Source organism: Chlamydotis macqueenii, chromosome 6, assembly GCF_036417535.1.
Source record: "Chlamydotis macqueenii isolate bChlMac1 chromosome 6, bChlMac1.mat, whole genome shotgun sequence".
NCBI classification, from domain to species: Eukaryota; Metazoa; Chordata; class Aves; order Otidiformes; family Otididae; genus Chlamydotis; species Chlamydotis macqueenii.
Genome location: NC_141561.1, coordinates 34739143 through 34883321, shown reverse-complemented (window position 1 = coordinate 34883321; position 144179 = coordinate 34739143). Strand labels below are relative to the sequence as shown.

At 38.2% G+C, this 144179-nt stretch overlaps 1 protein-coding gene across 1 annotated transcript; it reads left to right on the top strand.

Annotated features, from left to right (window-relative positions):
- The first annotated feature begins 80407 nt into the window (after positions 1-80407).
- On the top strand, positions 80408-132950 carry COL3A1 (collagen type III alpha 1 chain). Its single transcript, XM_086751177.1, has 51 exons — positions 80408-80568; positions 98888-99093; positions 100870-100908; positions 101499-101615; positions 103696-103767; positions 107265-107330; positions 107939-107992; positions 108218-108271; positions 109026-109079; positions 109237-109290; positions 109737-109790; positions 110208-110252; positions 110457-110510; positions 111461-111505; positions 111917-111970; positions 112453-112551; positions 112674-112718; positions 112841-112939; positions 113683-113736; positions 113864-113971; positions 115026-115079; positions 115204-115302; positions 116454-116507; positions 116872-116970; positions 117119-117172; positions 117291-117344; positions 117903-117956; positions 118349-118402; positions 118612-118656; positions 118748-118846; positions 118946-119053; positions 119590-119643; positions 120654-120707; positions 120812-120865; positions 121464-121517; positions 121853-121960; positions 122134-122187; positions 122673-122726; positions 124180-124341; positions 124471-124578; positions 125365-125472; positions 125881-125934; positions 126119-126226; positions 126840-126893; positions 127004-127111; positions 128363-128416; positions 128648-128755; positions 129401-129680; positions 130204-130391; positions 130582-130824; positions 131790-132950. The coding sequence occupies exons 1-51, from the start codon at positions 80490-80492 to the stop codon at positions 131934-131936; spliced, it is 4380 nt and encodes a 1459-aa protein (XP_086607303.1). The 5' UTR covers positions 80408-80489; the 3' UTR covers positions 131937-132950.
- The last annotated feature ends 11229 nt before the right edge of the window (positions 132951-144179 follow it).

Sequence of the window (144179 nt, the reverse complement as noted above, 5' to 3'; positions counted from 1 at the left end):
TGTTCACATTTTAGGCAAAAACTTTTTCTCACTTGAGAAACTGACATGCAATACTATTAACTAAAAGCATACTCTATCTATTTGCATTTATTTCATGCAACACTTGAGGAAAAAAAAAGGGGGGGAAAGGGTAGTATGGGAGGGGAACACAACATGGTTTTTTGGGGTTTTTTTTTTTAGGTGACTTTGAAAAAAATTTTAGTTCAGACATCCATTTGTGCTCAAGAAAGGAGGAGACATGCTCTGTGTAGCAATACTATGACTCTAGCTCTGCCTGTCTGTGTTTCTTCAGCAGGGGAAAGACTCTCTGTAGGGTCTATGTTACATCTAGCTCATGGTAAACTGTCGCAAAACTGTTCTCAACTCTTGGTGTTTAGTCATCAGTTAAACATCACACTGGGAACTGTCTTGTTGGCATAGTAAATTCTATGAGTGTTATTCTGTTCTGCTTTACAAATAAAGATTTCCAGTTTCCACACTGCAGAAATACAATGGAAAATACTGAGGTATGAAAAATAGGCTTACTTTCCATTTAAAACAAGTCTTAGTTCACATTTTCAGGAGCTATATTTCTTCTGTCTCCTGGTTGCAATACTAAAAGATTAATACTTTTAATTTTCTGCTGCAATAAAATAAAATAAAAAAAGATAGAGCTATTTTCCTGAGCCATTAGGAAGTTACAAATTCTGAATTTATCCTTATGGATCAGATGGCGAAAGCAACTGCCATGAGCCCAGATGTCTTAGCAAGCTATTTCCAAGCAAGGAAAATAGCCAAGGGACAGAAGGTTATATGTAGGCAATCCAAGTAATGAAGTATTCTTAGGTATAGGATGAATATGCAGCCAAAAAAAAAAAAAAGCTTGCAGAAAAAGACACAGTTTCTTTAGTTAACAGAGATTGAATTAAAAATACTGTGTTCACATAATGTTCTGGCTGAGTTAGTCACGTGAAAAAGAGGAGAATGCCAAAATTAAGTCGTAGATTACATATATCACTTGGAAAAACTAGAGTGAAGAAAGGCCAATTCTGTTTTAATATGCCTAAAGCAATATTGCTGTAAACTTAAGAAGATAATCTGTGGCAAAATTCTGGTATGCAATTTTCATATCTTTGAAAGGTAGGGTTCAAAAATTATTTAATCAGCATGTTAATCCTCTCGTAGTTCACTTGTTAGGAGGGCATGGGTCAGGTTTTGGTTGTTGATAAAACATGAATCCTAACTGTAATCATAAATGTTTTTTGCTTTATACTCTGAGATTCTGCAGTGTTTTAGACTCAGAAATGAAGTGGTTGTTTTAGACCTAATCATCCATGCATGTTAACATGAATGGCATCTCTTATTTCAGTAAGACAGTATGCTAAGGAGTTACTGAATATGCAAAAAAAAAAAAGTCAAATTATATCAAAACAGAAGTCAGAATTGTACTATAAGATAAAGAAGTTGCTGTACTGCTGACCTACTTATGAAACATTGGATCACTGGAACATAAGGAAAATAATACGGGAATCTAATGTGACATTTTGGGAAGAGATTGATAAAAGGTTGAAGAAAAACAAGGGAGAGACTGCTGAGCTCTAACAGTAAATTACCAGAATTTGCCATTTGTTTTGTGAAGTATGACTCTTACTGCTTTTGGTTTTTTGCAAAATATAAGAGCTGGGGCAAAACACAACCTCATTGTAGTATTACAGAACATGTTTTTTTTGGTTTGTTTTTTTTTAGCATTGTTTTTTAAATTGGGAAAAGTAAAGCAAATCTATGCTGTAGTGCAATGCTCCCAACATAACATCCTTTGCTCTTGGTTTGATTGACAGACAGGTACCATAGGACACGGATTTTACAATAAAAAATTTCTGTACTCCAGTGTCTTGGAAACATGGAGTAATTTGTACCACTCTAAAGAACAAAATTATGGTTGACAGATAGGAAGAGATCATGTGAAGAGAGGCTGATGGTTTAAAAATTAATTGAACAATTAAATGGTAAAATCCCAAGTGAATCAGATGTGAATATAAATATTTAGTAGGTATCTCTTGGTTCCTCCTGACTATTAAGAATATTTTCTTAAAGCAAACCTCCCCTGCCCCCTTCTTGTATTCAACCTCTTTAGTAGACTCCATGCCAAATGCAAAGCCTGGTGCTAGGATGAGTAAGGAAGAAATGGTATAAGAGGTCCTTACTTTGTTCTTCTGTTTTGTTGTGCTGTTTTTAATACTGGTACCTAGACTCTGTTCTCAGTGAATGGATTAGTTATGGAAGAGAACTGGGCAGACAGACTCATCGGGAACTCTTTTTATGTGTACAGTCATTCAAATGCAAACATCTTCTGAGTCTGGCCCAAAGGCATAGCCTGGATAATGGAATAAGTTATTTTTGCTGCTAAGAATGAGACAAACTTGTTTTCCAGTCGTGAATTTTTCACAGTCAAAAGATCTATTGACCAAGTAAAAAGGCTCTGAATATTGTGTGACATTTTATAAAAGGCCTACAGATAATAATCTACGCTGTTTTAAAGTGTTCATTTTAATCATAGATCAGATATTTTTTTCTGGGAAATGTTGTTGCATCTGTCATTAAAATGTAGGTTTAAATCAGACCTTTACAACATTAAAATACTGCACTGACTTAACCTGCCTCTCAAATTCACTACTGGGTGCACTATAGGTAGTTTCCTATACATGACATTTCTAAGGCTGCTATTTCCATCACCAAGGTACAGTTATGCAAACTTAATTATTTTCTTACTGTAACTTTAAGCAGTGTAAGGTGAGGTTGTGCAAGGTCCTTATGTGGAACAACTCCAGTATGTAATTTTTTCTTTCATAAGTGCTATTTACTGTCAGTGTTGCAGGCTTTTTACGTTTGATATGCTCTGAGTTTCACTCAGTTAGGTATTCAAATGAGGTTGCTCCTCAGTCGACATAAGTGAAAAAGCAGTTGAAGAAGAGGTACCAGGGCTGGGACCTTGGCAGAAGCAAATACTTGGTTATTCTAGAGAAAATTAGAGAGGAAATTTAGAAGACTCACTGCCGGTTCCTAGAGATGAGCCTAGCTGAGCTCTGCTTTTATTTACATATACATTAATATAAGTTTGGGTTGGCTCTAGCATATGTAGCTGGGAACGTTCCTCCAAAACCATGTGGTAGTTTCAGACTGTCTGAAAGCAGTATACTAAGCCTTTCTTTGTCCCGGGGTTGTGGCGTGGCACTGGCATGTTGTAAGAATTTTGTGGATGCAGTGTCAGGAAATCCTTGTTAGAGAATATGGTCGTGGTGCCCCAAAGCGGCACAAAAACTGGGGGAAAGAAAGTTGTCCTTATATTTTCAAAACTTAGATCACTCTTTGCATTGTGGGCACAGCATATTGTCTGTGTTGGGTTTGCAATGCTGTTTCTACTGTGCAAAGTTTCAGGCTTGCAAAACATTTCTGGATGCTGTCAGCCGAAGTTTGGATTCTGTAGTGCCTTTGGCCAGGGCTTGTATACACAGGGAAGATGTTTTTGGAACTCGCAACACATGCGTGGAGCTCCACCAAGATGAATCAGCAGCTCAGGAAACTTAGTCTTAGTACATCTTTCTGCGGCCAATATTTTTTTCTTTTTTAAAATTTCTTTTTAACAAGTGAAGGCTTAGTGCTGAACTTTTTCCGTAGATCAAGTTCTTGCCCTGCAAAAACTTTCACCATCTCTGAACAAACGTCTGGGATGGTCAGAATAGCGGTGGTGCCAAGTGTCTGTTCTTACTAAAATGCAGTATTGAACCCAGCGTCACCATAGTAAAAATATACTGAGCATTATAACATTACAACACCTTAGAGTGTTGTAGGAGAAGCCTGCACTCATTGTACTCTTAAAGATAGCTCTCTATCATCTTGTTTTGTGGTTTATTAATGGGGTTTTTAACTGTAGGTAAATCTTCAGTATGTTTGCTTTTTAGGGTAAGCAGAGTTATGGCATAGTTGTGTTTGCACCACCAGCAATTAATTCTATGTGTATTTCAGCTAAACTGTCTAAGGGTTTCACTAAAGGAAATGGTGGGGGTAGGCTCTCTATGTACATTAATTCTACAGAAATGAGTGGTCCATATAACCAATACCTGATTATTTAACTACTTTTGTGCGTTTATTATCCCTTGAGGACAGAAATCTTCTCTCTGACTGATGCTGCACTATGTTCCACAGTTTCAATTTCATCTCATTTGCAAATTCAGAGATCCATTTTGTATCGTATACATTTGTTTCTTAATATAAAACATTTGCAGGATATGAAATAGTGTATTGCTCTTCTGATTATATTTAACTTCAAGAAAAAATACCCAAGTGTGTTTAGGTGTGGGGGAAAAAAAAATATTCACACTTCGGTAAGCTTTGCTGGATAAGAGGATGGCAACACCAAAAATTTTATGAAGTTTCATGCTTCAGCAGATTCTGCTACCTGGAACTACTGAATAAATGAAAATAAGTTTAATAGGAATGAAATACTAGATAGGAAAAGATCAGCATTTGAGTGTCCTTAACTTGCAACAGAGTTGCAGGTGTGCTCTGAAATTTTTCATAAGCAGTTAGGTCTTATTTAAATTTTTCTTTTTGCAGTAGTAGTCATTTCCAGGCACCATGGTCTTCATCACTTTCTCTTTCTAATGCTGTCATTTCCCACTGTGTGTGTCACCTTAGTTTCTGTAGTAATGCATTAATAAAATAATGTAGCTGTAGCATAAAAGAAAGAAGGTGTATGATCAGTGGAATACTGCCCCCTCCCCTATTTTCATTGTCCCATAGTTTTGGGGGTTTTAATCTCTTGGATCATTCAACACAAGTTCAAACTAAAGGTCCTTCAATTCTGCAACATTTGGACAGCCATTTGTTTGTCCTTATGACAACACATAGTATGTTTTAGGTTTGAAGAGCTGTGCAATAAACCCAGAAAAAGGCTGATTTCTTGCCCGCTATCCAAAGTAAGCAAAGATGATAGAATAGGGAAAAAAAAAAGTATTTTTATATAGTAAATGCCTCAATGCTATTTGTCTTGCTTTCATTATATATTTCCTGCCCAAGAAAGGAGAAATTAGAATCCGTCAAAATTGGCAGTTTTACTAAAAATGAAGTGTTTCCTCTTCTGTCACATATTCCCCGATTTCACTGTCAAATGGCACATTATAAAGGATATGGAAGTAAAGACCATCAGAGAAATCACTGTTCTACTGGAGGAAATTCTTGCTAACCTTCAAAGGACACATTTCAAATGTGGAAATTAATAAGCAATCCCAACAATGCCAGTAGAAAGCATTCTTGCCAGACAAGCAACCCTGAGTGTTTTGTAGTCATTGCTAGAACAAGTGTGTCCTGGTTCTGGCTAGGATAGAGTTAACATTCACCTGAGCTGGGAGGAGAACTGGAGCTGGTGGCCCCTATGGCTGGGGCACACAGCTGGGCTAGTTTACTAATTAACCAACAGCTGGGGTAAGTTTACCCAAAATAGCCAAAGGGCTAGTCCATCCCATGGGACACCATACTCAGTATATAAGTGAGGAGGGGGCTGAGGGGAGCTTCCTGCCACTTGGGAGGAAACTGGGCATCGAGGCTTGCTGTGAGCTATTGTACTATATTTGTTTTCCATTTCTGTTGTGGTTTTTTTTCCTATTATTTCTCTTAAAGTTTTGTTTTGTTTTGTCTCAACCCACGAGTTTTGCTGCCTTTTCTATACCAATTCTCCTCCCTGTCCCACTGGAGGGTGGGGGGAGTGAGTGAGAGACTGTGTAGCTTGGTCCTGAGAGGGGCTAAACTACGATAGGGTGAATATTCAACTAAGCCTTCCCTCAAAACCTAACTATCTGTAGAGAAAGTTGAGCCATACATCTTTGCAAAATTAGTAGATAAGTGAGCAACGAGAGCGGTGTGATGTTAGCTGGCACTTACCTTTATTTTCATTCACAGAAGAGAAAACACACTCATAAAAATATTATTTACTCCTCTAAAAAGCGTAGAAGTAAATGAACTCTTCTTCTAGCCACCTCTGACTGTGAATAATCCAGCATGTTGAATTCAAAGGAGAACTTCGACATTCTTTTGCCAGAAGTGAAGTAAAAAAAAAAAAAATAAAAATTTATATGCTGCTAGCAAGACTTTGCAGATTACTATAGAATATCAATGTGCTCTATAGTGAACACTCAACCAAGCAGTTAAGGTTCTTACCAAGTGTTTTCCATGTTACTGCCTACTATTTACCATTCTTTCCTTATCCCATTGTTTGAAAGGAAATTATTTGAGGATGAAGCAGTTCAGCTTTAACTAATCAATAGCAACAAGGTAGAAGCAAATTGATACGTGCTCAAGTTTTCAAAATAGTCCATGTTGATTTAATTTTAGGTAGCAAGTTCCAAAAGACTATAGCATGTGACTTTCAGGATAAAATCAGTGCTAAGTTCTCCCAGAAAGTTTCCACCAACCTACAGTTTTCAGTTCCCTTTCCTGTTCTAAACTCTTGGGAAGAATTACTTCATGTTACAGGCACCTAAGGGATTCACTCAGAAGGACATATCCATTTTATTGTGATAGGAGGCAATTTTTTTTCAATGCTGACTAGCAATATTCTTCACTTCTGTGTTCAAGTCTCTTTCCTGCAATTTTACCGTATTCTTTATTTTCTTTCTGTGTATTTTTACATTCATGTGTATCTTAACTCTTCAGAAAAATGACCAATATCTTACGAGAATGCAGAAGTGTAGCTATGCTGGAAGGAAATGTTTCATTAACTCAAAGTCTGTGATTAAAACACCTGGTAAATGGAAGTATTTGCTTCACCTGGACTTGTACGTCTGATATGGGTCCTCCCTACAGCTCTCTAGGTTTAGTCTTAACTTTTAGTGCTGCGTCTAATTGAAAATTCATTGTACCATGATCTGGCATTTGGGGCTAATATAGAATATTGCAGAATCTGCCTACTCTTCTTCTAGACTAGGAGTTTACAATATTCCACAATGAGTGGGGCAATCCACCTTTCTGTTACAAAGCAATATTTCCTGACTCAGGAGTGTCCTTCATAAATTCCTTTTTAAGTAAATTTTTACTGAAATGATTTTATATACTGACTTATTTTGATTTTTAAAACAAAAATCCCTTCAAAAAACTTCTAACTGTGTCAAAGGAAAAGATGTTTGCTCTAATAAATATTACATCAGTACTTGTATAAGTAGAGTGAAATGTACATTAAATACCTGTGGAAATCACTGCAGAAGACAAAATATATAGTTTTAATAAAAGCTCCCTGCTATTCCGATGTAACTCTTTCTCTCATAAAATAACTGAAAAACTCTTTCTCTCATAAAATAACTGAAAAACTAACGCTGCACCCAGAAGCTTCTATTTCAGGCTATGAAATTTAGAACCCTGAGTAAACATAGTTGAGCTCAACAAGAAGAATGTTGTTAGTGCCTAGAAACTCCAAGAAACAGCAGGGAGAAAAGAGCTTCTGAAGGACTACCTCCCTCCTACTATTTCTTACTGTCTAGGACACCAAACACTCTGGTAACAGAGTCATTCAAGATCTTCCTGGAAATAACTAAATCCTGTTTGTGTCTTTGTTTTTTCCCCACTCAGTTTACTACATGTGATTGTACGTTGATTTCTCTTTAAAGCCCTTCTGTGCTAAGGAATGGAAAGATACTGGATAAAAGGCAGGAAAAGTGTCATCCGTTAAGGACTGGATGTGATCACAATCCAGGTGCTCCATGTTTAAGTAAGCTGACAAATACATCTATTGATTTCAGTGACGAGACATTGGGCATGAACTGAAAATATTTTCATGTGATTTGATGGACAAAATTATGCAGTTTCTTCTTTTTTCTTTTTTCTTTTTTTCTCTTTTTTCTGTTTTTTTTTCTCTTTAAATTTTAGTATGAAAATGTAGGGCAAACAGAATCCTGGAATTGCGTTGAATAGTAATTATTTTATCCATACAAAATTGTAATCATAGTCAAGACAGCGTGGTCCTCTGATATTTGCTTTTATTACAGAAAACTATTTGTACAAAGCTGAGAGCACCTTGATTGAGAGCCACCCAAGCACATTAATACAAATGCTACAAAGCAGCACTGCAAGGCGTCCACCATCACATCTTACTGCCATGCCTCTCAGTCCTCTTGAAGTAGCAGAGTTATCTGTGGTGGGGCTGGTCATCCCTTAGTCCTTTGAGGAAGATGTACAAATTTCCCACACCAGCTTCTGCAGCCTAGCCGGGGTATTCAGTGAGGAAGTATTAAACATAAAAATGCTTTAGATATTCTTGCAGATTCGCATGACTTGTTACACTGGACTTGTTACAAAGTTGTTATGGCGAAGTGCAGCTAGAACACAAAGTGACTTTGAGGTTGAAAAGAATCTGAGGGTGTATCTCTTCTGCCTCAGATTTTTTTTCAGTTCAAAAGATGCAGAAATGAGTGAAGAGATGGTCCAGAGTCTTTAGAACAGGCACACACTTAATAATGGACCACTCTAAACCTCTGTAGGACCTTTTCTAAAAGCAGCATATTACAAGCTGTACCTTAAGACCAGGCCTGCATGTCCTAATGGGAGACTTGAATATATATTTTTCTTTGGAATTTTCCTTTAAGGGTAGCCTACCCTCTATTGTCATAGTCCTTAGCCCTTAATCTTGATTTAGGAAGGAATTTATAATACCTAGGCAGACCACATGCTCTTGTGCTTGAGTTCAGTGTTTGTGGGGAAATCAACTGGGATTTTCTCAGCTGTTCAATTTATCTGGTAGAGTGCCTGTAAAAATATTATCAAAACAGGCTTGTATTTGTGCCCTTAGCCAAAGCCTTTCGAAAGAAAATCTTATTAGCCTGTCTGCTAACTAAGGAGGGTAAGCCATGAGGTGGGATCTCTCTTTCCAAGGCATTTGCTGCCTTGAGCAGCAAATTCAAGTCCTGGCTGCAGGCTCTTGTGCCCCACCAGGTGCAGAGGCGGACCTGCATGGCATGCCATCAGCTCAGAGATCTAGGCTGCAGCCCACTTCTTTTCCCCCACACCCCTTTCTTACAAAGCAGTCATGGATAGCAGTTCAAGGGAGGCAATGCAATGTACTTTATATGAAGCGGAGTTTTGTGTGATGTAAGTTCTGGAAGGACTTGTAGGGATGCCATAAAGGTGGATCGGAAAACCAAAATACATCTAATTGCCCATGGAAAAAAAAAAAGGGTTCTTTGAAGGCTGTTAGGATGCGTCCCATGTAGATGTGGATAGACTAATCTTATTGGGACAGTCTATATTTACCCAGGAAGAGTAAGACACCATCAACATTGAAAAGGTGTCTTGTTTATGATGACAGAAGATTTCCTTTGGGTTTCCCCCATGAAATTGGAAATTATATGAAAATGGAAATGAACTGTGTTCAAGTGCTTTCGCTGTCTAGCTACATTAATTAGAGGAGTTGGGGTTTGTTTTCCTGGTTTCATTTTTTTTCTTTTCCATGTTCCTAGTGCATTTCAGTCAATAAAACTTTGCCCATGTGACATGCTTGGAGTCATCCTCCACTACGTATTACCTTTTATGACACCCAACACAGCTTGCACCAGTACAAAGAATTTGTTGCTGACATCAACTGTTACTTTGGAAAGACTCTTCTCCCTCTCACCCCCAGTGAGAGTGTGTTATTGCTGAGCATGATGTTATATGGTATGGGATATCTCTTCGGTTGAGGTCAGCTGTCCTGGCTGCATCCCTTCCCAACCTCTAGCCCACCATCAGCCTACTCACTGGTGGGGCAGAGTGAGAAACAGAGAAATCTTGATGCTGTGCAAGGACTGTTCAGTGATAACTAAAACACTGATGTGCTGTCAACACTATTTTGGCCACAAAACAAAAACACAGCACCATACAGGCTGTTAAGAAGAAAATTAACTCCATCCCAACCAGGCCCAGTACAGCAAGGCAGGAAAAATATCTGTGCAGTGTCTAAACTAGGTAGTGATTTTCAGGTTCAACACTTGGTAAGTAAACCTGGGTGCTTAAGATTCCATCTCTAAGATTGCATCTCTAGCTGTTTTTCAATAAGAATGCTTTCTGAAGGTCTGAGTAGCCAGGGTAGGCTTTTTATGTTTGCTTTCAGAGAAAGAAGAGGGACTTTTCTCTTAATCTCTCACTCCGCCTGCTTTTCTGCAAAGCATGGTCCTTCATGTCCTGGTTTGAAGGCTCTGTAACACTTAGACCTCTGTTGCAATCACTGAAGTTTTGTTTACTAGGCATTGAAGGACTGTTTTCAGATGACTCTTCCCCAAAGGCCTTTGCATACATTGATTAAACACTTTTAAATGTTTGGGTTTTTTTTAACGGTCTTGCTGGAATATAGCAATATAGCAATATTTTACAGCCTCACAACTGAAAATTATAAGAACAAGTGAAACCATATTGGAACTTCAGGTGAAACTGGAAATACCAAAGGCCTGGTTTCTCACACTGGGATGTAGTGAGAAGCCAGAGACCACCAGTGGTCCAGTACTCACGGTCACAACACCTTCAGATTCTAAAAAAAGCTGCTTTCTTCTATTTAACACTGCTCTCTACATTAGAGACCAGTTGTAAACCAACAGTTGAAATATCTTTTTCACTATTACAATGGCTGAAATTCATAGAAGTGATTATTCTCAGTGCTGTTGCAATAAAATTACTCCAACACAGTGTATAGAATGAGTTAGTCCTGAAGAACATCAGCAACCTGATCTAGTCAGGGATGTCCCTGCTTCTTGCAGGGGGGTTGGACTAGATGACCTTTGAAGGTCCCTTCCAACCCTAACCGTTCTAGGATTCTATGATTCTAACATATAGAAATATGCACTGACACTTCATACTTATGCAGCTTGGTCCTTTATTTCTGATGCTGAAATACCTTTCTCATTGCTATAAAGAAGCAGCTTTCTGCCCTTAGCATCTTTCATCTTGCCTGGGCATATCTTATTGCTGTAAAATACAGGTGTGCTATAAAGAGTACCTAGTAGGGGGAAAAAAAAAAATCTATTTTATAAACTACTGAAACTTGAATGACAGGGGGAAAATACCTCTTTAATGACATATTGTGCACCCTGGACAGTCCCTGTTCAAAGCACTCTGTAGATTACCTGCTCAGTATGTCAGTGGCCAAGACAGTGCTTTCTGTTCTGTGGTAACACGATGATGACTGGCTTGCTTTCTCCTGACTGCCCAAAGAAAATGGAAAAAAGGGAACCTATGACTTCAGCAGTTCACAGAGAAATGTTTACATGTTTGGGAAATCTTAATTTTGTTACCAAGTGCAGCACAGTCTTGTAAATCACTTCCAGGTGACAATGAATGTCTATTTTCCTCTGGGTTTCTTCCACCCAGCATGCATTTTCAATCAGTCTTGTTGGATTTATAAATGTATCACAATGTGACTTCGTCAGAGGCGCCTCTCATATGTTCCACTGTGGAGACGCTGCTACTTCCCAAAGCTTGTGGTTCACTTTTCGGGACACAAATAGAATCTCTCTTAGGATGTGGCAGAAGCCAGGCTCGGAGCTGCAGGGCAGATGTAGGCAAAATACGGCCAGAGTCTTCTGGCAACAGGAGAGAGGCACTAGGGGGTACAGGCATCACAGATTTGCTAGGTTTTTGTGATACACAGCCTTGCTAGAAGAGATGCTCTTGTCCAGCCCCTTACGTTTGGGCTTGCATAAGTGTCTTTTTCATGTCCATATGCTGGCACTGCCAAGTAAGGGCCCCAGTTAATACACACTTTGTTAACCTCTGAGGAAGACTGACATAATATTTAACTGTTTCCATCAGTCTCAAGACTGAAAGTGTATAATTTATTCATTAGTGTTTTTAGAATGATAAAAGTAATTTGTTGGTTTCTGGAGATATTTTTCTTTTAAAGTCGACTTTGAAAGAGTCTGCTGATAGTGTATCATGATTATTTCTATTGCAATATCAGCTAAGGACAGCATGCCTTAGTTACTGTCCTACTGTACTAGATTCTGCAATGCTAAGGGCTCTTACAGCTAAAGGAATTAGGCCAGCCTGTCTAATAATGAGTTATCCTTTTAGAAATATTTGGTATTTTTAAGATTCATAATAAAATTTTCTGTTGTTTCCAAGAAGTAAATAAGGCACAGCAAATAAGCTGAAGTTTTTCTCCTGTCGAGATCAGTTTGTATAAAACAAAATGGGACTTTAAAGGTGATTTTAACACGGACCTTCAACAATGTACCACTCCATTTAGAACATTAAAAAAGTGTTTAAAACAGTCTAAATAGTCACATTAATATTTTGATGTGAATTACAACTAAGAATCTGGAGAGGAAAAAAAAAATAGCTCTGTCACAATACTGTAAAAAAAATGTTCGTATTTAGAGAGATTACAAATGTGCATTTATGTGTCTGTTGTAAAAGAACCATCTTTGTTTCTACATCTAAAATCCTTCTAAATCTTTTGCCATAATTATGCTACATTGTTGTTTTTAAAAGTGTTCTGGTCTGTTTCCTTTTCTCCACTTTTCTTTTTTTTTTTTTTTTTTTTTTTTTTTTTGTGTCTATTCCCCCTCTCACACTCCTTACCAAATTGCCATTGGCTTCTATGGAACTCTCTGCAACGCAGGAAAAGATATCTTGAGGATTTGAATAAAGTCCTTCAGGTCCTTCCTTGAGGCAGTAATAGCATTCTGTTGCAAATTACAAGATGTTTCATCAGAGATTTCACTAAGTTTACTGAAAAATCACCTCGTTAGATACCACAATACCTGATTAACTTTGAGTGCTGGGCTGTTTTAATGGGTACACAAAGGCTGTAATTGTCACCCACCCTTGCGAGGGAGCCAGCGTTTAGTTACTGGTGGGAATCTCTTATGTTTTGAAGCCTTCCTTGTATGCATAATCAAATCCCTATTTAAAAAAAAATTAAATAAATCCTGTTTTCAATTTTAATATAAGGAGAAACACTGTACAGCTTGAGTGGGAGGCTTTTTTTTATAAAATTTGTCTGCTTACCTCACTTGAACCCAGTTGTGCTGATGTTGTCCATGGCGTTAGTATTGACTGACACAGCTGTGAGATCAGAATTTGTCCTTTTGTCAAAACAGCTTTGAGGCACAAGAATTAAATGCCATGACCACAAGATGGCCTTCAAAACTGCCAGAAAAAGAATTCAATTCAGAAAGCTAACATCTGTGTGCAAATACCGGTTTTAAGAAGAAAAAAAAAAAACAATAATAAAAGTCATATATGGTGTCCCTTTGTAAAGATTAATATGTCTATGTCTACCTCGGAGAGACAGAGACCTCCTGCAAGGTCACCTTTTGTTTCTTCTTCCTCTTTATTTTTTTTTACGAAGGACCACCCTATTCGTGATGAGCAGTAATGAGTTGTGGTACAAATGTTTTTTGGAAGGACTCTTTGGACCATCAAGTGCTATTTATCCTGAATAATTCCATCTGGGCTGGGTCCATTTTTCAGAGATAAAAAAATCAAGATGTTCTGATAAAGATCAGATGCATTTCTATTGCATCTGTTCAGTAACTCCAAAAAATAAGAAGTCAGTTTGTATAATTAAATTCCCAGGTGCCAGTCTACCATCATATTTAATGCCATCTTTGTGCCAACTTCTGCAGTTGTATTCAGCTCTGGTTTGTATTCTCCCATTCCTCAGGTACCTTTCCCTCTTCTGCAGGTCAAAGAGTGGAGGAAAAGAGACATCAGCCACATCACTTCAAAATTCAGCTGTTCTCTTTTCTGAGGGTTTTAATAGTATTGTATTATTTGATATTAACATGTTATAAATCATTCATAAGTTCGAAGGCTCTGTTAACAAAGCCTTAACTAAAAATTTCTTCAGCTAATTCTATCTGTCTTTAAGGCCTGTATGCTTCGTAGCTGACAAAATAGTCTAAATGGCAAAATTCATCTTTGACCTCAAAAGTCATGGAGAAAAACCTTTTTTTTTTTTTTCAGTACTTAGTTTCATAGTGTATTCATGTTGGGGGGAAAAAAGTGCCTGTTAGCTTGAGAGAGAGAAAAAAAAAAACGTTAACTTAATCTGACTAAATTTTAAGCTGTGAAAAATATTACATTTTAAAATTTTCTGGTAGTTCAGTTATGTGAAATATAGCCGCCTACTTCTGTTCAGATAGCATTTATGTGGAACAGGTAGTATATGGACAGTAGACAGACTTTTAAAACAAGAAATACTATTAATTTCAGGACTTCACAGCATCACATTAACCTAGAATATCACAAAATAAACTAATTCATTTTGATATCTCCATTCTAGGCACACATTATAAACTAAGAGCATAAACAGCATTAACCCATCTTAGAAGGCATTTATGAATGCTGACATGTGATTAATAAAGAATACATGACCCGATATCATGCATAAACATCTGATGTGATGCGAGATCCCCTTATGCCTGCATTTCTCTGAAATTGCTTACGTGAGCTTCTCTTGGAAATACAATATGAATTCTTTCTCTGCAGTTAATCACAGCATAGAATACATATGTTTTAAATGTTAACTGAGACATCCAGAAATATTTCAGTGGATCTTATATATATTTGTTTAACTTCTGTACTCTAGATGGCTAGATTCAGGGAGTTCTCTTTGTCAACTCAATGCTAGGATGATATATGCTTTCAGAGGAATTAGATGCATCGGTATGGCTCAATAAGTTTATTTTTCTCTTCTGCTTTCTCAAGGAGGGAAAAAAAAGCCAAAGAAAGCAGTAGTGCTGAAGTGATGAGAACAAAAAATAGTTGTGGGTTGTTTGGGGTTTTTTTGGTTGTTTTTTTCTTTTTTTTTTTTTTTTTTTTAATTAACCCTTGTAAAAATACACATTATAGAGAAAATGTATCCTTCTACTTTATCCAATTTCTTAGAGAGATTTTGGATGGTAATAGTAAACATGAAGCTGTTGCTGTTGAACTTACTGGAGTCTCAAATTATATGTATATATGTTAGAATAACTGGCATGTAAATTGATTTGCTTATCCCCAGTAATACTTAATATTATTCTTCAATATTTTGTACCCTTTTCCTAATGATCTGGGTTGTGAGTTTTTTGGGTTTGTTTTTTGGTTTGGTGGGTTTTTTTGTTTGTTTTTTTTTTGTTTGTTTTTTGTTTTTACAAAATAATAGTTATGTCTTTAATATATTGATAAACTGCAGTAATACTGTGTCAACTCAGTTCACTTCCTTCTCCTCTAAACTTTAAATATTCTTTTTTCTCCTCATATAATCTCAAATATTTCCTTATTCAGTTTCTTATCACAGTGCTTTTCATTATATTTTCTAAAAATAATAGCTGAAGTAACAATATAAATATAGCATAATGACAAGTCAGCTATACTAACGGTTCAAAAAACCCAGCCAACCAAACAAAAAAAAACCACAACAAAAAAGCAGATGATAATTCTAGTTTGTCTTATACATTATTTGCTGCGTTAAAGATAATGATATCTTAAGTTGAATTACTTAGGATTTGCACTGGTACAAATAAAACCAGACTAAAATTTCAAGTGTATGTCTTCTAGATTACTAAATTACTAAGTCTTTAAGGTATGATATGAAATCTAGTAGAGAACCAAGTCACAGGATTGTCTTTAAACAGAAAGTGACACAATCTTGTACTACGTAACAGTTCAAGAGACACAAACCTTATCGCTTTCATTCCAATCTCCCTACTCCATAAACAAAACCACCTGTATTCTAATGCATCAATAGTGAGGTAGAGTGGGAGGCCAATTTTGTCTAAGTTGCTTTCTAAAGATGCTGAAATAATTTATTACGTGCTTTGAAACATTTCTTAATGATAACAGAAATCTAGTGTGAGTGCACCTGTAAATCAAGACCACTCATACAAATAAGATTGATTCCTCCAGTAACTTTATAGGTGAACAAGAAAAGAATCAGGACAGCTTTTTTAGTTCCACATGTTAAAGGAAGAAGGAAAACCAACTTACATATCACCTAATTTCATGCTTGGTTTTTCTATTCTATTTTTGTTTATGTATAGGCCAATTACTGTTCGAAGTTTTTAAATAATAATAATAATAACTTATTCCTTCCTTGCCACTCATTCTGTTCAGTAGTTGAAAACTTTAAAATTTTTTTTTTTTTAAATGCATTTTCAAGCTCCTTGTCTCTTTGTTTAGTTTCTCTCCATGCATTAGGATTACTCTTCTAGTCCTTGAGGAAATATGTCTTTAATTAAAGAAGATTATTTAAACTAGCAACATCTCAGTAATATTAGATTTTGCAAGTAAATTTGGATGCGTGATGTAATAATGAATTCTCGGATGTCTATTCAAATTGATAAAAGCGGGAAGAAAAGTGATGAGGAGGCAACCTATTCAATAAATATCTTGGCTCGGGGCATAAATCTCCATTCCAAGGGAAAAAACAATCAATGCTTTAAGGCACTCTTCTTTTGCACCCCTTTCTCCTGAAACAAAATCTCTGGTATTTCAGATATCATCTCCTTGGACATGGAGTCTCTGTATTTATTTCTGATTAAGTTTTGCATAATAAAAGGTCTAAAAAGGAAGGAAAAGATCTGCAGCAGTGGCACGCTATTGATGTGTCCAACACAGCCAGCTCCAAGGCCAGATTGCTTTGTTTTGCTAGAGCTAACCGTGCTCCAGTGGGGTCTCTGTATTCAAGCCTGGATTATGGTTATGTCAGCTTGGTAAATGCATTGCACAATCACTGAAGTTGGAGTAGTGCAACGATATATTTATTTTTCCTCAGTGGGCAGTCTTTCCTGCTGAGATGTTGAATCTTACCTGAGAACTTTAATGAATGCCACTCATGCACTTGGCATTCTGCTGTGGAAGCAGAGCATTGCCTTCAATAGAGTTGTAAGACAACTTTGAAAGCACAGAGGGTACGTGCATCCATGAGGATACTGGTGAAATACAGTTCATCCTAGATTGCAAGCCTGTGTGGATTGTGGAAGTATTGTGTTGCACAAATTTAAATCTGTTCAGGAAAACTAAGATTAATAAATTTCATTTATTAAGCTAAGGCTTGCAGTCTATGAAGAATATGATGAGTTACACTACCATATATTTAACATGTTTAGGTCGAGTGTTTACGCAAAAATTATTTTGTGTACTCAAGTTCTTCCCCTTCTGTATAAGGCAGAAGTTGAACCATATCATCTTATGATCTTGCCTTGCTTTGGTGTTCATTTCCTATGCTCCTGTGCCCATGTGGAAGAAGGGATAAATAATGGAAGAAGTCAAGGAAGAAGCAATTTTGAGCTAATCTTTACCACTGAAACTTGTAGCTAACGCATGTTAGTATTTTGGCAAAGTATTTTATTCTGAGAGAGCTTGCACAACTGAGGTTGTGGTACAGTGGCCCCAGTGGAGTTGTGAAAAAATGGTCAGGGAAGCTAAACACAGAGAAGAGGATTTAGCTTCCTGAAGTGCAAGAACAACTGGAGTATTTAAAATTTTTAAATAGTAAATATAAGAGGACAAGGAGAAATGAAAAAAACTTACAAAAAGTTTTATCTGCATTTCATTGAAGATAAATCTGCAATAGTAAAAGAGTACTTTGTCAACTTAGACAGTCAAATAATCCATTTCATTCCATGGAACATGGTGAATTCTAACATTAATAACTGGAATCACATTTTTGTGCAAACACAGAAGTTGACAGAGGTAGATATAAAGCAAAATATTCTATGCAGATAAGTAATTATGCACTATTCACTGAATTCTACAGGTAAACACACAGAAGGATATAGGAGAAAGTATAAAGAAAGTATAAGTATAGAAAGCAATGATGTTTGGAAAATACTGCATTTTTTTTAAGTCTTTGCCTGAATAAAAATAACAATAGAGAACAGAATAAATCTGCTGTTTATTTCATGACAGCTGTTAATACTTTGTGTACCATTTTGAAATCCACTAGAAAAAAAGCTATATAGGGATAACTTTAAAAAAAAATATTTACTATAGATTACACTTCATTTTCAGTGAACTGCAGTGCTGAACTTGATTGTGAGAAAGCTTTGTAATACTGCTCAAGGGCAATCCTCTGGGATGTGAGGATTCCACACTGGTATACTGTAGTACTTTGCAAATTTTACAGGAAGGATTTTGTTTTTCTTTGGCATGGTTATCAGCACAGTATTCTTTGTCCCTTGTAGATACTGGAGAATTACTTTTACAGTGGCTAACATAAATAGGTTACATTTACGTGTCGGAATTTTAATTTCAGATTATAAACAAGCAGGAAATTTTTTTCTGAAGTAGTGACTTCTTGTATCTGTGAGCACCTTGATTAATGGAATTCCATGATTGCATGAGTAGTATTACCAAAAATACAACATGTATAAACTCTGAATCCTGTTTAGGCTTTAGTTTATCCAAGTTAATACTCTACCATTTTGCTCCGAATTGCATAATAGTATCCTAGTCCACCCTCCTGGTAATGTTCAAGAAACACATTGCTAGATTTACAAGAACCCCAAAAGACTGTCTAGTATGGACAATAGCCTGTGTAATAAAGGAACCTACTACTGTAGCTAAGATGTTGTATGAAAGTGAGGTTCTGGATCAATAACCAAAGTTTTTTCTTTACTTAGAAAAATGATGCTTAAGCTCATATGTAGCTGCTTAAGCAACTAAGAAGTATGCAGCTGTCTTTTAACCTACCAGTCATGAGAAGTTCTTAAGCCTCACCCCTTTCCCTTCTCTGTAGCAAACATTTCCTAATGCTTCGAATCTTCAGTCACGTTCTTGTTGATGTGGCATTTTCTTGCACATCCACCGACAGCTGCAAGATAGTATTAATGCAGTCGTTTCCATTAATGGCTCAATAATACATAAATGATATATGAATGCTGTTCTCACATGAAGTACTAGTTTAGATAATGACTGACTGTTTATAGAATTAACAAATTGCACATTATTAGTTCAGAGAGAGCTAATAAGGAATGGTGCAATCACTTTGAATGTTCTGCATTCCACCACATTAAACATTTGGTTTGTTTCATGTCATGTAACCCTAATTTTGAAATAAACCATAGACTAGACTCCAGCTGTCCTAAAATCTCTACAGTAGCTTTCGTTTGTATGTTTTACACCTTACTGGAGTTATCTTGCATGCACCAACACTTGGACTCGATGGTACCATGCTTCTAAGGAACCAAAACTCTTGGTGTTGACAGAAAGAAAGCACAGGTGCTGCTCTGTGTAAAATTCCTCCCTGTATGCTATGCCAGAGTGCCAGCACGACTAGCATAACTCAAGGTATCTGGTTTTGACTTCAATTTTTACCTCTTAAATTGACCATCATGGCAAATGCTCATCTTCCATTCCTAATTAGTGTTTTCTTGCCCAAATGTAGTTTTGAGACTCTTGCACAAAATTTACATGAATTCTCCCAAACCAGTTGCTGTTGAAAAAAAAAAATAGCCTTAATGAGGGGAAAAAAACAAAACAAAACAGGTAAACAAACAGAAAACTATGTGCTGATGCCATAGGATGAACACAGAAAGAATAGACACCTCTGTGTTATTGTTCAGTGTGAAGTCTTCTAATAGAAGCACTTGCTGTGGGCTTAGTTTGGTTATGGGAAGTCATTGTCCTCCTGTGATTTATGACGTGAGAAGAATTAAGTCAACACTAAGAGCTTGGGGAATTGCTGTTTTGTTAATAGATATGTTTAGCCACTTTGATTTCCATTTATGGCTTTGTGGGATTCTGTCTCATAATGAAAGTTGTGTTTGGTTTTCACCCATTATCCAAGACAGAAAATTTTCAAATTTTCCATGTAAACATAGATGAAAATAATAAAAGGCTAAAAATAAAGAGGATAGCCAATTAACACTGTAAGATAGAAAGTGGGAAGATATTTTAGTCAGGAATAGAGAAAACAGATGAGAATTATTTACTCTGAAAAAGCAACTTGATTTTCTGTAATTATACATGTTAATCTTTTTTTCTTATGATGTGATGATTAGATCTTTGGTTAGTGTAAGTTAAGAACGGTTATATGACTTCATCATAACACAGGTGATATATAATAACAAGGAATCCAGAAAATAATATTCAATGTAATGACTCAATTTTTTCAGCCTCCCAGATACAAAATGAAATGTTTGCTTTCCTACATGCCTTGCCCTTCTCAGCTAATTAACTAAATATGCTGTGGTCACTTTGTGAACCTGCAGTAATATCTTCTTATATAATTAGTCAAATACGTGCAGCTTTCTTCAGGTGAAACCAGTAAAAATGAAGATTCTGTAAATGAACAAACTCAGCTTCTTATAACTGCAAAGAGTGAGCAATACAATAACCTCAGTTTTGCAATGTCACCAATTCAAATGTAGAGCAGACTTATTCTGTGAAAGTTGGTAAACTCTTTGTAAGATGTCATTTTGTGGTTTGATCCTGACCATCATAAGTTCTGAGATGTTTTTAGCCTTTTTATTTAGATATTTGACTAGTAAAGCTAACAAAAGCATCTTCAATAGACTTTCATTTTCGTAAAATATTTTCCTTTTGTCAAAACTGAATATTCTGCAAAGACAACTGTTTTCATTAATAATTTGGTTTAGACGATACTTAGTCTGGAAAGTACAAAGCTTTCCCTGGAGATCTATGATCTAGCATGTAGAAAAGTGATCTGGAACATGAGACTCTCAGATTTAAGCATCTGCCAACACTGGAATAAGAATGGAAGGATCTCTCCTGATGAAACAAACCAGAAAACTTGCCTGCATCTTACTTATTTGTGTACACAGGACCCCTTCCCAATTTGAAAACTCACATTTTTATTTTGAAATTGTGCACTCCTGCATGCCGCTGTCTAAATACAGCACAGGGCTGGAAGAGCATTCCAGAGTCGGTGAGTGCAGTCTTGATGTTTTCACTCAACAATCGTGAATAAAATGAAAATGGATGGTTCCTAAATGGATCAAATGCACCCCCCCTCCAATGATTTTAGGCTACATTTTTTCATGGCAACTTACCCCTATTTCCTCTTGTTATTAGATGTAACCTGTACTTTATATCTAAACAGTTCTTTTATTTTTTTCCAGCATTTAATACCTTTGATAAACTTCTAGATGCCAATGAAAGCCTTTCTAGTCTTTATTTCATCAGATGGAACAAGCAAAATTTTGTTTCACCCTATAAAATCCTGGACTATTTTCCCATAATCTAAAAATCTTTGTCTATCCTTATTTGAATTTATCTTTCTTGAACAAGAACAATCCACACTCTGCTTGTTCAATATTAGGGGGAAGTTTCCAGTTCTGCATCAACTGGTGTTGATGGTTCATACTACTATTGTGATTGCCTATTGCATACAGGTTTTAATCCTCCTCTGGTTTTAACTAGTGAGTTTGTTCTTGTTGTTATTCCTGAAGTGCACAGGTTTACATTTTCTTATATTTAGCTTAGTTGTATTTCTATTGTACCTATTGTTGAGATATCAAATTTGATAGGTACTTTGCATATTTTCTGGTAATGTGCCTAGCTTTAACTCAGAGTTCCACATTTTACTTAGTGCTACCATTATAAAAATGTGCTTTATAACTAACTTTTTAGGGAGTCCTGTTTCCTCCTTCAACAGTACTGCTAATTACCTCCCATTTAGCCAAACTTCACCCCTCCTAATCACTTTTGTATATGAAATCCAGGACAAATAGCAGTATACTATATGATGCAACATTAAATTCTTTAGTATAATATAGAAAAAGTAGATCTATTTAAATTCCTTTACTTTAAATACTATTTGTCTTACAAAAGATATTAGCTTAATGTGGTGCAATGCATCTTTGTGAGGTCATTCTTCCTTATTTTCCAGTCATGTCAATTTTTTAAAATATTCTCTTAAAATCTGACCTGAATCTCACGTACTGTTGAGGTCAGTCTAATAAGACTGTAGGTTTCTGTTGGAGCAATTGTTTTTCCATTTCAATATGGAAGAGTAATATTCTGAGTTTGGAAATTTATTCTTGTATGTCTGGTGCAAAACTCTGAAAAGTTTAGTCATAGTCACGCTGTTTGGGTTTTGTGTTTTTTGTGTTAAAAAAAACAAACAAACAACAACCCACCTTTTGTGGCATTATTATCATGCTGGGAGAAAGCAGCAGCTCTTTGAAAAAAAAAAAAAAAGTGGTGATTTTCATCATCTTTGTCATTTTTCATGTCAAATATTTTACTCTCTAGTCAGTCTGCTGGTACTTCTCATATCGTTATACTTGGAGACACAATGCTGCCCATTGGTGCTTTAAGTTTTTCTATATCTGGTTAGTCAAACAACTACTGCTAACAGAATGTGCATTTCTCTTGCCAGGAAGAATAAGCATGTATTTCCAGGATCCCAGTAATCTTAGAGAGGTAGACCTCAGTGGCTTGCTTATCCTTCCTCTTTTCTCAAACTTCAGCATAGCTATATGCAGCACAGGCTTTGACACAAGGTTTCATGAAAATAGTGCAAGCAAGATATGTATTAAATGCAGAAAATAAAATTACATAGACTATCTGAGAATACAATAAAAAGAAGTAAGAAAAGTGACAACTGAAGTAAAAAACATTCCATGTATTTTTTGTGAGTTTTTGAAGCCACCACACTTTTCTTTTTTTCTGAACTCAAAAGTCAAAATACCTGTAAGAGATATTTTGTTTATTAGGGCCAGGATTTCTTTTACATTTTGTGGGACAAGCTTATCTCTGTAAAGCTGAAATCTATTGTTAGGTAGTCAGATACAAAATTTTCCATTGCTGTATGGCATTGTGATACTGCCTTCTGGGTTTCTTTCTGCTCCTGAAAACACAAGACTTTTTTTCAGTATTAAATAAATAAATGAATACTATATTTTAGTGGAGCCTGTTGAGCCCAGTTTGTTGGGATTGCTGTGCTGAGAAAAACATGAAAACAAAAATGTCCTTAAAGCAATAAAAATGCAGACCAACAAGCTTGGTGTTTGAGTGGTTTTGGATATGTATTTTCCTTTTGTTAAACAGTTGTTTTATATAAGTAAACACTTTTCTATCCCCTGTTTTGGAAGTTTAGCTTTGCTGGAGAAAATGCAAAATGGTTTTGATGTGGGTCACGACTGGATATATTAGTGCAACAATAAACAATGTCTTGTTACTCACTTTCTGATAGTATCATACAGGCTTTTGGTGAGTCATATTTAATTTACAAAAGAGTAAATTTTTCCAGTGTAAAAAGTGAAATACTGTGGTTTGAATAGTGCAATTGATAAGACTTTAGCTCTTGTTTTGTGGAGATCAGTAATCAGTAGAATCCAGAGGGGGAATACAGGATTCTTCTTAATGTAGCTCGCTCCGTGTGGAAATATTTAGGACAGCTATGGATGACTCAGTGATTGGTGAAGGATTAGTGGTTATGAGCTGCAGCATCTTAAATCCCCTTGCAGATGATCCTATTTGGATTTTGAATATGTTTTAACTTACACTCATTAGCCTTACATAGCTAATTGAGTCTTTCCTGAACATCTCTGCATAAGCAAGCCCAGATGTTCTTTCAAAAGATCATGAGAAAATTCTTTTAAAAGACCATGAGAAATTCTTTATAGTCCTTGATGTGTCTGATGCTATTATGCTGCAGTCATCCAATGTTTGTCCTAATTCAAGTCTTAATATCCAGGGTAAAATGAGCCTACTGCAAATAACACCTCTGCCAATGACAAACTAAGAGCTTGTGTCTCTTTTTTTTTTTTTTTTTTTTTTTTTTTTTTTTTTAATATTTAATCTTACCTGATTTTCACTGTTGCTCTGTAGTTTCTAATTAAGTGAATTCGTAACTGAGTATTATGAGTTGTGTATAAGCTTTGGTATATATTTTTTGGGAGAAAATATTATTTTGGTGGTATAAGAGAAAGGAAAATAAGTCACAGATGTGCTGCCCAGTCAATCTAAATGTGGGCTATACAAAGGAGGTGGGACAAAGATAGAGAGAAAAGGAATTAAAAAAAAAAGAAAGGAGATTCAGTATGGACATATCTTGACATGAACATTGACATTGTGATTTCCGGCATGCTTCTGGTCACCTTACTGAGAAGCAAACCAGCATGGTTCAGATAATATTTTGCATACTGAGCCTTCTTTGAAAATTCTGCATGGGGAAATAGGATAGAAGTATTCCACAGATTAAAAAAGCATTAGAAGATTCATTATGCCGGGTACAGCGATGTTAACACTAGCAAATACAGACATGAACTCCTTCGTCCTCACTCAAACTGGCTGTCAGAGCTCAGCTTTGGCCAGAAGCTGTCTGGTGCTGTGTGATGCTCCTGGCAGGTGGTCTTAACTCAGCTACAGCGTTATGCTAATACAGCTACCGAGGTTCTACGTTGGAGTTTGTTGTAGCGAATCAGCCAGTTTGCTGTGCGGATTAACATACAAGGACAGGAAAATAATCCAGTGCCAGATACTCTCTTTCCTGGCAGCGCTTACTGAAGATAATGCGATTGCCCCGTGATATTACTGTACTGTATTGGTAATTTCCTTCAAGCAGCCCTAACATGGTGGGAAGTGAGGATAACAATATCACCAGTTAAACAGATGTCTAATATGGAATTGCTCCTACATGAGACAGAATTGAGATAAATATAAAGAAAGCATCAAGGCTGTTGCATAGATCACGTTGCACAACTTAGTTTTCTAATACTTGTTGATACAGGGGAACAGGTTGACTGTATCTCTTTTGCCAATGACTTAGACAGTGGGCATATTCTTTTTCTTATTAATGTAGAATTCAAGGTCTTTTTTACGAATTCCATCACTGACATTTTGTGCCTTGTGCCAATGTTTCCTTGGGACAGTTGAGTAAGTTGTAGTTTGTCCTGCTAGTCAGCTCCCTGCTGAAAGTACCAAAGTTCCTCCTCTTTCTGTGTTTCTTGGGAAAGCAAAGGGTCAGCTACCTAGCTGGGAGTTTTGCTGACAATACTCCATTTACTTTGCTTTAGAAGCATTGTCTTTAACATCAAGCAAACTATAGCTTTGGTCAAGAAAGAAAGCAGCTACAAACTATTAATCTGTTGAAGTGTTGGGGAAAGGGCAACTTCACCGTCAGGATTTTTAATGCATCTAAATTTAAGTCACCCGTTCTGGTAATAGCTGTTCATAAGGAATGGCTGCTGAGATTGCAAATACTTCAGACTTTCTTTATATAAACCTGAAATTATGTTCTACAGCACTGAAATAAGACCCAAGTTCAAGATTTCAATACTCAGGATTTTGCTGGGAAAATATGCCAGCTATTCCTGTGGGCTTCCTGCAGAGCTGAAAACACAATGGGCTAAATGGATATAAGACTCAGTACTGTAGTTCCAGGGGATTTATAGATTTAATTGGCCCTTTTCTAAATAACAAGTATAACTTGTCCCTTGTCCCCAAGAGATAACATCATAAATGGAGTAAAAAGCCAGTCTTCCCCTTGGGATTGAACATGGGAATTAATGCTACAAAACCTCAACAGGAGGGAACAGGAACTAAACCAGAAGACTTGCATGTTATCTTTTCCAGTGTACTTTCAGTATTTGTCAGGTAATTTTCAGCAGTCAAAAATAAAGACTAAGGGAAGCATGATTAGGATTTGGTAAAAGAATGGAACTTTCAGTAAAGTGAAGTATGTTTGAGAGGGATATAGCTGATCATCAATGCTGTAATAATTCCTATGTATGTGTCCAAATGGATGCTGCACTGTGGAGACACAGTCAAAACCAACAAAAATCTCACAGTACCCTTGCAATGAATTTTTATAGAAGAGCTGCCAAAATAAATAACAGATTAACCAAAACAATAAAGGCTTTTAAAACAAATATGAAATGAGATGGCTAATGTGAACAACTTGAAATTGTAAACTGCTAGATTAATGTTAGTATTTCAGAAATGCAGTAATGAATGCTGTAATGAGAAAGCGGCATGTTCCACATTCTTTGTATACAAGCATAAGGAGCTTAACTCGAACTGGAATACACAAAGTGGATGGACTTAGAAAAAGACCAATATTGGCAATGTTGAAACAGAAAATTGAATTTTAACAGTTTAATCTTGAACGTTCTGCAAAGGCTTAGTTGCAGGGAGACTAAGGGATGCTATCTGAAAATCGGGGTGGGGGGGGGGAAATGTGGCTACAAACCAGCTGATGCTTAGAGAGTGGAGACAGTGAGAAACTCATGAAGATTGAAGAGTATGTACAGTTTACAGGGAAAGAGAAAGGGAGAAGACTCCTCAATTCCCCATTCCCAGGACCGTAATTTTGGTGGAAGAGTACTGAAATGGTTTTGGGTTTGGGGTTGGTTTTGGTTTGGGGCTGTGGTTTTTTGGGGGTGGTGGGGTGGGGAGGGAGGAGTTGGGGGGGGTGCTTGTTTATTTTTAAAATCTTTAACAAAAAAAAAATGGGTGTGGACTTACTGAGACATTGGAAGCTCATTTCAAAGAGAATTAGCTAGGAAAAGAAATGCTATGTAGAAAGGGTAGTAATAGATATCAGAAACACTAGTAGTAAAAGGTGTTGCTGATTATAAGGGCTGAAAGACCAGATGGTTGTGAAATTCAGCAGTAAAACCCCTAGGGCCAGGTCAGACTTTGGTGACAGGAAAGGAAAGGAACAGCAGGCAAATGGCTAGCATGCCAGTAAGAGGAATACCTAGATACAGTAGGGATAGTGTCAAGTGCATAAAACATTAAATTGGTATTAGAAGCTTATACCCACTGTCTCTGAAGGCAGCAGTTTCTGTTTGCTTTGCTCAAACCCTGCTACAGAAAGATTTTATTTTTTTTTTTTTAATCCAGTCAAAATTACTTTTAACATCATCTTGTAAGCTTTACGGATTAAAAAAAAAATAATCAAGTACTGTCGATATTTTTCTGTGAAGTTGCTACACAATTGCTCAAGTAACATCTGTGGTATGAAATTAAAGATCTATACAGAATTATTGTGCTTGTTCCCATGAAAAACATGCATATTCCAAATAGCAAACTGCTATTACTATTATCAGTTGGACATTTTAAAACCACATTATTCTTTCATAGTCAGGAAAATATTTTAGTGACTAACTGTGGTTGTCTTTGCTAGGGAACACCTCATTCGTTCTGTCAGATAGTCCCTTTCGGGCAGTGGAAAGGACTGCAAAGCCTTTCATATCCCAAATGGGTATATGGCTAGCTCTTGTGTTTTCCAGTAGCTCTTTGGGGAATTCAGCTTCTTGCTTCAGACTTTCCCATTTGCTGTAATAGGTTGTCTGCAACTGTTCTTGAAAGCACCTTCTAATTATGCAGTTATTGTAGGGGTTGTTTCTCCAAGAAAAGATAAAACAGAAGAATCGTAGAGGGAAAAATAGCTTCAAGTGTTTGAGGAGGTTTGAGTTGTTTCTCTGTCTCAGATTTGTGCAGAATGGACACTGCAGTATTTTGTCTAAGACTGAAATTGTTTGCTCACCTTTGAATTCCCAGTTACCTGAATCCATGCTGTAAGTTCTTCAGGATAGTATCTTAGGGCTTGTCTAGTACTTGGCATAAGACATTAATCTTGCCTAGAGTTCTTACACTGTAAGTGTTTTGCAGCATCTGTAAGGATTTGTAAGTTAAATAATACCTTCTTACATTGTTGTTTCTCCTCTTGTGTTCTGTCTGTGCCAGCAGCAACTTTTACTCATGTTAAGGTGCTACACATAAAATTTTCCAATTTTCTCTTCTTTTTTTTTTTTTTTTTTAAAGGGGCTTAAAATATTCTATAGCATTATCCGCTCTCCTTTTTCTTCTAAGACCTGTACTTGTCTGTTTTGCAAATTGCTGCAGCAACATGATCTTAACTAATCTAATGATTTCGAATCCTAAATACTGACAAAATTAAAGAGGAAAATGTGTAGATTTATAAGTTTCCTTTCCAAATGAATGTGTAATTATTTTTTTGTCTTATTTTAAACATCCAATTTTTGAACTAAATGGCAGGCTTTCTGTATTTCTGAATTTCTAAAATCTTGAGGAACAAATTTAAATTTAAAGCCACTTTGTCCCCTAGAAAACTCCATTCTACCTAAGTAGATCACTGAGAACACAGTGGGAGAGTGGGACACATCTTGTAGGACATGGTTAGGGTGGGATTAGGCACGTTGACTGACTCTTATCCATAAGAACACCCTGTCCAGAGAGGACACTCGCCAATTAATTATCTGGTTCAATTCTAAAACACATTTTGAATCTCTGAAGACTGTTTTGTGAACCTCTTGTTTCAAACCATTGTGAATTTGTCAAATCAGTCAAATACTTGCCTGAGGCTTTAGGATTTATGCCTGTGGGATTAAGCACAGCCTCTGCAGTAGAGCAGCTCTTAAGACAGTGCCACAAAATGTTGCAAAGGATCTGCTGGCAAGATGCTCACAGCTAGTAAAACATACTGTCTTCCCTTTAATGTGAGAGAGTACATGGAGTACAGTAATTCCATCCTGACAGTGATCTTTCATGATTACACTGGTGAGTCCTGATTCCACTGTACTATAGTTCTTCCTCTTGGGAGCTATTCAACGATGAATCATCACTAGGAATGAAAGCAGCTGTATTTTGTGTTTTGGATTCAAAAGACTTTGCGGTGGTTCTCATCAGGAATATACAGAGAGAGAGGCACCTGAATTATTATCATTGTTTATTGTGACTTAAATTATTTAGTACAGTTTTATGAAAAGATTATGTTAGTACTTAATACAATTTTAGCTTCCTTTATGCTGGCTGGTCAGTCAGATGGAGTGGTGGCTTTTTAATGAGTCAATAAGTGAACAGAGAATCACTGAAACCCTTTAATGTAGCTCTTGCTGAAAAGCCAAAGTAAATTCTCCTTCTTTGTGGAATCACTCTGTGTCAAAACCAACTCTCTTGTATGTACATATAAAATATTTTACTGCTCTATGTGGCACGAGTAGACAAAGTGAACTTCAATTTTCTTGTTTGCCTGCCTTTAAAATCAATCGCATAGTTATATAAATCTCATCTGTAGAATTCTTTCAAAACTTGTCTGAAAATAACTTTTTCTAAAAGGAAAAAATTACCTCACTGTAACACTTCATGTCAAAAAATCCTGACAAATATTTCTTACCAAGCAGCCAAAGGCAGGGGAAAAAAAAAATCTTTTAGAAAATTATGTTTGCATATAACTTGTACAACTTTGAAAAGAATATGTAAGCATGGGTTATTTAAAATTATGCTTAAATTAAGGAGCTTGTAAGCATGACCAATCTAATCACAAAATTTATACACAGCTATAGTACTTATAATAAAGAAGCTCTTCAAAATGCAAATTAAAAAAAAAATAGTAGTTGAATTTGGAGAGAGAAGACAGAGGACAGAAGTAGGAAAGATGAGTTATGGAAACCGGGAGAAAACCAGCATAATTCACCCCACCCTGTGCAATGTCCACTTGGCCACTAAGGTGGCTAAACAACACTAGCTATACATACTTTCTCACTACACAAGTAGCTGAAGGTTTTCTCTTCTGATAATGCCTAAGATGAATTCTGTGTACCTACAAGTACACATGCAACACGTCCATGCCTGCAGAACATCTGTGTCCCAACACAGGGAGACAGTTGGATGCTATGTACAAATAGAGTTGCATGATACTGTGCTTTTGCTTGAAAAACTTTGTATGTTTCTAAACAAATTTTGTAAAAGCCAAACATGAATTTTTATCCAAGCAAGAGAAGTTATCTGGAAGCAATGTTTTATAAAGGCATCAGCCAAACTGAGGACTATTTTCTGTCTCTGTGATTGCAGTAGAAGATGAAGTGTTCTCAAGCCAGCTGTGGTTATACTGGGCCAGAGTCTTTGGATTAAATAAATGTGTGCTGTGACCTGGGCAAAGTCATCATGCAGCTGATGAAGAATAACAAGTCATTCCTAGGAACAGCTGCTATGCTGAGCAAGGGTCTAACTAATCTCTCCAATGTAAGTGAGCATCGTTAGGTCCTATGGATTTTAAGAGACCTTATGATCACAAGTGCAACACTTTTCCCTCTGAACAATAAGGTTTGATCACCAGCAAAGCACTTGTCTCCAAAAGTGTCCTCTAAGATCTACTCCCAGCAGAGCCATCAGTTTAGTCCCAATGGGCTGTTTCACCATTTGTTTGGGTTTTGTTGGTTTTTGTTTGGTTGGCTGGGGGTTTTTTGTTATGTGTTTGGGTTTTTTTTTGTTTTGTTTTGTTTTCCTTCCAGAGATGGTGCATTGTGTGTATAAAAGGCAAACTTAAACAGAGTATTTCAAATTTCTGTGGTAGTGGTAGCATAATGTTTGCAGAGATTAACAGTCAGCTCTCCAGGAGTTTCCAATACATCCCAGTATAGTCCAAGCAGAATGAAGCCATGACAATACCACGAAGTAATGGGCAGTATGGAGAGTCAGGCAAGCACGGTCAGTGCTAGGCAGAGGTCTTCCCAAATACAGAAGTCATAGTTGCATGGGATCCTTTGTCAACTGTAGATACAGCCAATTGCTTTTATCTGCCCAGGCACATGCCTATTGTTAAATTATTGTCATCTAGTAGTTGGAAACTCCCTTTAGAAGCATAAAAAGGCTGACAACAGAGGCATCTAGCTTAAGAGAATGCTACTTTACCTTGCAAAGTGATTTGCTTTTGTAATGTATCAGTCTTGTGTGTATCACAACATAAATGGCACAGTAATAGCAGTGGGAAATGTTAAAATAGCTTATCTAGGTTTTGTTTGCACAGTGGGCTGGTTTTTAACTTTCCTTGTATAATGTTTTTGGAGATTTCCATCCTCCTTTCTAACCAGCCATAAATATATCCTATACCTTTGCAATATGAAGGTCAACAAGGAGAAAGCAGTGTGGGAGACTGTCCAGGACACTAAGTCATAGGAAGGCAGAGAGCCCAATTCAAGCTAGGTGCAGGTCCAAAACTGGATGTAGTATCCTAGATATGACCTAATAAATGGTGAATAAAGGGAAATAGTCCCTTGACCTACTGGCTGTGCTTCCCTTAATACAGCCCAGTGAGCCCACTCTTCCAGCCTGTCTTGGTCAGTTATATTGTTATTCAAACCAACAGCTTTGCCCTTGAGCATGTTAACAGATTCCCCTCAGTTTGCACTGGAATGGGCTGAACTGCACAGGTGCAAGTTAAGGTAGATCAAGACTCTTATTTTTAACCCTAACAGTTAGGGTGGGAGCTACTGTGTTCTAACACATCCTGCAAAATGGGAAAGCCTAGATTCTTTAGAGGATGTAAGCAAACATTGCCAAGTAATTCGTGAATAAAGGCTTTATAATTTAACTATCTTTAGCAAACTCTTATTACCAAAGCTACCAGTGCACAAGCCACTTTGCAAACAGTCAGAAAGATTTTAATCTTCAAACTTTCTGACTCAAATGGCTTGGCTTAGTTTCCACTTTCTCCAAAACAGTTCCACAACTTCTGCAAAGCATACAGGTTTTTTGTGGCGTTTTGTGTGTGTGAAAGTACATCTCCATGGGAAAATCAAGACAATTTAAAAATATGAGATTAGGCTGGAATGGAAATCTTAGTGTCATGGCTGTCATTCCATATTGAGGACATAGGATAAAAATAGAGCTTGAGTACTGTGGGGCTTTAGCATGCATGGAGCCTCTTTTTCTCTGGTGTTAATAGCAGGAAATTTTGCCCTGTCCCTGAAAGTGGCCTATTAGGCATTTTGGCTTTAGATTTTCTAACTAAAACAGAAAACATTACAAGAGAGACTTCTCCCTTAGATGTTTGGTGGGTATTTCAGATGTAAGGAACATCTATGTTGCTGGTATTCTGTATGAGTACTGTTCTTGATAAGCTTGGAAAAGCCGCATGCTACAGTCAAGGGAATTTGAACTGGAAAAAGATTAAGAATTAAATATTTAGCAGAAAATCAAACCGGAGAGTGAAAGGGATAATTTGTAAAAAGGGAAGAAGAGGACACTGGGAATACTTAGGACTGTAGAGTTCATCTGCTATTTGGAAGAAAAGTAATATACACTACTACTACAAATACATCCATAAAGGATAAATCTTGGTAATATGGATATGTTTTCTTATTGATTCAGTTATATCAGACATGCCTGGGCTATATCACCTACCCTGGTCTTGACCAGAAGAAATCTACCTGATTCCTCTCAATAAAACATTAATATTTAAGATACCAATATTTGTGTATTAATTCTCGAAAAGACCAATCATTACAAACAGAACCAAAGTCCAGAATATTGTTAAGGCCAAAATACAGGAAAAAAAAAAAAAAATTAAGTTCGTATCTCATGCGATTTGTCTGTCAGGAGGTTGGTAGTCAGTATCTCCTGTAAATAAGGTCCTTTATTCATGTCAGCTTTGGCACCTAAAATGATCAGTTAGTTTGGAATATCTTGGTCACATGGCATTAACTTACCTATTTTCTCCCAAGCTTGACAAGAAAAATCTTGTATCCATGTGCCTTTTATTAATTATTTTTAAAATGCAAATAATAAATGTTTTGGATCAACATTTCAGCTATACAGAATTACTCACCATACTCCCTCAGTAGTTTGCTGCTGTATCAAAATATTCAAACATTTCATCCATAGCCATCTGTAATTATCACTGTATAACGCGAATGGGGCTACAAGGATATATCTGGCAGACCTTTCTGTTGAGAATGGTACATCCTGTCTCTGCATCTGAATGACCCCATATTCATGACAAACCGAAGTCTGTAGCTATATGCTGATATATTGTAGGAATGAGTTAACTTCTTTAGCTGTCACTGAGCAAATTCATAAGTGCTTCAAACTTTCCTTCCTTTGCAATGTTCTGCATAACAGTAGTTGACATCAATAACTATTATTTATATTTTTAGTAAATATTTATTGTGGAAATGTAACCACCTAACATGTTAGTCTGTTGTTTTCTGGCCTGTTACATATGTGACACAGTATGAATTGCCTTACTTTTTTAGTCATCTTCCATGTATTTACTGTGATTGTTACACAAAATACTTTATTAACTGGGGAGATGCATGAGCTTTTAAAAGTGTGCGAAGTCTGATGATCCATCAGATGGTGAGTAATTCTGACTCTTCTGGTGCATGAGGATAGGAATGTTTTTCCATTAACACAATACAGTATTTGGTATTTTCTACTGAGCACATGTCTTGAAACTTTAACTCGGTCACTTTCTAGTTAATTTTTTATTCCTTTTCCCTTCCTGTGCACTTCTATACAAACCTTTATTCCTGTTTTTCTCATCAAGTGTGACCTCATCAAGGTGATGAAATTTCAGATTTTATTCATTTCTTATTTCCTAATGAATTTTCCCTTTCCCCACAAACAAACAAACAAAAAAAGAGTTATAAGTAAGCTACAGTCCTTTTTACTTAAGTAACTTTGCCTGAACCATTTCTGTCCTTCCTAAAAGGTTTTTCTGGCTCTTGAAACCTGGGCAAATATAATTTAGAGGAACTAAATGAAGGCGTTTTGAAATGCCCATTGCTAAAACAGCGATGTTTCTTGCATGAAACATATAAAGCTGGAGATGCAATTAAGTTTCCCCCTCCCTCCGCCGTGGGTATACTGCTCTGTGGAAGCTTATTCTGGCAAAGACAGAAAGCTGTGGCTAAAGATCAGTGGATGAGTCACTTAAAGAGAACTGAAAAGAAAGGGGGGGAAAAAACCCCCCCAAAACAACCAACCTCTGCTGCTGATAAGAATCAAAATAAGTCCAGATGGTCTCTGTAAATCTTCCTATACATGCCCAAAGAACAATGCTCAGAAACATCCAGGGCTATGCCTACATTTTCAGTAGTTCTTGTTTTCCTGCTACAACAGGAGCTTTCAAGCACGTGGGAAACCTCATCATCAGGTTTCTGCACAGGTCAATATCAATCAGGCCAAGCTGGGCATTGCATTACTTGCAGAGGTGTTGATAACAGCTTTAATAAGGATTAAAACTATGGGGATAATAGTTCAATGACTAAAGACTAATATGAGTAACTGAAAACACAGGAGTGAGAGAACTTCATGCCAATGCCATGACTTTGCAGAGACTAGTGCAACCCGCAGCTTCAGTTGCAGAGGATCCCTGCTGAATCTTTGGCCAGATTCCAGGACAGGTAGGGTCTCTGGAGCAATGACAATGATGCAAACCCCAATAAGCCCATGTAGACTTACTGATTCAGATGTTTGTGTGTTTGGCAGGCTTTGGTGGCTTTTCATAAGAAAAGTGAAATATGCTAGGCCATGTCCTGTCAAATTTCAACACTTTGCTCCCTAGCTTGTAGATGCAAAAGGTTTTCAAACTAAAAGCATTAATCTTCTCTTTCACATTGTTTTCAGAGATGACAGAACTGTTTTGTCTAAGATCTTCTCCTTCCATTGATTCCATATCAGTGTGAGATAGAGTTTGGTCTTGGATAATTTCAACATAAGGAGCTAGAACTGTACCAAGCTCCAAAAGTGGAAATATGTGATGACACACTTGGGGAAAATGTGATAAAGATGATGCTACCAGTACGGTCTACAGTGTGTGTTTAAGTCTGTGTTCAGAGCAGTATGTAGACTTCTGCATCAGCATTGTAAATACGTTATGCTGTCCACTGCTTTTTTTCCACTAAATATTATATTGTCAGGAAAATACCCTTGAACTAAAGAGTTAAGAGTGTTTAAGTAAATGTTCAGTGTTACATATATAACTCTAATTTATGTAGATTAGAGCTTCTGAGAGCTGTTGGCTGGTGATTAAATCTCTGTACAACAAGACCCTTCAAGTTTAACTTGCAGCTCTGCACAGCCATTGGCTGCTGCTGTGGCCAGGCATCACTCACCACTTACTAATCAGTCTACTGAAATGCAGTGCAAAAGCCGTGCAGGCTGGAATACATTTTCAAAGAACAATAACATTAGGAAGCATAACTTTTTTTTGCAGAAGCCATTGTGTGAACACAAACATATTGACCTTTGAAGTAGCTCAAGTCAACAAGTTTGGGCGTGAAGTCCTTGGCTGTAATATTTCTTGCAGATTGGTATGAAAAAGTGGATTAGGTGTGGGCCAGAATACAGTAAAACTAGAATTAGAATTCATTCTAATGAGGCTGCAAACTGAAAACTGATGTTGTAAGACACTGGTTTAGCTCATCAGGAAAAAAATTTAAAAAAGAAGCCCTACTACCTAGGGAAGGTGTGGATGTGAGCACAGCTGCCTAACCTTTGCCGAGCAAACCACATTGAACTTGTCTGAGTTCACATCACGCTGGAGCAAACTCCGGGTTCCAGCCTTTGGCCACCCACTTTCTCCTCACCATGCATACTAGCAGCTGTCCCCTTTCCAGCTTTGCAAGGGGAGTGGGCAGAGCTGTGGCCTGGATGACACCATACGAGGGTATGTGGTGAGCTGCACATAGCAGAGATCAGCCTGCAAATGTTCTTCTGTGGTCAGCACAGGCGGCTTCAATTTTGCAAAGGGCAGCACAGTGACGATGTGCCTTGCTGGAATTCTGATAGATTTTTTTTTTTTTTTTCTTTGAATTTAGGCCTTTTGATTTCAAAACGCAAAGCAAATTCCACATAAACGTAGACTGAAAAGGGAGAAAAAGAGCTCCACGCAGCCCTTTAGAAACTGAAGCTTCAGTGTTTCGTTCTGCTAACAGTGTGAGGAGCACCACACAGGGGATTGGGTTTTAAACTGGCCTTTAAACTCGACTTTAGATGTAGATGTTGGGTTTATTGTTGTTTTAGTTTTTGTTTTAATTTGATATAGGAGAAAATCTTAGATGCAAAAGAGGCTTTTTCTTTTTAAAAAAAGCTCACTTGTAGGAGAAAATTGGGAGGGGAAAAGATTATGGAAGGCTGTCAAAATGATATGTAGATGTTTGATGTTAAGTAAGTTCATGTTGTATGTTTATGGTGTTTATGTTTATAGATAGATGTTTAACAAAGCTGCTGTTCGTGTGCAAAGATTTTTTACAATAGTAGAGACAAGCACACCAATGAAAGGTGACCCTCTACTGTAACACAGCTGCATGAAATAAAAGTTTCTTGTATTAGCTTCATTGCCAGGTTATTTGTTTTTGTGAAAGTTTTGAAAAATTCTACTGTGCTTTCTTGATTGCTTCCTTAGAGTTATCCCAGCACTGCTTTGCTTCGTGGAATGCAGTTTGTCAAAGGAAAGACAAGAGGAGAAATGGGCTAGACTCTTAAACTTCACAAGGTCAGGCAAAAAATACACAATCTGTAAGCTTTTGTCTGGTTGCCTAAAGGATAAAATGGATGCTATGGAAGTGTTGGGAGCGTTCATGCTCAATAAATGATTCGATCTCAGGATCAAATAAAAAAACTTATGAATGACAAACTGATTTTTATAGCCTTTTAAAGCACAGTTTTGGGTTGTTTTTGTGGTGGTGGAATAGTCATCAAAAATGATAGCAGGATTATCATTTCAGATACTTAAAGAATGAGGGGGAAAAAAAAAAAGCTGGCTAAAGTACTGCTGAGAATAATCCAGCCCTAGATTTAGCTACCTATAGTATTCCATCAATAATATTGGTTTCCTGGTCAAGTGAAAGTGCTTTTTGCATCCACTGGCTGCTTCTAATACATTCTAACAAGGAGGCATGAGACGCAGAAATGCATTCTTTACATAACTCGAATGCTGCTAAGAGACAACACAGTATCATTAAAGTTAGTGTAAATTGCAAATACCACAAGCAGCAAAATCTTCTCTTGCTTAACATTCTTTCTGAAGAGTTTTGTTGCCACAGGTTATAAATGGTAGGAGCAGTATTTATGGGATACAGGGCACGATAGGTTAAGAAATGTAAATTAAAAACCATGAGTGACTTAATTTGAGTCACTCTGATTTTATACAGAGATAGATGCAAAGCATCCACAAGATCTGTTTACGTTGTGGGTAGGTGATGATTTACTTCCAGCTGACAGTCAGCACACAGCTGAACTCACACTGCTTCTCCGCGTGTGAAACGCGAGTTTTTTAAAGCTAGGTCAGCCTGACTGCTGGCTGCTGTACTTCTGCTCTCATCCCTATTTCCAAGAAATCCCTCCTTTGAGATTTCTCACATGCCAGTTGGATCTTGCACTAAGTCAAGAAAGACTTGCACCTTGTCTGTAAGGATTTGGAGAGAGGAGAGCCAGCAGGACCGTACAGCCATGAGCAGGGCAGCAGTTGGGAAGAGATGGATACAGGTGCCTGTAGACTTATGTCTGTGTCACTCAGCTGAACTCTTTGATGCTATCTCATAATTCATCAGATGCTATTAAAATGAAGCATTTTTTTTTTTAATTTTCCCCAAATAACTTTAAAATGAGCCAATGTCATTGCCCTGTCTTTAAGATTTTGTATTATACAAGAGATTGCCAGGCATCACAACCTCTCTGCACGCGTAGATTACAGAAAGTGCTGAGGAAGGGAGGCAGAGGGCAGGGAGAGTGGATGTAAAAATCAGTAAATAATGCTAGAATGACAATCTGTAGAAACCTCTTGTGCAGGTTATAGAATCATAGAATGGTTAGGGTTGGAAGGGACCTTCAAAGGTCATCTAGTCCAACCCCCCTGCAAGGAGCAGGGACCTCCCTGACTAGATCAGGTTGCTCAGAGCCTCATCCAGCCTGGCCTTGAACGTTTCCAGAGATGGGGCCTCCACCACCTTTCTGGGCAACCTGTTCCAGTGTTCTATAACTCGCATCGTAAAAATTTTTTTCCTAATTTCTAATCTAAATCTACCCCCCTCTATTTTAAAACCATTACCTCTCGTCCTATTGCAACAGGCCCTACTGAACAGCCTCTCCCCATCTTTCTTGTAGGCCCCCTTGAGGTACTGGAAGACCGCTAACAGGTCTCCCCGGAGCCTCCTCTTCTGCAGGCTGAAAAGCCCCAACTCTCTCAGCCTGTCCTCATAAGAGAGGTGCTCCAGCCCTTTTATCATCTTTGTGGCCCTCCTCTGGACCTTCTCCAACTGGTCCATGTCCTTCTTGTGCTGGGGGCTCCAGAACTGGACACAGTACTCCAGGTGGGGTCTCACCAGGGCAGAGTAGAGGGGGAGAATCACCTCCCTCGACCTGCTGGCCACGCTCCTCTTGATGCAGCCCAGGATGCGGTTGGCCTTCTGGGCCGCAAGGGCGCATTGCCTGGTTCATCAAAAGACAGGATGTAAGAGTGGAGGAATGGGTCAGGTTTTCAAAATTTACCATTATTTAAATTTGAATTTGTAAAAATAGTCAAGAAATGTACAGCAACATGAATTTTCTAAAGGGTAACCAAACTGACACAAAAATGAAAGCTACGATACACTAACCTGAAGGAAAGTCTAACAGGAGTTTAGGAGACAATGATGATTTCAAAGCAAATATACACAGATCTTCTGAAAAAGATTCATGAAAGACAGCTGGGGAAGGTATTGTGTAAAAATGAGTCAGAAATTCCATTTACTTGGCACCCAAGGAAGGACGAATAGTGCAAATGTGATGGGACTGTGACATCTGTGCAAAGAACCAAAGCATAATTGAAACAGCTTGGAAGAGCTCATCTTGCACCTAACGGTGGCTGGAAACAGGTAGCAACTCATTTAATCCAACTGACAGTAAAGCATTGGTGCTGATGAGGAATATAGTCATCTTTTCAGAAGTATATTAACTAAGCCATGCATTAGTCAGTGCTCTGGCTCATTTCTGCCTAAGCCAAAAGCAACTGAAGTAGTTTCGTGGTGAGTTCATTTCAGATAACGGGCCATTAGGAATTTTTAATATTTCCAAAGGATTGGTTTTACGCACACATATGCATTAGCACAGTTCATGTAACCATTATACGTAAGTGCTCTGCAAGCGTAAACCAAAGAAAATGAGACATTTAAAACCTCTGTCTCCATTTTATTTGTTGTGGTATGTGTCTTCAGAATTCAGGGCTTCATCCCTTCAGATAGTTTTGTCTTTCTACTGGCAGGCATTTGGATATACAGCAATCTTCTCATGCTCACAGTTGCAAATTGTTACCGAAAAAAAAAAAAAAAAAGCAAGCATGTTGAGTAAAAGAAAATTATAGTAAGAAGGACAGTGTGTTACACTTTTCATCAGGAAACTACAATATAACAACGTAGATTCTAAATGGCCTACAACAGCCTTGAATGGAAAGAGTGGGCCAAAGCGGCCGTACATATGCAAACAAAGAAGGGTACTTCAGTGAAATTGGAGACTGATCCTATTGTCTTTAATAACAAAAGCTTCTGAGAATGCAGCCAGTGATGCTTAGAAAGTAAGTGAAGGAAAAGAAAAATTAAATCCCAGCTGTCTACTGGGCAGCATGAATCACATAAATATCTACAAATACAAGAAGCAACCATTGCTCTACATAAGTACAAATTAAGAGTACAAAAGATCTAATATTTTTATCCTACCTGGTACAATTTGCATTGCTCTGAGTAATTGTGTATAAGATGGTATGTTGACATGCTTCTTCAGCACACAAGTTGGAATTTAGGAAAGAAAAACCAACTGTGCAGATGCTGGTATGCCATTGCCACACATTTATATCCAAATTGTCCAGATATTGTTATTATTTTATTCTAGGTTACTTTATTTCTCTCTATTATAGAAAACAAGCAGTGTTTATTTTTAAATAGCTATGAAAATAGTTAAGTTCTAAAATAGGCAGAGCAAAACAAGGTCAAATGTGAATTCTTGGTTAATGCAATCATGAATTCTAATTCTTATTTTGTGCTGGGGGCTGTTCCACAACTGGTTTTAGGGAAGCAAGAGTATTCCCATTAATTGGTGTTAATCATAAAAATCTACTTCACTTGAAAGGTTCCTCTACAAAAAAAAAATTAATGTAATGAGCAATGTTTTTTTATTTTGCAAATGCAAAATTAGAAATATTTGGAAATATTTTGAGGATATAATTATATAGAATAGTTATGTTTAAATCCTGTCAGTTTTGGATGTCTTAAAATATTAAATGTACCTATAGTTTAAGAAGCTATAGGTACATTTTATATTATATTTATTAAGAAACTATAGGTACATAAAAAAAAAAAAAAAGCCAGAGAAAAGCTAGAGAGGAGGGGATAGAAATGCCAGATGAGAATGAAGCATCAATTTAACAATGTCTCAACCTGATAAGGAAATGCGACTCTACCAGACATAAAACTCCTCTGCAACATAAACATTTATCTTTCCCTGTGGACTCTGTTTTTCTTGCTTTTCCATCATATCTAGTGCTTCTGTGGGGCCATAATTTCTTGATGGTATTAAAAATTTTCACAAAAAAACCAATCATGTAAAGGAGAATATCTACCTTTTAAGAAGAGGAAAATATCACTATCAATTTGTTTTCTTCTGAAATCTAATTAATTTTCTCATAGGCTAAATTCCTTTTTCCTAAAAGGCCTATTTTTAGAGCACATTGTATTCCATTGAGGTCAATGGAATTACCCGCTCAGCAAGTGTAGGTGATTGAGTCCATTTATATGTTTCAGTTCAACTCTGAGTCATGTTATGTAACTATTGGATAAAATTAGCTTTCAAAAACTCCATCAGAGTCTCCATTTTTTGCTAGGTAATTTTGGAAGCTTAGTAAAATGAATTAAAAAAAAAAAAAAAAACTCTGCAAATTTTCTAGTTTAATTGTTAAAATAATTTCCTAGACTTGTTGAGAAAAACAATTTCTGTTTCACATGACAAAGCAGAAACTTTATTCAGAATTCATCTGCTTTCCTTTCTAGAGCTGAAAGTTCTCATCTCCTAGATCATTTAAGAATATGCTATATGTGGTATACTGTAGCAGCAATCATCGTTCACAGCAAAACACATGGATACATAGGTATTGTCTGAATTCTAAGTTGAACAAGACCACTAATGAAAAAAGGCAAGCAATAATCACCAAAACATTATGAGTGTTTTTCATTTTTCTTTTTACTAGTAAATCCAAAACCACTTAGATTAGAAGCTTTCTGGCAGGCCGGTTAAGTGCTGTTCGCTTGTGTAGTACTTGCATGAGATGTTTCATTCTGAATTTTAGGGAAACAAGGGCAAAACCACAAAATGCCACTGAAAGACTTCGCATAAACTTTTAGCAAGGAGAGCAGAAGAGTTTTCTATGAAGGAGTGTTTCGAGAGATTCAGGGGAAAAAAGTGAACAAAAATGACCCAGTCAAAGAAAAGAGCCACAACGTGTGAACAGAAAGAAATAGGACACTCTAAGAAAAAGATCTTTAAAGGGAGAATCAGTGATTTCACAAGAGTGAAACCGAAGATGTTAAATTTTATTCCATCTGTTTATATTGAAAGAAAAACTAAGTAGCACTCAGATCCCTATCTCTAAGAGAATTTGAACTTCAAAATGATTGCGGCTAACCATTATGCCATTGTAGTGAGTCACCATCTTCTCTTAATGCCAATATCTAACTACTTCAAATTATTCAGATTTCCTTCTGAATGAAGGAAAATCCATCAGAAATTTAACTACTATTTTTACCTTAAAATGATTGAAATACAATCTGCAAAAATGTGATGTTATCAGTGCACTGTGCACCTTTATGAATATATGCCTGTATGTGCATTTCGGTGGCTTTCTAAAATTTTAAGTGGTAGGGTACACGTGGGTCTGATTGGGATCGTCCCAAGACGAGTATCTGGAACAGGGAAGTTTGCGTCTGCAGTTCTGAGAGAGGATATTCTGCAGTAAAAATTATAGATTTTTTTTTTCTAATTTCCATTTCTCACTTTCTATTCTTTCCCTTCTCTACTCTCAAGTTAGCTGCCTACTATGTGAGTCCTTGGCCCAAACATTTCTATAATGTAACTCATGGTACAATTTTTAGGTCAGGAATCAGCTTGAAAGACACAGATACCTAATTCTGATAGCCTCCATAGGTTCTTCTGGATCATTCACTCCAAAAGTAAAATAACTCAGTATGTGTTATACTATTACATACAGAGGTAGGTATGCACTCCTGTATTTGGATATTAATTAATTTTTATTTATTTTTCATCCTTTCCTTTGGTACGTAAATTTCCTCTAAAAGAGTATTGCAACAGTATCTTTCTCTGTTACGGAATAAGAAGTCTGGCGATATTGGAGTTCTTGCATATATCTGTGGGGAAATGACATAACAGAGCCTAACATAATTAGTGCAAGTGGCAGGACAGAGCCCTCTCTGGCGTGCCTGCTGGAGGCAGTGGCATTATAACAGGGGTGGACAGAGTGGAGTTAAAACCAATGTGTTTGCTCTGCTTATTGTAATGGAAGAGAAGCAGCTGAAAGGAGGAGACCTGGGAATTTTAGTGGGTTGTTTAATGTTACATTATTATACAGAACTGTCTGATATATTAACAAAAAATAAAAATATTCATCTTTTTTTTACCTTTTCTAGTGTTAAATACATCCTCTAGGCATTCTAGAAACTCAAATAAATTATGACTACATATATATTAATAGAAGTAGGCTCTTTTAAGTGAACAAATTGCTTTGCTTAATGTAGTAACAGGCAATGCTTGAAATGGAAGTGAGGAGCACGCACATCCATGCTGTTCAGCTTTATATGCATGCCATGCAGCAAAAGCCACTAGCGGCATTTTACCGTAGACCATTTCCAAGATGCTGAATTTAATTTTTTTCTTTCTTCCCAGAATATTCTACTTCAAATATCAATAAAAATACATACTGAAGAGTCTTGCTCAGATTTTAATTGATAGTCTCAGAAGTAAATTACAGATATCAAAATATTTACAGTACAGCCGAAAAAGAAACAAGGTTTGGAAGGAATTATATACAGTTGTATATAAACAAACCTTTGGCAATGACAGATCAGGAGGAAATATTAATTTTATGGTTTGTTATTCTGTAGCTGCTCTGCAAGAATGTTTTATGCTTTTCTTGGAAGCAAGTGATACCAGCTACTATGGGAGATGGAAGTCAGAATAGTTGGAGTTCTGATCCAATACAGCAGTTTCATTGTTTGACCAAAACCTGTTCTTCCTTGTTTTTTCATATCTTGGATATAATGTTTAGCTGTGACCCGTTGTTCAAATGTGCCATTTCTGCAAGAGTACAACAGGAGGGCAATGTATCTTCGTGAACAAAATGTAAATGTTACATTACACAAAAAGGAAGATGATTGCCACTTCACCCAAAGTATTAAGCTTGTTTAATCTTATAATTAAAAAAAAAATCTAAAAAAAAATTTCCCACACATGCAGATTTCTGGAGTGATAGAAGATCCCCTACGGTTTGTGACTAATCCATAGACTGATTAGTTGCAGAACGAAAACTAAACACAATCTAAGTTTGGAACTGCTTCTGCCATCACAATTTCATGTTTGCAGAAGCTGCCTGAGAAAAGATAAACAATCCTGAGATGCAGAGAAGGAAAAAATCCTTTCTACTAGGCCATATAACATTAAATCCTAAAAGGTAACAGCATGCTTAACACTTGCTTGGCAATCCGTGAGGCGAGGTTATAACCAGCCTGTAGACTTCCATTACGAAATATGTGCCAGGAAAGACCAAAGAGTAATGTCACACCAAATCCTTTCTCTGAAAATAATCTTTAGTGTTTACAGGTTCCATCCTAGTCTGTGAAAATATAACTCTTGAATACTCTTTCTAATTATTTCAAAGAATAGCATGATTTTTGCAAAGACTTTGCCTGTAGTTTATGCTACTCTTCCCAGTTATGATCCTTCTTCATTAGCTTCTGAATAAAAATTCTGAATTAAAATTTAAGTCCAAGTGGAGAGGGGATGGTGGAGTCTAGTTGAGCTTCTGAGGGACATTAATACAGGGTTTTGCTAGGCAGGATTTATTTTACATATATTTAAGCTAACTGTATATGCACTAATTGTACAAATTACGCTGCTGGCAGTTTGGACAGACCCAGTGTCAAGTATTACTCAAATAAGCAATTTTAATGTGAAAATCCTTTGTCTCTAAGAGTTTAGTTTTCTTTTGCTTATAGAAGACAAAATGTAGGGACTTCATATAGTCAGTTTTAGCAGCTTATGGGTAACTACAACTATTTAGATAACCAGAATTTATAATACTAATGCTGTTAAAACAGGTAAAGCTACAGGACTAAAATAAGGTAGGGTACAGAGCCTCCAAAACTGAAAATTTATAGATTGCTTTAAAGACGTTATCTTTTTTTTTTTTTTTTTTTTTCTTTCAAAAGTAATAAATAAGTTCATTAATTGGCCTATTTTATTGTGGAGCTTGGGGAATTTTCATTGTGGGTTTGTTTGGGGTTTTATGAAATTCTGGGTTTCAGTTGGAAGTTCAGCATATTGTTCACTAATCACTATAGTTAAGAATGCATTTGTATGGATTTGTAACCCACATCTGAGTTACTGTTTCTGTTAAATACTGTGTGGTATTAGTCATCTTACACGCTCTCCACATCCTTGCTGACAGCATCAGCCATCCAAGTCCCTCCTGAGAATAATACTGAGCCATTGCATCTGTGGCAAGCGCTATGCTTGAGATGATCCACAGCATCTTCAGCTTGCAGGTGTAATGAAGACTTGGTTAAATCCTGTCTTTGCCTCACCTGGAACCACTGAAGGAACATCTGTTGCATTGTATGCATTGCTCACATTTGTATGCAGTTGAAGGTGATAACCTGTGGCAGGCTTTCAATTTTCAGAACAATTTTGAAGCATCACTCAAACCTCTCATGAGGCCTGCAGCCACTGTCCTTGGCATAAGGAGATTAAAAGTGTACCTTTACGGGTAATGTCCAGCTGTAGCTGACACTGCAGAGCCCTCCTCTTTGTGCACATTTTGATGTTGGATTCTGTAGCCTTACCTTCTCTGAACTGATTTTTGGAGCGTCATTTTCAAACCCCTTTTCCTTTTATGTCTTTCATTACTGTAGTGATAAAAATCACTGAGAGTTAGCTTGATCACTATTATTTAATGTTACATACTGAGGTCATGTTAGGCAAAAATCAAATAGGGCAAATTCTCATGAATTCTTTCAGCTTTTCCCACTTTACTTAAGGTTTTATATTACTTTAAGGAGACTTTGATTAAATGCAGACTGAATCAAAACCAAATCATAGCAGGGGGTAGGGGTGGTGTTTCTCTTGACTTTAATAGAGCTGAAGCCCCCATTTTAATCAAAGCCATAGCTACCACTATGAGATATCAACACATTGTGCTGTGGAAGCAACAGGAGGTACTAAAAACATTAGCAAACCTGTCCCCAGTGTTCTGCTGGATGTAGGAAATTTTCCCTAATAGGCAAAGATTGATTTAGCTTTTATATTTACTTCAGTACCAATTCTGCTATTGTTTTCATTTTAACCATTATTATTATAGGCCTTTGGCAAAAGAAGGAAAACCAAACTAGTTCCCTACCCAGTATATTCCAAGTTAAGGCATGAGAGAGGAAATAGCCTTGCTGTTTGCACAGCGATAGTAAAGGCTGTGCGGGGTGACACACTTAAATCTTCGACATTATAATCCATGTGCCATGATAGTGTTAGATACATGCATAAACAGCTTTATTAGTATCTTTAAATGAAGTGCAGTTAAGTTAGGCATGCTGAGAAAAGCCATCTCTGTAACCCTTTGAACCCTTAAAAAGCATGAGTAATTTTCCATTCTTTTCCATAAAATATATTATGGACATGGTATTCTGTTCATCTAAATGTGCAGCTTGACTCATTGAGAGAAAGTAATGTAAATGAAATCTGAATTACAGCTGTGTTGTGTTATAATGAATAATGTCTGCTTACTAAGACACTGAGTCAAGGACCTCCTTCTCTGTGGAAGGAAAATATTTGTGTGTTGCACTGGAAAAGCTGACAGGCATACATCTGTGTGCTCTGCCTCACATGCTGAAGACTGGAAATCATGCAAATTGTTGATTTGGCTGGGAGTGGTAAAAACATGGTTCAAGAATCAAACCACTTTCTGTGTGACTAATTTTGGGAAGCAAATGCAAAGGCTTGGGCACTTTGGGCTTTTGGTTTTTGTTGGTGGTTTTGGTTTTTTTTTTAAGTCTGTTTAGTTTGCCTTTCATATTTTGTGTTAGTTGTGGCTATTAGCTTCAGTCTGGAATGTCTTAAGTGAAGTTCAACAAGTAAATCAACACATTTTTATCCAAGATAGATAGCTGATTAGGAAAGCGGGATATAAAATAGGGTTTCTTCTTATGATCTGAATTTTTCATTTCTGGGCATGCTTTAAATAAACGCTATAGCTTCCTGAACAAGCAACTCTTGTTACAGAGTTTGAGAGACTTATATGAGGGCTGTTTTTCAATTTCACTGCAAGGCCAGCTCTGGATATGAGCAAACCTTGAGCATGACACTGGGCTTCCCTTTGTTCATGTGTTCCAGTTGCGTAAGCTGTCTGGAGTATGCACAAGAGTTCTTTCAGTCATATGATAACAGCACATCAAAACTTCCAAAAAGTAATCTAATAAATGTAGACTGTTCTTTCTCTTTTACTTGTGTATTATCCATGCTCCTATATCTAATACTAGTTTTAAAATTGCAAGAACAATTTAGAAGACATTTGAAAAGGCATGCAAAAACGTAGAAAGCCTGTATGACCCTGTAACAGACGGTGATGTAATTAATTTTCCAGTGCTCAGATTAAAAAAAAAAATTAGAGGTTTGTATGTAATAGGAAGGAAATACTTATTCATTAAGAACAGTTGTGCAGTACCTAGCCTGCTGCTGCCAGGAGGAAGATGAAAGGCTTTGGGTACTGGATCTTGCTGGCTGGCAGGACCAGAGGAGGCCAAACTTTCACCAGATCAGCAAAATAGAAACAGTGCCAGGAATTCAAATTGATGCTGTTTCTCCCAGTGCTACACTTTTCTCAAGCGCTGCTTTAGTGTCTGCTGATGGCTCAAGGTCATGTAAGTCTCACCTTAAGTAGTGCTTAGCACCCCAAGAAAGACCAAGGTAAACTGAGCTTTGTAAGAGCAAAACTCTATTTAAAAAACAAACAAACAAACAAAATAACCCACAAAAACAAGACAGAGTAAAAGCTGCTGCGAGCTATCACCTAGGTACCTTCTTGTTTGACATTACCGTTCCTTAAGTACCCAGGGCATTGCTTGCATGCATGTCCAGAACTGCCTTTATCTGGATAACTCAGACTCTGTTTTCTATTCAGACTTGATCTTGATCCAAGAGCTAAGACAGCTGAACAACTAAACACAAGGCAGCCCCAGTGCAGTACGTGCTCTAGGAGCATATATAATACATTCTTCAGAAGCTGAGAACTTTCCATTTGTAATAGTTGTGGTAATTTAAACAAGGCCAGAAGAGTTACCTGTTGCTATATGGAACATGCGTGCAGGAGTACACGTACATACTGCTAGGGACTGCCTCTGACTTCTGTTCATACAGGTTTATGTTTACAAGTGCTAAGGAAAGCTCTGTTGTAGGTGTGAGGTAGGCCATTGCAGATGTGATTTCCATTTCTTTATCAGCCTTAAAGTCCTCATGTTGTTATTTCCCAAGGCAGAGACTTTCACCATTGGTTGCCTTGGGTCTTTTCAGTGCTTTCATCAGCACCACTGTCTACCAAAGGTTCTTGGTTTATTCCTACTGCAGTCTCCACAACCTTGCCATTTGTGCAAGTAGGAAAATGCCTTTGCTGAGAGACTAATCTCCATTAGTGTATATATATATTTTTTTTATATGCAGTTCTCTCTGCATCATAGATCTGAAAAGTAACATTGATAGAAAGAACATTAAGTCGCTGCAATGACATCCTAAGTTATATAAGTCATTATTTAAAATAAAAGCACTAAAAGTATTATGATCCACCTATCAGGCCTTTAAGATGCTAATAGCCCAAATCAGTCTTAATAGAGAGACAGAGCTTTGCGAGCAAATTTGGTTTTCAGAAAATTTGTTTGCTTTAAAAGAAATATTGATGCAGTCCATATATAAGGACAAGTTATCTTTTTTTTTTTTGTAAGCAATATTGCCATCCAAACTCAATTATCATGCTTTATTTGCTACAGCTGTCAAGCCCTTAGATGGATTTTGTTTGCATGCTATGTCTTTAGCCCTATTTTGGCCTCAGTGGTGTGAATGGACACTAATGAAATCCAGTGAAATCTTTTATGAGTGGCTGAAGTAAAATTTATGTGTTTGTATTACAATTCAAAGGGCCTAGGACCTGGTTTCCCACTGCAAGATACAAACAATTTCACTGAGAGTTTTTCTTACCCAGCAGTGAGAGAAGCGACTGCTCTGCTCCTTTGTAGCTTTTATGTTACTTGATCCGAGTTACAGTGTCAACTCATTTCTCTCAAGCAATGCACGTTCAGTTTCTGCTTTTTTTTATGTTTTTGCCTGTTGTTGGTTGGTTGGTTGGTTTGTTTGTTTTTCCTGATGTCTATGTTAGGTAAATCAAGTCATGAGAAAAAGACACCACTTCTTTTTATGTGTTAGCTTGGAAAAGATCTCTTCAGAAGCATTAAAAAAAAAAAAAGGTATTGTATTTATTTCTGGAACTAATAATACTTTAAATCTTTTTAGGTTGTTTTATAATTTATTCACCTTGAAATGAGGTGTCTCTGTTGTAAGTGTATGTTTCAAAAATGCTGTGTAGGAGACAAAGATTCATTCTCACAATCTGCAAACTTCTATAAATCAGAATAATTTCTTATTTATTTAAATACTTGACAGCTTTCTACTTGGAATGAAATTTAATTTTACTAAATAATTTGTTTACTAAATAATTATTTCCTTTCGTCCTCCCTGTACTGTTCTCAATTTCTTCTTTTTCTCTTGTCTGTTTATGCAATATGATGTTTGCAGTTAAATTGTTTGTCTTGATAATTTTGTTCCACATTTTGGATTTTTGGTGTATACAGTGGTGTGTTTGGACACTGTGATCAAGCTTCCCTCTCATTTTCCCTTCCCAGATGTGCCATACAAGTCATTCCTCCTAGCACTTGAGCAGGTGCATGCGTCTGTTCTGTTTTACCCTATCTTTTCTTGATAAGTAGTTGAGAAGGGAATAAAAGGACTTCGATTCGCATCCTTTCAGTCCTTCAGTCTTACTTTGGTGGCCAAATTTGACTGGAAAAAAAAAATAGGACTTTAGATCCTTAATATTCAGAATCCATTGAAACCAAATTTAAAATTTTGTCTCAGAACCTGTTTTTATTTTTTTAAAAACATACTACTTGCTTGGAGTAACCAGTCTCCTTTGGTATTACAGTAACACTTTGAAGTGAGGTTTCTTCATTTATGTTGGCTCCAGGCAGGCCCTATGAAATTTCTCTGCAGGATAGAAGATGAGCAAGGACAATACAACAATTTCCAAGTATTTGAGCGAAAATGGGCATATGGGAAGAAAAAAAAAAGAGTAGTCTGAGTTTCCATCACTTTAAAAACATTATTTTCTCTAAGAATACCTGTCCTAGTTCCAGCTAGTTCAGAGTTAATTTTCCCCGGAGCTGGGAGAGGAGCTGGAGCTGGTGGCACCTGTGGCTGGGCACACAGCTGGGACAGGTTACCCAAATTGGCCCAGGGGCCATTCCATCCCATGGGACACCAGGCTCAGTATTAAAGTGAGGAGGGGGCTGAGGAGAGGCTCCTGCTACTTGAGAGGAAATCTGGCATCACGATTTGCTGTAAGTTATTGCACTGTACAGTATGTGTTTCAGTATTTGCTGTTATTGGTTTGGTTTGTTTGCTTTCCATTTGTTTCCTTTTCTTCTATTGTTCTCTTAAAATTTATTTTATCTCAACCCACAAGTGTTGCCTTCTTTTCTTTACCTGTTCTCCTCCCCATCCCACTGAAGGGTGGGGGGAGTGAGAGACTGCAGACCTTGGTCCTGAGTGGGACTAAACTACAACAATATACCAAACAAATAGCACACATTTCTTTTAAGATTTCATACTGCTCTGCTTTCAGTCACCACCACCACCCTCCAGTTTACATCAGAAGTAAACATAGGTGGAAACCAGGCTGAAGCTACAGCTGCTGCTTTGATATGCTGCCTCTGATGTTCTGAAGTACTTTTGCACTTACATCTAACTGGGAATGGAGGTGGGGGGTGGACGCACGTGAACATTAATTTCAGCCTTTACAATGCCTTCATGCTCAGCGCCACTCTAATTTCAATTAAGCCTGCTTACTGCAAAGGAGAAGAGATCAAACCCTAGCTTTCATCTTCATATGGGCTATTGTGTTGTGAAAAGAAAGTCATGGTTCTTCTTCGCTTCTCCATGAGCTGAATCACAGAGCTAAACATTCTCAAATTTGTATGTGAAGGAACTGAACTATAACGCAGGCATGAATCCTGTGGCTTAAGTCCACCTTCACATGTGATTTCTCAGTCACTGCCTCTTTTATAGCTTTTTTTTTACTATTAAAAGTGACTATTGCAGAGGTATAGGAAAGCTCATACACCAGCCAAGTATAACCATCAGCTCTATTCTCTGGTTTTTCAACCTTTAACAGTTATTGTGATTGGAGAATGCTAGATGCTTTTGGCCAAGCAACCTAAATATAAAAAACACACTTTTACAGCACGGAGTTGTAATCTGGCAAGCTGAGTCTCTGTAATAGCTTGTAGGCCAAATGGGAGTGAGACAGAAACAGCAGCCCTTGCAGAAAAGCAGCCACCTAGGCCTGTGCCAGAAGGAGAGGGCTACCAGGGCAGGGATCCTTTAGTTCTGCAGCCCTTGGTGGTAGGGTCATAGGGAGCATGAACCTCACTCAAAGTCAAGCACCCAGAATACTCTGGTCCAGAGCAAGAAGACATGTAAGTACTGTTAGCTCTGTCTCCAAGAGGTGAACTTCAGCTTTTGCATGGTAGCCCTTCCTGCTCCATCGTGGTCTACATAGCATAGTAGTTGAGAGATTGCGAGGAATCAGTCAGGGCATCCATGAATGCTAAATGTGTCATAGCTTCCAGGCAAGTGTTTGAATTGACCCAGGTATTTATTCAAGGAATGTGCAAGGATCTGTGCTACAGAAGAAGTCGTGCTCAGTGCCAGATTCTCATTATCTCCTAGTGTTTTTTCTCTGTCTGTCTAAAAGTACAGGCATAATAGAAATGTATCATTAGTTGTACTGCTCACTAATGTCTGTCTTAAAATTATCAATCTCATAATGAGAAACCAGAAATTCTCTATGGTGATATTATAGAATCACAGAATGGTTAGGGTTGAAAGGGACCTTCAAAGGTCATCTAGTCCAACCCCCCTGCAAGGAGCAGGGACCTCCCTGACTAGATCAGGTTGCTCAGAGCCTCATCCAGCCTGGCCTTGAACGTTTCCAGGGATGGGGCCTCCACCACCTTTCTGGGCAACCTGTTCCAGTGTTCTACAACTTGCATTGTAAAAAATTTCTTTCTTATATCCAGTCGGAATCTACCTCCCTCTATTTTAAAACCATTGCCCCTCATCCTATCACAACAGGCCCTACTAAACAGCCTCTCCCCATCTTTCCTGTAGGCCCCCTTGAGGTACTGGAAGACTGCTATCAGGTCTCCCCGGAGCCTCCTCTTCTGCAGGCTGAACAGCCCCAACTCTCTCAGCCTGTCCTCATAAGAGAGGTGCTCCAGCCCTTTTATCATCTTTGTGGCCCTCCTCTGGACCTTCTCCAACTGGTCCATGTCCTTCTTGTGCTGGGGGCTCCAGAACTGGACACAGTACTCCAGGTGGGGTCTCACCAGGGCAGAGTAGAGGGGCAGAATCACCTCCCTCGACCTGCTGGCCACGCTCCTCTTGATGCAGCCCAGGATGCGGTTGGCCTTCTGGGCCGCAAGGGCGCATTGCCTGCTCATGTTGAGCTTCTCGTCCACCAGCACTCCCAAGTCCTTCTCCTCAGGGCTGCTCTCAATCCATTCCCCGCCCAGCCTGTATTTGTGCCTGGGATTGCCATGACCCAGGTGCAGGACCTTGCACTTGGCCTGGTTGAACTTCATGAGGTTGGCACGGGCCCACCTCTCCAGCCTGTCAAGGTCCCTCTGGATGGCATCCCTCCCTTCCAGCGTGTCGACGGCACCACGCAACTTGGTGTCATCGGCGCACTTGCTGAGGGTGCACTCTATCCCACTGTCCATGTCACCGACAAAGATGTTGAACAGGGCCGGGCCCAGCACGGACCCCTGAGGGACGCCACTTGTGACCGGTCTCCACATGGACATTGAGCCGTTGACCACCACTCTCTGAGTGCGGCCATCCAGCCAACTCCTTATCCACCGAGTGGTCCGTCCATCAAACCCATGTCTCTCTAGTTTAGAGAGAAGGATGTCGTGCGGGGCAGTGTCAAAAGCTTTGCACAAGTCCAGGTAGATGATGTCAGTTGCTCGTCCCTTGTCCACCGATGCCGTCACCCCATCATAGAAGGCCACCAGATTGGTCAGGCATGATCTGCCCTTGGTGAAGCCATGTTGGCTGTCACCAACCACTGCAGTAGAAATGTAGTACTCAGAGAAAATACTTTGGAAGCATCCTGTCCTCTGAAATTATATATCAGGGTCAAATGCAAAGTGCTCAGGAGCACAAAACTGGTCAAACTTCAAAGTCAGATATTTATATTCTCTTTTCTGTCATTAGGACACCGTGTCTGCAAGTAATATAAATAAGCATGCCTGAAGACTGGCTTTTAATGGCGTTTTTTGGTTGTGGGCTTTTAAAGCATAAATGAAATACAAGGTTTCTTGATGCATTATTTTGTCATTTAGGAGACTATTTTCCAAATTTATGAAAACCATAGCAAGTTCTTGTTTTAAAATATCTTTTTCTTTTATACTACTAATAATCGTCATGTATCATGGCAGGAATCTCTCTTAAGAACTTAAATACAGTATATAATTTAAGTATAAGCCAAATCTCTGTAAATGCCATCAAATAACCCAGATTTCTATAACTAACTTTCCAAGTAGCACATTCTGATTCATTGCTTTACTGGAAATGCAGGAAGGAACAATAGGACTAGAATGTCTTTCAGGGCTGCCTTTTAACATCTAGGTAAGAAATAGTCTTTCTAGCATTTATCATCTCTTCTCACCTTTTCTTTTAATTAAAAACCTGAATTTAATTGTGTTCATGTACTTGTTTTCTTTCATATACGTAGCACAATTTCAGTGGGTATAGGAGAGACCAGAGTCTCGCTTCACAAAGTATGACTTTCAGAGAGTCTTGTTCTCTCTGGCATTTTCCAGTCCAAGAATTCAGCAGTCAGTTGGAGAGAGGAACAAGAAGGGAAAATTTCTGGGGGCTGAACAGCAAAGTTTAATATCCAAAACTGAAAAGACTCCCAGATGAACAGAGGAAACCAGACAACCAAGTAGACATGAACTTGGGCCCATAACCTGCATAGATCTGTTTGCATGGACAATTACCTACACAGTCCAATGATGTCAGTGGAAATCCATGCAGAGGTAAGTATTTGCAGGCAGAAGCTTGGCTCTGCTCAGATTAGGGAGGCTGTTCAGGTACTCTGTTTCTCTGTAAAATGAGACAGATATCAGATGCTTGCTACCATTACACACTCTTACTGTAGACCATGATTCAGTTCAAGACACTTAGTACTGTGTACTGCGTTCATCCTTCATTACTGGAAGTTAGCTCCAAATCTTAGAGAAGGGCATGAGTGGAAATAACATTTTTCATTCTATTGTGATCTCCTCCTTCTTGCCACATAACAAAGCTTTATTCAATTTTGGACAGTTTTTGATCATCCATGAAGAGACACAGACTAAGAAAAGGTGAAACTGGACTTCTATCAGAGTTTCATGGGACAGTTGACTATTATGTAACTAATTCAAAATAACAATGCTGTAATTTTTGTACTTTCATGAGGAAATTCTTTTAATGGCTAATTTTTTATGACAGTTTATAAATGCTAAAGGTATCCTCTATGCATACTCTGTTATAATCCACTCATCACTTACGGAATACAGAAGAAATGTGTTTCATTTATTCCAAAATGTTGTTATTCCAAACTTAGAAACATATTTTCTAAATATTTTTAGTTTTGTTTCCTCTTATTGTTTCTACTTTCTTTCTTCTGTTGTGGTTTTGTATGCTGTTAGCCAAAAAGTAACAGATGTCCCATTGGTTATTAATGTAGAAGACTGATTTTACTCTCGGAAGTCTTCAGAGGAAAAAAGAGAAGTCATCTGAATAATTCAGACTTCCTTGTCTCTTTTCCTTTGCTCTATCTTCACTTCTGTTTTTTTTTTTTGTTTTTTTTTCTTTTTCTTTAGGCTCTTGTGCTCCTTATCTTTCTCTGATATTTGGAATGCTCTTCTGAAAGCGTTTTCTCTTAGGAACCTAAGATAATTTAAACTAACTTTTAGTCGACCAAACCTAAGAGAGATTGAACACACAAATTTTTCTCTAAAATGTATAATGTATCTGTCGGGTTTGAACCCCAGTTACTAACTTCAGAAGCTAAATCTATTTCTAAAAGTCATCCTAAAAAGTCTTTCTGACAGAGCTCTAGCTGAGGAATCTGACATTCATAGTAAAGAGTAGAAGGAATTACCTCTTTTTCTGAAGTAATTTTTTTTTTATTTATAAATCTTCTTCTGGTATCCTGTAAAAATTCGAGTTTGTTAAGTTGTTCAGGAGGTACATACGCTTTATGCTTCAAATGGTCTAAGAATCCATATATGTACACTTCATATTTTCCAAGGTTGCAAAGACAAAATTCATACCGAGTGCAAATTGAAGACCAAGGTTTCTGGCTTTACTTTCTGGTAGGCAGAAAGAAAAAAATAAGCCACATTGTTAACAGCAGTTACCTGACAGTTTTTCTGAAGTCTCCCTGGTACTAGTTTAAATACATTCTCATTTGTTATATATGTATGATTTAGTTTTATTTTGTCTTGCTTTTGCACTAGCAGAATTTCCCAGTCACCATCTCTTGGTTCCAGGAACAGCTAACAGCCACCATTCATTTTGATTATAAATATAGCTGGGTAATTTTCAGCTTGTATTAATATCTATCTGTGAAACAACTGATCGCTGTAAATAAAATTTGTTGCATTTGTATATACATTCAACTGAGTTCCACAGACATCTTAAATGATTTCATATATTAATATAGAGTTGGCTAGGAACAAAGTGTGTGACTGAGAGGAAGGGGGTCTGGCATCTATGCCTGTTGTTCTGCCTGACATTTTGTGGTAAGGCAAGCATGCCATTTAAAACCTGGCTCTTCCATTAGCACACCTCTAATATAGATGTTTGGAAGAGTTGTATCTATGCACGCTTTCAGATACTACAGTGAAGACACATTGAAAGACAATGCAAGATCACTATGGCAGTTTTAGGCTTTCCACTTTAGCCTCTAAAAAACCATAAAGGCTAATGATACTGCAAAGTTTCCCGTTCATTATTAAACTACATTTTTGAGTCGAGTATTTTTAACTGTGATCTGCACTGCATAAAACTCATGCAAGGGAGCATCACTATAGGGAATAAGGATAGTACCTCGATATCCCTTGGAGCACCACTGTGGTGGCTAGAGCTTCCCATATCGCAGTGTGGCAGTTCTGTATGACCGAGGCTATAAAGGGCTCTTGGTCTCTCCAGTAGGTATTTCACTGCTTCATTCACTTTAAAAATACAGGCTTCTCTGATTTTGGCTATTACTTTTCTCTGGTATAGTTGAATTATTTTATAGGACACGAACCTTCCCACACTTCAGCTCACTTCTCTGGCAAGTCAACCTACTCCTGTTCCTATAGAGCCAGAATGTATGGAAGGCAGCCATGCAGGTGACATACATTGATTTAAAAGATTGTGATCGGAGAGAGCAAAGTAATGAATCCTCCAAAACAGGAGGCAGTCAGAAGAAACCATTGCTGCTGCACATGACTGACCTTTCCATTCATTCTTTCTGGTCTCTGCTAACAGCATCTCAACCTTCACAAAACATACTTCAAAAAACCTTGGACTAAATGGAGAGGAAAATAATTTTCTATGCAAGCTTTTTACTTCACGTGTTCATTTGCCATTCAGAAATCCATAGGGTTTAATTTTTTTCCTTTCCGCAAATTCTTTTTCTCTTTCAAGTACTTACCAAACTGGAACACCAGGGAAATCCTCTAGACCATTAGACCGTGCTATCTGCTGTGCATTTACAAATTACCATAGTGATAGTTATCACAGTCCTTTATTCTAGCCCCCTTTTTAGTCTCTTGTTGTCAGGTTACACAATAAATAATAATAATAATGGGAAAGGACATATTTTACCGGTTAGATTGTGCCTTATATTTTACAGCTAATCATATCATACATAGCAAACAATGTCTACATGAGCTTGAAGGGATAACTTTCTTGATAATCTGTGTTGTAGTCCAGCACTATTGCATGTTAAATGTTATCTGCACACAAAAAGCAGAGTATTCCTGTAGGCTACCATATTTCTTCTTGCAGGTTTTGTCATTGATATATCGGACTAAGTATTTAATGAAACCACATCATAATGCCAATATTTTAATCTTGTTCTTTCAGTACACATTTTTTTTCTTTGCATAGAACTCTTCACATCCTAGTCAAGATTAAATTTAAAGTATTAAGTTGGACCTAATAGATTATGTTAAATTTAGTCTAAATAGGTTAGGTGAAAATCCAGAAGGTAGGGCTTTAGAGAATGCAGAACTCTTTTGTGAAATGTCGTCTCGCCCTAACTGGGATTACTCAGGTATTTAATATTAAGTGTAAAAGTCTTGCTGAACTAGGACCTTGTTTAACCATAGTACCTTTCTTACTTTTACAGAATTAGAGGGAAATGCAGGAAAGCTAAACAAGACAACCTCAAACAAGATCTGTGTAACTTCCCTGGTGTATTAATCTATAGACAGAGAAGAGAAACAAAACCAGAAGCAAGACCTGAGAAAGTGAATTCAAGCTTAATGTGAGTAAAAGGCTCTTCTTGAAAGATAACACAGAAAACTGTTGAATATGTTTGACCCAGAAAAAATTTTCTTGCTTCTAGTTAACATTGAATCCTAACAGCCTAATAAAGAATAAAGAGATGATTCTTTTTTTTTTTTTTTTTCTCAACGATTTTAGCATTACAAGCTTCAACAATCTCCCTGCCCCTATTTACCCACATTGCAACTAAGGCTTAAGCCTGTAAGGCTAAGCTTTCTCACAGCCACAGAGCAAGGAAGTAGGAGTTAAGGCTGCTACAGTATCCTCTGGTGATGTGCTCTTAATTTTGAATTTTTTTTTTTTTTTTTTCTGCAAATCAACTCCCTGTGTTTAAGAGACACAGAACTGGAAGGCTGGTGTTATGACACCTCTCCTGTGTGCGACCCCCGTGTATTTTCTTTCCCACGCCATTTTTGTGGTATCATAATATTTTCTTTCCACTTTTGGACTGCAAGGCTCAAGTCTTCTGCAATCCATTAGATTCCCATAGCACCTTTTCCTACTATCAGCCATAAATAATTTCCTATCTTATTTTTCAACCTTAAGAGCAATAAGCATAGTTTGTCTACAGTAAATACTATAGAAATCTCAGTAAAAAATATAGGAACACTGACTCATTTATACAACTTTGAACTTTTGACAACCTTAGAAGAATAAGCATTTCTAAAGCTACACGCCTTTTAGTGTTTAAGTTATAATTAAATCCATCTCCCAATAGATATTTGAACCTGATTATTCATTCAGCATTTTGAAATCCTTGTTCTTCTTGTATATTGTAATTTCTAATTTGCCAAATCTAAAAAATACAACTCAACTAAGGTGGGGCTGACTGACTAGTTTGTGAGAAGCCATGGTTTTGCAGCCTGTAGGGGTGCTCTGCTTTGTTAAAACTGACCATTTTTCAACATCAAGTATCATTTTGGTGTTTAAACCTCTTGGAAAACAGTTAGCCAGCGTGTGCAGCAGGGCCTGAAATGGGGAACTGGGTTGAAACAGATAATGCTTGGATCCGAAATGTCCACACCCCTTTATTAGCACAGCACTTTGAATGAAAGGATGAAGTATAGCAGAGGCAGTGCACAGATGGAAGGCATGATGGCCTAGCTTTGTCATTCAAGTTTGCTGAAGCTCTAGCACACGACTGGCCTGAAATTTAAATGTTCAGCAATAAATGAAAGGTTAGGAAGTAATTTGAAAGAACAGAGTGAAAGAATTGGTTATATGATGCTGAAATACACAGCAGGCAACAACTGAATGTATGTCATTAGGTTTTCTTTTCAAAAATTATTGTTTGTGTTTTGGTATCTTCCAATGAGTGTGTCAGATGATTCCTTTTCAGTCCAATTATTTCCAACCACCATAACCAAACCAGCTATTTTTTGCAAAAGAAAATAATCTGGACTTTCTAGTGATCAAAGTCCATGGTACTGAACTGCTCACTCTGGTTTTTTGAAGTTTTTTAGCCTTTATGAAACAGAAAGGTTTTGAACAGTCATATGACCTTTATGTTTATGCAATCTTTACATTATAATTATAAAATCACACAAAAAATATAACCATAAGGAACCACCGAAACAATTCTGAAACTACCAAGTTTGGGTACACTTTACATGAAATATTCTGATGCTTTCTGTCCATTTCTGGCCACTGTTGCTTTAGGTAAGTTCTAAGTTTACTGCAGAAGTCAGAGTGGAATTCTTGTTCCTGGAATGATGCTCAGTGTGCTGCTCACCAAACAGTGGCCACACAGACGACAAGCTGAACTCTTTTGGGGGAAAAAAAAGGAAGGGAAATGTTCAGTTTCTTTCCAGGTCCTTGTTGCCTGAGTGCAGACTAGTTTCATACTTTTGTTTCTCAGTTGCCGGAGGAGGCTTTGAGATCACACATTGTCTAGAGAACAATGACTTGAGCAATGCTTCTCAGCCTGAAATGCAAACACTTGAAGGAAGCTTGTGTAGTGGTTTATGAAATAACAAGTAGAATAAAAGAGATAAATATGGAATATTTCTGTTCTACCCTGAGCTAGAAAGCATCAAATGAAAATAACAAGAAATCAGAACATGTGAAAACCGAATAAAATTCAAATTCTTTCTCAGAAAGAAGAGGAGACTCATTTTTAATAATGACTCTTTGTCATCAGTTTAGGACATGAAGAAGTAGTTTGCCTGCATAGAAGCCAACAGCAGATGAAATTTGCTATGGAGACAGAGCAAGCGAGACACAGACCACATAAACATGCAGAGTATGTTATTTTAATTCATTCCAAAGGCTGTGATTCAGAAAAGATTTTTCAGCTTGTTCTTTTAATTTAACGAATAGACCTATTTCATGCTGCTTTTCATTCTGTACAAGGGCTAATGATGATTTCCTTTATTTGTTTTCTTTGTTTCTAACCAAGTCTTTGGTTAAATGATGTGGAGGAGAATATGGAAGCATTAAATACCTGCAGTTTTTGCAGTAGACTAATCCTGCTACGATAAGCACTTAAGCTAGTAGTCAACCACTCTTAGATCTCATACCCTTAGTTTTCTAAGTTAGTTAAGAGTCTTATTATGTTTCCTTACCAATTAAGTGATCAGTACATCTTGCTTTAAAACTTTTACCTAATCTGCCTGAGGAGAAGACACTGAATTGGCTATCTTTGTTCTTTCTGCTATGTCTGTGTTTTAAAATCAGGTCAATTTCTTTTGATAGTCAGACATAAGCCTCATGACTAGTTAATACTGAGTTGTGACTACAGCTGGTTTTTAAGGGGACAGATTTTGCAAAGTCTGACGTTCCCTGCTGGTTACATATTCTCTTCTTCCATTGTCAAGTTGTCATTTTACCATCACCTCTGGTTTACAGTTGCTTAAATCTACTCCCAACCTACCCACACTTACTGTAATGCTGTGTGTATGAAGAATCAGAAGTCAAACAAAGTATCTCCTTTTATTTTCTGTTATATTGACACTCAGTTTGATGCTTTGCAATATCACCCATTGGATTAGTTCATGTCTTTTTACCCTGTTGTGGAAATTTGGAAACATAAATACCCTTGAAATAATGAGTAACAACATTTATTTACGTTTAATTCCTGATTCATGGACTATGAAGATACTCATACAGTTAATATCTGTGTGTATTTTATAAACAACTCTTACATCCCCAGTGATCAAAAATAAATACTGAGATGGTCTCTGGTGTAAAATATACATTCACTAAAATCTTATTCCTTGGCCATCCTTGTGCAGAATCATTCTCTAACAAAGAAAGCAACACCAATTCAAGGAGAGGTGCTATCTAGCAGAGCTAAGGGTTGTGGTTTTTACTGGCTTCTACAACATAGAGATTTACAAAAGGTTCAATGTAAAATCCAATACTACCCACGCTGTCAGGAAATATATTTTCCCTTAGGCAGCATCTCGCATCCCCTAAGAAAACATGTGGTCTAAGAACTACAATCCTTTAAGACCACATCATGTTGTCTTAAATTGATCAAGAGCAGCCTTAATTTAACTGTTTATATTTATAGGATATATGAGTTTGCAATGTAGTCCTACTACTTTGAAACTTTGAGTCTTGATTTCTAAATCAACATCTTTTAGAAATCCTTTAAGTTAATAAATGTATTTCTTGCCAGACTAAGCAGCAACATCAGCAGCTGCTCCCTTCATGGTATTCATTCTTCAAAACCCACCTCTCAGTTTGTATGGAGGACACTTCCACACTGTGCATTATCATCATTCACAGCTGCAGAATGGCCCCATCTGAGAAGACTGGCTTTACTTAGACATCTTTCAATTCAGAATCTGTTCTAGAGGGCCCAATGACAGCACAGAAACTGAAAAAAAACCAGGCAGTTGTTTGTTAGGATCTGCAAAAAAAAAAAAAAAAAAGGAACTCATTCATTGTCTCTGGTGAAGATTATTGTTCTTGCCAGCAGCATATGGTGTTGTACTTGAACGTCGTAAAGCTTCCATGTGAAAAATGCTACCAGACTTCTGGTTTACAGTATTGTGGGGAAAAAAAAGTAGCAAGTAGGAACTGGAAATGGTAATGTCTAATGATTTATTCACTCCTTTTCAGTCAAATAATGTACAGAATGAGCTCTAGTGTATCCTAATATTTGTAGCTCTTTTCTTAGCCACTCTTTGAGATCAGACCTCTGATTGTTGTACCTTGGACTACTGTTACATTCAGTTCATATTTGAAGTGCCACATAGGCAGTAGAAAGTGGAAACATTATCAGTGGAACATACTTGACAGAAGCACTTTTGAAGAATCTCATTTTAGTAAAACTCTGGACATTTGGAACTATTGCACTATTTCCTCAGTAGCCATACTGTCCAGGTAGGAAGTCTTCAGAGAAACAAAACATCTATGGCACAAATTCTGATTGAATTAGAGCATACTTACCTAAAAAATTATTAATTTTCTTGAAGTCTAGTAACACTGTTCACATCTTTCTGTGGCCTACTCATATCCATCAGACCTTCATTGCTTCCACTCAAGTGCTGTGTTTCACTTTACACAGGAATATGTGCCAGGCAAAGCCCTCCTTAAGTGTTAGCCCGCTGACATCCGCACATGGTAGTGGTTGGGACTACTTCAGAAATCAGGGGACACGCAAAGGCTTGACGGAATTTTATCTAAGAAAATTTCAAAACAATTCAACAAAGATTTCCACATCACTTATTTGCAATGAAAATCATTAGCCAATTTACCAGGAAGACACATTTCTTTTGAGGAGCAAAATATGTACCATGCAAGAAACACTTGCGCCTACCTTTCTGAAATTATTAAATCAGTGGTTTTTAACCCAGGCCATTAGAACAGCACCAGTAGCCATCCTGACTGGAGATGTCAATCAGAATAGTATGGTTGCTCAAGAGCTCCAGTTAAACAATTAAGCTAAATGTAACCAGATAGTTTAGTTCGATTTTACGCTCCAAATCTAAATAGTCCACAAATCCCTGTAAGGTCTTGTGACACTTTTTTATTTTCATCTTGTTAGTATGCTACCAAGAAGAGGTGCAGAAAGAAACATTTTAACAGACTTTGGCAAGTAGTTTAGCAAAGGATTATTTTGACTTCATATGTAACAGTATGCTAAAAATCTAAATTTCTAATAAAAGTAGAAGAGTGAAGGAAAGCATTGCATTTGCATCAAATACGAAGTGAACAATTACAAAATGTTACCCAGATTACTGAAAATTGAAAAAGTTGATGTGTCATGCTGTTCTCAGTTCTGTTCTCCGTTGTTCCAACCCTGGCATATATGGGGGAAATATTTATTGAGTTCGCTAAATGCTGTAGTCAAAACAGCTTTCTGGCTTGGCCTGTCTGTAGACATTTCCTACTGCTCTGGATGCCATCAAATGCTGTGTCAACAGTTCATAAATCTGCATGGAGAATTACTCCTCTCTTTCACAAAAATTGATAATTTTCAAAACAAGCTCATCATCAGTTGGCATTTTAATAAAAAAAAAACCAAACCTGCTCTCTTGAGTATACTCACATAATCTTGGAGACTAGAAGTGGAAAGGGCTTATTAGGTCATCTGGTTTACCCGTCTGCCAGTGTATGATTCTGCACTACAGTGCAGTTTTCAATTCTTTGACTATCAGCATTTTGTGCCATGTACAAAGTGAAGCAGGAGTTGTCAGTTTGGACCGAAATTCTGTGGAGAAAAGCCTCTCATTTGCAGATTCTGTATGTCTTGTTCACCTTAACTAGTATAAAGACTGGGAGATTTTGCATGTTCTCCTTTCAAATGGAGACCGCAACCAATATTTTTGCTTAAAATTACATCAAAAATTAAAAAAAAAAAAAGAAGCACCAAGCTTATTCTTCAATCATTCATCTAACTCATTTGCAACTGAACTTTCATAGTTCACTCTCTAGGTGGTAGAACAAAGTAAAGGGTAAAATTAAGAATTAAAACTGTGCAGAAAAACACAGTTTGTTCAGAAACGCAAAGTTCTCTCTCGTTTTTTTTTGTTTGGTTGGTTGGTTTTTGGTTTTTGGTTTTTTTTTTTTTGTTTTGTTTTAAGCAGAAGTTTGCCTTTATGACATAATCCCCAGAGGAGAGCTTTTCTTGTCTTCAAGAAGTCATAACAACATGATGATGAGTCTCTATGGGCCATCTCCCACACTATCTCAATCCTGATTCAGCTGTATTACTGCACAAAGGCTGACCCTTTTTGGGTTTTGACAGATTTACAATTACTGTGTTCCTGTCAGTGGAATCTTAATGAGATTCAGTCCTCAAAACCACGCTCTGGTAAACCTTTTATCAATGTAGCAAGGTAGAAGGTATTTAAGGATCCTCAGAAGATTTATCAGTGCTCTCATAAAAATGGTAGTTTGCTCTGCAACTTAAAATCCTTTTGACCGTAAGGTTTCTAGATAATCAAAGATTAATGTCTTTTTCTAGTTGGATGTACATAGTAAGTCCAAACTTTCTGCTGCTATGCTCACAAAGTAGTAGAGGAAACACAAATGCTTTGGTATATTAATATCTGCATACGTATCCAGAGTCTGCTCTTTCATCTTCCCTGCATCTTTTATAGCATTTGCAAGCAAACTGCAACTGATCTGTTTGAAAATTGAGAAAACATTAAGTTAGATCTCTAAATAACTGTTCAATATCTTTGGGGATTCCGTGCAACTTTTTCTTGTTTCAAGGCTCAGGATATAAGACCTCAGAAATTGCTCTCCTCTAAGTTTTCCTGTTTATCCACCAAATCAGTTGTCTAACATGTGGACACGTATTGTGTAACATTAACACCTTGTATCTTATATTCTTATATTTCAGTTCTCTTTAACTGTTGTAAAAGCCTTGGACAAAAATAAGGCCCAGCATAAATCTATAATTCTATAAAGGACAGTTATATGCAGTTAGAAAACACATTAAATGTCAAAAGATGTTTATGCTAAAATATATTTTGTGCACAGAAGTAATTGTTTGCAACATACATAAACACAGTAGTTCCACAAACAGTTAGATTTTTAATTCAGTTGCTCACAAACTCTCCTAACACTAATTTCTAGGCTTCTTTGATTGCTCAGTCTCCATTAAAGCAAGTGAAACAGATGCGACGACAGGAACCAAAAGGTACTTTCCTCAAAATACTTTGTTCAGCTTGAAGGATGTTTACCTAGAAAGCAGGAGACCTTAGTTCAAATCACTCCACCAAAGTAAGGAAGTAATTTTGAACTTTGATGTTCTAATATAGCAGCTATAATAATTAAAATGTCTTATTTTTTTTTATTTGAGATAGGACATAAATGTAAGACGTCAAACTGCAAGTTATAGTTCATTTTTTTCAGGCTCTGGGGAAAGGGGCAGGAGCTTCCTGGATTTGAGTGCCTTAAGAGGAACTCCCTACAGCTGAAAAAAAACATCTACAAAAAACCCTAAGTGATTCATTCTGAATTTATTTATTTTGTTCAGCAGCTGAAACTTGTTTGCCTCACCTTATTTATAACATACGTTTAGTAGTCATTACATTATAGTATCAAAAGTTACTGACAGTTTAAGTGTTTTCTAGAAATAAGAAGTCAACTGTTCATTTTTTCCCAGGCTTTTACAGATCTTATTGCTGTCTAATCTAATGACCACAAACCCATTGTAAACACAGATTGATGTAAAGTAAACACTGAAGCCTCAGTATCAGATAAACAGAACACTGAAGATTCTTTTTTTTTTTCCTACACAAGCCTTCCCAACTTAATTTACAGCAAACTTTTCCATATATACATCAGTTTTCATGGGACTTTATAAACTTGGCATTGTTTTCTTTGATGAAGTCTACAGTTTTGCTGACTATACAGGGGCTTTGATGATAGTTTCAGTAGATGTGTGTTCTGAAAGTAAAGGAGGTGCTGCACACAAAACCAAAATCTGTATTATGTAATACAGAGGTCAAGAAGAAAATATTTTACTTCTTCCAGAAAAAGAATACTTTAAGAGAAATGTATTAAATTTTGACAAATTTTGTATTATTTTTTGTAAAACTTTAATGCTTTTCTGACAATAAGACTTTCGCAAAAGAGAGGAGCATTAGTGGGAACTTTTGTAGATGTGCAGAAAGTTATGTCTAAATATTACCCTTTTACTTAATTTCACAGAAGCTAGGAAAAAAAGCCAAAAAAGTTGGTTTTAATGAGCTGGGTAAGGGTACTAAAAGGACATTTGATAACTAACGCTGTAGAGGAAGATAGTGAAACTTTTTGTAGTAAAAATGATGCTTGGCAAGTTGGAGATCATGGTACTAGGCAAGACCAAAGTGATGAAATACAAAACCAAAACCTGAGGAGTTATTACTAACTTTATATCTAAGTACTACTATGGGTGCTTTTAGGAAAAAATAATTTTTAGCCTGGTAAAAAAAAAAAAAAATCTTAAGTTGATATATGCCAGCATAGGTGGAAGCTAATTTTGCAAATGAAATGTAGATATTTAGTTATATGGATTTTTTAACTGACTGAGAAAACTCAGTCAACCGTAGTCTGAAATTTTCTAATTAGAAAATACCAGGGATATTTTTCTTCAAAAGTTGCAGGAAATGGTGCATTAGTGGTATTTTCTTTAAAAATATCAGTTACATTTTTCCTTTGGTTATCTGAATAGAAAATATAAAATAAGAACATCAATGACAGAAATAAAACAGGACAGTGAATAGGGCAGAGGTGTAAAACTCAGCCCAAAATAGAAAAGGCAGATGTGGCCAGGATAAAGGAACTGCAATTCAGCCATTCCAGAGAAACGTGCAACAGCTTTTGCAGACTCTCCCCTAAATAATTAGTGATTAATTTTGTGTGTTCTGACCATCAGATGAATTTTCAGAGTTGAGAATGCAACCCTGATGCAAATTCCTAACCCGCTTTGGCACCAATTTTAGTTAGGCACTCAGCAACTAATCAATCAATGTCTTATTTTAAATTTTTCAGATAAATAAATGTCCACCTATTGCATAACATAAAACTTGCTCTGCGTTATGGCATATGCATATATCTACAGCACCAAAAATACCAGTTTATCCAGGTGAGTTAGAACAGTCCCTGAGTTTACACATTATTTCTGCTCATGGTAAATCTATGAAGACATGTTGCAAAAAAAAATATAGGTCCTATAAAACAAATCTCCAGGCAGTTTTTCAGTCAAGACATTGGCCATAGATTTTCAAAAAAACATCAAAGCGGCTTTTAAATAAACATGTGTCCTTCAGGAAGACGGTATGCAGAAAAACAGATTCACTGCAAGGTCATTTTATTTTCCTAGACATGCCAGAAATTTGCTTAAATTGAGTGGATTGATGAAAGGTTAGCAGAGAGATCAATACCTCTCAGCTTCTGCTGCAGCGATGTCTTGAAGGAACAGGATGGTTATTTTGTGGGTGGTTCCTTTGCTTTTCAAAATCTCAGCTGAATAGCTTTGACTCTGTCCAGGCCTTGTACTTCCCAAAGTACACAGAGAATTGGGGAATGGATAACTCACAACTGTGCAAATAACTTGGACATCCAAATATGCTTTCCGAGGCAGTCATCTCATGAAACAGATCAAACCTTTGAAAAGCAAGGCCAGTTTATAGTAAAATAAAAAATATTATATAAAATTTTATATAAAAACATATTGCTTTAAAATATATTATTTATAAAATGATTTTTAAAAAAACAAAAAGGACAGATAGGTCTTAAAGAAGCTGCATTTTTTTTTTTAAAAAGTGGGTTTGTGTCATTAGGATAAACAGGGTGGGAGTTAATGTTTTCAGGTAAGGAATTTCAGGATTTAGGTAGATGAGTCAAAGACAATTAAGAAAAAAAGATCTGGTCCAAGAGAATACTCTAAAAACATAAAAGGATATGAATAAGCTCCCAAAACTGCAGAGAAATATAACTGTTATTACCCTGTTTATTCAGAAAATAAGGTTTTTGTCTGATATTCAAATATATAACTTTTCCATTAGAAAGTAATAGAATTCTAAAAACCCCTTGATTTCCAAGATCTTTTTATTTAAAAAATTTTTTAAAGTTCAAACTTGACCATACTTAAACTTCTGGATGCACTAAATTGTAAAGGCTAGAGGTCCATGACGTGGTTTTGTTGTAGGATTATCTCATTCCAGAGCGTGTTCTGGAGCACAAATGGATCAGTCCTTCTATTTATTCTCTTCAGACATCATACATTTCACTCATTAATTTGTCAAAATGTCTAACTCCAGCTCAGTTCAATGGGTGGAGATTGTTGTGGGCTAAAGAAAATGTTCTGCTCTGGTGTTGCTGGCTTTGGCCCCTGGGTTCAGAGACAGGAGGCAGCAGCAGAGCTGCTCCTGCCCTTCTGCACGCTCCCACCGTACCTCTCCCCTCACAGAGTAGAAAGGCTCCAGGGCAGCTGACGGGGTGGAGGTGTCAGCCCTTCTGCATTTCTGCTCTGGCCTAGTGTCATCTGAGGTTGTAGTTTTCCTCAGTTTATGGAGTCCATGGCTCAAATGTCAACCTTTGCCTGCACAACTGCCTGATCCGGTTCCTACTAAAAAACAAGGGTCTTATAGTCTCTGCATCCCTTTTCCCAGTCACTCCAGCAAGACCCATGCTACACACCTTGCTAGTTTGCTCCTTGGATAGCTGAGGCCTCTGTATGTTTTGACATCTGTCTCTGAGGGATAATTGTTTTGATAGATGTGGTAGTTTAGCCCTGCTCAGGACCAGACTATGCAGCCTCTCTCTCACTCCCCCAACCTCCAAGAGAATAGGAAGAGACAATATAAGAAAAAAAGGCTTGAGGTTTGAGATAAGGACAGGGAGAGATCCTTAAAGTTACCGTTAAGGGCAAAACAGAGTCAACTTGGGGAAAACTGTTTCTTTATTATTAAAACCAAAGCAGCATAATGAGAAAGAGGACAAGATAACTTTCCCCCACCCCTCCCTCTTCCCAGGCTTAACGTTATCTCTGCCACCTTCCCCGCCGTGAGCGGCACAGGGGGGAAGAGGGAATGGGGGTTATGGTCAGTTTATCACATGTCACTTTATGCCATTCCTTCCTCCTTGGGGGAAGAACTCCTCACATTCCTCCCCTGCCCCACTGTGGGGTCTTCCACGGGCTGCAGGTGTATCTCTGCTCCTCTGTGGTCTGCAGGGGGACAGCTGTCTCACCACAGGCTGCAGGGGAATCTTGGCCCAGAGTGACTTTACTCTTCCCCACTCCTTCACATTGGCATCCACAGCTGTTCCTCTCACAAGAAATTCTTCACAATCAGGCTGAGGCAGATGCCTCTCAGGTTCTCTTCACGTCGCCTCTCTACTTCTTGCAGCCGGGCTGGGCTGAGTCAGGCCCAGTCGGCTGCCCAGTGGGAGGCCAGAGAGTGAGGCCTGCAAGGACCACAAGGCTTGCACCTCCTCCTCTCTGCTTTTTCACTTCTTCCTCTCTTCTTTTTCTTTTTTTTCTCTTTTTTTTTTTTGTTTTTGTGCATTTTTCTCCTTCTTAAATATGTTATCGCAGAGGCGTTATCAGGGAACATTCTGCCACCAATTGGCTTGGCCCTGGCTAGCAGCGGGTCCACCCTAGGCCCGGCCGAGTCCACTGGACAAAGGGGAAACAACTTCTAGCAGCTTCTTACAGAAGCTGCCACCGTAGCCCACCTCATTAAATAAAACCAGGACAATAGGTAATTGTTGTGATTATTATCCTTAGCCGTGTTTGGAGGGAGAACAAAAAGGCAGAACTGCCCGGTTAACAGAGGTTCCATGATAACTCATTGCAGACAAACATGCATTCCTGGAAATAGAGCTGTCTAAAGATAAAGATCTCTAGTGAAAATATTCAAAATATTTTTATTAATGTGTGACTATATCACATGTGAGAGGAGCATTCTACAATACTTATTTTACAATATCACACATGTGAAGACCATTTAACAATAATTGTGGCTTAAAAATTACAAGACGTCCTTAAAAACACAGATGTCTCTTCTATCTAAAATTAACACTAAAAACATAAAAATTGAGTAGTTAATTTGAATTTGACCAAGTTGTCAAAGCAAAAGGCAAATAAAAAATACTGTAAGTTCTCTGGGACAAAATTTTCTGTTCGTGGTACAAATGTACTTGCAGTGAAATAGCAGCACACAAGGAAGCACTGATTTAGATGCCCTTTGGTTTTTTAAATTGTGTTAGGCAGTTAAAGAAAAAATTGTTTGTGCGATGACTGTGAAACTCTCAAAGGGTGAAAGAAAGAGCAGCTTCTAGCTCTTGATTCCCTCAAGATAGCTGAGAGATTGCAGGGTCAGCCAAGTAGTGACTTGTTGATGCAAAGTGTCTAGATTGCGACTTGCTGGCCGACTGTGGGGTTGCTTTATAGCTCTCTGGGGACAAGGGGTGAGGGGCTTGGAGAGCAGGCTCTTCAGCTATCGCAGGCTTGAATAGCTCATCTTAAACCTCATTGTTGGGGTTTTTCCTTTTGTCCAACTTGACTCCAGATGTTAGTGGTGCCCTTTGGTAATCAAATTATATGTAACTACAGCGAGAACCAGAGCAGAAGGTCCAAAAATGAAAATGCAGTGAGTGAAAATGGCAGCTATATACACCATTCAAATGCTGTTGGCATCCTTATCTTTTAGAGGTGGCCACAGATTTCTACTGTTGGAAATAGGGCAATATGCATAAGGGTCCTATTTCTACCTCCTAGTAGATGCTCTCTTGAGAAAAAAATGCTAGCAATTTTTTAAAAAATCTTTTTTTTGTGTGCCTGACAAGGCACAATTTGGATGCATTTGAGCCTGGATTCCCAAGGAGATCAAGCCAGCCTAGATACTTAAGTGTAACTTTTGGGAAGTCGAAAGTGCTTCAACAGTAAGGAATGTGTAAGTCTCTTTGTATTGACATGATAGAGCTGTGATGTTTATACTGTGTTTTGATATATTCAGGGGTCTGGCTTATGTGTTATTCAGCTCATTGAAAAGAATATACTACATTTAAAAATTGCAGAACATAGTCTCTTCTCATTTTCTTCTACACCCAACATAATTTCCCACAGCCATTCCTGAAGTGGAAGGAATAACTCTAAAGTGAGACAGTATTACTTCTTTCATGTGCCATTTTTGCCAGGCTCTTTTGCAAAAGAAGAAAACAGAGCAAGATTCTTGCTTGTTTATGCTTTCTTTCCGCTGTTCAGTTCATTAAAAAGACCTTGATGTGTCCATAAATGTAACTCTCATCTACTTCAACACTTGTATGATGAGAATCTATGTGTTTTGGACTTTTGATTTGTTCTTAAAAAAATCTTCAAATTTTCCTTTCAGCTTGAAACCTATTAGAATATCAGACCTCAATATCAGCTCCAGAAAGAACCAGAAGCAGTGTTTCTGGGAAGGATTAATAGCTATTTCTCCCTTTCGAGGGGTTATTTGTTCTGCAGGAATAGATTAAAACTGAGTTGCTCATTGTACTCCAAAATAGCCAATGCACTAGATCCAAAGAAAAACTAGTGCACATTGTTAGATTGATAACATTAGAAGTTATTCAAGGTCAAATTCTTTGAATTCTTATGCTTTGAATAATTTTTTACTCTTCGCCTAGCAGAAATTGCAATCCACCCTACTTGTGTACTTTTACAAGTACCACGTTAGAAATATCTTATGAATATTAAAGTATTGCTGCTGACAGCTTTGCAAAGATACTGATGAGGTGAATTTTCCTAACTGTCATTTATTTTGAAAACAGTGTTTCAATAAGGTTTTAAAGAAAACCTCTGAAAATATGCCTCATTCTATCTTTGAATGGGTTTAAAAAAAAAATAAATAGAAAAGACCTATTCCCCCCTCCTCTTGCACTTGCATATACGTGTTTGATTTAAATATGCACTGTTTTTTTCACCTACATGACATTTTATTCACGGGCTAACAAAAAAAAAGAAAATAACTAAAATCCAGTGTCAAGATTTTGAATGCTATCTGTTCATCTTCGTTTAGAAAGTTGCTTTAAGCTAAAATTTGAAAATCCTCTGATCACTAAAATGATGGTGCCATAATATTGCACTGAATATGCAGACGCCTTATAATGCAAGGCACAGCTAAGTAAGCTTGTTCATACTGTTCTTTTTCCTGAGCATATGGCGAGTATGTTGAATAATGCCTGTGTGCTCCAACTCTTTGCAGAGTCGTGCTCAGATCGTATGTCACTCTATACAGCTTGCCATCTTACTGGATGGCAGGTTCTCTGGGGTCCGGTTAAATACCTCAGCACAAGCCAAAATAATGCTGTAATGAGTGTTTTATTTGTATCGTAATGTTGTATGTACTGAGGTGTAGGTACGCTCAGGCTTTACTGTTATATATTTAGTGAGATTTTATTTTGAATGGGAGGTACTGACATTCAAAACTCTTTTATGTTAACATCCCCAAGAATCAGTTTCTAGACTATATAGTGTAGTTATAAATTCTTACAAATACATCATGCAGCTGCCATTTTCTTGGCATTTCTTAATGATTTGTGCCCTTGCAGTTGGCTCTGTCAAAGCGCACGACCAGCCAGGAGTCTAGTGTGGCAGGAGGCAGCTGCTAACACCAAAAGCAGGGGCGGCTCTGACTTTGAGGATAGTTGGGATCTATCCCAGTAGAAGTTCATAAACCTTTCCATGATCCTGTTTTGTCATTAAGTTTTAAGCGACATGCCGTAGTGGCATAACGGACACTGTTTTCACCATTTTCCAACAGAAGGTGACTATACAATAGTACAAGGGTCTTGCAACAATGCGTGTGGCAACCTGTTGCAACATGTGGCAAATTTGCTTCTTCTTTTTCCACTAATGTTTTGAGGTGCTGCTGTGCATTCCTGCGATGGCACAGCAGCCCTTGGCGGGTCTCTCGTTTTCCAGCCCCCAGGTCCCAGAGCTGGGCAGCTTGCCACTTGGCTGTGTGCGTGAAGGGTGTGTAAGAGAAAGCTGCGAGGCTGTTTAAAAGGGAATGATCTTCTATTCTGGTTTGTGAAGTGGAACAAGTAAATACACTTGTTGGTATTTTTTTCAAGATTAATAACTGACAGAGTGCTTGTTTTGTATCAGATTGTTTTGTGAAGTCGATGTCGCACTCAGGCCAATGTGCATGCATGCACCTGCAGAAGGCTACTATAAAACTTCCTCTTGAGATTGCCCCAGGCTAAAAAGTAGTAGAGCAGGCACTGATAGAAAACATCAGGCAAGATCCTTCTTTTTGTGGTGTTTCCCTAAGGCAATAGCCTCGTATCATGAAAATGGAAGGAGCTAGCTTACTGAGAAGAACAGACATGGAGCAAAAAAAATCAATTATTTCTACTGAAATGTTTTGTATTAGTCACTGAAATCATTTAGTTTATTGTTAGCTTTTGTGTTGCAATGCCTGATTTGGCTCAGCACACAAACATCAACAGCAGTACAGCTCTCTGTATATTGTACTTGGGTAAATTTTTAGAGATGTTAACCATTATAAGAATGTTAATTAAATGCATCCTCAGAAATTTATTCTACACGGCACTTATATTTAAGAAAGGTCTTTTTTTTTTTCTTCTTCTTCAGAAGTGCAGCCAAAAGCATCGAAGGTCTCAATGTGGTGTTCTCTACTATTTGGACATTGGTAAAGGACTAACGAATCAGCAGCATAAAGCTTCAAAAGGGTTTACTATTTGACTCGCTGGTGGCACAACTCTGATTCCAAAGGTACCAAGAATTTTGACAGGAACACCAGTTATGTTTCTGAGGCGTAATGATGAGTGCCATTTGGCTGGTGAGGACCAAATTTGAGATATGTGACAACCTCCATAAACCACAATTCATTAAATATGGCACTGGATCAGGAACAGGATTCTGCTCTGCATATCTTTATTCTCTATGTTGTAGTTTCCCATTTGCTTAACTCAATGTTGACACTTGATGAAGTTCTTGGAGATCTAGAGAATGGTATATGTAAAGCAATTAGTCATTTGGAAATTTCATTACTCTTCAAAAGGAAAATCTTTCCTCTGCCTTCTGAGTAGTTAAAATGGTCGTGGGTGATGTCTTGGGAGCTGGAATAACAACAGTATGCAGTGGTTTTTTTTCTTTCACAATGGCAAAACATAAAGAGGCACAGTAAGGCAGCTTATGGGAAAGATAGTACAATAACAACACTGACCTCCTGACCTTTATAAATTAGGAAGTGCAATTTCTAAATCAAAACCAGCACCAGAAGCTCTGGGAATGGAAACAGGCTTAATTCTCTGTTGTGCAAAGAACCCAAGATTCCCTAACAGCAGGTCAGATTCTCAGTCCTGTGTATGTGTCTGCTCATTTCATAAATTCCCAACAGCTGTGTGTTCTTCTGGCCCTGGGAACAAGCAGAAGCCAGTGAGGGAGGTGTGGGGTGGGTGGCTGGGGATTGGCACTCTTTCCATGCCAGTGGAGTTGCCCAGGAGAGGGGGAGTTTGAATGCTCTTTCGTCTGCGCTGGGGGATCTCTTTGCAGTGGAGACCCTCCTTCTCTCCTACGATGTCTACTGAATTTGCTGAACGCTGCCATTGCAGTAAACATAGTGCTACCATCAGGAAAGAGCAACCCAGACCAGATCTCTAATCTTAAAATAAATACTAATCAGATAGACTGAAGATTCTTTCCACTGCTGCTGCTTTTAATTTTCTGCATGCAAGATTTCTTTGATAGTGTGGGTCCTGGAGCTTGACTGATCTCTACCAAGAGTTTTGTGGAATATCCCTTTCAGGATGGAGAGTTCAGCTGGGGCTGGGAAGATGGGACTACAAGTATTTTCATTTAAAGGCATAGTCTTAGTTCTTTGTTCTCAAAATCATGACCATGGTACTCTTCTGTAATCACAGTACTAGCCTTGTAGTCTTGTTTTTCTGTATATTCATACCAAGCTCTTCACACTTCTGCCATGACACCTGATACCTTCAAATATGGATTTACTTAATTGGAATAGGCACTTTTCTGAACTTTCCTTGTGTGTAGAAAATGATCTGCTGAGAAGAATACATTCTTGTGTTAAGGAGTAAGAAGCTCAAAGCTGTTTATTAAAAAAAATGTTGTTATATTGTTCTATTTAAAATTAATTTTTTTTTCTATCGTATTTATTTCTACTTTTCTATGAGACATAGTTGTTAGGAAGAGAGATAGAAAGCATCTCTTGTCTTTAGAAAACAAAGAGTAAATGGATCTCGAATTAGGCATAGCAATTTTTCAGTTCACAGAATAATTTAAATCCAGTTCATTAGAATAAGTGTTTCAAGCAACAATATAAAAATAATTGTTTTATTGCTACTCTTCATGCCACAGAGTTTGCAGGGATGAAAAAGAATGAATGTGTGGTATTTTCATTCTGTTTTCCAGAAAATTCTTCCTAACTATTTAACTTGGTCACCGGAGTCCACCACAACTTTGTTACTACTTTGGCATGGTTTTGTGGTATCTTTTTACTCAGAGTATCTAAGAAAATTTTCCCACTCTTGCCTATCATAGCCTAAACATTTCTTACTGACATACAGTTGATATACTTGAACTAGGGTTTTCTGTTCTGCAATATTAACACAAAACTTGTAAGCCCATATAGAGCATAGCCATAAAATGAGTTCAGATCAGTAGTGTAACTACATACATTTCGGGGTGGTTTTTTTGCTATCTTCTTTGTTTGCTGTTATAACTGGTGTTATTAGTACAGACTTTGAGGCTTCCAAGTCCTAGGTTGCAATTTAATGTTCTTAGGACAGGAATAATCTTGAAAGGAAAGGTACTTTTAAAGCCACCTTTGAAAAGCAGAACAAATCAACCCATGCATCTAAACTAAGATCCCGAGTTGTTCTTCTATGCATGACATTGGACAGATTAATTCATAACTGCTACCACTTTCCAACAGCAGATGTATGGTGGGCTCTGTGACAACATATGGGAATAGCAGCAGAGAAAAGAATGTGACAAAAGGTCACGGATCAGAAGAAATCCCATTAAATAGGTGTCGAGAGAATCCTTGCAGTCAGACTCCCTGGCCACCCACCCACCAGCAGAGCAGCAGCAGGGCTGGCCCCAGCGTAGTACACTTCCTCTCCTTCCAGAAGAGCAGCTGGACGCTGTTTCTCCATTCTAGGAAATCAGCGTGCTCTTTGGGACACGTGGAGCACTTACAGTCCAGAAGAGAACGTCATACCTGCCTTATACCATCGCCCAGTGACAACTGGTCTGACGCTACTCCTGAAAACTGCTGTTTCTTTTTTTTTTTTTTTTTTCAGACTGGGATTTCATTTTTCTTGGAAGACTCTCATATTGCCATGTTCTCTGATCTGCTTGCCCATCTTCAATGGCCTTCATTTAAAGAAATTTTTTTCAAAAATTCAATTGTTTTGCCTTGGTAATTTCTTTTGCTTCCAATTATGTTCATACTGAACAGATCAAGAGTTAAAACATTTAATCCTGTGTTGTTCTGTTTTCTCTAAAGGATGAGTCATATGAGTAGGGCTGGCCTTTTGTTATTCTTTAGTAAACTCAAACAAGAATATTTATTCCCTCATTAGAAAAACAATAAATCAGAAAACAGAAAAATGTGAAACAATAATAATAAAAAAATCTTGGCAGTATCTTACCGTTATTGTTCTTTTTTATTTGAAAAGACAAAAAAGAAAAGGTGTTAATAAAATATGCTGGATTGCTAGTGCTGAAGCCTGGAACCTTTCTATGCTGAGGTCCCATATGAGCCAATAGTTGAAGTACAGTACAGTTGAGCCCTTCTGGGAACTGCGTGCACTGTCTGGAGCAACAGTGATTTGAGCAGAGAGCAGAGTCAACAAGAGGGACTGTTTGATTTGCATGATGCACCCCCACTTTCTACATAAACCCCATGGTAGAAGGGACAACCTACTTTTTACAATAATTTGTTCTTGGATTGCTCTGTTGGATTTAACAGATTTTTGTTACTTAGAGATGTAGCAAAACATGATTTTTTTGTGATTGTGTAAAACTAAACATAGACGCTAAGTCACAAACAAGTTTTTTCTTAAATTTATAAATATTTTCTGCCATTTTATGTTATTTTGATATCCGACAAGCAGAAGCTCTAGAGCACAAAAGCTTCTACAAGACACTCTGCTACCACAAAGTCTTGTAGCCGTTTAATTAAGTACTTCCTTAGGTGGTTAGGAATGTGGTATTTCTTTAAAAAGTGAAGGACTGTTTCTTCTAAGTTGTGCAGTGGAAATCTGAACTAGAGACAAGAAGAAAGGATTCCTTGCAAAATAATTTTGACACCTCGGTGAAAAGGAGGGGCATCCTCACAAAGGCATTGGGCCAATGTGCTAAATTAACAGATTCCGTTATTGGCAACAAGAGTAGGTGCGTGTTCAGTACAGAAAAACCACGCCCTGGATGTAGATTTTGAATTTCCCAACCTTCGGTACACCCAGAGGTCATTAAACTAGTTTGGCTGTCCCTCCTGCTGTGAAGAGAAAATGCTGTGGGTGCTGTCTGCTTCACCCGTATACAGTCATAATGTTGGCTCTGCCTTAAGAGCCTCCACAGCTGTGCTGTGTAACACAGTTCCCAACATGACTCAGATGAAGGATTTTACTTAATCAGTAGAAGACTTTTGCAAAAAAAAAAAAAGAGAATTTTCGTTTATGAAATCCATAGAAGCTGTGCAAAGCTGAAAACAGAGCTCATGTCAACAAGATTTCCCATTGTCTTAGGAAATAATTTCAGTGAAAATTGAAAGATGGGAGAAGAATGAAACAATTTCACTGACTTGGCCCCCTTAATTCCTGTAATTGTCCATTAAGACATCAGTCATAATCTGTATTACTTCTCGCTCATAAACAGGAATGGTTGAAGAGATGTGTGGGATTTTCGGTGGTTTGGTTGGTTTTTTGTTGGTGTTTGTTTTTTTTTTACTGGATCAAGTGGATCTTGTAGGTCAAATGTCTTTTAGAAGTGAACTTTAAGAGAAAACCATGTTGTAGATGCATCTTAGCAGCTTATGTTGGTTCACTAAGAACAATTTGGGGGGAAAAAAAGTTCCTTTACACTTACCTAAATGCAGCCTTTTAAAAAAAAATTTATTTCCCTCTCTGTGCTTTTGGTCATGATTTGCACTATTTGTAGTGTTTTATTTCTGTGAAAGTATACACTCCTCCTTAAATTCCAAGATTATTTACTATCATTAAAATCCACACAGAACAAAAAATAAATATGTTGTTCCTGACATAGGGGTAATTACAACGACAAAAAACTGAAGATTGTCAGTTCAGACTAAGTTCTCTTGGAAACAAGGGGTAGCTGCCAGTCCATTCTAGAGGTCAGAACTTCGAGAACTTTTAAAGTAACACTTAAATAATTTGCTTAAGGACTGACCTTTTGGGGAGGTGGACCTGAGGTCACCTAATAAATATGTAAAAACATGTCTCTCATTTGTTATTCTGAGGCAGCATATCACTAACCACAAGACTCAAACATACACAAGGAATCCCAAAGAGCAGGAGCAGAACGAACACTGCAGTCATCTGATGTAGAGATTGGTCTACACAGCTTTCATGGTATCTGCAGTGAAGGATAAATATGTTCAATAACTTTTACGAGTAATTATTCCAGTCTCCCCATGCAAAAATGCTCCGATTCTGATATGAGTACCTTTTTCCAGTTTAGTCTAGATACTGACATTAATCGTTAAGAAGGTGAATGTTAACCAAGAGCTACTTGCTAAATACTGCTAAACTGCCTGCAAGAATCAAGACATCTGGGTTTTCAGAGGGCCTGTTTCTGTCCAGAGGATGTGAAAAATGAAGGCTTTGATCATAAAGTGTCCGTGGATGTTCAAGGAACTTTTTTGTGCCACAGTCTCTTCAGGCCAGGTAATTAAACCAGAACAAAATGGTGAATGCCCAGTCAAAAGGAATTGACTCATGACAGTACATGGCAATTGCCTCATGGTTTTACACTAGAATTATAAAATCAATTCTACAACCTCTGTCATGTGAAGGTAGCACTAAGGAGAAATTCAAATGCAGCTGAGCATTGCCATTTGTTATTTGCTGAACCACAGCAAATATACTGCAGAAACCAAGGAAGATAAGGTCCATAAGTTATTTTGTTTTTTTTTTTTGTGGGATGAAATTATTAAGTGATACTGGTTATAATTCTATACAGAAACATTGGGGTTTATTTCTGTACAAATTCAAGCACACAGATTGATACTACAATGCCTATGGGAACTAAGAGGTGTCCTGTGTATAAATCTGGGTTCATAATCTAGTTAGAGACTAGTTTAATATCCGAGATGAGCAATCCAGAACTGTTTTTAGAATTTAAATTTTACTTGAACAATCAAGTGTTGTTCCGTAAAAACTGAAGGGAGGCATTAGTGAAAATAAGGGAATCACCAAAGGTGTTCTCTTTTTTTTTTTTAATATAAATTTAAGAAATACAGAGAAATATTTATTGTGATCAAATGGGCTGAAAAAAAATGAAGAATTCAATATGAAAGTGGCTTTAAATCAAAGACCATGATCAAATGTCTCTTATTCTCTCCTTGGCTATTTGAATGTGAACACTTCCATGTAATGTTCGTTCAGTTTCATGTAAATTAAATAATTATTGTGACGAACATCTAGGCATTAATACAGAGTGGTGATAAAAAACTGATCTGGATGTGATTTTGATAAACACTTAATTTTGTTAAATTCTCATTCCATAGCTGAGAATGGCTCGGATCCAGTGTTTGGTCAGTTTGTACATTTCTATTGAAGACAGCCAAATGAATCAATCCAGGTATTATCAGATACTGTGGTTCTAATTTATGTCCCGAGTAACCTCTGAAGCAGGAGGAAACTTTATGGGCTTGTGACTAAAAATTTGGAATATTTTGTCTTACATTCTAGGATAGCTCAACAGAAGGTGGTTATCTGTTTATTGATTTGTTGACTATAGCTACTTGAAGTTTATAAACCAAATAACCTAATCTGTTAAGTAATATGATGCTGGATATGAAAACCCAAAGGTGCATGAGATAATTCTACCATCCCAAAACAGATAATGTGGAAAATTGGAGAGTATTTAATTCATGCAAAAAAAAAGTGGCGTGTAATTCTTTTGCAATGTATCAAGCCATTCGTATCTTATGAGTGCATAAGACATAGAAGAGACCCTCAGAGTATGTAGAAAGTGACATCAGATTATTTAAGATCTCTTCATACTCGCTTCAACCTCTTCCACCTCAAGCGACCCCAGCAGAAGAGGATTTTCTAGTTTAAGTGCAAATATATTTCAGATAAATAGGTTTTGAAATGAGACCCTATACTTATCAGATGAAAAGGTAACCTCAAGCTGCTCTTACTTTGTTATGCATATAGAGATACGGGTCTCTCTTTTGGGATGACAGTTCATGACATTGATGAGTTGCTGATAAGAGGGATGGTTCCCTGGGTCACTGTAATCTCAGCAACACTGAAGAAGAAATGAATGTGCACTCCTGCAGTTAATGACCTGGATCAAATTAATTGACTGAGAGTAGCAATTAGCTTGGTAATTGTTTTAGCAGAGCTACACGCTATGGCAGCTTTCTGCATTCACTTTGGAGTCTCCCAAACTTGTACTTAAAGCTACATTCCTAGGAAAACTACACTCGTACCAAAACCTACTTAAGCCATCTTATTTGGAAAAGAAGTTTGTGTGTTCTGATCCTATTCTCAGTAAAGTTTTGCATGGAACAAAGAAAGGACTAGACTTAAAAGGGGTTAGTAGTCTCAAGATTTCTTTTTTTTTTTTTTTTTTTTTTACTATTATACCTTCTTGTTTGAGGAGCAAGCAGTAAATGAAAAGGTGGCACTTGTTCTGCATTTGTTTCAAATGTTGTAATGAATTATTTTAGGAGGTTTAGTGTGGGAGATTGGTGCTTCTGATTTGGGATCTTGTTTTCTCTGTAATTTTGTTTAATGTTTACTTTCTCCCCAGGTCACAAAAAATCATGGTGTGAGGCAGAGATGGTGAGAAAAGCACAGAAGTGTTGCAATTATCAGGCCTGCCTCTCTTTAGCTCTGATTGCTCATCAGCATAAACACCCAGGTTTGCTCCTCCACTTCCGGGATTCTTTCCATTTGTGTGGCCACATCAGGTACTTCACCTTTTATCTTTGTTAGGGAGCATTAAGAATTAAAAATCCTCTTCAGGCTGTGCCCATTGACTCCTAAGTAATATGAAAAAAATGCTTTACTATGGAGGCTTTATCCTAGGACTTCCTTTTCCACAGGCATATATCTCACATGCAGCGCATGCGAACTATTCATATACAATCTCAGTGTGCGTTTTGTACGCACACAAAAGTTCCAGATGTGCTGTGTATCTTGTTTAGTTGACTTTATTCTTCTGTAAAGCCAAGAGAAATATTAATCATTCATTTACTGTTAGGGGATGGGTCTTCTTCTCATGTTTCAGTAAAGGGGGTGGAAAAGTGAAGGAAGCCAATTTTTTTCCTATTTAAGGCCAAAGCTGGGGAATGCTTGTGGCTGAGCTCTGTACATGGCCCGGTGCTGGAAGGGCAGGGAACAACCGATGTTGCTATTTTGAATAGATTTTTCTTCCCCCCCCATTTTTATTTTTGCACAGAGAGTCTCATGTCTAATATTTAGACATGATGAGCTTTGTGCAAAAAGTAACTTTGCTCATTCTTGCCGTGTTTCAACCCTCAGTTATTTTGGCACAACAAGACGGTGAGTAATTCAAGCTTCTTCTGATTTAATGTTTTTATTTTATTTTTATTTTCACCAATGATTTTAATAGCTTGTAAGAAATACCTATTCACAAATCTCACCAGAACACTTTTCTTTCAGTAGTTCAGCAGATTCAGATATTTAATGCTGAAGCTGAAAGCTGCAGGAGTTTGCATTACCATCCCAAAGCTTTCTCTTTGCTTTGCTTGCTTCTGCGGTTGAAAGGACTGTACAGTGCTGTCTGCCTTAGCTGCATTTGTTCTTGTTCTTACTTGTTTTCCTATTACAGACGCTGGAGAGTTTTTTGAACTATTTCTCTTGACTCTTGGAATAGCATTTTAACTGTTAGCTCTGTGCTGCCTGGAAGTTATTTGTCACAAGCAATAAGTCTTTGCTTCTAGCTTTTTTTATTTGGGGTTCTCCTTTGTATTTGTATATTTTCCACTGTCAGCGTGGGAGTTTGTTTAAACAATTTGCATGTGGAAAACAGCCTTAAAAATTCTAACCAGTTTTGATGAAACAGTTTTTAAGAGTGATATATGAAAATATGTCAGCTTATGCATTTTTACTTCGGTATAGAGCAGGAGGGGAAATTAATTCCCTCAGCTGAAATAGTTTGACTTGTGCATCTGCAGGCTGTTTGGGTCCCTCATGAGACTGATTAGCAGCTGATGGTATCTGGAAGCCTGCACAAGTATGTGTGTGCGTGTTTACAGAGAGTGAGAACACCAAAAACCAAATGAACGTGGAATTTAGAGGGGGAAAAAAAAAATACTTTGTGTACAATAATTCAACTTAGGGTGAAGATAAGTGTGGTATGAGTATTTAAGTTAAGCAGATGACATTCCACAAGTACAGTTGACCTTTTTTGGCTGTGCTCTGTTCCTGCTTGCCAGACACTGTAAACCAGACCTTCCTTAAGATAAGCATTTTTCTTTCTTGGAGTTATAGATCATCTGCAATTTATTTATTCCTGCATTGAGGCAATGAATAACTTTACAAATAGCTTGATAAGCAGCAGCCAAATAAACTGTAATGAAGTAAAGGAAAGCCAAACACCTTTAAAACCACGCCCTACCCTAGTCTGTACAACACAAATCGTGAAAACAGTTACTTTCTCCATTTCGTAGCAGATCTATCTGCCTCAGCATACCTGGAAAGGCACCTCAGCCAAGGGGGGAGCAGTTGGAGCTCAGGGGCCTCTGTGCATGAGCAAATCGGGTACCATCATCTGCAACAGCTGCGTGCCCAAATGCCAGCCTCCCTCACCAAGCACAGGCTAAGCCTTGCGAAAAAAACCACAATGCATATAAGGATGTTCTGTAGTGATTAAACATAATATACTGGGAACTGATGCTTTTCTGTTTCTGCTTTTCCAGTATATAAACTGCCTCTTCAGTAATCCTCAGTGAAGAAAATATTATAAAATTTGAGCAAACATATGCTGTGAGCTTTCTTTGACTTCAGCAGCAAATAATATATATATTGCATATATTTAAAATGCAGTATGTATATTTTTATGTATAACTGTCTATCTATTTTCAGAGGGATAAGGAATAAGGGACCATCCAATATAAAAAGAAGGAACATCAGTTTTATTTCTCCCAATAAGCAAATGATCCCCGGAGTGCCAGGTTTCTTTCTCTCAATCTGCTTGTATCCCTAGGCATTTCTGAGGTGTGACACATGTTTGACTCAAGAAATGGTGAATTTTAGGTAGAAGAACAATATACAAATGAAGTGTGAGGGAGTATTCTCATTTCTCTGCCACATTCCTGTTTCATGGTATAGTAACATTTCCTTACTGGGCTAACTTCCAATCTACATACAGGGATGAGGTTACACAGAGACTCTGATAAAACACTAGTTATCCCTTAAAATATCACATTCTGTCTTCTCTTTGGAATGTTCCTTTCCATATATTTGAATATGCATTTCTCACAGAAAATAATAATTAAAGGAGTTGATTATTAGCATCACTAATTCACGTGCAGGGCAGCGACGGACTGGGAAGCCAAATTTTCCATGATTCAAAAGAGAATTTCCAGACATGCTAAAATGCTCTCTCTTGTCAAGAAAAATGTTTATATGGTTAGTATCAAATGTAAGTCAATATAAAATTTTCCTTGGGAAAGCCTGCCAGGAGACAAGACTTGGCAAGATATTAAGGAAACCGCTCAGCATACACTAAGTTTAGGATCGTCCGATGTACCTCTGGGCTATGTGTTTCTTTGTCTCGCTGTTATAGCTAGGAATGGAGATTGGAGTACAGCCTCAAGCTGAACCTCCTCAAAAGCTCCCGATCTGGGTATTGTGGAATAAAGAACTCTCTGTGACTTCCATGAACAGAAGCTGCAGTTCCTGGTAACCCACTAGGAGGCTTTTAGCCTGCAAATGCAATCACCTTGACACAATTCAGGTTTTCTTTTGAGTGTTAAGTTAGTGTAAGGTGTTTGCAAGCCCTAATCCTGTGAAAGATAAAATGCCTCCTGGTGGCTGACATGACATGAAGTTGGTGCTTCAGACATGCTGGATTATTCATGTTCCAGAAATGTGTATTCACTTCCACCATTTGAAGGCACTTTTACATTCTGTGTATTAAGCAACCAAAAAGTGTAAGAACTTCAAATGCTGCTTTGGGAAAGAAATGCATCCTCTGCCCAGCCAGCACAATTTGTGCAAGCAGTCGCTAGCCTTATGTCCTACCTTCGTACCATTTGTCTGGAGTTTGTAGAGTCAATCCAGACAACTACTTCCAGAAGACAGCATAAATTTCAGCTAGACAGACTGGAGGTATTTGGCAGTTTCACTGACTAAAAAAGAAGCGTGTGCATAGCCCTGCTCACATCAGTGCCAAAAGGGAGCTCAGGTGGATTTGGGCTTATCTCAGCTGCATCTGAGATGGGTAAAGGACATCTCAGTCACCTGGAGTGTGACACTTCTCACGGTTACACCCAATAGTCCTTGAGCAACTTCACTGAGGTCATCAGCAAAACTCTATTGCTCTGAAAGCAGTGAAAGCAGAGCCAGAAACCCTTCATTATTATTCCAAATAATTTTTTGCTCTAACGTAGTTTAGTGTTTTCTTTGTAATGTAAGTATTATCTTGGATGTTTGGTCAGGAAGCTCATTTCTGAGGTAATGACTGAATCCTAAAATATCTCTGAGAAGACTTATTGGCCTTTCATATTACTTTCAGTCGCAAATGACAGTTTTTAAATAAAATGTAACCATTACGTGTAGGTTTCAGAAGGCAGCATGCAAAGAACTCTTTATGCTGAGCACCCGCTTCTGATCCCTCAGACAAGACAGATTATCTTTTAGGAAAACTTAAGAAGCTTGATTTAACCACTTGGCTTTCTTATTTTATGAATTGGAAAGGATTAAATAGGTAGTGAAGTAGATGGGTACTGCACAGATGTAGTATATTTGTGAGGCTGCCAGACTGACATTTTTAGCACTGACCTATATGCAACATTGCACATATGCATTCTTTGCTGATAAGTTAGCTAGTTTAAGGATAATGCTAATGACAGTCAGAACTATACTTCCTCAGAGGTTTTGGTAAAGCAGAAAAGTCCCCCTCCCGAGTTTTGAAGGTAAAACCAGATGATACATGTCTGTGTGCCAACAGATAATTACACCATCGTAAGTAACCTGGACTGTATGAAGGTATGAAAGATTAGGGTTCTACTGCTCTTCTTCCATTTTTCCTCTTCTTTTACCAAGCACATGGCAGGCAAATTTATGCTTAGGAAAACTAAAACGTTCCTTTCTGGTCTGGAAAAATCATGCTAAATGAAAGCCTAGGGAATCCACCCCCCTCTGAACCTTCTATATATTTTCTTGGAAGTGTGACAAATTTCATAAACACATTTTAGATCACACATCCTTGGAAGACACTAGCCTTAGGAAAATGAGACCATTATATATCCCTTTCATTATTTTCCAGATTTTTTTTTTTTTATTTGAGACCAAATCTATGTAGACTGATTTTTTAAAAGAGGAGGTGGAGTTGGAAGCATCCACTGCTTTGTTACAGGGGGAAGAGGCAGAGGTAGAAGGGTGTTGTCTCTGGCATGAATATTACTGTTGATGCCTCAGAGTAATTACATTTGCTCCCTTCTGAGTGCTGCAGATTACAGGCAGATCCCATTTACTTTTCCAGATTCTGCCAAAGTTTTGAGGTTTGGAACAGGTATCCAGGTGTCACTTGCAAAATCTTAGCTGATGCCAGCCTTGCACAACAGCTGGGTGTTAGTTTTAATTAATGGTATTCAAGAGAAAGAAAGGAGTCACTTTTTTGTTTCACAGACTGGCTAATAAACCAGACTGACATGGATCTATTAGTCATTGTCCCACTTAGGTGCTAATATTGTTCAAACCTTGTTTTAATCTGAAATGTGCAGAAAATGGGACATACCTGGCTTCATAATTGGGAAAGTGTGCAGTAGGTCAGTAACAGCAATGGTGCAGAGTGTCATTTGGCATTTTGGATTAAAAGCAATCTTCTCAGAGTTGAAAGGTTCAGCCTACCAGGAGGGGGAAACAATAACAAAGCGTGCTTTCCCAGGCTATCGGGCACTGTGAAAACTGTTTTACTCTTGATGATTTTATGGTAGGTTAGTGATCTGGAGAAGAGCGCAAGCCACAGCTACTCTAACAGTTGCAAGTTTTAATTTGTTGGTTTCAAGCAATAATTCATTAAAACCCACCGAAGTAGAAATTAGCGCAATGGTCATGTCCATTAATACTCCAGATTATGCTGTCCTTTACTTATGCATGTTTAAGAAACTAGGCAAAAGATCACAGCTGAAAAAAGGGAAAACTGTTGACAACGGTAAAGATATGTTGTTAACACAATGGGATTTTTCTGGTCTTGAAGTAACTGGATTAGATTCCCACATCATTGCAGAAATTTGATGTGATGGAGCAAAATTCAATATATTGTTGGCAACACCCCAAAAAAATAAAACTCAAACTTGAAAAGGTTATAATAAAATATTTTCTGATTCATCATGACAACTGTTCATTTGCTTTGTGGTAGCTTAGTAAATCATATGTTGCACAACTTTAAAGTGGTTTGGAGTTCAGTACCTCCCATCTGTATGTCTACAGTAGTGAAATGTTCTGATTTTGTTTTTTGGCAGATGGTAAATAACCTTCAACCCAAAATGAAACAAAAATTTAAGTGTCATCATTTTACCTGCTGCAGTACTTTACCAGCCTACCCCTCCTTTGACACATCCATGATAATATACCCTGTGTAGAAGGAGAACTGGGCACAGATGTGATTCCTTCTCCAGGAGTGATGCAAGAAGTGTAATCTGGCTTCTCTACCTTCAGATCAGGCTGTTGAGGGGAGTGTGGATGAGTGTAGAAGAACGCTGCAGCCCTGGCCCTCGGCATGCTGCCCACCTGCAGCCCAGGGGATCCAGTGGATTCCTCCAGGAGGGGAGGCTGTTTCAGGCTGTGCTACTCACAGTGGTGGTCTCTCTGTTACAGAGAGGCTGCATGGTGACTCACTGCAGTTGGCTTTCCATGGCCATGCTGCTACTAAATACAGGAGCCAGTGCTCTGGCTTAGTTACTGCTGCAGGACAACTACTCCGCTATGGATTTTTTCTTCCATTAAATATTTCAATGCACAGGGTTTGTGAAGCTTTGCTTTCTGTCCTCTCCGTGGCTTCTCTAACAAGAGATGCTTTATCCCTGGAAATATCTATAAGGAATTCCCACAGAATTTCCTGATTTTTCTCCATTCAGCACAGTCAGATACTTTGTGTTTCAGGGAAATAAGATTTCCATGTTTCTGTGTAGGGACCATGCCATTAATATTTCTCTCATTGCTTTGAGACTGTATAGCAGTTTCAAAGATTAACCCTTACGTTGTTCCCGGCTATGGCTGATGAACTGATAATCTCCAGCGGCAGTAAAAAATTACATATTACAGGAGTCAGAAAGTCTCTTCTCTAAGTGTAACAGAGATAGAGAGGTGCTCTTATCCTATCTCAAATGCTGGAAGGGTGCAAGGAGAAATTATTTCCGTTGGTGGCTGTAGAGCAATACATCTTTCACACAGAAGCACAGTAAATTATATTTTGCATTTGTATTTTCAAGCTGTCATCATTTTTTCTCATCTTGTATCTCCATTTTTCTTTGAGAAAACCTAACCTACTTCCAACCACTGCTTTTGTTTATTTATTTCCACTTCAGAGCCAATCTTCTTGTCTCTGAATTTGCAAAGTTGAAGCCTCTGCCTGTTTCATGTCAAAATGACAATGGAAAACATGATATAACCCCCTCCAACAACAACCGTTTGTTGTCTTTAGTTTGGATAAACTTCAGCTCCGAGACTTCTGGCTTTGTTTAGTGAAAGTACAGCAGAAGAGATTCCTTTCAGATTAGCTAAGAGACTACTTCCATTCTCCCTCATTTACGTCAAACCCTTCACTTGAACATGAACTATCAGAATGAGAATGAAAACGGTGCCTTCTTTAACAATGTCTGCACATTTTTGTCTTGCTTTGATTCACACAAGTACTCTGTGAAGAAATGTCTGCCAGGGAAAGAGAAAGCATGCACAGAACATTGCACAGGAAAAATGTGATGATAATGGCTGAATTTTAAGGCTCAATGTGTTTTGTTATTTTGAAAGCCTAGGCCTTCTCTTACAGCTAAAGGGGCACCCAAATGACTCGTAAGAAATGGGGGATGTGACTTGCAGATTTAAGACTTTAGCTGAGTTTGTACCAGAATGGCCTTCAGCATAACATAAAACTATCCACAGCCACAGGAGACCCAAGGTTTTCTCTTTCAGCCACAGTTCATCCCATCCTGGAGGGTGGCACTGGCACGTCTGCTCTCCTGCTAGGCAGCAAAATATTTCCTTCCATGTGCAAAACTTCTGTGGGCTGCTGTATTGGCTTCAGGCACTACTTTATTCCCAGCCCCAGCACTGCGAAAGGCAGCAGAATCGCAGGAACACCCTGTGCACATTTGCAGCAGTAGATATGAAAGGATGATCTCTGTCTGGAAACTACTTCCAGCAACAATTCGACACTGGCAGTTCTTGGAAAACTTCTAGACGTAGTGAGTTTACACTGAAGTTCCCCGCAATTCACTCCCAGTGTCCAGGCAGTGCTTTAGCAAGCTGTCTGCTGCAAGTGTCTTTTGCCTCTCTTCTTTCCCTTTGTGCTGCTGCTTCTTCTCTCTCTTTTCCTTCTTTCCATTTTCTTCTAGGAAAGAGGCAAAGGCAAAACTGCAGCTCCTTTTTCAAACAGACACAAGAGAAAGAGTTGCTTATCCGGAGACAGCTAATAGAAAATATGGGAAGCATCACTCATTGTTCCTTTGATATTCAGTGCAATAGCCACGCTGAGCATCAAAAGAGAATGAACTACATCCCCCATGCTTTCCTTCAGCTATAAGCAGCAAAAATAGAATTAGTATTATCTTGGAAAACACTTGTATGCTCATGAGAGACTCTTTTAAAAAATGTAATTTTTTTTATATGTTTGCCTTTAAATCTACTGTATGGTGTTTGCTTGTTTCCTTACAGACCAGTAGTCATTCTGTGCCAGCTGTTTAAGAGAAAAATGTCCTAGTGAAAGCAAACAATAGGCTGTGTAGTGGGAATTGCAAATCTTTGAAAAGAGTAATTGAAATCTGCTCAGACATTTTGAAGATTCTTTGCACAAAATTCTAAGCCTGTTGGCAGCTTAGTCATTGGCAGGGTGGTCCCCTTTGTAGTTCTCTCTTTTTTGTATGAACAGAATAGCATAAATATGGAGGGGGGGAAAAAAAAACAAAGAAAAAAGAGAGACGTTCAAGACCAACTGATTCTTTTCCTGTTAGAGCAGCTGAAAAAAGACAGAGCAGTGTAAACTTCTTTCAGTGAAGAATCAAAAAAAAAAAAGTACAGAGGCTCTTCATTTATCAGGTTTTCTCTGGCTCAGACTCTTCCACCCATACCTTTTAAGGACTCCAGCAGATAAACTCTGGTGGATCTGGCTGTGTCTGCTGAAGATGTTCTAGCCCTCCTCTGTTACGCGGAGCTGTTTATTCTCAGCCCGTGTCACAGGGAGAGCTAAATGTGTGCCAGACTTCAGGCAGCTGCTTGGGTAGCAATGCTTCTGACCTCTGATTTTCATAAAAAAGTCAGCTCTGTGCTTGCAGACTCTTCACCACACAAAAAGATGGATTTTTAACTTGATGAGAGAATTAGTTTAGGAAGATCCTTAGGTCTTCATGCTTGAAAAATAGGCATAGAACTTGATCCTTAACAGTGGCCCCAAATTAAGAAAGTTGTCTTTGGTATCCTGAGAAAACCCTCACAATACTCACTTCAGTAGCCTTAGGAAGTTGACAATAAGGACGTTGTATCCGGTGTACAAATAGCCATTTAGTATCCTCTGTGAGGTAGATTAAGAAGAATTTCAAATACTGCCATCTGTATCCAACAAACTGTCCAAATTGGATGTGGGATGAATTAATACAAACTGGAATAAGGAGTGAATGAATACAAACTGTTTTGCAGATGAAACTGGGTTAGTGATGCTCTATGCATTCAGAATCCCCCCCCCCCCCGCCCTTTTGAATTACAAATACCTTTAATATATTAGTAGCCAAAGATATTATTCTTTTCTTTAGACAATATACCAGAGTTGTTTAAACCATCACTGGAATATGAAATACAAGAACCAAACCCTCCATTTATTTCCAACTTCTGAAATTACAGGGATATCAATAAAATTGTGCAGGGAGTCCTGTTAGTGTATAATTTGACCCCCTGCTGCTTTACTCATCTCTGATGTAAATTCACTATGGCCATGGAGTTATATTGGGGCTGACTTTGTCCAACGTATCTGAAAATATAAATGATATTACCATATGTACTATACTGCATTGTAACATTTCCCATCTGTTTCAGCCTCAGGAGACAAGCATTGAATCAAGCTGATTTCTTCTAAGCCAAACCACAGAAACAGCATTGCATAAAATTGTTAGCCCTCTCACTGAGAAGATTGTGTCCCACTTGAAACTTTAATCAACTGATAAAAATTGTTTTAATTACCACATTAGGCAATGAAAAACAAAAATCATACAGTTTTCTCTCCAGACAGCCTTTGGGTTTTATCTTGCGTGAAGCTTAAAGTATCCTGAATTAAATAGTTACAATTAAGTGTTTTCATAAGGTGCTATGTAAGGTAAGATGTAACAATGATTAGTTTCCAATTATTCTCTTTCACTTAGTGGCTCAGAACCCTAATATCACTTTCGTGATGCTTTGGATCTGTCAGATTGGTTGTACAGTCTGGGAAACCTGCTTGTATACAATGACTTTTCCAGTTTTACTTTATTCTTGTCGGGACAGACCTACTGCAAGAAATGTTGCAAAGAACCCTCCAGTGTTATAAACTAGTCCTGGTCCTAGCTAAAATCAGAAATGCAGAAATATGTCTTTGAGAATACACCTAGGGGTTGATTTCTTTTTTTAAGTCGTGACAAAATATTGTGCTGGAATTTTTCCATTTAGTTGATCCTAATAACATTGAGCATGAAGTGATAGCCTTTTTTTTTTTTTTTTTAAGAAATATGTTAGGCCAGCTTTTTTTTTGGAGTAAAATTGGAAGTGACCATGTGTTCAAGTGTTCAACATTAAGATTACCTTGACACTCAGACTCTTGATTGCGGAAGTAGTCATTGACTGCCCAAGGAGTGAGCAGGATGTGTGTTTAAAGAAACTAATAGATCCATAAAATAATCAGTAGTCACATCAGACCTCAACTTTATGTCTCTTTCTGCTTAGTTTAAGATACAAGTCTGTGTCATTTGGCATCATTTACTCTAAAGACAAGAAGCGTATTACTACTGTGTCACTGCAGAGTAGTGACAACTTATGCCAGCGCTACAACTAAATAGCCACAAATAAAGTGATTGCAGCCTGCTGCTTACTTTTAGAGTGAAACCAAATGGCATAAAAGGTGACATGCCAAAACTGTTGTAATGTAAGAACAGAGGGGATGGAAAAATCTCATAGGCATTTTCCCAATAATTGGAAGAGTGTCTGAAAAATTATGCAATGGTCCCTCTAAAAGGCATTGAATGCACTGAATTAAGATGAAATTCTTACTTACTGTGTGTTCTGCTCTAATGCAAATGGCTACCCTTATTAAAAGGTTTAATCTATCAGGCACAGAAGACCTTTAGTTCTGACCAGAATAATTAGAAGTTGATGTTCTTTAGGTCTGATCCAAAGCCCAGTAAAATCAAGGGAGGTTCTGATCCGGCAGTGCTTACCATTAATCTAGAGTCAATGATATACATTCTGTAGATTCCAGGAAAAAAAGTCTATCTGTACTAAAAAGGCATTAGTATAAATATAATTGTCTGAGTTACAGAGTCAATCTGTTGAGAGAGGTCTTTGGAGAGAAAATCCCAGAATAACATCTCAATACAGATGGTTATTAGGAATATCTTCCTCCTTCACAAAAAACAATATAGGCCATGGTGGTGTTGAGCAATAGCTAACAACAAAAGGAGAATAACCATGTCTTGAATTCATCAGGTGTTTTTCTCAAAATGACTTTTATAAGCTCAGAAACAGGTATAGCAATTCTCTGGGCAACCCAAAAAAAAGAAGTAAGATGATAGATATACAGCAGTCTGCTCTATCCTGCCCCTCGTATGACTCAGTTTGAAATTACAATTCTGCCAAAACCAACCCCTACCAACTAAACAAAAAAAAAATCCTTCTTGCACTTTGTTTTCTTATTGGCAGTTTTGAAACAAGAAAACTCTTCTGCTGTTGTTTTTCATGCTGGACACCAGCTGAAGCCAGTGGGGCAGTTGCGTAACTATATCGCTGGTGGGATATCGCTGGTCCCGATTTCAAAGCAAGGCTTATGTGGCAGGGTGACCTTTAGAACTTGCATGAACATCATTCAAGGATGTCAACATGCGTGCCTGAAGAGAGCAATTTGTGAGGCATAAATGTTGAGACAGAACAATGTGATGGATTCAGCCACTTTAGACCACCACATTACCTTTGAGAACAATAACCCTCTGAAGATAAAGGAGAAAAAATAATGTTCTTAACATTAGTCACACTTTGAAAGATTAGGAAAAAGACCAATGATCTACAAGGAAAATGCAGGCATTTTGTGTTTTACTTGCTAGCCTATATGCTATAAGGGTAATTTTTAATCCTGATATTTCTAAAATTTCTAAAAGCTGCAGAAACATTGCAGCATTTGGAGCTTGTAAAGATGGAGGAAAGGAACAAGCAGTGATTTGTTTAAAATGTAAATACTTGCTTGCACCAGTGCAAGCCTGGGATTCTTTTCCATTTTGTAATCTGAAAGACACATTGGGTGGGTCTCAGAGCTGGGACAATTTGGCTATGTGACATAACAATCATTTGCCTGAGAATCCAGCCTCTTCTATAGATTTCCAGTGAAATAGTGCGTGTCTCCTTTCCACAACAACTCTGACAGACAGCTACAGTGTTCTGATTAACCAGCATTATTTTATGCTGCTTTCTCTTTCTTGCTCTACATCTGAGTAAAGAGGAAAACGTCTGGGAGTGACGCAGTGGCAGAACTGTTCAAACACCAGCTTTTTTGGCAGACGAGGATCCCTAGAAGAAAGCTTCAGTTTCAGTGTGAAAGCATAGGATGTAGCCATCCTTTTTGGTGTGAAACTTGGGAAATCTGAACCATTCATGCATACTCCTTTTCCATTCTGCCCAGTAGCAGTTCTTCCTCCTACAGGACACGGGGTGGGAGAAGATTTTTAAGATGGACTAGTTCTGATTTTTCACAGCCTGCATTTAAGTGTTTTATCAATTGAGGTTTCTTTTCTGATGCCTCAAATCACATGGTGGACAAGCCTTACAAAGCATTACATCAGTATCATTAAATCTGAAAAATGTCCTAGTAGGTAGGTATGCCCAAATTGACCCTTATGTCCTCATGCACTGTGTGAAATTAATTCAATTAATTAGCTGGTTGTTTTAAGACAAATCCAGATGACAAAATGTCTGTAGGCCTTGCAGTTGAAAAAAAAAAATCTTGTTAAACCATTTCTTTTCTTATATTTCCACTTTTTTTTCCTGACTGCTATGACACACACACTATTAAAGACTTTTTGAGTACTCAGCACTTCCTTGACAAGAGAACATGTGAACAAGCCAGGCCATTCCTGCTTAGCAAGCCAATTAGTTCATTATGAGAGTCCGTTTGTTTCCATTACTGATCACAAGATGGAATGAGTATGTTTGATTTTCTTATAAACATCATCATAATACCAGACAGGCAGCCCAAACCATTTGCTTTGAGGTAGAGGCCATGGCATTCTTTTCTGCTCAGTAAATGGAAAGCAGCGATGCTGCAGATACTGGGATGGATTCCTCTGTCTGCTCCAGTAGGGAGAGTTATCACATTTCCACTGAAAATGAACAATCTCCTTTCTACCTTGTTTTCTGGTTAAATAATGTGTTAAACAGTGCTGCAGTACACAATAAATAGACATACTTACTAGAGAAGAAACATAAAAACACTTTTTGAAGTAGCCATCCTGTAAAGCAAACAACCAAAACCAGGCCAGAGTAAGGAAGCACAGACTTTGTACAGTTAAAAGCCCATCAAAAGCAACAGAAATACCCTTCTTAGCTTCAGCAGACTTTGGATCTAGCCAAAGTTGGAGGCAAGGCCTCCTTTATCTCAGTGCTTTAGCCTTTACTGGACTTGCTTTAAATAACAGCAAAAACTGTTTGTTTGACTCCTTGTGTTTGTGATCAGATTCTCACAGATCAAAGATCCTTGGTTTTGCTTCCCCAGCCATCATCGAACAGCTGCTGGAGGGTCATGAGTCGCCTCTTGTGTGGACTGTTGCCCTTTCTGAGGCAGAACTAGACAAGTTCAAGATGTACTTTAATATCTAACCATTTAGTCACGTCTCTGAAAATGGGATATGTGAGTCTGCTAGTAATGCAATAGCTGGACATTTGCTTTATCCAAAGTGGAAAAGCTTGTGGTTTTTGAGGATACTATTAGGAGATTTTTTCCTTTTGTCATATAAATGTGGTTAAGTCATGATCACAGCACTTGCGCAAATGCAAAGCCAAAAGCAACTACAAAACAGTTCAGCTTCTCAGGTCATAGCACTCGATAACGAATTCCTCCTCACTTCACTGCAACTGGGATTATGTCCCATATGACATCTGTCATCCTTCAGGCCTACAACAACCATATTTGTTTTCCCTCACACACGTTTGGGCTCTTTTTTTTTTTTTTGTACCGCACTTACAGGTCCTCTGAGACTAAATAGTGATTTTCCTTTAGCTTTCCCTGTTGGTTTGCTTACATACAGCTGCTAGTCTGCTTAGGAAATGGGAAATTATTCAAAACCAGCACATGATGAAGATTGTATTGCCTTTTTTTCTTTGCTTTGCTTTTTAGGCTGGCCCGGGTAAGTGCTACTCACAGAAAAAGCTTTAAAAATGCAAATGTTCAGTAAACAGCATAAATGCAAGGTTATTCAGGCTTTCAAATATTAAACTTTAATGTTTTGTACAATGAATCGGAGATTGATGCAGCTTCCAACAAACCATTGCAGTAACTACCACAGAAGTGAAATGCTGCGTAGCCACCAGACTTAGGGTTTTGGGAAGAAGAAGAAGATTTTGCATTGCCTTGGGCAAATACTTTGAGGTTTAATATTTTTTTTTTAAGTCTTAGGCTAATATATATGCTTAGGAATCAATAAGAAAAGCTGGCTAAGGCAAGTTATGTGACTGTTTTACCACAAGTCTAGAAGTAGGCAAGTCAGCTTTTTTATAACCTTATTATTTCTGTATGTTACTTGCCAGTGCTTTAGCACAAATCAGCTTTCCAAAGGATTTTGGAGCTAACGGTTAATCTTTACGAGCAATGCAGAATGCATTATGTCATAACAGGCTGACACACAGATCTACATCTGAGCACAGAGGGGGTGTCTTGAACAGACTTAAGTCTTCCCAGATGTAGGTTTCCTTTGGAAACCTATTTAATACTTTTGTTCTGCCAAAGGCCGCAAAGATTTTCATTGCAGCTCTCCTAGCTTATTTCTTAATTCATTTAACAATGTCCAAAATGTTAGAAGCAAATACGAATGTCATGACATCCAGATGGCTTCAATTTTGTCTTTTCTTTCTGTTAAATGATGCCATCTACTGTAGAATAACTGAATGACCACCTCGTAAAAATGCAGAGAAATCTACTTTATTTCCATTTTTCTGTAAAATTATGACAGTCGTTTTGTGATACGTTCTAAATTTCCATGATTTTCATCACTATTGTTGATTGAAATATGGAAAGGTGAGTATTCTTGGTGTGAAAAATTGGTCACTGAGCAAAGTCTCTGCTTCAGAGAAGAGCAGCTGTCTTGAAGACAGAATGTTTTCTAACCAGCAGTTCAAAAAAAATGGGAAAGATGGCCCTTTTCTGCTCCCATTCAAACTGTCCTCTTCACTCTAAGACAGCAGGATCACATCTCTGGAAATAACAAAAGAACAAGCCAAAACAATGAAAATGAGGTAAGGATGAGGAAAAAAATGACAAATGAAAATGCAAATTCTAGGATATGAATTTCCTAGTGAATAAGAACCTTGCTGTCTTAAAGATACAGTTTTTAAAAAATGTAGTTTTGAAAAGATAAGTGAGTGATACCGTGAGCTGAAAATCTGAATATTAAAGATAATCAAACTCATCTTATGGGTACAGAAGTGTGTGTGCACTATGCATTTTTTAAATATGTGTATGCAATTCATACAACTGCACATTACATGTACACACAGTAGCATTATTAATGCTTTTAGATCTGTATCATGGTATTTTTATTTAACAATTATGTATAAACTATGTTTTGCCCTTTTAACCTGTGGAGCTCGGAAACACTTAAGCAGAGTGACAGCTGAGTACATCACTTTCGGGTGAAGTGGATCTATGCCCGCCCGTGCTCTCTAGCGTGTATCCAACAAGCACTAACCTCCCCGCTAGCTTTGATGCTATTCTGCCTCCCACAATATACTGCTTTCAAAGTCTTCTTGTGTACAGCAAACCACTTGTGCACTGAGGTACTCAGCTTTTGCTGCTTTATAATTCAGGTTTTTTCATGACTCATTGGAGAGACTATAAAAAATATTCCCTTCGTAATGCTGCACTTCTCATTTTTAAAATACATTTCCGCTTTCTTGTTTGTCAGCAAATATTTGTCATTACTCTTGTGAAGGCTGGGCAGTCTGATTTTTTCCTAAGTGCCTGCAGTGAAATCCTGGCTTTGTTAAAGGAGTAAAATGTTTCTTGCAGAAACAGCACATAATTAAGCAGAGAATCAGCTTATTTACCTGGGATCCACTGACATGATTCTGCGGTACAGGAGCTGGGAAACCAAGCAAGTTTTTGAAATTAAACCTAGCTTGGCAGACTAAGGAAGGATGTCTAGATCTTCTTCAGAGATAGTAGCTGTTAGGCTATGTCCTTTGAAGCAGCTTCTGATGCCTTGGCCCTGTGTCATAGTGGGTGTGAGGAAAATACTGTCCTGGAAATAAGCAGTTCTTCTCCACCTCTCTTGTGCAGGATTTGAAGTTTCTGATGAGGCCCAAAAGGTGGAGAAGCGAAGGGAAAAGGAAAAAATTAATTTCTAAGTGATAGAAAACACCTGAGGGCGATTAATTTTCATACGTCACTGGAATGTTTCAGATTTAAAGATTTGAAAGTGCAAAAATAATGTTAGTGTGTTTGTGCAGAAAGCCTGTAGTGGGGTTGAAACTGGGAAAAGAAACCTCTTGTTCCATGCAGTGCTCTGCCTCGAGCTCCCCATTCTGGTTCTCCACTCAGTGAGCCAGGAGGTCTTGGTTTTATTCACCCTCGCCCTTACAGAGCCATGCAAGGAGCTGGTGAATTACATGGGTGACACAGAGGAAAAAGTTGGGTTAATGTGGACAAGGAAAAGAGGGTGAGTGAGATACTGGGAAGGCAGCAAAGTCTGAAAAACTAAGCACAGTTGAGTACAAGGCAATAAAGAAGGTGAACTGTTCAGATGTAAAAGACAAGAGGATTCAGAGAATCTCTGGGGCCCCCAAGATAAGAAGGGCATGGACCTGTTGGAGTGAGTCCAGAGGAGGCCACAAAGATGATCAGAGGGCTGGAGCACTTCTCCTATGAGGACAGGCTGAGAGACTTGGGGCTGTTCAGCCTGGAGAAGAGGATGCTCTGGGGAGACCTTATAGCAGCCTTCCAGTACCTCAAGGGGGCTAACAGGAAAGCTGGAGAGGGACTTTTGACAAGGGCGTGTAGTGATAGGACAAGGGGTAGTGGCTTTAAACTGGAAGAGGGTAGATTTAGATTAGACATAAGGAAGAAATTCTTGACTGTGAGGGTGGTGAAGCACTAGAGCAGGTTGCCCACAGAAGCTGTGGATGTCCCATCCCTGGAAGTGTTCAAGGACAGGTTGGATGGAGCTTTGGGCAACCTCGTCTAGCGGAAGGTATCCCTGCCCATGGCAAGGGGGTTGGAACTGGATGACCTTTAAGGTCCCTTCCAACCCAAAACATTCTATGATTCTGTGACTCTATGAAAAAAAGAAGTTACATGTCATGAGAAAGATAAAACCAAACAGAGAAAAAAGATACTGAAGCAGAAGCATGAGAAGAGAGGAAATGCGTTCAAGTGTGTACCATGTCAAAGAGCATTGGTATGGGTATGGAAACAGATGCCCACCAATATAGGGAGAAAGAAAATCAAAGAAAGTCAAGATAAAAAAAAAGAGGCCAGTGTTCTAACGTGGTAGTGGAAACGATAAAGAACAAAGACGAAAGATGCCACATGTGAAAAAAAAAAAAGGGGCTGTATAACCATAGGAATGGACTGTGCTATGTATTTGGACTTGTACTACATTTTTATGACCATTACAACAATTTGATGGCAAACAAAATTTTCTGTCTGTAACCAGTGATAACTTTAATGTCAGAGCTTTGAATTAGATCTCTTGGCTCTTTTTTTTTTTTTTTCTTTTTGAAAGGTGATGTGTAGTAGGTAATTATTCTGATACTAAAGTTTTAGGGATGATGTAGGGACACAAATAGTTCTTCCTCCAGAATTTTGTGTTTGAAAACTGAATTATTTTGAATTATTCATGGAAAACAAATCTTATTCCATTATTCAATACATTCACTGATACTTATATTTGCAATCTGAGACTTCTAATATTTTCTACAAAACTTAAAAGGAGCTTGTCTAACTATGTAGTGTCATTTTCATATGGTTTCTGAAGTGACTGGGCTTTCTGGATCTTGTTTCTCTAAGAAAATACAAACCCAAAATTTAATGGTTGAAGCTGGTTTTCATCACTCTCTTCAAATTCATTATCTGCAACAAATTTGATCAGTAGAATAGCTGTTGGAAGGAATTCAGAAAGCTATGAATATTACAGATGAACAATGTTTTTTATGAAAACATAGACACTTGTAACATTTGAGCGGGCCAGATGTCACATTAATTGCAAACCATTTGGGCAATTAATGTGAACATTCTTTTAGATCTGTTGCATATGTTAGCTTTCAAAAAATGCTTTGAAAACACTTGGTGATAGCTATTAATGCAAGATGCTAGCAACAAGAGTTTGTGCTGGACAGACAGCTTGTTCCACATCCATGTCTAAGTGCTCATGGCACATGGAGGCACATGATCCACTTGTCTGAGAGATTTGGCATGTTTGCTTTTTAGCTACAGCAGAGAATTCAATTGCTAATTACACAGTAACTCAGTCTGACACTAAAATTACTCAAGATGGAAGATTATCAGAGATTTAATTGGGCTTTGGATCAGCTCCAGGAGGTTTCCATTGATGTCTATTTATACATTCAGAGCAGACTCTGCAACTAATGTAACAGATCCTCCCAGTATGTAAAGAGAAGTATTTAGCCTTTTACTTCACACACATAAACTGTATTACAGTACAAAACAAAACAGACAACAGCTTTCATGTGTTTAGATTAGATATTAGGAAAAATTTTTTTACCATGAGGGTTGTAGAACACTGGAACAGGTTGTGCAGAGAGGTGGTGGATGCCCCATCCCTGGAAACGTTCAAGGCCAGGCTGGATGAGGCTCTGAGCAACCTGATCTGGTTGGAGATGTCTCTGCTCCTTGCAGGGGGGTTGGACTAGATGACCTTTGAAGGTCCCTTCCAACTTTAACCATTCTATGATTCTATGATCTTTGATTGGGAAAACACATTTGAAATAAGATTGAACACTATTTTGTCTGTCTTTCCAGTTGCAGGATGTACCCATCTTGGGCAGGCTTATGCTGACAGGGATGTTTGGAAACCAGAGCCATGCCAAATCTGTGTATGCGACTCGGGATCTGTTCTCTGCGATGACATCGTCTGTGACGATCAGGAGCTGGACTGCCCCAACCCAGAGATTCCCTTTGGAGAGTGCTGTCCAGTTTGTCCACAAACAACACCACAACCTACAAGGGTGAGTTTGTCCTCAAGGTTGTTCCTTTGGTGTTGCCGCCTTCTTGCTCCATGTCAACCTCAATTAGTTTTCTTTTAGATGCTCTTAAACACTTTTCTTTTAAATGCTAAGCTAGTCACTTTCTGACTCTAGGTGAATGCTAAGGATAGGCAAATTTTGCCAAATTAAATAAAAAAAAAACAGCTTGAACTTTCACAGAGTTATATATTTTTTGTTAAATTCAAAAATACTTCTGTATTCTATTACAGAATTAGTACCAGATCTGATAAAATACTTGTTAGTCCTTTGAGCTATGACAGCTGAAAACATCAAGTCCTTTAACTCAGTTTTACATAGGCAACAGGCACAGACAAATAGTAGAAAGGGATAGGGGGCAACAATTAGCTGTTATATTTTTCATTTTATGGAGAAGCATAGGAATAATGCAAACAGCTTGTTTGTTGATGGCGTGCTCAATTGATATCCATGAAAATAATGCCTACACAGAGTTAAAGAATGTTAAACATTTTTCACAGTATACTGCAAGTCTGCGTTTCTTATCAATTCAATTCTACATCATCACAGAGTAAATTTCATTTTGCAGAGTCATTGCTGACTTAATGCCCTGTAAAGGAAAAGTGATTCAAGCCCTACATCTCTAATTTATCATCATCTTGTTTATAGACACTAACAGTTGCATCTACTTAACCTCAGGAAAATTAAGAATATTAGTCCATGCCAAGTCCTCTGCCTAAACTGCTTCAGTGAGTGAGACAGCTACACTGAGCTCTAAAGTTATCTGAACATTTCGTCTTTGTTTAAGACCCATGAGATTCTGTTAAACTATGTAGATTTCCACAGGCATATTAGAGATTCTAATCCAGAATATGAGTGAAAGAGATGTGTGTAGAGAAGGGGAAGGGAGAAGGTGCAGCTCTAGAGTATATCTTCTTAAACATGAAAAGCCACATACAAATACATCACTTAGTGTTAGTTGCACCAAACAAGTGCAACCGTATTGCTTTTAAGATGACCTGAGCTACTTCACTGAGCAGTTTCAGAAGTGTAAATGAGTGGTACATACAAGCATGCTGGAGATTTAAGCACATCTCCCTCTCTTGTTGAGTCTCCAGGCTTTCTTATCAGTTCTGTGGTTCCTGATAATAAAGGATGTGTGAACTACTTCCTCCATCCTTTATCTTCAATATATGAGAGTTTGATCAGCCCACTGGAAGCTGTCCTGCTGATCTTGGATGGTGTATAGGGAAATGCCACCTTGAAAGATCCAAGATAGTTTCAGATGAATATTCATTGCTACCACTGGCAGCTGAATACATAAAAAATGTTCAGAACTATTAACTGAGAATCTACATAGTAATGTGTAACTGAATTAGTCATTGAAAAATAAATTTGAGTAGACCTGAGAAATTAAAACTAGCTACATTATCACACTTAACATGCTGAACTGAGGATACAAGAAAACTGTTCCTTACAGCTTTCCATAGTGAACTTATGTACCCGTCATACTCAATGGCAAAGCACTACTGACTTCCTTAGTGCCACGTTTTTGCCTACGGGAGAGGTGTAGCTTTATGGATGAATCATGAAAAATGTAGATGAAAGACTGACTAAAAACCTCACAGCTTTTAAATATCCTGAATAAGAATTCAAAGGAATTAAATTGATAAAACTATATTCCAATGTTTAAACGTGTTTTCCTCTTTTTATATTTTTTCAGGTTTTGCTTTTATTTTGATTTACTTTCTTAATTTCATTATTTTTCCTTTTTTTTCCTAGACTCCTGGAGTAGTCAGCCGAGGCCCCAAAGGAGACCCTGTAAGTGTAGCTTTTTTTTTTTTTCCTGAGGAAGCTGACAAAATCAAGACCCAGTTCCTACACTGCTATATATCCTATTCCAGCTGCTGAGATATGCAGCATTAATTGATATCTGCACTGTCTGTGGGACTGTGTCATATAGTTATTCTGCAGTAGCCTTTTAGCTTCAACAAAACTCAAAAATTTAAACTGGAAAAACAGAGAGAGTGCAAATTGTATTACATTTGTTATTTTTGTTATATTTCTTCCCAGTAGGGGAAAAAAAAAAAAAAACAAAAACAAAACAACAGGCTAGTGGCCTCCACTAGCAATATGAATTTTAGATTCAGGAATTGACCTGTTTAATATTTGTAGTGTGGCCATGTATCAGCTGCAATAAGGCTCCAGCAACTAAGAAGTGTTTCCCTGTGTGAATTTTGTCTACTGTCTATGTCTTTCCCAAGTGTTGTGGTCTTAGTTATATTTAATAGACAAATTTTCCCACCACAATTGCACAAACTTCGTTATGAATGGAAGGATTTGTCCTGTGATGCCCTTTCAGTTGGAGGCAAGTGCCAATGTCTGTATCTGCTTTGTTTGTATCTTCGCAGGGTTCTCCTGGGATCCCAGGCAGAAATGGTTCCCCTGGCCCTCCAGGACCGCCAGGGAGTCCTGGAGCTCCTGGCCCTCCCGGGATCTGTCAGTCGTGTCCCAGTATAAATGGAGGCGTAAGTCATCATTACGTTCAACTTCTACCTTGTTGCTCAGAAGTATACAAAGCAATGCTGTAGGCATCTGTCCCTTGCACCTCCACACATACTTTTCTTTCACTGGTATCTGCCTCTCGTTTTTGCCTTTGAAAAACCTAGCCGAGTGATAGGTGTGTTTTGTTGTTGTTTTGGGGTTTTGTTCACAAAACTTGGCTAGAGTGCAATTAAATGTCTGCCTTATCCTATTTTTTTTAAAAAACTTTTGAAGTGAGATCCGTCAAAGGACTTGTGTAACTCAGAAATAATCTGACAGAAAGGAAGCATTTAGGAGGAAGTATGGCCCCTCAAGATTAATGGTTAGGGAACTCTTACCTTCCAATGTTTTATCCAATGTATGTTTAATAAAGAAAAACATAGACTCTCCACTTGCAGGGAAGTGCCAAGTAAGTACTACTTCTCATGCTCCCTCTTCATTTCTGACCCACTGAATCTTGAATCCTCTTCCGAAGTGTTGGGCAGACTCAGCAAGAGAACTAGTTTTGACTAAAGTTTCTGTGCAGTTGGATTTGTTAAGGGAACTGAGCCACAGCTAGTGCTTTGTTAAGAGATGACATTGTGTCCCATGCAACTGAGCAAGCCTGGATTTACAAGGTAGGATTGCTTTAGAACAAAACTCTTAAAAATCGTATTTTGAAACAATTGCCACTTAGAACATAGGCCACTGCTTACAGCTTCTGTGTAAGCTTCCCACTCCTAGGTAAGCCAAAAACTGGGGAAAGATGTCTTGGCTTTATTTATTTATTTATTTATTTAATTCTGAAAGGGATTGCATTTGAAGGACTGAGCTTCTGGGAGAGGTAGCCATGGACTGGTTAACTGGTCTCAGTGGACATCACAGTAATAGATCAAGTGAGCTGCTGGGTTTGTGGTGGCAGATACAGACTGAGGGGGAGGATGGTAGGCTGATAGTCACCCTCTCCAATGCTATATCAAAGATATGCTGTTGAATCCTGATGAGAGGGGTTGATATCAGTAGCACAGGAGTCTTGTACTTGATCAGCGAAGAGCTGGGTCCACAGTGGTTTGGGTTATCAGGCAGAGCAGAGTTGCGTGTGTTCAACCTTTCCTGTTCAACCATCTATGCGCCATTAACGGATAAACTGCATTAATACCATATTATTGAACTAAGTTTGCTAACATCTGAAAAACAAAATCAACATATGCCAATTAATAGGCTTGCATGAGAATTCCTTGAAAACCTACTGTAGAAGTTGTAGGTTTCTTTTTTTAAAAGAGCATTTTTATGTAAATGAGCGTGTCAAAGATGCTGTCTGCTCTCAGAAAGTCCCGCAGGGCATGTTTTCACTCCATACCTTGGACTGAGATTTCATTTGTTTCAAGATATATTGTCAAAAGCATCGAGGCTTGGCTGCTTGGGCTCGAAAGTGATGATTGTATTTTAATTTTTTGGAGTGACATAGTGAACAGTAAGGGAAAGAGGGAAAGATAGAAAATGACATTAAGAAAAAAGTGTAAAACTTGGTTTACTGAGATGTGTAAGTTCCCACACATGAGGTAAAAATATTACTTATAGTTCAGGGAAGTACAGACTTATAGAGATGTATGAGATTTTTTTTTTGCTATGAAATATTCTGAAATTAGGCATTCATTAGTCACAGGTAAAAGAAATGAAAATAATAAACTTCTGCATTTTTTAGTGCAACAGAAAATATTTCATCAACTTCCTCGAGTGACAAATAAGTCCAACAAAAAAGAAACAGACAAAGAAAACTGGGGGAAAGCTTAAAAGGAGTCAAACAAGAATAAGAGGAGGGAGAGTGGTAATTTTTTGGTTCAGCTGAGGCCAGCTGTCAAGATGAAAACTGGATGCACGCAGCATAGGCAGCTAACATTACCGTGACCACAAAATGGCTGGGCTTCTCTTACAGATGATTTAAAGATTTTAAATTAGTTACAGGATATTTAAAGATTTTTAATATTTGAGATGCAGCTATACCAGTGTAAAAGACTTATTTGATTTGTAGCAATCACCTTTTTTTTTTTTTTTTCTTTCTGTTTTTCTCTATTTCTTTTACAGAGTTTTTCTCCACAGTATGACTCCTATGATGTGAAGGCTGGTTCAGCTGGTATCGGTTACCCACAGCCCATTGTAAGATGATATAGCCTTTTTTCTTTCCTTTTTTTTTTTTTTTTTAAAGACCAAATTTTCTACTTGTAGATTATACCTTGGATGTGTATATATCCTGATTTTAATATAACAAGATAAGTTTTAGTTTAATTGTTGACTTCAAGTGGAATGCGATTTAAGGCAGCAGTTTGGTTGATAATGTCATTCTAGAAAGTAACTATAGATTTTCTGAGTTTTTTTACCTTTTCTCTCTCTTTCTTTCTTTTCTTACCTCTTTTTTGTAGTTTCTCTCCGGTTTGCTTTCTAATGCTGCCTAAACAATTATCCCTTTCTCGCTTACATACCTTCATTTATCTGCTTTGGTATTCTTCTACTAATTGCTTCGCTCCCTTGCACCATTTCTTTACCTCTTCCACTGTCCCTAGTCTTCTTTTATCCATTCAGCAACATTCTGTCTTTGCTTAGTATGATACTCCATACTTGTTTACTTTTCCACACTTAAATTTGCCTGATAACAACTGAGTAAACCTCTCTTATAATATATACTTTTCATCCTAGAATCAGCCAAAAGCTTTTCACTTTTTCTTTTTACAGTTATAATTGTTTTTTTTACCTGCAGCTATTCAGACTGTGTACTAAGGATGCTGTATCTACCTGCTAGGCCTGGCCCAAGATTTTCACAGTTTTTTTTTAGTGAGATAAAGCATGGATTTCCTCAAAGAGTTAATGCATGAGCTATGCTTCCCATATAAAATAAATTTAAAAGTTGCACCTCACGATTTTCCTTTTAGGCACTGGGATTTAGATGTATTCAGCACTGATGACATGGAGTGTTCTTGATCCAGGCAGTCCACTATATAGAGGATGTGGTGAATTGCTATTTGAAATTGGCTGCTGCTTCATTAAGCATAATTGTTATTTTCAATCCAATGCTGCATAATAACAAGGTTTGAGTATCGCATGTTGTAATGTATCAAGGCAGTTACAAGGAAATGTGTTATTTCTCAGGGTTCCATCAGATCATCTTGTGAAACAAATTTTACTAATCATGACAGCTTTTTTTCCTGAAATTTAGTTCATTATTTTCTTACCTTTATTTTTGTCTCTTTATTTCTACCTTGTTCATTTGCTAATGTGATCATCTGTGCATTGGTCTTCTTTAACAATCAATTTTTGTATTTGTTTGTTCATTTATTTGTTTTCAGCTCCTCACAGTTGATGCCCACAGCTTATCATATCATCTACATTTTGTTACTTGATGTCTTAACATGAGATGTTCTAAACCAGGCAGATAACCAAGATACATTTCAGCTAACAAGCATGATTATTCCTCAATATTTTGGTATTTTTCCCCAAGGTGCTTAGTGATTTCTTGTTCTCTGATCCCTGTATTTGGGTTAAAAAAATAATAATTTCCTTGAGTGCCCTAGAATGTCTTCAGCCAGAATTGTCTTTATACTTTCAGGTCATAAGTTCTTTTATATTGCATCATGCAATGTATGACTGCAAAGCCACTTAACAATGCATTTACAGGCAGAGGTGACTAAACTCACTAGAACTAAGTAATGTTTATGACTAACATGACATATTTATTTATTAATTTATAAATTTAATTTATCGGTTTTCAACTTAAACTTTCAATTTAAAGAAATATCCAAACTGAAATAATTTGGAAGAGTAATACAATAAAAAAATTCCAGTTACAGCATGCTGTCCAGAGGTGATTACCATGCCTGGTATTTCCTCAGTCACACATCTCTCTCTTACTGTCTTCCCAGTGGCTTTCCACTGCTTGTAGACCAATTTTTGTCTCAGTTTCTCGTCACTTGCTTGTATAACCTCCACATATTGTCATTGTCTCTTTCCACCAGTGCACATACTCTAACTAAAATCTGCTTATTTGTTCACAGTCTGGAGATGCTGGCAGCAAGCAAGTGCCGTACCTAATCAGTTTATCTCCTCAGTGTGCACCTTGAAAAAAATAATGTCTTGTTTGTTTATAGCTGTGTGTCTAATCAATTGATTGCAATTGACAAGGTGGTGGCTCCAATTCATGTTGAATCCAGCGTTATTTTATACCAAATGAGTTCTAACCGGTAACAGCAGGGAACTGCTCGTTGTATTCACACACTGAAGGCAACCTGATTTAGCCAGGCACTCGCTGCTCTGCCACTTGCTGTACTTCATGTCCTAGAAAATAGCAAATATTACTATGATTCTCATTTTTATACAAAAGACAATCTGTGAACTAACATTAACATACTGTATTTGTAGTATAGTAGTACACCCTGGTATAGTATAGCACTACTATTAATCCCGTATTATGAAAATTAGGTTCATGTAACATCTGTAACACACGACCTATTCTGACGCAATGTGACAGTATCCCATGAAACACGTTATGTGCAAAATTCAGCTGTGGAATATACTGACAGTACTGCAGTATGCGATATTTTTCATGTAATTCATATACTTCAATTGGTTTGGCTTTATCAAACCCATGAAGAGTTTAATTTAACAAAAGCTTTTTTTAAAAAAAACCAAACATATAACTGCAGTAAACCACTGTGCTGATTTTCAAAGGCTTTCTCTCTTGCGATTTCAAATGCTTTTGTGGTCATTGCTACAGGAAGTAGAAATATTAGCACTTCTCCCACATTGAGAATTTTCTTAGTAATAAAATAAGGAGCAATATTACAGATTTGAGTTAAACCATATGGATATTGAGGTTTCATCCTCTGAGTCCTTCGGTTAGTCTAGCTATCGTTTATTTCTTGTGACTTAGTACTGTTAAAGTTCAGAAAAGATTTCACTGGTGAAAATGCTTGCCTTACAGACAATAACAAAAATATGGCCCTAATTCAGTATACCTGTAAGTCCTAAGAAATCTAGGATCATAAACAGAGTTTATCATACAAAGTTCTTCTAATGGGTTATGTATGCATATGTAATATAGCTCCTGAATGCAGGTGAGAAATTTTAAAATTAGTTTTAGAAAGCAAAATCTGGCATCAATAGACTAGCAAGTGTGCTTCACTTCAGCTCCACCATTGAAGATACAGGGTTACACTAATAAAGCTGTTACATGGCAGAGAAGCTGAAGCTTATTTACTCTTTTTAGCAAACTAAGAGTTCCAGTTACCTGTTCTTCCAGTTTAGGCAGTTGAAAAGCTGAGCTGTGAGCATCCTTCTGGGGATCTAGAGAAAGGGAATAGTAACTCAAAGGAAGAAAGAATACAGCTTTGAAAATATTTTGTGGTATATGTTAGCTAAGGCTGCAAAGAGAAACCAGTGATCCCTTTTCTGAAGGGACCGTAGGTACTAGATGATGTATTTAGCAACGTGTATGTGTACTGCTGCTTTTTTTTTTACTGCACCAAGTGCGTGTCACCATGGATTTTTCTCTGTATTAATACGTAAAAATTTATTTCACAGTTATTGGTGACTACTGCAAATATATTAAGCTTTATAGCTATATTACATTAATATAATGACTATTTTTTTAATCTACACTATAGAGTGGCTTTCCAGGACCCCCTGGTCCCAGTGGCCCCCCTGGCCCACCTGGTCATGCAGGTCCCCCTGTAAGTAAAATCCATCTTTTCATAGTCATCTCATATTCTTCTATATGAGCTTCTCCTTTTCTCTGTTATAAATATCAGGTACATTCTCAACTAATAAATCTAGATACTATGCTAAAGAATTTTATGGATGAATGTCATGTTCTACTAATCGGGTTATAGAGTCTATGCACCACCAAGAGACAATGGCTGAGTGCTGTATACTGTGCTTGCGTAAGTCCGCGTGTTCCCTTGAGATTTCTGCAGTTCTGTGGGATGTCAGCTAAGTTAAGACATGCCACTGCCTGTCATCCTCTGTTAATGTTCCCAAATGTTTATGCATACCAAAATTTAACGAGAGGTAAGGGAAAGTGGGAATACTCATAGACATTCAGTGAAGATACAAAGTGTCTGATGTTTTTGGTGTACATCTCCTTTTAAAGGAGTAGTTTTAATTCTGTTTTCATGGAGGCATATTCTGGTTGGTTCTGCTAATTTCAGCTTTGGTCATCTGGTGACAGTTCTGACTATCATTTTCCTTATGATTACAAGATTAATATAAAATATAGTAGCACCATGGAATGATGCATGTAATTGTTCACATCCTAACTGGGTTTTTTGCTGCATTATAGGGCTCTGCTGGATACCAAGGTTCCCCTGGAGAACCAGGACAACCTGGCCCTCCTGTACGTATACATTACCTATCACTATATATGTTAAAGTCAAGACCTTGTAAGCATAAATCTGTGTCATCCCTGGAGTGGACTGAAATTTTACAGTGCATTCGGTCTGTTTACTATCAATCACATCTGTCAAATGTACAAGTATTTTATGACACGTAATGCATTTTTAATTTGAAAAAAGACTTAATATTTTCATTATTTTAGTTAATATTAATTATTTTTCTACAGGGACCTCCAGGCCCTGTTGGAATGATAGGCCCAGTTGGTCCACCAGGAAAAGATGTAAGTTTGCTATTATTCACTGAGTGATTCATAAATGGGAAGAAAGGAAGTTCATTAAACAGGAAGACAGCAGAGCATATTGATACCATTGCATATAAGAATTTTTAACATCTCCCTGTTCCTCAGTTTAACAACATGACTCTAAGAAACAAGATTTGGCTTACATTTGGTATAAATGTCAATTCAAAATAAGTTTCAATTTTAGCAGGCAATTTGATTGACACATTTTTTTTTTTTTAAAAAAAAGACAACCTAAGCATTTATCCATAACCTATGCTATTTTGATCTGATTCAAAGTAAGTTAGCAGTTATAATGAAAAGCAAATGGTAGTGTTAGTTGTCTGCTCCCTTCAAACCTTGCTTCAAGAGTTAAGGCTGTTAAAACCATCTTTTGTGTCACAGCTGGGAGGCCTGAATAGGAATAGTACAAGCTGAGACAAAGAGCTAAAGTTTTTGTCTATTTTGAGTGTTTCACCATGAAAAATAAGTTTTCTGTAACCACGTCTTCCTAAAAGCTGGCTTGAAATAAATTAAATGTTAACCAAAATCTTGTGAAAAATTAGTTTTATAAATTCTGGCAACTGTTTTTCAGAAGGCAGTCATATAGTGAACCATCACCCTGCTATAATTTTCCCCACTGTTTCTGGTAGAAATTTCACCTTATTCTGACTCACCTTGATCTACGAGGACTGGTTCTTTTCCAGTAACTGAAGCAATAGCAAAGCAGTCAAAAACATTTACTTTCTTTCAACAGGGAGAACCAGGAAGACCAGGCAGAAATGGAGACCGTGGAATCCCTGGATTACCGGTACAGAAAAGCCCCCAGTAACAATGGTCTTCTAATCAAAAGTTTTATTTTCCCATTTTAAGTTAGTCAAGTGAACATGACATACCATGAACTTTAGCTTGTGCCTTTCATACAGTAAGTATGGGTTTTATTAATCTTTCTGTATTTGTGTGTTTAGGGTCACAAGGGACACCCTGGAATGCCTGGGATGCCTGGGATGAAAGGTCAACGAGTAAGTATTGAGTATACTGAGTATAGCTGAGTCTGCTACTCTACTTGAATTATGGTGTTGCACTGTTATGCTCATTCAGTCATCAATTCCCAGATAAAGAGACTGAATCATAGAATTAAAGGTCAATTTCTGGACAATGTAATCTGATATTCTGTAACAAAGCCTATTAAATTTTACCTAGTTGCCTCAATTGTAGAGCTCCATCCCAAATGCTGGGCTGAAGTGTACTTTCCAGGAAAGCATCCATTCTCAACTAGTGGCCATGGAGAGATGGAGGATTCAGAATTTTCTTTTAAAAAGTATTCCAATAGCAGATAGCATTTGTTATTAAAAATATGCCCCTTTATACAAGTTCGTCTTGAAGCTTAATGTTTTGCCAAGAGGAACCAAGTCTTCTAGAATGCAAGAGGAATATTATTCACAGATATGATTTTCCTTTCCCACAGGGTTTTGATGGAAAAGATGGTGCCAGAGGTGAAAGCGGTGCTCCTGGTCCAAAGGTAAAAAACTGTAGTGTCATCTTTGTAACAGGTAGAGTAGTACCCTCTGTCATTTGTTACATAGCTATGCTTTGCATATTTTGCAATTATGAAAATCCATTAAACATTAAAGAAACTCATTGAATATCTCAATGAAAAGAAGGAGAATCATTTCAAAGGAGTTAAACTTCCTGAACCACACCATGTCCCAATTTTCCAGCTGTAATAAAAAAGAGATTTCAAAATGAAAGGATATACCTGGATCATCTGATTTTAATGCATATTATTAAAGGATGAAAGCTTCTTGATTTCTTTTTTTTCTGTTTAAATATTTTGTTCTGGTACTTGTTTAGACTTCTATGTCTCTTCCCCTTGATTAAACCAAAAACTGTTCTCACCAAAGTTCATTCTGTCATTGGTGTTTTCTTTCCACAACAGGGTGAAACTGGTCTTCCTGGAGCAAATGGATCACCGGGACAACCGGTAAATATATGTATCCGGTAGTATTTAAGTGGAAGTGCCAATGGCACTTCCTGGTTAACTGAGTTACTCATCTTTCTTTCAACTTAAACTACCCCACCACATGCATTGAATAGTACTGAGAGAGGCAAATAAGAGCAATGTCTCTTTGCCCAGCATTATTATTTGGGAAGCCATTTAACAGACCCATTCTCTTATGCTTTCTAGGGACCAAGAGGTCCAGCTGGTGAAAGAGGAAGACCTGGGAATCCTGGTGGCCCTGTAAGTAATGGCAGCTGTTGTTCTTATCCAGAAGCAGCACATATTTTGTTTCAATGTGTTGAGAATTCGCTACTTAATAGGTTTATCTTCAAATAGGTGTAATATAAAGGATTAGAAAACTATATAGGATCTGTAAAATCATACAGGAAAACTTTTCAGTCCCCAGTTCAAGATGTAACATTTCTAACTCACAATGTGTTCACTATCTTATTCTTTATTTCCCTTTTTAAAATGAATAGATTACACATTGAAGGAGAATTCAGTGTTTCCGCATAAGCTCAGATTCAGCCAAGAGGAATAGGAAGGAGGGGTGGAAGCAAAGGGCAGCAGAAGGCAGAGAGAAGAAAAATTGCAATCTCATAAGTAACTTGCAAGAAAAAAGATAAAATTACTCTTTGGCTGGGTTTAGGGAGTATGTTCTTTGCTCTGAAGGAAGTAGTGGTTCACAGTATCCAACACAATCAACAGCACATAGCTAGAGTATAATAACCAGCAACTTGTTCGTACAAACACTATATGACCTGAGCAGCGGGCCTGGTCGAACATGTCTAGAAGACAGGCAACAAGATTTAAATCATATCACTGTTTGTTAGGTTTTTAGAGTGAAAGTAACTGTTACTTTGAAATATACGTCTACTGCAATCTTATTTAACCTAAGTACCGTCCACACAGGTGATGCTTTGTAACTTTTATTTCCTTAAGAAATGTAATAAGACTAGATTTTTGTGTTTTGCTCTCTCATCATGACAGTGCAAGTCACGTGAAGTGTTGGATATTCCTTCACGAAGTATTTAGTTAATTGTTATTCTAGAATTTTACAGTTGGGTCTTGGTCAACTGAGTGGGAGTGGATAGACACAAAAAGACAATCTGCAAGTCATGGGCATTAAAGCATGTGAGTTCTGTGCCTGGGGTAGTGCTCTGTACTCAACACCTCTCTTCTTTCTGTAGGGTGCCCATGGCAAAGATGGATCTCCAGGAGCAGCTGGTCCCCCTGTAAGATGACTTAAAGATGTTTTATTTAAGTATTGATCAAGTCTAGTTAGTTCTAGCTGATGTTCTGAAGTTATATTGGCTTTTTTTCCTCCTACACCTTTTCATAATTAGAACAAATTTTGAACATTTCATATAACTGAATCTCTTTACTGATAACTTTCATGTTTTTTACATTGACAACACAGAAATTTAACTGAACATGTACAAGTCAGGGTAACTAAAAGATGTAGTTGTGATATTTTAAGACCAGCCAAACTTCATTTTCTAGACCATGATTTATATTTGCTATTTTGCCAGGTGTTTCCTTACTCAGAGAAAAATCTCGTAATGAGATTTTTTTTTTTTTTTACTTAAAATTAATTCCATATGGCTTTTACCTTTTGCATTAATAGTATTTCTTTCACTTTTAAGGGTCCCCCAGGCCCCCCTGGAACTGCAGGATTTCCAGGCTCTCCAGGTTTTAAGGTATTCAGCTAAAGATGCATACTAATATAAGATTTGGTCTTTTCTCTAGTCAGCCAGCTTATGTCACTACACTTTTTTATTTTATGAGTCCTCCTGTTTCTGGCTGCTATTATGCTTTTTGCAAGCCTAAAACTGATGTGTTTTCATATGCAGTATGAGACAAACCCTATCCTCATCACCTTCACGAATACCCACCCCAGAACGCCATTAGGTGGTAGACCTGATGCTTTATGTCGCGTTATGGGAGGGGCTCAACTGAACTTCCCACAACTATGCTGTGCACCATGTGCTGGCTGGAGTGCTTGTGCCTCCGCACCAGGGTCGACGATGTGGCTCTCGCACTCTGGTGATGACGGTGGTAACCTTCTTCCCAAATCATGCAAAGATGCCACAGCAGAGGAAGAAGCCATTAAGCTAATACTGATTGCCCTGGGAACAAGAAGAAAATCTATTCATTTTCTCCTTTTACTGTTTTTTCGTAGGGTGAAAGTGGTCCTCCTGGTCCTGCTGGTTCTAGTGGTAGTCCTGGAGAGAGAGGAGAGCCTGGTCCTCAGGGTCAGGCTGGGCCACCTGGGCCTCAGGTATGTAAATACTATGTGGGGACTGAGAAGTGTTGTCCCACCTGCTTTTCACAAAGCCTTATCTGTCCTTCCATTTAGTCTTAGGTTAGCAGCATCGGTTATTTATACATTTATTTTTTCAGGGCCCTCCTGGAAGAGCTGGAAGCCCTGGCAACAAGGGTGAAATGGTGGGTACTTTTCATATCACTGTCTTGTGCTGCACTGTGTTGGTGAAGGTTACTGTTCGGACTGGGCAGACTCCAGCAATGCTGTGCTGTCTTCATCTCCGTCTGCTATTCACTCTTTACAGGGACCTTCTGGTATTCCTGGTGCTCCTGGTCTCCCAGGAGGCCGTGGTCTTCCTGGTCCTCCAGGTACAAGTGGAAACCCTGGAGCAAAAGGCACTCCGGTGAGTTACTAATATTCATCACATTGGTTGTGCAAAAAAAATATGGTGGAAGTAGTTCTCGTACCATTAAAAAAAACAACATTGAATTTGTCCTATGCATTTGAGAAAGTCTAATAAATTATTTTATAATAACAATAGGCAATTTAAAAAATAAATATATAATAAGTTTATCTTTTACACATGTATATATTGTAATATATAAAAATATATATAAATATGATAATATTTATTTGCTTTCCAAATTATCTATCAATTCTGAAACACACAACAAAAAAAAAACTTGATTAAAATAGCTATGCTAGACAATAAATTCTCACGGGCTGAGCCCACAGTTCACTACAGGTAGTGAGTTGTACCTACTGTTATACCACCATTTACCCCAGCAGGCTCTTTACTGACAGCCTGACACTACGTGTAATTCTTTGGCAGAGAAAATACTCAGGGACTTCAAGCAAAAGCCTCAATGATGTCTCAAATAGCTTAGAAACAGATACAAAATTTTACTCAGTAGTGTTTAAGATTGTATCACTTCTTCCCTTTAGTGGATTTTTAAGAAGCCCCATGCATTCCACATCCAGGTTCAACTAATGCACGCTAACTCCTTTACAAAATGTAAAATAATAAAAATTAGTCAATAATTTGAAAGATATCATGTCAACTTCTCAGTATTGTAGTACATCTAGTACCTCAAAGATAATACTCTGTTGCAATCCATAATTTTAATGGGATTTTCTCCTGTTTAGGGAGAACCTGGTAAGAATGGTGCAAAAGGAGATCCAGGCCCAAAAGGCGAGCGCGTAAGTGATTTTAAAATGCATTCAGAGACTTCTCCAAGGAAGTCTGAACCCTGAATGATTCCCTATACAAAACTCGGGGGTGGGACTTATAACTTCACTGGTGGGCTTTTATTTTTGTCATTTCCAGGGTGAAAACGGCACCCCAGGTGCTCCTGGACCACCTGGTGAGGAAGGCAAAAGAGGTGCAAATGGTGAACCCGGCCAGAATGGCGTACCTGGTACACCTGGAGAAAGGGTAAGCTGCTGTAGATGACCACGCACATGAAGTACATTCTGAGTTAATACAGAGACAGCAAAATCTGGTGTTTAAAATACTTTGAGGAGAAATTTGGCCTCATATATGTTATCAGCAAATCCCAGATGTGAAACTGGGTTACGAAACTAGGGAGAATTCTTATCTAGTTCCTCATCTGAATTGTAGTGCTTGGATCTATCTCAGTCTGAAATAAATTAATTTATTTCTTTTTTGATATTGAAGAAGCAGTGATCTTATATACCTGGAAGTTGTATCAAAAGATTTCTCCCGAAAAGCAACCATGAACTGTGAGAACTACACAGGGGGGGGAAAAATATGCAAATTTCAAAATTACTTCTCAGTTAACACAAATGAACAATCACAAAACTTCAGCTCTGGAAAGTGAAATTAAAGAAAGTTCTTCTACATCCAGGCTATCTCTTTATGTCAATGTCTTTATTGTCAACGGATCTTAAATGTCAATAATGTCAATAATGATATTGTCAGAATGCCTTCTATCTTTTAATATCTTTATTGCCAAGAGGTTTTTTAACTAGTAGATTCGATAACTTTCCAAAGAGCATTCTCACAAAGAAATTTCTGAATTTCTGAATGTATTTATTCAACAAAATAATAGCAACACAGTTAGAAATTTTAGATTTCTGTTCCCATCTGAACCAAAGGAAATTGCGCTGATCTAATTATATCTTCTAATTTAATAATTGATTTTTTTATTTGCTGAAGCTAGGAGGAAATCAAAGATGCACAGTGAAAAAATCAATCATGTTAAAGATATAAATGGGTTTGCAAATTCAAATAATTCAAATTTACTTTAAGCAATGAAGATAGAGGTAAATATAAATATTAAAACACTACAATAGAATACTCTTTTCAGTATTTGTAGAAAATAATTGCTCAAGACTGAATGTTATTTTTGATACTAATTTAGAAAACATATTTATGTAAGTTGTCGTGGTTTTGTTAGTGAGGGGGGGCCTAAGGGTAGTCATAGTCATATTGCCTATGATCGATATTTTGTTCTTTTATTTGGCAGGGCTCCCCTGGTTTCCGTGGCTTACCGGGTACCAATGGACTTCCAGGTGAAAAGGTATAAGTCTTCCTCTAAAAAAATCCCCCAAACTTCTGGAGAATCCATGTGAATTTGAACAGACAATTTCAGATTCAATATGGTGCTGATTTCCTTGCTGTGAATTTCAACATCTCTTTTTCAGGGTCCTGCAGGTGAACGTGGTAGCCCAGGTCCTCCTGGACCCAGTGGACCTGCAGGAGAGCGTGGACAAGATGGAGGCCCAGGTCTTCCTGGAATGAGAGTAAGACAGGACGTCTCCAATAAAATGAGATAAACTCTATTAGAGATGCCTCATCTGAGCTAATACAACAGAGGAGTCCAGTTAGAATCTTTTTCTATTAATTCTTTTAAGTAGAGTACAAAAATTGATAGTGCAATAGGTAACCATGCAGAGACATGGGACATTCACAGAACATCTGTCACAAGTGAACGAGGACACTTGCATGAAGTAGAACATGCTCGATGGTTATCAGAGTATACAATGCACTATCATGAGATATGGCTTTAATGTAACTTATCCTTGCATGATTTTGTGTTTTCTGTTTACATTTTAGTAAATTTTATAATTTATTATAGAATTAATTATTTTTATTATATTTAATAGGTATTTTGATTACTGTATTTAAATATATTTGTATTTAAATTATTATTTCAATAGGATTAAATTTAACATTTAAATAATTAAACTATACATTATTTAAAGATTTCAATATACTTAAGTATTTAACTTATATTTATTGCTTATTTGTAATTAAAGCAATTAAGCTCTTGGTCAGATTTTCATAGTACATATCAAGAAAATTTTCAGAGATAACCTATTGTGTAATACGTACAGAATGTGACAACATTCTGTGATTTATACTAAGAATTAGCAACTGCTGATCACAAATACATCAAAATTCAAAGGTCATCATGATTGCAGGCTTCTGGGAGCTAAATAAGATTTTACGGGAAATGAAAATGACTATAACTAAAATAATATTTAAAAATATAAAACAAGTTATCTAAAATATGTTATAAATTGTGCTGCTTTCAAGTAGAGGCACGTAGCCAGAATTGTTTCATTCCTTGATTTTTACCATCTGAAATTATTTACTTCCCAAATAACAAAAGAATACAATTTTTGTGCATATTGATTAATGTCCAATGCCTTGGTTATATACAATGCCTCACAGAGAAAGAGATAAACTCCTAACAAAAGAACTTGTTAGCTTTCTCCAATTTTTCCCCTCAATGAGATGGAATAAATGGGAGGAGTTTTAATCTTTATTCAAGCGGTTAAAATCAAGCAAGTAGTTTAAAATGTATTTTTACGTATTTATACTTATGTATTGTAACTTAATACTACGCTTTTAAAACTGTAGAATAACACTTTTTTTTCTTCAATTGCAGGGTTTGCCTGGAATTCCTGGAAGCCCTGGAAGTGATGGGAAACCTGGCCCTCCGGTACGTACATTGGGCAAATATTTCATATGAGTCCTCCTACTGACCTTACCTTCATCCCACAGGATCTTTATAACAGGTTGTTGTCACAGTCAGATTAATTGTCTCTTTTTTGTTGTTTGCTTCAATTACCAGAGCACTTTATATCTTGTCTCATTGTAGCAACATTCTATGAATCTTGTCATTTAATACTATTTAATATATAGAATATACAGAAGCTCAGTTGAAATTCAAAACACATAACAAGTTTTGAATGACAATGTTGCTAGCCTGATCTCATCCTCAACTCACTATTTCATGAGTGATGGATATTCATTTATTTCGCCTAACAGATGCCATGTCTTCCTTTCTCTTTTGCTTATCCCAGGGCAGTCAGGGTGAATCTGGCCGCTCTGGTCCACCTGGCCCCCCAGGCCCACGTGGTCAACCAGGTGTCATGGGTTTCCCTGGTCCTAAGGGCAATGAGGTGAGTGGGATTCTTTCACTTCTCCTGTGTTATGCCTGATCAGTTGACTGTTAAGATGCTCTGTAGTGGGGCTATCTGGTACTGCAGCTTTAAGATATCATACGCTGACCAGAACAGGCATTCTAAATGTGATCTTTCTCTTTTGAAGGGTGCACCAGGTAAGAATGGAGAAAGAGGCCCTGGTGGACCACCTGGAACACCTGTAAGTTTCATTAACATTTTGTTCAGTTATTTAATAATGACATAATATTAATTAATAATAATTTTGTGACTCATAAAAATTATATCCGTAACCATAGCCTGATTTTGTTTTTGGATAGGGTCCTGCTGGGAAGAATGGTGATGTTGGCCTCCCAGGTCCTCCTGGACCTACTGTAAGTGTGGTAGTCTCACTACTTGGCAATTATTAGTTGTTGACAAGGTGATCTGACATCTACAGGTAGACACTGTGAATTTAGGGGAAGGAAAATATTTTAATGATATAAAGAAATCTTATAAGACAAATGAAAGAGCTCTTCTTTGCTGTTATTTTTTTTAAAAAAAAACTAATACTCTAAATTTTGTTAGGAGAAAGCTGAGTTGGATATAGCTGGTATAAGTTGAAATGAAAAGTCAGTTTAGAGCTCTTGGGGCTCTACCACCTTTTCAAACTAAAGCATATTTTTGCTCCCTTTAGCCTTTATCAGAGCTATCATTTCAGAATAGTATCAAGTATAAATGTGTCTGCTGAGTTACATCTAATGGTTGGAATGAAAAGAGCAAATGCCAGAACACCAAGTTACATTAGTCTTTGGGATTGTGCAATGTCATAATCAGATCATGATAAGGAGGGGCATAGATTAGAGGTAGTGTGGAGGTGTTTATATGTTGAAATGTTCTCAGACAACTTTTTTTTTTTTTTTTTCTTTCTTCCCTCTTTTGTTCGATTCTAGGGTGCTTCTGGGGAGAGAGGAGAACCAGGACCATCAGGTCCACCCGGCCTCCAGGTGCCCTGTGTTTATTGTTTATTGGTTTCTGATTCTTTTTAATGGACTAACACCCCACTCTACTCCACCTCCCCCTCCCCTCCATCCAAAAAAAAAAAAAAAAAAGGAGGCATCTAAACATTTTCATTAGGGTGCATGTCATCATATTTTGAGGTAAGACAGATCAACCACTTGACAAAAGTTATTGCTTAGTATTTCATAATTGCAAACCAGATGGCTAGCTCAGTACATTATATTATGAAAAACCTCTAGCTATCAAATTAGCACCTCCTACTTTGTAAAGGATTGGAATGAGTTGAGTAAACATCTTTGTGTTAAAAAAAAATCTGCTAGCTAGGAAAGTGCATCATTTATCTATGTAACAGAGATGATAATACTGTTCCTTCACATAGGGATTGCCTGGTGGACCAGGACCAGCTGGAGAGAATGGAAAGCCTGGAGAACCAGTAAGTAGTAGTTCCTTTTTTAAAATACAATGAAAAATACATGAAAAGCTCTTCCTAGATTACATTTCCAAATTCAGACAGCCATCAGCACTCTACAGAGCAGAGCAGTCTGCTTTAAGGGATAATAGGCAAGAGAAACAGTACCAACCACAAGGCAGATTTACTAAGTAAAGTACAGGGATAACTTGTGTTTATTTTCTCATAAACAGGGGCCAAAAGGTGAAATTGGAGGACCCGGATTCCCAGGCCCTAAGGTAAATCATACAGCAATGGTTCTATAATTACGTTGAAGAATTGATGAACTATGAGCCTGATAACAAAGAATAACACATTTCTTTGCCACAGGGTGAAAATGGTATCCCAGGTGAACGTGGTGCACAGGGTCCTCCAGGACCTCCTGGAACAAGAGGTGGGCCAGGTCCTGCTGGCTCAGAAGGTGCCAAGGTACCCACAGACTTGCTTGCCTTCTGCTATTACGTGCATCATTTAGGTTCATGTTCTCTCTTTTTTAACCTTTTCCAATTATTTTTTTATACTCTTTAGGGTCCTGCTGGACCCCCTGGTCCCCCTGGAGGCACGGGGCTGCCTGGCTTACAGGGAATGCCAGGAGAAAGAGGAGCTTCTGGAAGTCCTGGACCAAAAGGGGATAAGGTAATACACCCATACATACCCATGCTTTGCCAATTTTATTCTAACTCGGTGTTAGCTTCCCATGAGGCACTGGGTTTGTTCACGTCTTCACTTTTAGCCTGGTTTCAGAGGTGCTGACTGTGCAACAGTATTGTTAATTTAGCAGTGTGATATGGGTCCTGTATGTTAAAAAAAATAGGATTTTTCACCAGGTTTAATACATGCTAGATATTTTGCTATGTTAGGTCTCTTGGGGGAGGGGTACATCAAAACAGTTCTAATGAAACTACAAACAATAAGAATAGTTCATACCATGGGCAAACAGTTTGGCATAGATGCTACTTTGAATCGATCTGGGTTTTTTTTCCATCAAAGTATTCAGTAACTGATGCTGAACATCATCATCTGCAATTTTAGATTTGTATGATGACAATAAGGAAATTTGGTTATTGAGATAAGCTCAGTATGAGATCCTCTCCTCAGTAATGTTTTTATTATTTTTTTTTCCTCCTTATGCCTGCTTTTCATTTATGCTTTTTATGTCTTATGCTTGCTAGGGAGAACCTGGTGGCAAAGGTGCTGATGGCCTTCCTGGTGCAAGAGGAGAGAGAGTGAGTAGTCTTTAAACATCTGACAGTTTATCAATTAGCTTTGCATAGTCTACATTTAGAGTGTGAGCAAACTTACAGTAAGTAAATACTGCCTAGGAGAGGTAAAATAGTCATCCCATTGTATTTCATTCCAGCAGTGCAAATCTGGTTTCATAAACCAAAGTAGACTTAATACTAGCTTTTGTGATTATAGCTGCTTGGGTAGATATAATAGAATTAAGCACAATTAATTACAAGTAAAATGAATTGGGATGATGTTTTGGAGAGAAAACACTGACACAGAAGTAGAGAAAACGTTACTGGCTTCCTAAATCTAGCTGGCTGAGGAGGAAAATGCTGGTTCTAATGAGGCACAAAAAGACATCATGATAGTAAGTATTCTCATACGGAATACTTCTACGGGTTACTATATATGATATATATATACACATCTATATAGTATAAGCACTTGAAATGTATACATGTATCTAATGAGTACATGCAAGTATAGATACGTCAAAATAATGAAAGATAACAAATAAAAAAACAGCTTGCATGAGTTGGAGGAAATAAAAAAAAATGTATTTCAAACCATCAGGTATGCATTAAATTCTCAAGAAAGAAAAAAATCAAGCTAAGAAAAAGAAGGTAGTCAAGAGATGTTGAACATATACTGAAGAAATATGGACCAATTATCAATATGAAAAGTTGGGGCAATGGATAGCTTTTATTGTCTACCATTGAAAGAGACCTATTAAATTCAGGTGATTTTGGATTAGGTTTAGATGGTGGGGGGAAAAAAAAAAGAGGATAAATCTATTGGAGATCTCCTACATTGCAAAATGGTATGATCTCAGAGTGTCTCTCCAAAACATAGTGTACAACAACACAGTGGCATTGTAGACTGACTTCCATTTAAATATCTTTAGCAACCTGCTTACGCTGAAATATAAATGCTATTTATCAAACAGGAATTGACATTGTCTTATTTTGAAACAAAATATATTGTTTTCTTTTTTTCTTTTTTTTAGGGTAACGTAGGTCCCATCGGTCCTCCTGGTCCTGCCGGCCCACCTGGAGACAAGGTAAAGCATCTTCCATAATGATGTTGGATACCATAGACAGTCACACTGGTGGCTGTCTCATGGGAGGAAGAAAAACACCTAGTGAACATTCTTGTTCCTTGCAGGGAGAGACCGGTCCAGCAGGTGCCCCAGGTCCAATGGGTTCCCGTGGTGGTCCTGTAAGTGGCTGTACTTTTCATCCAGTATAACTTTACCATGGCTCCTCTAGCCTAGTATAGACATCAGTATTGCACCTACCCCATCAGGAACACATGTGACTTGAGTTCAAAATAAACTAAGCACATTCAGCTCCTGTTGACTCGGGGTTTACAGGTGCTAGGGACTTCAGAAAATCAGTAATTTTAACACTGTAGAGGGGTTAGAGGGCTGTGGTGACAGGTCAGGGCAAGAGTGTAAGTAGAGTGTTTCCACCTTGTCTTACAGTTAAAAAACTTCTAAAAATACTCTTATTCTTACATTTATATTTTTGATTGATAAAATAGCACTTTTGGATCTCAGTAGGATCTGGGAACACCATGGATTGTGCTCAGGTTTTGTACAGGTGTAACTGAGATCAGTTTGTCACACTTTAGGTAATTATCAGAGTATTCCTGAACAGTTGTTTTTAGAGCTTGGGAGCAACTCTTGGTTTGGGGTTAGTTCCTCCAAAGGCTGATAAGACCAATAAACTTTAGTGGTATTCATGGGAGTGTTCTCTAACTTGTAAAGTGAAGCCTATCTTTCTAACATCTTCCATTGCTGCCATGTGTTCTACAGGGTGAACGAGGAGAACAAGGTCTTCCTGGACCTGCTGGCTTCCCTGGAGCTCCAGTAAGTATAAGTGCTTAAAAACAATTGAATGTGATTATTAATTTTTAGTTTCTCTAAGTTCATTCGCATCTCAGAAAGGCTTGCTCTGTCTCCTTTTAATATACATACCTACTACATACATTTGATTCATTTGCTATTCTTTCTGTACTCAGTCACACATACAGCAATATTTCTTTATTCTTCCCTTCCTGTACTGGTAGACCAAGTTCAACTGCATTCACATTTAATTTAATATTTAAAGTCCCTTCAGAAGACTATCTGGATAAGGTTTCTTGCCACAGTGATATCATCTGCATTTTTTGAGTCATAATACAACAATATATTTTTTTCTACAGGGTCAAAATGGGGAACCTGGTGGGAAAGGAGAAAGAGGCCCACCTGGTCTAAGAGGAGAGGCTGGACCCCCTGGAGCTGCAGGTCCACAGGGTGGTCCTGGTGCACCAGTAAGTTTTTGCTGTTCCTTATTGCTACAAAGAGAGGTTTCTTCAGTTCTGTCTCAGCCTCAAAGTGGCTGGGCCACAGTGCAAGCATTTAAACTGCCTGAAATTTAATGACACTTCCTATAATTTTAATCTATTTATCGAATCATTCACTTTATCTGTTTTCTTCCATGTAGGGTCCACCTGGTCCCCAAGGAACAAAAGGAGAACGTGGATCTCCTGGAGGCCCTGTGAGTATCACTTTGACTTAGTCACTGATAACATTTGTTGTAATGGAGTAATTTATGTAAATTAAAAACAAGACCTTCGGTGACTTTAATATGTGCAGTTCAAGAATAATTAAAGTGTTCCAGAAGGAGTTATTAAAGTGGAGGTGTTTAGTGATCTGGATTACATTGATGCTAATATAAATAAGGTGCCAAAATAGCTTTTGGTACAATGACCCAAAGCTATAAAATGGCTTATCTCAACAGTTACTAGATTTACATCACACCTTTGCCAAGTTTCTCAGAGCTCATTAGTTCACCTTTGAGGAATATATGGGACCTTCCCTTAAAAAAATAAGAATGTCTTCTTTCCTCGGTTCCGGGACATTTAATTCAGGTTAAGCAAAAAAAGCTAAATATAATTCAAAGGCAGCTGTTGTATAAAAATCAATTCGCTTATGTTTTCCAAGCTTCAGAAAATGACAACTAAAAGTATTGATCTCTTACAGGGTGCTGCTGGTTTCCCTGGTGCTCGTGGTCTACCTGGTCCCCCTGGAAACAATGTAAGTTGTCTTATCCCCCTTTTCTTTTATTCTTACCTTGTGGATATATATTTGAACTCTGTTAAGCTGTATAGTGGATATATTTGAACTATATTAAGCTATTAATATACTATATTAACTATATTCAACTATATTTGAACTATATTAAGCTCTATATAACTTGACATGAATGTAATGTAAACAAAAGCATCCTGAATATGATGTTTGGACTTAGGGAAAAACTTCTGCACAAGAGTTTACTTACCTCTTATTTCATATAAATAGCAATCCATTCACTTACTGTCTTGATACTCCTTCGTCTATTATGGTTTGCTTTCTAAAGCCCATCAGAGTTAGTGGACTACTTCTCCTGAATCAGATCCTTGAGTGTTTCTGTTGGTGGTAGACCCCTGTCTTCCCTCTTGCTCTTTTACAATGCAAGAAACAGTCAATTCAGGATCTTGGATTCGTACGCATTTTCAAAACTACATTTTGTAGATCACTGTTGAGAATTTTTTCAGTTGCCTGTAACACAGGCATAAGGGAATGGCATAAGATTTAACCATCTTAAGACAGAGGAATTTGGAAAGATTCTTGTGGCAATTTTTTTTCTCTTATGATATGGTCTACATCTGAAGTTTAATCTACCAGTCTGCAGTGTCCTATTGTAAATATGTATGCTGGGCCATCAGCCAATTCAAATATTTTATACAATATCTGTGCATGAAGAAAAGCTATTTCATAATATCCTGGCATGTTCAGCATGCACCTACTATGGACTCATATAGTAAAAATTAGATTTTGATTTTTGATGCTTTAAAAATTAAGAAAATACAAAAATTATAAGTTATCCTTTGTTGTACATAACTGAAACAAAGTAAGAAAACTTCTCTATTTGAATAAACAGATGTTTACTTTCTGTCTTATAGTTAGACAGATACAAATTAGAATATTGCTGAATAAAAAGAAAAAGTAGGATTTTATTTAAGGTACTATTAAAGGCAACATAGTTCTTTTCCATTGATTAGCCAAGCTAAGAGTTTTAATGAAAGCCATTTTATTCTGCCTGTGTCCGAGACACCACCTTAAAGATACCTGGCATGAGTGATTCAAGAAATCATTGATTCTGCAACTATTTCAAATTTTTGTGACAGAGGCCCAGGTAAGGAATATGTATCTTGTGCTGGATGCATTACAAACACTGGGCATCCAAACTGTGCAGGTGTTGTATTATGCAAACCGTATGTCCGGACAGTAGGAAATAAAAAAAAAATCAGGTTTGAAAGTGGTAGGCAAAAGGATTCTCTTTATAAGACCAGATCAGAATTGGGTGTGCAGAAATTGGACCCTAAATCTACTATAAGGCAACGAATCAAGTCTGGTTGGCTTTCATGAGGAAAGATCAACACCAGCAAATGTGTGCTACTGGTTCAGATAACACAGCTCATGCTCTCCTCTTTAAATTTTGTTTTAGGGCAGTCCAGGTCCTCCTGGTAACGCAGGGCCTGCAGGCAAGGACGGGCCTCCCGGACCCCCTGGTAGCTCTGGCGCTCCTGGCGGTCCAGGACCTGCTGGAATAAGAGGTGAGCCTGGCTCACCAGGTGAAAAAGGGCCACCAGGCGCACGAGGAGAAAGGGTAAGTACACATCCAGTCAAGGACTGTTACGCTAATTGGCAGGGATTATGTTTGTCAAGACTAAGAAGCCACCAATGGAATGTTGAACATCCTCAGTATTGACTGATCTGACTTTTTTTTCCTAAACAGGGAGCACCAGGAGAACCAGGTCCTCAAGGTATCGTCGGTGGCCGAGGTAACACAGGTTTGCCAGGTCTGCGTGGCCCGAGCGGTCCACCCGGTATGGCAGGTGCCAAGGTGAGAGTTCATTCACTGCAGCAATAGCCTCAAACCTAACTCAACAACTGTAACCCAGCTGCTACACACAGCTTTGTGTTACAGAAAGTAATTAATGTGTTGTATTTTTAGTCCAGAGACTACAGAATTTACAGTTATTTTTGTTTACATCTGTAAAATGTTTGGTAGTAAGCAGCTGTGGGATGCGAGGTTGTCTTTAATCTATAAACCCAAGAGTCCTGGACCAGATTATCTAGAAATGTATAACCAGCTTCACCCACTTAAGGAGGGCAAAGGGCTGTAAACTCCCCCTGAGACAAGAATTGAGTCATAGTTTCAAGTTGTTTTTCTTTGCTTAATTCTCAATATGTTTCCTGCTTAAATATTATGACCCAAACAGGAAAATACTTTCACCTCCTTCCAGAAAAGGTGGTATGAGGCTTAGTTTGTATTTTATCACCAATATTGTGACAGACCAGCATTTTTTTTTTTGTTAACTTCTTTGGCTATTGTTTTTGGGCACATAAGAAGAGACATACCCATTTATTATTTCTTAGTTGACAAAGCAATAAGGAATGTTCCTTGGGTTCAATGGCCTTGTGTGCATATTACTAACAATGAAAAGAAACCAGTTTGGCCAAGTCTTTATCTTTCTTATTTTGATTATTCACAATCACAAAAGTCACGCTGGCCCTTCACTTTATTAGTTCTCCTTCATAATCACTACATATTTACCTAGAGATGTATAATACAATGGTGTTTCATAAGTACATTATCTGCAACGAAATCCTTTCCCTTTTTGTTCAGGGTGAAGATGGTAAACCAGGCACTAACGGTGTCCCAGGAGAACGCGGTGCTCCTGGTCCACAAGGTCCTATTGGACAGAGAGGCTTACCTGGAGAGCCTGGCAGAGATGTGAGTGGATGTGTTAGACCTTCCTGCTAGCTTGTGAGTTACAAACAGGAGACTCAGGGCCTAAATACGCTTCAAGGTTCACAAAGCCTCTCTTGAGTGCCTGATGCCCAGGGGGCCTGGGCAGATCACATCCTCATGTAAGGTGGTGTAGCCTGCCATCCCTGCTATACCTTTTACTACCTGTGGACCGTGTCTCTGTCACACTTGAAACAGAAAACGAGACTGCGCTGCCTGTACACCTACAAAACAGTGCGGGTTTGATAGAAATTTTATGGGCCACTCCTCCTCCAGGAACTCTTCCTTTTTGAAAGCTTTCTTTGATGAGCATTATTTCAGTTTACTGGAAAACAAGCTGTCTATTCATCATCCAGATTATAAACAAACTGTATCACTCTTTTTCTTTTTCAGGGTAACCCTGGCTCAGATGGCTTGCCTGGACGTGACGGATCCCCAGGAGGCAAAGTAAGGAATCACCAATATCTTTAGATTGCCAAATAAGTGTTATGTAGAGATGACAATATATGTAGCTGGTTCTTTGCTATGTAACTTGTTCCTTGAATCTCTTATGCTCCACCTTGTATACTCTTTACCTTGTAGCTCTGTGAAACATTAAATTTCTTATCTTGTCAACTGTGACTATCTGCAGGGTGACCGTGGTGAAAATGGCTCTCCTGGCCCTCCAGGACCTCCTGGTCACCCTGGACCTGCAGGTACCAGCGGTGCACCTGGAAAAGCTGGTGAAAGAGGATTTCAGGTAAGACCAAAGTAAATATCTTACTGCTTATTTACGTACCTTTCCTATGCAAAGTCCATTTCATGCTGTAATTAAGTGGAAGTTTGGAAGAGTCACACATTTGTAACTGTCATAGTTTCTTGGCATTGAGGACCTCTTTTATCAAGGGGTGAGACATCACAGTTTATGTTTCTGATAACTGTATATAAACTAAGCTCAAAAGCCACATACTCCTTAAGATGCCAAAAAAGCACATCATCCCACCAGGCCCTGTCTTAATTTCCATCCCATCTGGTGCTCATGCAGCACAAGCTATGTTATTTATTTAAACTGAGAGACTGGAAGTCTTCAAGTTATTTCTGAGAAGTGGTGACATTGAGCACTGAATACCTCACAAAATGAAGAAGGGGGTCTAGTGCATGCAGTATCTATCAGTGCCTACAAGCAGATGAGTAAGACTGACATTGGTAGAGAAAGGAACTGACCAAAATTCTTGCTGATTATATAGTGTGTGTGGAGCTTCCCCTTGTTTCTGAGCAGCTGCTGGCTTTGAACATACTGCTTATCTGGAAATAAAAAGGCGATCTAATAAACTCCAAGTAATCAATGCCATCTTATTCTTACTGTGTCACAGGGTCCACCTGGCCCTCCTGGCTCTGCTGGTCCTGCTGGTGCTCGAGGTCCTGCTGTAAGTCATATTTAAAATATTTGTTATATCATACATTCACTATTTCTTGTTATTTGGGCATTTTTCTTATTTCTTTATATATTCTTCTTATTGCAAATCTGCTCTTAAAGGGTCCTCAAGGTCCTCGTGGTGATAAAGGTGAAACTGGTGAAAGAGGCAGCAATGGCATAAAGGGTCATAGAGGATTTCCTGGTACCCCGGGTCTCCCTGGTCCTCCTGTGAGTATTTTGCATTGGATTGGGAATTACAACTGTTCTTAGTTCCTGTGGTTTGCATCCCAGGTAACTAGTTAGCCATAACTAATTTACTAGGGAGAGAAAAAAAAAAAAAGTATAAAGAACCTGGGTAATTTGATTGTTCAAACATCCAAATTCCCTGAATCAACCTGGAAAAAAAAAAAAAAAAAGTGTTAATGAAGAACTGAAAGAAGCTGCCAGGAGCTAAAGCTGAGTTTGCTAAAATCCCTTTCAGCTACATATCTGCCTTTGCCTGAAACAAAGACTTCTTCCATTCATTTATACAGGCTATTCCTGATTCATTTGTAAAAGATAGAAATAGAGGTTGAAATATTAGTTTTAGATAACTGTCTAGCATAGGTTTCTATATCCATGTAAAAGCTACTTGGAGTCCAAAGACCTCTCCTCTGTCATGTATCTTGTTCAGTAATTAAAATTAAGGCAAAATGGGCACGAAACTGTGAGTTACATGCATTATAATTTTGAACAGTTCTTAATGGCTAAAAGAGTTGAAGGGTAATAAACAGGCATGCCCTAGGTATTTATGACCAGTAAAAATTTAAAGAGGGCTTTATACTGAAGAGAACCACTAATAGCACTCATGATACAAGTGAGAATCAAGGTACTAAAACTCACGTAGGTAATCTACCAATTAAGGCAAAAGGATGGAAGTGTTAACTATAAACAGCACTGATTCCAACCTGTTTAACAACACAATATAACCTGTTGTCTCACTTGTGATTTTAAAAAAGTCTGATAAATTATCATTTACACTATGACAGCAAGATGAGTAATCATTTTCAAACATATAGCTTACTTCTCAGTGGTGCATACATAGAACAATTTTTTAAATGCATTTGAAAACACCTTTGTTTGTCAAATTATTCAAATAACTTTACTGGTAATATGATTTTATGGTAATATGCAGCATGTTGAGCCTATAGCTGAGTATTCTTATGAATACTGGTTTTATTCCAAAGCTCACTGATGTCAGTTGGCTTTCTTGCATTTGGGATTACATTGCATCACTAATATTTTTTCATATAGAGAATATTTGATAATTTTTTCTAGTTAAAGAATGTCAATCATTCTTTCTCATATCTGATATAGCCATTTTATAATTACGTGTTTAATACAATCTTAAAGATGTTTCAAAGTCTCTATTGAAGGTCCAGCCAGCTAGATACAAAATATTACTGGCCGGTGTATGACTGACTTACCTTTTCCTCATAGGGTCCCCTGGGTCCACAAGGCGCAATTGGAAGTCCAGGAGCTTCAGGTGCAAGGGTAAGAAAAATTCCTTCCTACCGGAAGGAAGATTCAGACTGTTTAAAAAAAAAAAATTAAAAAACATTTAAAAAAAATAATTTAAATTGTCCATCTTAAGAGACGACAGCTGAAGAAAGACAGCTGATAAATCATACAGCAATGTTTGAAATCTCTCACAAAGTATATCTGAATTTGAGATTATCTGGTAAGCTATTTTGACCATATTATTTGTGTTCAACATTGTTCTAGGGTCCCCCAGGACCAGCTGGACCCCCTGGAAAAGATGGTACCAGTGGCTATCCAGGTCCAATTGGTCCTCCTGGCCCTCGTGGTAACAGAGGTGAAAGTGGCCCTGCAGTAAGTAAATTGCACACACTCAAACAAACAAATCTTCAGGGTTTATTCACAAAACACAGAGTGCTCTCCTGTTTAAATATGTCCCTCAGAAAATTCCGTTCTTCATGGACAGAATTTGTGGTAGGAGGTATCTACCTATCAAGGCTAAATCCAATGCAGATAATTTGTAGTTCAGTCTAACTATTGATGCACTGAGCGTTGTGTTAATCTCAGGTAATCATTGACTTTTCTGTGTACAACAAGAAGGTGGGATCTCCGCTTCAGGGCATAGATTCCCTTTGTGTCCTGGAAGCTGTGAAGCGTCTTTCCTAGATGACTCTAGAGATGGCAGCACTGCAAAATTACTTCTCCCAAAGCCAAGAAATGGTTAGTCTCTGGATTTTGGTGGAAAGGGTTCCTTCTTCTCAAAGCTCAGACAGAAGGACAGTCACAGCTTGACTAAATTAGGAAAAGAAAATTCCGACTTTAGGAAAATAAATGACTGGAAAGTCTATCAGATGTTTATACATAGCAAGTGCCATCATTTAATGAATAAGTAAGATAATTTTTATGTGAGAATTCTATTTTTTTTAAGATTAGGGCCCACACAGACTTTTAGTTTTAAACTGTAATCTCTACTCAGCAGTGTGTTCACTATTTTTTTAGGGTCCACCAGGCCAGCCTGGTCTTCCTGGTCCTTCCGGTCCTCCTGGTCCATGCTGTGGTGGTGCAGCTGCCCTGGGTGCTGGTGAAAAAGGTCCAGTGGGCTATGGATATGAATATCGAGATGAGCCAAAAGAAAATGATATCAATCTGAGTGACATCATGTCTTCAATGAAATCAATTAACAACCAGATTGAAAACATCATTAGTCCTGATGGGTCACGGAAGAATCCAGCTCGTAACTGCAGAGACCTGAAATTCTGCCATCCTGAGCTCAAGAGCGGTATGTTAGGTCTTTATTTTCACCAGTGGTAGCAGACCTTGATTTCATTTTTTTCCTTTTTCCCTGACTGCTACTGTTCTTCAAGTATTTAAATGCAGAAATCTACTATGAAATTTTATTTTTTGAAACAAATGTCACTATAAAGATGATAAATGTAATAATCCTTCTATCTATTTTACTAGTTTACTTTTATTATACTTATAATTTACTACTCATTTACAGTATAGACACTGACTTCAACTCTACTCCTTACATGCTTGAAAGTGAACATCTGTTGAAATAATTTTATGGAAAAAAAAACAACATTACAAGTTCTATATTTATTTCAAGTGTCAGTCATATTACAGTATTAGCATGAACTCAGTGTATTTTATACCATCTTATTTTCTGTGGCATCTCTTCTGTCAAAATTAATATGCTTCCTAATTTGGCTCAGGAATCTGGCACAGAAATAAGCTTCACCGTCATGTAGTCAGATTCTTCTCCAAGCGTACTAAGCCTCTTAACATTCTTTTACCTCTAGGAGAGTACTGGATTGATCCTAACCAAGGCTGCAAGATGGATGCCATCAAAGTATACTGTAATATGGAAACTGGTGAGACGTGTCTCAATGCTAACCCCAGCACTGTGCCAAAGAAAAACTGGTGGACCAGCGAAAGCAGTGGAAAGAAGCACGTTTGGTTTGGAGAATCTATGAATGGAGGCTTCCAGGTAAGAAATTACCACAGTTAACAGCCCAAAAGGTAGTACGCATATATTGTATTCATATACATTGCAGCATAGTAATAAATAATCCTGAAATTAAACTAAGCTAAACATTTAGTGTGTGAAGTACTAACTGTATGGCCTGTCCCTAGACATGATTAAACAAACACTGTTGCTTATGTGTTGTGCTTTACAGTTCAGTTATGGAGATCCTGAGCTTCCAGAGGATGTCTCAGAAGTTCAGCTGGCCTTCCTCCGCATCCTCTCGAGCCGTGCCTCCCAGAACATCACCTACCACTGCAAGAACAGCATTGCCTACATGGATCAAGCCAATGGAAATGTTAAAAAAGCTCTGAAACTGATGAGCTCTATGGAAAGTGAGATCAAGGCAGAAGGAAACAGCAAATACACATATGCTGTTCTGGAAGATGGCTGTACTGTAAGTAAACAATACTTTAGTATGGTAGTTTAATAAATAATTCCCTCTAGAGGACTAGACCCATAACAAAGGAAGAGAGAGCTTTGCATGACCTGGGTAAGGAGAGAACACGCTTACACCTAATCAGGGAAATTTAGATTCTGTACACGAGAAGTGTCACTCCTGTAGCAAATGTAGAAAGTGAGATGCACTCCTATTTAAGACTGTGCTTTACAGGTATCTCCTTGCTTTAGGGTCAAAGTCAAAAAAGTCACAGTGAACAAGTTTTAACCCATCCCATGTCAACTCTAAAACTAAGAGTAGTAGGAATGGTCTTAGTCATACAAAAAAAAAAATCAAATTTAGCTGGTTCAAGTTATGGGCTATGATTATGGGCAAACACAGTCATTTCACAGATGCCACTTTACTTTGCTCTACTATCCATCATTTCTCCCTCTCACTGTTTCAGGTTCCAAAAGCACAACAAACACTGACATGCATGGCAAATCTGCTGTTTAAAGATGCATGAACACATCTACTTTGCAACTGCTTTGTGGCCATTTCTTTAACATGAACATGAAAAGCTACCTCCTTACTGCTGTCACTTTTTCCTGAGGCCAAAACTGCTTTCCAAACACAGCAGCCATTTGTACCATCTCCCAGCCTGCAGAGCACGTTTCAGTCCTAAGTCAGGGCACTGGCACTGCCCCAGAGTACTCTCCTGACCCTCAGGGATCCCATCCCTTCTGAGCAGCAAGGTCTACAACCCTACAAGACATTGCATAAAAGGGCCAGAAATGAAGAATGTCTATCTACATGTTCATGTCTACAGAGACTACAACCAGTTTTCATGGTGTTGAGAGGGGCACATTAATACAGAAAGAGAAAGTATGAAATCCCGTAAACTGTAGAGTAACTTTCATATAGTCCAACAGCGATTTCTCTAACAAACATATTTGTTTTTTCTTTTCTTTTTACCTTCACAGAAACACACTGGTGAATGGGGTAAAACAGTCTTTGAATACAGAACACGCAAGACAATGAGGTTGCCTGTGGTTGATATTGCACCCATAGATATTGGTGGTCCTGATCAGGAATTTGGCGTGGACATTGGCCCGGTCTGCTTCTTATAAATCAAAGATTCTGCTCTTTCTGAAACCCCAGCAAACAGATTCACACTCCAACTGTGCTCCTTTGTTTTAGCCTTGTCAGCTAGTACAGGTGACCGTCTGTATCCCAGTTATTTATTAACAAAATTTCTGGGGGAAAAATTGATTTGATATCAAGGGTTATTTTTTTCGCTATTACACAAAATACAGTAAAAATGCTTTTTTTGCTCTATTTTTTTTACCAAATTCCATCTTCAGAACATGTCTCCGTGGTGCTATAATACAACTTCAACACTTAATAAAACAACACTGTGTTCTATTAGTTGAATGTTAGCCAATTTACAAAGCACTGATTGCTCCCAGTACCAAAGTTTACCCTTCTTTCTAAGATGCAGTCCATAAAGCTAGAAAGGCCTCCCTGTTTCAACTACCTCAACATGGACAGAAACTGGGATGTGTCTGATAGTCAAACCAAAAATCAAACAAACCAATCAAAACACATTGGACCCATTGGTTGAACCATTTGGTACAAAATTGTGTATTTCTGTACTGATTAGCTGTGAAAGAGTACAGTGTATTTTAAGATTTTAATACCTTAATGTCAGCAGTCACCATAATCTTATTGTTGGATTGTATTCTGTTATCAAAGGTGCTTCTCTACTTTCCTGTCATTGCTGGTCAAGACCACTAAAATTAGGGAAGTGTAAAAGACTAATACAATGGTGCTAATGTATTTTTCACTCCTAACTCTGCAAGTCAGGGTTATTGACTTGCTTAAAAAAAAAAAAAGGTCAAGGATTTAAAGTAATTTTAAATGTCTCCTGTCAAAGATCGTCATTGGCACGTCATAGTTGAGAACTTTCTCCCTTCACTCTGTAAAAGTCAATAAAGATGCAAAATTGTGAATTTTTGTCACGTTAACACATTTATAGTGTTGAAGGTTAACCATCTTTGTAAGCTTTTATATGGTTGTTGGTCTATTCCTTACAGAGACACATAATAAAATATCTAATAAAACTCCTTGTTTCATAAAACTGACTTTTTAAATTATTTTACTATTTGTATCTCTTTCTTCAAACAAATTAATCAGGCAAGACACAACTCTGGTACCACTTTAACCGATTTTTCTAAGATAATTTGTTTGAAAGAAAACTTGGTGATCCTAAGGGATGCAGTTTATGGCATCATACTATGAAATTTTTTTTCTTACTTTTTCCACTCCTCTCCATCCAGTTGCTCACTTTTTCAAGCACATTGGACTTCTCTGACTATCAGCACAGATTCAGTTCTGACAGCAAGATCCAGAACAGTTTCTATGCACCTAGGCAGATCAGGTTGGAGGAAATGTAAGAGCTTAATCCTCCCTCCCCTCAAAAAAGCTGCCTCAATCTAAGTAAACGGGCAGTCATAGAATACTGTCCTTTCAGATGGCAGCTTAAATAAATGGCCTAAGGGTCTCTTACAGCACAGGCTAGAGGCACTAACAGGTTAATGAAGCTGAAAAGCTAAACATTGTGAAATTTTTAATGGCTGATGGAGCTGTACATCTAAATCATCCCCAGATCTTAGCAAAAATTCAAGGAGACACAGTTAGCACAGTGCCTGAGCTTCAGGCCAGAGAAGGAAATTGGCCACCCACCAGAATCTGGGTCATTAAACCTCTCCCAGAGGTAAATGCTGATAGATGCTACTGAGTCTTTCCTCTGAAGGAAGATACAGAGCCTGCCCCCAGATCATTACCACACTGACACACATTGCTCTACAGCTGAGTCATTAAGGACCCTCTACAACAAGGTCAGACAATAAAAATCAGGGAGAAAAAAAATTCAAATTCTTAAAGGTTGATTGATTGTTATGGATCACACTTCCTCTGAGAATACTTTCTCGATTGGGCCAAGCTGGAAAACTGGGCAGAGAAATGCCGGTTTTTGAACCGAGACACTGCCCTGGTCTGGCATTAAGGAATCTGGATGTGCCCACGCAGAAGCAGAACAGTGATGGGCTGGGAAGACCTGAATAGCACAAATGCAGTATCAACATGGGCATGGCTGTACTTAATGCAACATAAAATAATACTGCCAACAATTCATTTAAAAATACTGTCTTTTGCAGGAAACCTCCTCATTTTCTCGTGAAAGTGGTTAACCATTTATGGAAGATGAGAATTACATGTACTTAATAATATTAATCTGACATAAATTACATGGTAGGAAGTCTTTACTGAAGTTGATTTTTTATTAAAGCAGCTGGTGAGAATGATGGCTGGTGGAAAAACGTATTGGAAAAAAAAAAAAAAACACCTGTTCATACTCCACATGGCAAAAATAAATAAATAAATGAAGGCTTCTGTAACCTTGCAGTACTACTGGGGCTGAGTGAATGACCGGTAGCAATTACTCAACCTTAAAACTGAAGGTGTGGGGGGCTTTTTTTTTTAAAGAAAACATACAGTAATCAAGTCTTTGATTAATAATTTCTACTAATGAAAGGGGATTACTGGAACGTTTGCAGAAAACACAAAGAAATAGCCAAGCCTATCATGAAGTAATTTACTTGATCCAAGCACCTTCACTTTTTTCAGTCACATATTAAGCCACCATAATTCTGATACCTCTATACTTTTGTAGAAAGATCCTTGAGGAAATAGAAATATGAAACGGATCAAGTTAATAAACGAGAATTAGCTTAGAAAATACAGATTGCCTTTGGAAGATTTAGATTCCAATCCTTTTTTTTTTTTTTTAACTCTGATTTACTGTGTCAGTCTGCAAAAGGCGCTAGCTTTTCTTTTATGTAGGAAATATATAATTTAAAAAAAAAAAATCTTACCTGACACTTTCAGACTAGTAGCACCATGCCTCACTGTTTACAAAGCAGCACATAAAGTTCATAGACTACAGCACTTCTGGAAATGACTCTCTTTCACACAGGTATCTGACAGAGGGCTTTCTCTACGTATGTAATCACTTACACCTGCTTGCTTTCAAGGTCTAAGTTGCTTTTTAGGCACATATTCAAGTGCATCTTCCTTTGGCATATAAATTTAAAGTTGTATTGGAGAAAAGAAAAAAAAATAATTCTGTCGTCTACATAACTGAGAGAGGTATGAAGGTGAAAGAGAGGTACTAACAAACAAGGAAAGGAGTTGCTCACAAAGTAATAAGGTTGATATAAGAAATTTCTCTTTCTAAATTTCTCATTCACAGTCATATTCAGTCATATGTTTCATCAGCTGATATTCATACACTTCACAGCACCACATTACTCTGGCTCTTTGGGGGAAACAAGAAAAGAAACAAAACAAACAAAAACCCAAATAACACTGCCTCAAAGTGGTTTCCCAGAGCACACCAACAGTTTTAAGATGTCACTAATTTAGGCTTTAATATTTCCTTGGAACTTCACTTTTCCAATTAATTACAGGTTATCACCTAAAGGTGTAGCTCTTTTGCAGGACAATAGACATTTTCTTCTGGTGAACGTAGACTCCCTGGCTATTGCCTGTGGCATGCGGAACATTTCAACACCTGCTTTCTACATTCTTTATGGAAATTATGTTTAAAAACCCAAAACATGACAACAACCCAGCAAATGCTTCTTTAACAGGAAAACTTTGCTCTCTGAGTAGGCCCTAATTTTAAACAACTGGCAAACACCTGTGAATCATTTACACAACCTTACCTCCCATTGGGCGGTAGGTAGGGCATTCTCCACAGCCATCATATCCAGCAGCTGTGTGGCGCCAGGCACCACTTAAAAAAAAAAAAACCCCACCAGCACCCTTTCACAAACTTTGGTGGGTGCAGTGTGAGGAATCACTGCAGAAGTAGTGTGGCTTCATGTGCTGGTTCCTCTTAGCACATCTGTCCCTTTTTGAGCCCCCTTCTAGTCCCTCTGAGCAATTACACCCCTCTTTGGGACCCCTTCAAGCCCCTCCGAGCCCTTACATTTCTCTTGGGGAGCCCTTCTAGCTCCTCTGAGCCATTATATCCGAACTGGGGATGCCTTCTATCCCTTCCAAGACCTTATACCTTGTTTTTGTGTACATTTTTAGCACCTCTGAGCCCTTGTATCTCCATTTGGGACCCCTCTATAGCCCCTCTGAACCTTTATATCCCCTTTAGAGACCCTTTAGAACCCATTTTGGGACACCTTATACTCCCTGGGAGCCCTTATATCCCCTTTTATGCACCCCATAGACAGCCTTTCAGACACCCTATGCCCCCTGAGAGCCCTTATACCCCCTGTGGGATGCTATATGTCCCCTTTCAGAGCCAAACTACCAAATATGAGCCCTTATATCCCCTTTCAGGACCCCATAGAGCCCCTACAGGTCCCCTTCTACCACTTGTGTGCCCTTATATGCCATTTTGGGACACCCAAATACACCCTGTGAGCCCTTATAGCTTCCTTTAGGACCCCATATGCCCCATGAGCCTTAGGATTTGCTTTGGAACCCACATATACTCCCCTTGGGATCCTATATACCCCCCTTGGGAACACTAAAAAAATGCCCTCTGAGTTCTTATATCCCTTTTTGAGACCTCTTTCTACTGCCTCTAAGCCCTTATAACCCTCCTTGTGACCACTTCTAGCCCCTCTGAGCCCTTGTATACCCACTTTGGAACTCCTCCTAGATCCTCTGAGCACTTATGTCCCTCTTTGGGACAAATTATAGCCACTCTGAGCCCTTATATCTGTCTTTGGGTCCTTCTAGCCCCTCTGAGCCCGTATATCCCTCTTTGAGACCGTGTATAGCCCCTCCGAGGCCCTATATCCCTCTTTGGGACCCCCTTCTAGCCGGTCTGTGCCTTTCTATCCCTTTTAGGAATCCTATACACCCCCTATGGGACACCATATACCTCCTCGGAGCTTTTATATCCCCTTTAGGGCCCCTAGATACACTTTTTTGGACGTCGTATCCTCCCCGGGAGCATTTGTACCCACTTTGGGACTGTACACACAACCTTTGGGAGACAAAATACTACCTGTGAGCCCTTATACCCACTTTGGGACCTTATATCCCTCTCAGGTACCATGTGTAGCCCCTCCGAGCCTCTTTATACCTCTTTGGGACCCCATATAGCCCTTCTGATCAATTATTTTCCTCTTCACCACAGCGCATAGCTCCTCTCATCAGTTATATACATATTCGGGACCCCTTCTAGCCCCTCTGAGCACTTAGATCCCTTTTTTTTAGGACAACTTCTAGCCTCTCTGAACCGTTATACCCCTTCTTCGGACTCTTTCTGGCCCCTCTGAGCCCTTGTATCTCCCCTTGGGACACATTCTATCTCCTCTGAGCCCTTTGTGACCCTGCATACTTCCTCTGAGCCCTTACATCCCTCTTTGGGACCCCTTCTAGCTCTTCTGACCCCTTATATGCCTTTTAGGAACCCCATAGACCCACTATGGCTGACCATATACACCCTTGCAGCCCTTATATCCCCTTTAGCAACCCCATACACCCCTTTTGGATGCTATATCCCTCCTGGGATGCCTTATACCTAATTTGGGATCCTATGCACCCCATCTGGGAGCCAAAATAGCACCTCTGAGCCCTTATATCCCCTTACAGGACCCACAGAGCCCCTACAGGTCCCCTTATACCCTTTCTATGCCCATATATGTGTTTTTTGGGACTCCTAAATATACCCTGTGAGCCCTTAGAGCTTGCTTTAGGACCCCATATGCCCCGTGAGCCTTAGGATCTGCTTTGGAACCCACAGACACTCCCTTTGGGATCCCATATACCCCCTTGGGGACCCTAAAACAGGCCCTCCGAGCCCTTATATCCCTCCTTGGGACCCTCTTCTAACCACTCTGAGCTCTTACATCCCTCTTTGTGACACCTTCTAGCCCCTCCTGTTTTGGGACATCATCTAGCCTCTCGGAGCCCTTATATCCCTCTTTGGGACCCTTGCATTACCCCTCTGAGCCGTTATATCTTTTCTTTGGACACATTCTTTCTCCTCTGACTGCTTATATCCTATTTGGGACCCCTTCCAGCCCCTCTGAGCCCTTATATTTATTTTGCTAAAAGGGAAACCTTCTAGCAAATCTGAGCAATTGTAGCTCTCTGAGTGACCCCTTCTTGACCCTCTGAGCCTTTATACCTCTCCTTGGGACCCCTTGTAGCCGCACTGAGCAGTTATATCAATTTTTGGGACCTCTTCAAGCCCCTCCAAGTGCTCATAAGCCTCTTTCGGACACCTTCTAGCCCCCCTGAGCCCTTATAGCCCTCTTTTGGACCCCCTTCTAGCTGTTCTGAGCACTTATATCCCTCTTTGGGATGTTTCTAGTACCTCTGAGCCCTTATATCTCCCTTTGCGACCCCAGTATAGCCACTCTGAACCTTCATATCCCCTTTAGGGATCCTTTTAGGACCCATTTTGGGACGCTTTACACACCCGGGAGCCCTTATAGCCCCTTTTTGGTACCCTATAGAAAGCCTTTCAGACACCCTATACCCACTTTGGGACCCTATATGCCCCCTTTCAGAGCCAAAACACCACCTGTGAGCCCTTATATCCCCTTTCAGGACCCCATAGACCCTCTATAGGTCCCCCCTTCTCCCCCTTGTGAGCCTATATATGCCCCTTTGGGACCCCCAAATCCACCTTGTGAGCCCTTATAGCCCCTTTTATGACTCCGTGAGCCCTAATATCCCCCTTTGGGACCCATGTACACTCCCTTTGGGATCCTATATACCTCCTTGGGGAACCTAAAAGAGGCCCTCTGAGCCCTTACATCCCTCATTGGGACCCCTTCTACACCCTCTGAGCCTCTATATCTCTCCTTGGGACCCCTACTAGCCCCTCTGAGCAGTTACATGACTTTGTGGGACATCTTCAAGCCCCTCTGAGCCCTTATATTCTTCTTTGGAACCCTTTCTAATCCCTCTGAGGGCTTACCCTACACACAGTCTTTCGGACACCTTTTACCCCCTGAGAGCCATTATACCCCTCTTTGGCACCCCGTATTACCCCTCTGAACCATTATAGCCCTCTGTGGGACTCCTTCTAGCCCCTCTGAGCCCTTCTATCCCTTCCTGGGACACCATATAGTTCCTCCAGGCCCTGATATTCACTTCAGGGACGCTACATACCCACTTTGGGACTCCATATACCCACTGGGAGACCTTCTACCCAATTTGGGACCCTACCTACCGTATATGGAATACAAGGTAGCACCTCTGAGCCGTTATGTCCCTCTTTGGGACCCCTTCCAGCATGTCTGCACCCCTAGACCTCTCTTTGGGACCCCTTCTAGCCCCTCTGAGCCCTTATATCCTTCTTTGGGACCGCGTATAGCTCCTCCGAGCCCTTACATCCCTCTTTGGAACCCTGTAGACTCCCCATTGTACTCCATATACCCCCCCAGAGCTTTTATATTGTCATAAGTGACCCTACATACCCCCTTTTGGACCACTTCTAGACCATTGGCAGCCCTTGTACTCATTTGGGACCCTGTACACCCCGCTTGGGAGCCAAAGTACTACCTGTGAGCCTTTATATCCCCTTGCAGGACCCTATAGAGCCCCTACAGGTCCCCTTATACCCCTTCTGTGCCCATATATGTGTTTTTGGGATCCCCAAATACACCCTGTGAGCCCTTATAGCTTCATTTAGGACTCCATATGCCCCGTGAGCCTTAGGATCTGCTTTGGAACCCACAGACACTCCCTTTGGGATCCCATATACCCCCTTGGGGACCCTAAAAGTGGCCCTCCCAGCCCTCAGCCCTTATATCCCTCTTTGGGATGCCCTTCTATCCCTTCTGAGCCGTTATATTCCTCTTCGGGATGTAGTCTGTCCCCTCTGAGATCTTATATTTCTCTTTAGGACCCTGTATAGCTCCTCTGAGCCCTTATATATCTCCTTGGGACCCCTTTCTAGCACCTCTAAGCTTTATATGCCTTTTAGGAATCCTATAGAAGCGCTATGGGTCACCATATACCCCCTCAGAGCTTTTATAGCCCCTTTAGGGACCCTAGATACTTTTTTTTTTTTTTTTTTTTTTTTTTTAATACCATCTACTCCCTGTGAGCCCTGGGACCCCCTTCTAACCCCTCTGAGCTTTTGTATTCCACTTTGGGACCCATACGAGGTGGTCTGAGCCCTTAGATCCCTCTCAGGTACTATGTATAGCCCCTTTCTAGCCCCTTTATACCTGTTTGGGACCCCTTCCAGCCCCTCTGAGTACTTAGATCCCTTCTTTAGGACGACTTCTAGCTCCTCTGAGCTGTTACATCCCCCTTTGGAAATTCTTCCAGATATTCTGAGCCCTTATACCCCCTTTGGGACCCCTTCTAGCCCCTCTGAGCTTTTATATTCTGCCTTGGGACCCGTTCGAGGTGGTCTGAGCCCTTAGATCCCTCGCAGGTACCATGTATAGCTCCTCCTGTTAATGAAATCCAGAATAAAACTTCTCAACAGCCATGAGAAGTTCAGAAGCAGGCACTCCTTTAGTGCAGCGCTGGCCACACAGAGGGGATGGCTCCACCTCACGTGTGCACCTGTCTGGTCCAACAGCGCAGGTTGAATACACACCTGTTATACGTATTCACTGAAGTTCTGGGGAATGTTATAGAGAAACATTAACTTTCCAGTGAATTATTAGCATATGATTAGCATATGTAAATGTCCTTAACGCAGGAGGCGCAGTGAAGGTCCGTGGTGGTCTTCTCATGGTCGAGGGATGAAGTAAATACTCCTCCTCACTATGTACGCTAATTACCTCTTAGATGATTCTGCGCAGTACGATTCTCATCATTACCTAATATCAATTTGCATAATATGTCTATTGTTAAATTTAACTTTTCTAATGATTGGTCCTTCAGTCACACCATCTTATTAATAGTCTTATATTAAAGCAACCCTTGGGTCACCTCACTTAACTCTACTGACTGGAATCCTCAGTAATTAGATGGAGATGGGAAGGGTAGGGGGTTTCCTAGCAGCACATGGGTGTCCATAACGGTTTCCTTAGTTTCTTAAAACAAAATGCTACAAATCAGTTAATCTTTGTCCAAGTCTCTGGGGTTAACTGATTTTAGACAATGCTTGAATCCTTATGGTTACACATAGTACATTTTTTAAAGTTCCTACGTTCCTGTAACTACAGTTGATTCTTAACACTCCTGTATTTTACAATTTTTACTTTTAATCAAACCTGGCTCTTTTATATATAATCAGGTTTTAATTTTGATCTTAATATTTGTGACATTTCTCCCCTTTGAAAGTTTTGAAAATTATTTCACTACTTTCACTATAATTTTACTAATTACTCATTATAAGCTGGAAGTAACTCTGGGATTGATCATCCACCCTGCTGTCTTGCCACAGCCTGGATAATCATGTGATTAAAAGAAGTTTTAGGATTGATTTGTTTCTTCAGAAAATAATAAATCTAGGTAATCATTAAAAAGACTATCAACAGAGTTAATGCTGTGGTGATCAATGATTTAATCCAAGAACTCAGATTCCAGCCTAGTCCCTTAATGATCTTGTCTATCCAACTTTCTTGGATATCTTGTTGCAATTCTTGCGTGTCTTTTTCAATTTTTTTCCAATAATTCCAAATCATGTTCTACATCCTGAGTTACATTCAGAATGCGTATACAACAGTGGTCCATTCTACCTTTTAAATATCCACACATTCCATGTTCTTTGAGTAAAAGCAGGTCTAAAGCCATCTTATTCTGCAAAGTCATTTTGGAAGTGGCCTGTAATTGTATATTTAAATCTTTAAATCCTTTTCTGGTCACATTGGCCAGTTTCTCTCCCTGTCCTGTTAATTGGTACAGCTGCTCTCGATTCCGTTACGTTGCCAAAGGGGTTAACAAAAACTCTAGGGCCTAACTAATTCTAACTCCAGTAGAGGGTTCATTCAATTCATCATAATTTTTCAATCTTTTCACTCGTTCCAATTTCAAATTTTCTAAAGATCCTTTAAAAGGAGACTTTTTCCAAAGTGGGCATAATGTTGGCATTCCCAAAGTGATTTGTTTTACCTTCCCATCCCCAGGTAGATGTGTTGTCCAGGTTCCATCACTCATTGCCCAAACTAAGTGTTGTGGACTCCAAATGGTAGTTTTTCTGCAACTAAAAAATGTCCCTCTTCTTTCTTTCCCTGGCTTAAATGTTTCAGTCAACTGAAGACCATTTTTAAGTCCTCTACACAAGCAGCCATACTTCAAGGTTGCAGCTAAGGGGGGAATTCTTTGAATTGCCATGTTTTTAGTACTGCCATTGTATATTTTCTCACATTTCCACCAATATATTAAATTTTCTTTTTTTCTTGCCATGTACTCCCTTTGGCATTTACTGATGGCCAAACTGTAAAAATTGATCCATCCCAAGTAAAGCACCAAGAAGCTTTGGCCATGTGTTGGAATTGAGATAGTATGGACATAGACAGTACTGAATCCCAACTAACTGTCTCTTTTGGTATCATCTGATTAGCTTCACTACATTTCCATTCCATGATCATTCAAGTTACATTTCTTTTAACTTGTTAATCATAAGTACAAATTCCTACATCACTAAGGTAGTTTCCAGGCCTCCATAGGGAAATAAAAACAGAATTTAATAACTTTTCATAATCTGCCTTATTTCCTGGAGACTTCCATTGTTTCTTAGTATTTGTCACTTGTTCTCGCCATCCAACTACTGGTCTTTGTTCACAGTGGGTAGTTGCATTTCTATATTCTAGAATAGTCAGATTCAATGTTTAAGTTCCCCATGGAATGCATTCACCAATGGCCCTTGGTATTGGTAAGCAGGCAGTAATTTGTGTCACATTCTGGAAATTAGAAAATCCTTTAATCAATCCTACCATCAAATTTTCTTCTTGGATTTTATTTGGAAGATAAATTACCTGTTCAACTTGTCCCTCATTTCCTGCCTCTTTCTTCAAGCCAGTTTGCTTTGGCAGAAACTCATCTTTCTTCTGGTCTCTCATCCAATTCTTTTCTAATTTGTCAAAATCAAATTCTGGAATCTGAGTAGAATTATATTTCAATCCCAAAGTATTCCAGCTGTTTTGTATTTGTGGTATATCTTAGCGTTCCGGTGTGTGCGGTGCCGCAGGTCAACCCCGTTAGAACAAGTGATGCATCCAGGTTGGGATTGTTGCTGTGCAAGGCGCAGAGTTAAGTTATAAGATGTTTAAGTGGAAATGGACAGGCAGTGCAAACAGACAAATTAAGGGATTATAGTCCAGAGGAAATTAAAAGTTTCCTAGACAGGTGTAAGCAATCTGTGTGTATATGTATAAGCATGAAGTATGGAATAAGGGGTGGATACTGGCCTGATTTCGGCAGGGATGGAGTTAATTTTCCTCTCAGTAGCTTTGGGTTTTGTATGTGAAGAATGTTGATAAAAACGCTCTGATGAGCAAAGTTGTTGTTAATGAGACCAAGGACACTGTCTGGCTTTCCAAGTCTCGTTAACGAGCAGGTGCAGGAAGCTGGGCCAAAGACAGACAGAGTATGGGTCATTTGGATATCGCGTGGTGACAAATTGTACATTGTTCATTTTGTATATATCAATGTCCTTATATTTTGTTATTATTGTAGGTTTCCTCTTAGTAAACTGCCCCGGGCCGCCGCCAGGCGCCCCCCCATCCAGCAGTGCAGGGGTAGCCTACCCAAAAACCGACATGGTTAACAGATACCCCTGTCTAAGTCGACCAGTGGCCTTTAGCAAGACAAATGCTGCAACATTTGAATCAGTTAGCTGATGACCAATTACATTTTGGATGCATACAGCCAACAGACAGCACCTGGTGTTTGTAATACAGAAAAAAAAAAAATCAGGTAAATGGCAACTCTTACAGGATTTAAGGGCAGTAAATTCAGTAATTGAGGATATGGGAACTTTGCAACAGGGGTTGCCATCTCCTTCAACAATACCTCGAGATTGCAATATTATCATTACTGATTTAAAAGGTTGTTTTTTTCGCTATACCTTTACATCCTGAGGATGCTCCATGATTCGCACTTCCTGTGCCTTCAATCACTATGGGAGAACCCAGTCAGTGATATCATTGGACGGTACTTCCGCAAGGTATGAAAAATAGTCCAACCATCTGCCAATGGTACATCTCACAGGCCATAGCACCAGTAAGGCACTTACATAAGAATAGCCTCATTTATCATTATATGGATGATGTCTTAATTGCAGCACCTGATGATTCTCTGGTAGACAGAGTTCTTAATGATATCACCAGTGCATTATCCTGATTTAAATTGGTTATTGCTCA

Excerpts from the sequence above, each read along its gene's own strand:
- COL3A1 (XM_086751177.1), top strand. The coding sequence starts at position 80,490 with ATGATGAGCTTTGTGCAAAAAGTAACTTTGCTCATTCTTGCCGTGTTT. Across the intron at positions 109,080-109,236 it reads GTGGAATCCCTGGATTACCG|GGTCACAAGGGACACCCTGG; the intron begins GTACAGAAAAGC and ends TTGTGTGTTTAG. Across the intron at positions 115,080-115,203 it reads ATGGACTTCCAGGTGAAAAG|GGTCCTGCAGGTGAACGTGG; the intron begins GTATAAGTCTTC and ends TCTCTTTTTCAG.